This window comes from Taudactylus pleione, unplaced genomic scaffold, assembly GCF_031769625.1.
Source record: "Taudactylus pleione unplaced genomic scaffold, aTauple2 ptg000352l, whole genome shotgun sequence".
Taxonomy (NCBI): Eukaryota; Metazoa; Chordata; class Amphibia; order Anura; family Myobatrachidae; genus Taudactylus; species Taudactylus pleione.
Window position 1 is genome coordinate 5,597,145 of NW_028284753.1, and position 144,179 is coordinate 5,741,323.

General features: G+C 44.6%; 1 protein-coding gene and 1 pseudogene across 1 annotated transcript; one reads left to right on the top strand and one right to left on the bottom strand.

Moving 5' to 3' along the window:
• Window positions 1–56,061: 56,061 nt before the first annotated feature.
• Window positions 56,062–107,001, bottom strand: LOC148508637 (adrenodoxin-like). The gene is made up of 4 exons (XM_088444206.1): window positions 106,833–107,001; window positions 89,672–89,799; window positions 62,684–62,813; window positions 56,062–57,041 (listed from the first exon to the last, which is right to left on the bottom strand). Exons 1-4 carry the CDS (start codon window positions 106,988–106,990, stop codon window positions 56,924–56,926), a joined length of 534 nt encoding a protein of 177 aa, XP_088300332.1. The 5' UTR covers window positions 106,991–107,001; the 3' UTR covers window positions 56,062–56,923.
• LOC148508638 (uncharacterized) lies at window positions 94,218–94,835 on the top strand (annotated as a pseudogene).
• Window positions 107,002–144,179: the final 37,178 nt, after the last annotated feature.

The following is a 144,179-nucleotide window of genomic DNA, read 5'->3' on the forward strand; positions in this document are numbered from 1 at the left end:
TTTGTTTCCTGTGTGTGTGTGTGTGTGTGATATTTTTCCTGTGGTCGTCTGTGTGGCCGCCTACTGTATGTGTGTGTGTTTTTTTATACTGCGGAGGCCTATGTGTGTGCTTATCTTGAGGCAACATGTGTTTTTTTTTCCCATGGAGGCCTATGTGAGTGTTTCTTTTGTTGTGAGGACAGTGTGTGTTTTTGTTGCCATGGGGGCAATGTGCGTTGTTATAATAATACTACTAATAATAATAATTATGGATATAGCCGGATTAGGGGGGGTAGTCCAAAAATTCTTGCATAGTCTGCTAGTAAACCAGGGCTGGCTAAGCTTAGTAAGACCTCCACATGCCACACTGTTTGAGTGCAAGGCTAATAGCCTTTGGAAGTGGGGAGGGCAATATAATCCCTTTCCTCACTCCTCTAAAAGAGGGACCGTCTCTGTGACGACCAGTATAGGAGCTGGCAATAATTCTGAAATTACTTATATCATTTAAAAAATCAGGGACAATGCTAGGAAGCATGGGCTCATTCTCAATTCAATGGGAAATCAGCTCTGGATAATCAATGAATGGTGGTCATTGCATTATGCAGTATACTTAAAGTGAAGGATATAAACACACCTCCAGAGGGCCGGTGCAAGGTGTCTGGGTGCTCTAGGCAACAGTTAATCCACCGCCCCTGCTCCCTCCAATACTATGACATACTATGCCACACGTTAGTGACGCCAATTAATAATATGCCACACACCAAATTCATAATATACTTTATTATTATTACATTTTATTTATAGGGCACCACACGTGGTCCGCAGCGTCATACATACAGTACAGGGTGCACAGAAACTTACTTTACAATACAGTAACAAAAATATAAACCAAGCAGAATTAAGAATTATCAACATAATTCTCCATACACAAGACAGCTGGGAAGGTGAAGGCTGTCATTGAAGTGCTTGAGAAGAGGACTGTGAGACAGAAGGTACTGTAGGATGACCCTGCTCCTAGGAGCTTACATTCTAGGGGAGAGGGGAAACAGACAGATTACATGAGGCATGAGTATGTAGATGGGGACCTGAGTGCAGGAAGTAGGCAAGTTAGAGATGGCTGAGGCAGGAAGGAGAGTGACCTGGCGACATGGTTATGTGGTGGAAGGGTATGCTTTGATGAACAGGTGGGTTTTCAGGGCACGTTTGAAGCTCTGCAAGGTTGGAGAGAGTCTGATCGAGCGAGGGAGCTCATTCCAGTGACATCCATTTTGCACGGGCAAAATCTTGGATACAAGCATGAGATGAAGTAACCAGGGTGGAGGAGAGGTAACAGTCATTGGCAGACCAGAGTAGGTGGGAGGGAGTATGTAAGGAGATGAGGTTGGAAATGTAGGGAGCATTATGGGCCTTGTATGTGAAGGTGAGGAGTTTGAAGAGGATTCTGTAGGGGAATGGGAGCCAGTGCAGGTTTTGGCAGAGGGCAGCAGCAGAAGTGGAACGGCGGGAGAGGAAGATAGGTCTAGCTGCAGCATTGAGAACAGATTGGAGGGGAGCAAGATGACAACATGGCAGGCCAGTGAAGAAAAGGTTGCAGTAGTCGAGCTGAGAAATGATTAGTGAATTAATAATCAGTTTGGTAGCATTCTGGGAGAGGAACGGCCTAATGCGAGCGATGTTGCGTAGCTGGAACTGACAGGATTGAGCCAGAGATTGAATGTGGGAGGCGAAGGAGAGGGTGGAGTCAAGGGTGACACCCAAGCAGTGGAGTTGGGGGACAGGGGAGATGATGATGTTGTCAACAGTGATAGCGAGGCTGGTTGGAGTGGAGACTCTATTAGGGGGAAAAATGATGAGTTCGGTTTTGTCCATGTTGAGCTTCAGAGAGCGCTCGGACATCCAGGAAAAGATGGCGGAGAGGCAGGTGGATACCTGAGAGAGGACAGAAGGGGATTCATAATGTCCATAGGGATGTTAAATTCACCAAGGATTATAGAGGGGAGGTCAGCAGAGAGGAAGTGGGGAAGCCAGGTAGCAAAGTTGTCAAGGAATTGGGTGGGGGAGCCTGGGAGACAGTAAATGACTGCAACACGGAGATGAATGGGGTAGAAGAGACGGATAGAGTTGACCTCAAAGGTGGAGAAAGAAATGGAGGGCTCAGTTGGGATAATGCGAAAGGTGCAGTTGGTGCAGTATAGAAATGCCCCAACTAATATGCCACACAGCAAAGCCCCACAATCATGCTGTGCCTCATAAAACTGCCCTCACTTCATAATATGCTATACTACTGTGCCACAAATTCATTATATGCCACACAGCTGTATCCCCAATTCATAATTATGCTATACATCAATGCCTCCAGTACATATGCCACACAGCTGTGCATCAAATGTATTGTATGCCACATAGCTGTGAATTATGCTATACAACGCCTCTAATACAGTACATATGCCACACATGTGCCCCAAATTCTTTATATGCCAAACAGCTGTACACCCAATACATTATGCCACACATCCATGCCCCAATATATATTTATGCCACACATCTGTGCCCCATTATATGTCAACACCCTTTAACTTCCCCACACACACCTCACCCTGCCAGCACTCAATAAAACCACCACCAACACTACATTAAGGCTGTTTGCACATACACACACCTGCATTAGCCTTGGTCATCAGTAGACCCAGCCTTGGTCATCAGTAGACCCAGTCTAAAGCTGCCTAATGGGAGCACCAGCCCTGCATCTCCACTTATACATAAACAGATTTTAATTACCCAAAATATTCCCTGCCATCCTCATAAAAAAAACTTTTTGATCCAAAATAGTCCAGCATCTACCACCCAATCAAAACAATAATTGCCTACTAGGCATAATTGGATAGGATGGAGGAAGGCTGTGACTCTCTTGTTATTATAGTGGTACACTTTCAGTATATTGGAACTTGTAGTTCTTAATCATCTGAAAGGACACAGGTTACCTCTATCCTCTGTGCAATAATGCCTGGTTACCTTTGTTTTTGAAGGGGGGTGGGCATGTGGCTTCGTCTCACAGTTGAGAAATGTAGAGCTTAATTATTTCAAGTCAACCCTACTTTGTGTGTATGTGTGTAATAATAATGTCTAAACCACACCAAGCTAAACCTCAGCTTGTCCCGAGCTCTTCACCACTGTCGATGATGCCAGACCCAAAGTACTGTACATCTGGCTGCACTGCTGTACATGACTTCTATCCTTCCAAACTGTCGTTTCTGTAAAGAACGAGTGATATGTAGTGATCATTGCTGGTGGGATCAGTGTAATGCTGGGCACACACTGGCCAACATGTCGGCCATTCAATACATTGTGTTCCCGTCAGCGACATGTCTGTGAACGATGTCATTCACAGATATATCTGCAGATGGAAAAATTGCTGCCAATCTCCGTGCTGCAGATCATGGGTGAATGGATGGTACACGCAGCAAGTCCCCCACTGGTTAGTATCCTCCTTCCACGCTTGCAACCTCTCTACACATTTCGGAGAGTCCTCTCTCCTCTTTCAAGATGTGCCACACTGTTGATGGGACCAGACATTTCAGCCGGTATCGCCTGGTCATTTACAACCAATCAAAATACCTAAAAACCAGCTATTAATTACTAATTCTTAAACTTCATATGGACACAATTAAAATACATAGCAGCAAGTAGTATCTCACTAATACATAGGGGCATATTCAATTGGGGGTGAGAAAAGCAAAAATCCCGTACCTGCAAGGATTTTCCTGCAGTTGCAGGATTTTTGCTATTCAATTAGGTGCAGATTTTTTCCTTTTTTAGCGCCGGGAGCTTTTTATTCTCGCACCTCCAAAGCAAGTGTGATTTTTTTCTAAAATCGTTAATTTTAGGAAAGATCAGCAGGACTCGCTCAGGGACCCCGGTGGCAACCCCCCCCCCTAAGGAGGACTAATTAAGCAATTGTAGGTTTCCAATTAGCTTAATTAGTCCATAATTACTTACCTTCTGCAGTGCTGTCTTCTGCATCCAGCGTCGGGTGCCGACACTTCTGCAGCAGGTCTAGTATGTCAGTGTGTGTGGTGTTTGTAAGTGTGTATGAGTGAGTGTGTGTGTATGAATGCTGTGTGTGTGTGTGACCACCCGATGTGTGTGCCCCTGGAGCCTCCCAGCAGCTCCCAGAACTCCCAGCAGCCCCCTCTCCGTTGAGAAGATGGAGGGTAGGCCACCAGGAGCTGCGGAGACCCCCGGGCAGGTAAGTATATTTTTTTTTCAGGAGGGTGCATACCCGCGGTAATCCAAAATTGGGCGCGAGGTTTTTTCCTCGCTAAACCTCGTGCTCAATTGAATATGCCCCATAGTATCCAAACTGTCACTAGATAATATATCGATAAATACAATGTCTACCTTAACATACGGAAATTATTATATTATACATAATATATAATCTATGAAGCGGAATTTACTTTAACATGGTAGCAGAATTGATATATAATTATTTACCAACATATCACAAATATTATTATTTTACTTCATAAAAGCTCATAATAAGCTAATGAAGAAAAGGAAAACTCCTTTCTCCTTTACTTTTGGACATCACTTCGTTCTAAATTTCTGTTCTTTTCTTTTGCTTTTTGTACCATATCTAAATTATATCTGTTGCTTAGGAATTGTTTCCTCAGAACCTTAGCTTGACTGTCATATACCTTTGTCATATACGAAATGCGTAGATAAGCCGCAAGCGTGGAAGGAGGATATTAACCAATGGGGGACTTGCTGTATGTACCATCCATTCATCCGTGATCTGCAGCACAGAGATCGCCAGCATTTTTCCATCTCTCCCTGGGACGTTGGTATCTGCTCCTTTATGTTTATTTGGACTGAACCTTTTTACATTTTTTTATTGGTTTTTTATGGACATAGGCCCTGATTCAGAGCCGGACGCTCTGACCAGAGCGCTCGCTCTGAATCAGGGCCCACCTCCATAAATATGGAGCATCCTCCTGGACGCTCGTATAGCTGTGGGTCACCACCCACAGCCTATACGAGCGTGCAGGATGATGGTCGCGATGGTCTTGACCATCGCGACCATCGCCAGTGCGAGCAGAAGCCTGCGGTTGAGTTTCTCAACCGCAAGGCCAGGAGTGATTTTGGCTCTATCAGAGCCAAAATCACTCTCACTGACATCACTAGTGATGTCAGTGGGGCCGGCTTCTGACGGTAGGCATTCCCTTGGGAACACCTCCGTCTGGCAGGCACGCCCCCAGCACGCCCTCCAAAGGGGGCGTGCTGTCAATCAACATCGACAGCACGCCCCCTTTGATCAGACACAACGAGCGAAGGAAAGTCCTTCGCTCGTCGTGTCTCGTGCATGCGCACGACGGACAGCCGCTCGCCAGTGGGTCTGAATCAGGCCCATAATTCTTTGTTTTTATATGTGTGAATTAGGGATGTGCGCCGAACCCCGTGTTTTGTTTTTTGTTTTGGATCTATATCTCCTTAGTGTTTTTGGATCTGAATTTGGTTTTGGAAAAACCACCCTTGCATGTTTTGGCTTTGGATCTGTATTTTTTTCTAAAAAATCATAAAAACAGCTAAAATTATATTCCGTAAATTGGGCCTGTTTTTATTCCTACAGTATAATTAACCTCAATAACATTTCCACTCATTTCCAGTCAATTTTTATCACCTCACAGCTCACAATATTGTTTTCATCCAGTTTAGGCCCATAATTTGCACCAAGCTAGCTAGCTGACTAAGCTAAGTGGCAGCAGTGGGTGGCACAAACACATGGCAGTTCAACTTCAAACATGGCACATAAGGAAAAATATGTTTTTATTAATCAAAAGGCCTGAGGGAGATGGAGTATGTATGTAGTTGAAGGCAGGGAAAGAAAGGGTTGATTCATAGTAAATTTAATTTAAGTTTTGGATCCCAAAGCAAATTTATGAGGGAGGGAGGATGGGAGTAATTTTTAAAGAATATTTGACTCATTCACATCAGTCCTTGCCCCAGTTGAGCTCTTGTGGCGGTCCGGTAATTTTTTTTTTTAATGAAAGGGGCATGCAGGAGATGCTGTCTGTGGCAGCACACAAAATAGAAGCTCTAAAAAGGAAGGAGCAGAGGGATTTTTAAAGTCTGGTACTAAACATCTGGTATCATTGTGCTTCTGGGATTATGGCTGGGAGGGGAGGAGAGATCACAAAATAGCCTCTCCAATTAGTGCTTGAGTTGCATCTGACCAAACATGGCTGTTATGATCAAGAAAAACCAAGCCCACCAGGTTGCTATCTACAAATCAAGGCTGAAAATGGCATAACAATATTTTGCAAGTATACCTATTTGTGATTTTAGTTGAAATAAATATAGTATGAAACTATAAAAACATCATCAACATCCTTATTAGCGTCAGCTGCACAAATATCCTCCTCATCCTGGTGCACTTCCACAGAAGCATCCTCGATTTCTATGTCAGCATGTTGACTTGTGCTGCTCATCCCCACATTTGCAGATGACGTACAAGTGGTGGAAGTAGGATCCTCTTTGAGTACAGTTTTGGAAAGGTTAGGCTCACACATGGCACCCGCCAACACACTTAGGGGGATATTCAATTGGGGGTGAGAAAATCAAAAATCCTGCACCTGTGAAGTTTTTACTGCAGGTGCGGGATTTTTGCTATTCAATTAGGTGTGGATTTTTTAATTTTTTGAGCACTGGGAGCTTTTTATTCTCGCACCTCCAGAGCAAGTGTGATTGTTTTAAAATAATTAATTTTAGGAAAAATCAGCGGGACTTGCTCTGGCACCCCAGCGGCACCCCCCCCCAGGACTAGTTAAGCAATTGCAAGTTTCCAATTACATTAATTAGTCCATAATTACTTACCTTCTGCAGGACTGTCTTCTGCATCTTCTTCTGCATCCAGGGTTGGAAGCCGGGTCTTCTGCAGCAGGGTGAGTATGTCAGTGTGTGTGTGTTTGTTAGTGTTTGTAAGTGTGTATAAGAAAGTGTGTGTGTGTGTATGAGTGTTGTGTGTGTGTTTGTACCCTGGTGTGTGTGGCCCCCCAGTGTCTATGTGCCCCCCCAGAATGGGTGCTGGGAGGACTACATCTCCCAGTATCCCTTGCCCCTCCCACCAGCCCCTGGAGCCTCCCACCAGCCCCGGGACTCCCAGCAGACCCCTCTCCAGTGAGAAGATAGAGGGAAGGCCACCGGAATCCGTGAAGACACCACCGGAGACCCCCAGGCAAATAAGTGCCGAATTTTTATTTTATTTTTTATGAAGCGCAGGGTTTTCAGAGCTGAAAACCCCGCAGCCACTTTTTTTTATTTGGATACCATGGGTACCGGGAGTGTGGTAATCCAAAATTGGGCGCGCAGGGGCACAAGGTTTTTTCCTCGCTAAACCTTGCACCCAGTTTAATATGCCCCTTAGACTCTCCTCAGGGATTTGTGACTCTCTGAGCGCACTGTTGTTTCCTGTACCTTAATAATTTAAATCTAGAGAGAAAGGGGCTTACATCATTATAAGAGGTAGAACCCCCAGTCATAAATAAAGGCCAAGGCTTTAGCCTTTCCTTGCCACTTCGTGTAGTGAAAGGCATATTGCCAATTTAATATCTTTCTGCAGCTAACTTTCCCTTTGATGTTTTTTTCTTTACCACTATAAAAGATTGTTTCTTTGATTTTAGATGCCCTGACTTAATCCCTGTATGTCCTTGGGCATTGGCTTTAGTAGATGATGTACAGTAGATGGACTAGTATCATCATGACTGGTGGCACTGGCAGCAGCTCCAGCCCTAGTATGTGGTTCTTGCTCTCCTCTCAACTGATTGTTCTTCACAAACATGAGTTAAGTGGGGTATAGCACACACATCAATTTGCATCAATTTTAAATATTACACAGTGGTATCAATGACCTACAGTGTCACAATATTCGACTTTCTGAACAATTGGTCGGATCGTTCAAAAAGTTGTCTAATGGATAGGCCCCTTTACAGTGTCACAAGATTTTTTATGAGTAAAACATTGCGCTACCACTTACAGGGTCACAATATTTTTTATTAATAAGAAAGAATATCACACTGCGCAACCACAATATTTTTTATGAAAAAGAATAACACACTGCGCTATGACTTACAGTGTCACAATATGTGGATGATAAACTGCGGTCTGGCCGGTAGTGTCACCGAACAATAATAGCGTAGCTAGCACACACGAAAAAACCTGAAAAAATATATATTTTTTATTATTTGTAGAATGCTAATTTTATTTAACTTTTATTTGTTTTACACTGGGGAAGAGCACCCCATGACAACGCAGCAGTCCCTTGATGAACAACACAGTACCCCTTTATGGACAGTATTGGTATGATGACACATGTCCGGCGGTTCAAATCCTGATGCCAGAAGACCGGCACCAGTGAAGATCCCGACTGCACTAAAGGTAAGAATAAACTAACCTAACCCCCCTCCATAACCCTCTCTTAGGGGTGCCTAACCCTAAAACCCCCCTATAGTTGCCTACACCTAACCCCCCTTCCCCACTGCCTAAACCTAACCCTCCCGGGGGGTGCCTAACCCTAACTTTCCCCCTGGGGGTGCCTAACCCCAACCTCCCCTTCCCCTAGCTTAACCCTAACCCTCCCGGGGGGGTGCCTAATTCTAAATCCACTCCGGGAGCCCCTAACCTAACCCTCCCCCCCGTGGCGGTCCACGATCGGGGTGCCAGGCTCCCGACCAGTGGCGGTTCTAGGGCCGGGCAAACAGGGCCGTCGCCCGGAGTGCCTGCCCCTAGAGGGTGCCACTGAGTCCTCAGGAGAGCGGCAAAAAAAAAAATCTCTGAAAAAAAAAAACCAGCGCCACTTTCCCCCCTGCTAGCCGCTGCCGCATTGAGGCTGCATTTGCCGGGTGCCCGCTGATATTTGTTATCAGCAGGCACCCGGCTCCCTCCCTGCAGCGGCAGCCGAAAGCCAGAGCTCACTCCTGACCTCTGGCTTCGGGCAGAGAGCACTATGGGAGGGACGTCATGACATAATGACGTCTCTCCCATAGATACGTGGTGGAGCCGCTGTCGGACCAGACAGCAGCGGACGCAGGAGCGGGGCTTAAGGTAAGTATTGTGTTTGGATTTGAATTTTTTTTTTTTCAGAAGCACCAGCACTGGGGGCATGGCTACAGGGGGCATGGCTATAGGGAGGCATTGCTACTGGGGGCATGGCTATAGGGGGGCATTACTACTACGGGCATTACTACTGAGGGCATGGCTATAAGGGGCATTACTACTGGGGGCATGGCTATAAGGGGCATTACTACTGGGAGCATGGCTATAGGGGGACATTTACTACTGGGGGCATGGCTATAAGTGGCATGGCTATAAGGGGGCATTACTACTGGGGGCATGGCTATAAGGGGCATTACTACTGGGGGCATGGCTATAGGGGGGCATGGCTATAGGGGGCATTACTACTGGGGGCATGGCTATAAGGGGCATTTTACTGGGGGCATGGCTATAAGGGGCATTACTACTACAGGCATTAATACTGGGGGCATGGCTATGGGGGGCATTACTACAGGGGGCATGGCTATAAGGGGCATTACTACTGGGGGCATGGTTTTTTAGGGGGGCATTACTACTGGGGGCATGGCTATAAGGGGCATTACTATGGGGGCATGGCTATAAGGGGCATTACTACTAGGGCATGGCTATAAGGGGCATGGCCATAAGGGGCATGGCTACAGGGCGCATGGCTATAAGGGGCATTACTACTGGGAGCATGGCTATAGGGGGGCATGGCTATAAGGGACATGGCTATTGGGGGCATGGCTATAGGGGGGCATTACTACTGGGGGCATGGCTATAGGGGGACATTACTACAGGGGGCATAACAACAGGGGGAATTACTACGGGAGGCACATCTATAGGGGGGGCACTACTATAGGGGACATTAGCAATGGGGGCATTAACTGTGGGCATTACCACTGCGGGCACTACTAATGAGGGCACTGCATGGGGGGCACCACTACTGGGGTCATTGTGTAAGGGGCACTACTACTGTGGGCATTGTATTAGGGGCACTACTACTGTGGGCCTTGTGTATAAGGGTCACTAATTTGGGCATTGTGTAAAAGGGGCACCACTGTGTGTCATAACATGAATAAGGGACTTCTGTGTGGCGTATTTTGGGCATAATGTGTTATACAGGGCATTACTGCGTGTGGCATAATGTGTTATAAAGGTCATTACTCTGTGTGGCATAATGTGTTATACAGGGCATTACTGCATGTGGCATAATGTCGTTATACAGGCCATTACTGTGTGTGGCATAATGTGTTATACAGGGCATTACTGCATGTGGCATAATGTCGTTATACAGGCCATTACTGTGTGCAGGGGCGGATTGGGATGGAAAACCAGCCCGGGAGGGCGGGCTCTGTTGAGAGGGTGGTGTCTGCTGAGGGAATAGGATACTCCCACTTTATAGGGCCTGATTCTAAATTGGACGCAGCTGTGGCTACTGCTAATCCCTTGCATGGTGCACAGCCGGTACACACTAAACAATATGTCATCCGATCCGAACTCTGGTCCTGATTCAAAAGGGGGCTCGCTATTTGCGAGCACTCGCTCTGAATCGGCAGATTTAAAAAATAAATAATTCTGCCTCTAGGCCGCTCGCACAGCTGTGGGTGACCACCCACAGCTTGTGCAGGCGGCCTGGCAATGGTCGCGATTATCGCAACCATTGGGCTTGCAAGGAGACCCTTGTGATAGGGTCTCGCCCACCGTAAACCCCTGTGAACTTCCTAATAGAGCAGGCGTTCTTCGGGAACGCCTCCATTTGTGCAGCCACCCCCCCGACCCACCTACAAACGGGGCGAGCTGTCGATCAACAACGACAGCCGCCCCGTCTTGAAGCGAGCCCCGGAGCGAGTGATTTCTCACTCTCTCCGGGGCTCACGTGTGCACACTGAATCAGGCCCTATGATATGATTTGTAACATTCATTGTTATGATGTGGTGTGATATGTGATAGAGCGCGATAAGGGGATATCTCTTTTTTTGCTGTTTACACAGACACACATATATATATGTACAAATACACAGTATATAGCAAGTGGATGTATATACATAGTGTATATATATATATATATATATATATACACACACACACAGGGCCTGATTCAGAGCCGCTTGTAAGCGGCCGCTCGTTCGCTTCGAGCGATGTTCGCACATCTGCGCATGCGTATGGGTTTTAGTACGCATGCGCGAACCAGTCAGTGCGGTCGAAATTCGTGTGCTCGCAAAATAGCGAATGCCTGCTAATTTGAGTGACAGGATGAGGCATTTGTGGGTGGTAACAGGGGAAGGTGCTTGAAAACGGGGAGTGGAGATCCGAACGCAGGCGTGCCAAAAGGTCAAAACGGGCGTTTTAAGGGTGTGCATAATTAACAAAGCAGCGTCATCGACCACGTCAGTTGGGTGTCTTTTAGCCAGAACTGCTCGCATGATTACGGTAGGAAAATGCAACTGCAAGAATAGCGAGCAGTTCATTCGCCTTTCGATGTACTCGATTAATCTAATAAATAGTGGAGATGATGTATGATGCGAGCGGCCAGGGGGTATTTTTTACAAAAAAAGTCAGCATGTTTTGTTCGCTCATTCAGACATAGAGGCGTCAACAGACCGCAAAGAGCGAACGGTCAATTTAAATAGCCAGCCCCTTTTTCTGGACGAGCGAGCGCAAATAGCGTCCGGCTCTGAATCAGGCCCACAGTGTATATATATATATATATATATATATATATACACATATAATATAATGTGTGTGTATATAACTATATATATATAAATATATATATATATATATATATACAAAGTGTGTGTGTGTTTATATATATATATATATATATATATATATATATATATAAAATATACAGGCAGACATATATTAGATATAAATGATATACTGTACTTACTGACTGTTACACATTGTAGGCTGCCGGCACCTGTGTACAAGCCGCTGCTGTTCTGTGCGTGTACACCTCAGGCAGGCGGCAACATGCAGTCCTGGAGGCGGGCCGCAGACTGCATGGAGGCGGAGCCGTCAGTAGTGACTGACGGCCCCGCAAAGGCTTTTTGCCCCCATCTTCCATGTTTGTTTAGGTGCATACACGCTGCCCGATCGGAGCAGAGCTCTGATCGTGGCAGCTGGCTGGGCCGGCAAAGCAGAGGGGTTAATGAGGGAAGGGCGGTTGCCGGCATGCGTGGAAGCTGTAATGCTGCACGATCAGAGGTGAGCTGGAGGGATGGGTGAGGGAAGAGCCGCTGCCAGCCCCTAAAGTAATAATAAGGGACCGGCCCAACGGGAAACGGCCCGGCATCCCGGCGGCCCAATCCGCCCCTGACTGTGTGTGGCATAATGTGTTATAAAGACCATCACTGTGTGTGGCATAATGTGTTATAAAGGGCATTGCTGCGTGTGGCATAATGTGTTATAAAGGGCATTACTGTGTAAGACATAAGGGTCTATGTACTAAGCAGTGATAAGAGACAGAGTGAAAAGTGATAAGTCTGTGATAAGGTGCCAGCCAATCAGCTCCCAACTGTCATTTTTCAAACACAGCCTGTGAGATGGCAGTTGGGAGCTGATTGGCTGGCACCTTATCACTTTTCACTCTTTCTCTTATCACTGCTTAGTACATAGACCCCATACTGTGTAAGGTGCATTACTGCACATGGCAATTATTCGCCACGAGGGGAGAGCTTGGAGGAAGCCCAGCACCTTCGTAAGTGCTGGGCACGCTCCACAGTGTGATGAATTGGGGGTGTTCCACAAGGACACGTCCCCTTTCCGGGAAGCGCTCGCGCTTTCAGCACGTGCAGAGGAACGCCATCTAAAAAAAGTATTTTTTGGGGGGAGGGGGGCGCAACTGGGAACTTTCGCCCTGAGCTCCACAATGTCTAGAACCGGCCCTGCTCCGGCATAGGTAAAATGACAGGCGTTGGGATTTCGATGCCTGTCATTAGACCCTTGCCAGGATTAGACAGTCGGTATGCCGACGGTCGGCATTTAGACCATTTAGACCATCGGCATCCTGGCTGCATACCTTATGGACAACAAAGCACCCCTGCGGAGTGCGGATGGACCACCTGCAGAGTCACAAATACGTGGATGATAAGCTGCGGTCTGGTCAGCAGTGTCACTGAACAATAATTTTTTCTACACTGGGGAAGAGCACCCCCAGCAGCCCCTTGATGAACAACACAACACCCCTTTATGGAAAACAAAGCACCCCTGTGGCGCGTGGACGGACCACCTGCAGAGTCACAAATATGTGGATGATAAATTGTGGTCTGGCCCGCAGTGTCACCAAACAATAAAGCGTAGCTAGCACATACAAAAAAATGAAAAAAAAAAAATTTTTTATTTTTTGTGGAATGATCATTATTAATTTTAACTTTTATGTTTTTTTACAGTAGGGAAGATCACCCCTGGACAATACAGCACTCTTTTATGAGCGGCAGCCCTAGTCCCTCGATTGACAGGACAACATTGACACAGCAGCACCCCGCAATTTATGTACTGCAGCCCCAGACTGACCACACTGCACACTTGAACAACTACAACACTGCACCCTTGAACAACAGAAAAGAACAGAGGGGGTCATTCAGACCCGCTCGTGAGCGGCAGTACGCTCGCAAGCGGGCCGATGTTCCCCCACTGCGCATGCGCACGACGGAGGGAGCTCCGTCGTGCACATACGCAAGACCCGGCGAGCGACGGGCTCTCCATCGCTCCGGGTCTCGCACCAAAGGGGGCGTGCTGTCGATGTTGATTGACAGCACGCCCCCTTTGGTGGGCGTGCCGTGGGGCGTGCCTGCCAGACGGAGGCGTTCCCATGGGAACTTTATGTACTGCAGCCAAAGCCTAACAACACTGCACCCTTGAACAACAGAGAAGAACAGAGCATGTCTGTTCGATACCGATACACTCTCCACAACCAGAGTGAAAATGGCACCGATCATCATTTTGGATTCCGAGTTGGCGGGAAAACCCGAGCCAGACTAAGATCCTACTCGGATCCCGCATCTTCAGGTGGGTCTGGTTCACGGAGACCCGGTCCCGCTCATCTCTAGTTGTTTGTAGACTCAATTACAACTGTTTCTGGGACGTGTAACGACTTGCGACTGTAAAAATGGCTCTGGAATGTTACTTCCAACAGCCATGCTGCGTTCCCACAGGGTTACACTGAAGATTGATGACTGGCCAATGTGCCTCCCATGGTTTTCTCTTCGTGCACAAGCGGTGGACATGGGACATTACCACAGTTGACAATTCACTGTTCATGTAACTTGTATTTACTCAATGAAGACATGATCCTGTGTGATTAGTGCAAACGGCTGCATTTTTCCAGCGTTGATGTACAGAAACATGATAAGAGTTACTATAAAAAATATTTTTTTCTGCTCAGAATGCACCAAATATATATATTTATTTTATAAACTGTACATCTATTAATTCCCTTTTGCCCACTTGGATGTAGCTGAATCCAACTGCTAAATACAACAAGCCAAAAGGAAATAATTGCATTACCAAGCTCAGTCCCTCTGCTCTAGACTGCTGTGGATAACATGCTGGGGGGGGGATAGGGGGTGTTAGCAGAGCTGGCCCTAGCCAAATTAGTGCCCTAGGAAAGTTTCCCCCCTTGGGATCCTGAAAAGACTTGCGGCCTTACAGAAGGGGTGTGATCTCACTGTGCTGTGGGCCCCTTCCCCAATTGTGCTGTGCTCCCAGCACCCCTCTCCCAGCACAGATCACAGCACCCATCACCCCTCGCCCAGCACAGCACCCTTCACCCAGCACAGCACCTTTCACCCAGCACAGCACCCTTCTGAATGAGCTTATTCTGATCGCAATAACAGGCACCGCCGGCCACTGTCCCAGTGTGTGCCATTACCAGAGCCAGAGTGGCACTAACCACTAGCTGCCACCAAGGTGCCTCGCCCCCACAAACTGATGCCAACTGTTCCGCTGCTGCCAGCTCACTGTTTGCTGCTGCTGGACCTTATTGGAGCTGTCAGCTGAGCTCCGAACAGGTATGCTGAGCAAACTTTCCAAACATTTTATATGCAATAACTAGTTCATACCTGTTTGGGAAAAATAAGAAAAAATGTTGCTTAGTTTTTCAAATGTATTCTGTTTTATATGACTTTATCACTGTTACTGACGTAATATTACTGGGCACTGTGATCTTAAGTGCTAATTAACACATTACAGGAGCTTTCTGTGAAATCTCTTGCATTATGCTATTAGTACATAGGATCGATACATTAAATAATGCAAAAACTGTAGTTTCTTATAAATTTAATCTTAACACATCTTGATACACGTGTAAATTTTGTGATACAGTATATAATGTGTGTGTGTAATGTGCATACATTCATGGTATACAAAGAATCTGGCATTTCCACATATTTAAGCACAGCTGAATTGAACAAAAAGAAACCTTGATGGGAACGCGGGATATAAACAAAATGTAAGTGTCTTTTTATTATGAGGGAACATGTGAAGTACTATTTACTATGCTGATTGACAAACCTTTTACGTGTACACCTGTCAGAAACTTAATGTAAGTGTCGGTCAAGTAGTTTCTCAAAGCAAAACAGAAAGTGATAGGACTTGCAGATGTATCTGAGAGGTGTGTACCCAGCTTAAGAGCAGGTGCAGCAAAGGAGCGATTTAAGTGCAGAAACAATGGGTTTGGGATTTATTATAGTATTGAGAAATTAGAAATGGTGGGATGTGAATATTTGGAGCTGCTATGTACAGAAGTGAAGATTAGAAAAGTAATAGTTCAGAACCTGGGGGTAATCCAGGAAAAATATGACAGGGGGGCACTAATTGGAGGATGTGGGGGTACAGCCACAAGGGAAGGGGGGAGAGGTGCGCCAATAAAACAAGGGGATATCACCATGACGCCATTATAAATATAGGGTCTGCCAGCAGTTTACCCCAGTATCCATTTTGCGTGCACACCGAAAAGGGGGTTGTAGCCTCGCATTATATCCTATCTTTGAGTGGCTCCCTCAGTATGAAGCTGCAGGATGTGGCATAATGATGTCATGCCTGCAAATTAGAAATAGCCTGCCAGCCAAACAGAGTGCCAGGAGGTGGAGCTGCGCAACCAAGCCTCCAAATGACTGTACTAGCCAATCAGTCCTTCTGGCGTTTGCCAGAAGTGCCAGATGGCAAGTTTGGCCATGCGTATACCTATTGAAAAGCAAGGAATAAATATCCCAGCACCTCCTCCCACCAACCAGCCCTAACATTGAAAAATAAAACACCAGCACAACCATACAAAACAAAAAGTACATACAAAATGCAAAGCAAACATACGTTATGACCTAACCTGCACTTGCTGCCTTGAAAACTTGCTGTGACTGCCAGCTGGTGTTCTAAGTTCTGTTGTGGCTTGTATAAATTATGGAAAGTTACATGCTTATTTGGAAAAGAGAGAAGTAATAAACACCTCTTAAAAATCAAACAACGCGTAAACATCCTAGCCTGCACAGGTCTGTCTCATTACCTCTCCCTCCGTATCTGTCTCATTGCCCCCTCCATAGTTGTTTCATTGCCCCTTCATATGTTCATATGTGTCTCATTAACTCCTCCTTAATTCCTACATTGCCACCTCTATAGCTCTTTCACTGTCATCCTACCTCCATACTGTATCTTTCTTTGTACCCCTTCCATAGCTGTCTCATCACCACCTAAGCACCCCTCCCTACATATCTCCCTCATTGCCTCCTCTCTATCTAGTGTTCATTCTAGGTCCAGTGTTGGGCAGGGTGCCGGACCATAGAACGGGCACTCTAGTGCGCAATGAAGGCCACAAGAAAACAGGTTGTGTCTTCAAGATGTGCCCCCTTTTCATACCTCTTGGGGACATGTCAAGACACTTACGGACATGCCGGGCTGCCACCAAGCTCTCCGGTCCCTGTGACTAGATGGTGTGCGTATGCGCACGACATCTATTCACTGGCAGTGAGCATTGCACTGCAATTTTTCCCACATGCAGGACACTGCGTCCTGTGGGTGGGGGCGGCACCCGCCATGTTGTTTTAGCTAAAAGTGTCCAATAATAAAATAAACAAAGTTCCCTTCCTGACCATCCTCTTTGTTTATTTTATTTTTGGGCCCGTGACCATTTGTATTTGTAGTTTCACTTCACATGTCTCCAGGAGCCGTGATCATGTGGTTGTGATCACATGACTCTAGGTATCTGAGGAGGTAGAAAGATGTTGTCTTCTAAACCACCTGCAGTGTTCAGTATTCAATAAAGTTTAGTGTTCAGCATTCACTAAGAATGCTGGGTAGGTTTGTCTCCCTATATAACTTTATTGGCCACAAACAAGATGGCGCTTCATTGCACATGTATCTGGACCTGCATACTAAGGGTAAGTTCCTTGATGCATAATTTTTTAATTTTATAAGTGTGGGATTCAAAAAATAGGTTTATATACCATGAATTTTATACTTTTAAGTCACTCTACTTGAAAAAGATGCCTGGAGTGCATTGAAACGTGTAGAAAGAGTGATTATAAACAGTGTCTCAAAAAGGTGTATTATTTATCCTGCCCAGTCCTGTATGATGTCCCAGTATTGAACACCCGGATTTTATTTTTTGCTTGGACCGCATATGTGACCATATACCATCTGGTATGGATATATGTTACCTTTTTACTTTCTCATTTTACTTTTACTAAATGTGTATTTTTCAAATTTTAAATAAATATGTGTAATCTAAGATATAGGCCCGTATTCAATTTGGAGTGAAAAGCAGGAATCTGCGAAAAAGTTTTGCCGATTACGTCATTTTGCCAGGCGGAAAAGTATCGCCGTATTCAATTTGAAAGACTTTCTGCCAAGTCAATGCAATGTAATAGGCGAAAAAGTTTTGCCTATGAATAGCAGGCGGAAAAAAGTGCAGAATTGGGGTTTTTGGGGTGCAACGTTGCGGGAACCCCCGTGCAGCCTTCAGACAGTCCCCCAAAGGTAAACTGCGTAAAAAAAAAAAAAAAAAACACTTAAGAACACCCCAAAATATCACTTTCATTTTGGGGGTGGAAAAAAAAGTTGGGGGGCAAAGTTAAAAACTAGCGAACTAGACTCCAGGGGGGTCCCCAAGTATGCCCCAAACATACCCCAAATTTGCTGGGATAAGTTATTTTCTACAAATAAAACTCCTGAATACTATTCTTCAGCACTTATGCAAAAACGCTATTTAGCAGCTATTGAGCCCGTTTAAAAACACCAAATACCTTCAGCAAGCCAAATCGGGGGGTACCATAGGGAACCCCCATGTCAGAGTATCTTTTGGGGGATGGCAGGCTGATCTCCCGAAATCTGACATGACTTTCCGCTTGTTTCAGTTTCGCCGGGTCCCGTTTTCACGTACTTTCAAATTGAATACGGGGATTCGCGGGCACGCGCGCGATACTTTTCCGCTTCCAAAACAGGCGAAGTAGGCGGAAAGTCCGGGAGGTGAAAAAGTATCGCGGGTGCAAATCAAATTGAATAAAGACTGAAGTATTCAGAGCCAACCAGCATATCCACTTATTAATGTGTTTTATGCCATAAAAAGTCATTATTCTACAATACGCACTTATTTTTTTTCATTATTTTGTGGTATCCATCCTGCTTTTGTCAGGAAAGTCACAATTTTACAGTGGTGAAACGGGATTTGCTGGTGTGGAGTATAAAGTAAAGAAATCTTTCTGCATTATTCTTTTAAAATGTTGAGTAGCGTGTGACATAAAATGTATTGTCGGGGACACATTTGTGAAACACACCCTATGCAGACCAACCACCTTGATTGACCACTTATCACCTTGGGATGACAGTACATGTTCATCCTCTGTCACAAGACAGTGCTACTGCTTGTTCTTGTTCATCCTAAACCTGCAAGAAGTAGTGTGGTACTCCAAATGTACTCTGTTTCATCAGGCTAGGACCTGATATATTGATCTCAAAGTGGTAGATTTACTAAGAAGCCAGTTGTCGAAACTGTCAATAACTGATGATGGCCTTGATCGTTCGTTTTAAAATGGCAATAAAAAAAATGCAAAACAAGCCTGACAGAGTTCACACCTCTTCTGTTTTACAACTCGCCTGACTTTACCTGCTGCTTCAGCTTTCAGTAAGAGCTGGGATAGTGTTGAAGACCAGTAGTGCATAAGCAGAGAATAAGAGCTGCACTGTATAAAGGTGAGAAACAATGGACAGGGCACAATGAAAGAAAGAGCCCTGGGACGCATATGACGCCTTGGATGGCCAACTGTTTCTCATCACTGGTATATTTTTATTATTTTATCTATTAGTTATAAGACATCACAAATATGGCTTCCGTAGTGCCCAATAAGCAGAATGCAAATGACAATAAATTACAAGAGTACAGTCTGATACAAACTAACTAACTCATGTAAATTCCAAATTACAGTGAGCAATTAGCATAATTATGTGGAGAAGACAGAGGGAAGAGGGCTCTGCTTGCACAAGCTCACAATCTGTTGGGGATAGGGGTGGACACAATAAATAAAAAATGGCAGAGTGGGAGAGACGTCAGCGTTAGGAGGAGGGTTGTATATTAGTATGGAAAAATAGGCTTTATGTCCATATTTGAAAACTGGGTGACTGGGTCAAAGTCCAATAGAGCGAGGGAGGGAATTACAGAGAAATGAAGGCTGGAGATGCAGGGTGGTGAGGTGCGATTGTAAGTGATTGTATAGTAGGTGAGGGAGAGAAGTTTGTTGTGATTCTGAAGAAAATATGAAGCCAGTAGAGTCACTGCAGATGGGACAAGTAGAGTTAGAAGGGTGAGAGAGTATATTAGCCTGAAGGGGGCACAAGGCAGGAGATAGGGCTCCAGAAAGGAGTAGATTATAATAGTGCAGGTGGGAAGTGATGAGGATGTGGATGACAGTTTTAGTAGCTTTCAGAATGAGTAAGGGCCTGAAACTGGAAGTATTGCCGAGGTGGAAAAGGCAGGACTAGGATAGGGACTGAATGTTGGAAGGCAGAAAAAAAGAGCAGAGTCAAGGGTCACACCAAGACAAAATTTGGGGAATGAAGGAGAGTGAGACAACGTCCCTAGAGGGAGAAGATGGCAGTACCATGGGCCTTAACTGGGAGAAATATGATTAGTTCAATTTTCGAGGTATTAAGATTCAGAAAGCGCTTTGCCATCCAGGATGAGATGGATGACAGACAGGAAGTGACACAGGAGTGGACATAGGTAGAGAGGTAAGGCTAAGAAAAGTACATTTGTGTACCATCAGTGTAGAAGTGATATCAGAGGCCATAGGAACTGATAATCTAACTAACTGATAGAGGAAATATAGAGGGAGAAGAGAAGGGGTCAAGTACAGAACCGAGATTGATAATGACAGGAATGGGAAGTAGAGGGAGAGGTAGGTGTAGACACAATGGAAGGAAAGCTGGATAAGTATGAGGCAAACTAGGAGAGAACATAGTCACTGACCACAGTAGAGTGGAGGATTTGAAGGAGCAGGTGGTGGTCAGCAGAGTCAAATGCTGCTGTGAGGTCAATGAGTATAAATATAGTGAATTGACCTTTGGATTTTGCCACGAGGAGTTCATGGTTGAAAATGCCTAGGGCAGTTTTGGTGGATGAAAAGACCAAAAGCAGAATTTGAGTGGGTTAAGGAGAAAGTGGGTGGAGAGGAAAGAGGTGAGGTGGTTGTGCATCACCCATTCAAGCAGCTTGGAGGCATAGGAATGTAGCGATATGGAGCGGAAGTTAGAGGGGGAGGATGAGTCAAATGAGGGTTTCTTTAGAATGGGGAAGAAAAGGCATGCTTGAAGGATGACTGGAAGGCCCCAGAGGAGAGAGATATGTTGACCAGGTGGGCAATTTCAGAGCATGCCTCTGGAGGGAGAGATTGGAGGAGACGAAAGGATGGGATCAAGGCAGTAGGTGGAAAAGAGGGTGCAGACAGCCCTGGAGGTGTGATAAGGAGGACAAAGATGGTTATTCTGGTAGAGGTGGGAGGGAAGATGGAGACAATATTTTGTAGGTAAAGTGGGTAGCAAAGTCAAGTGGACAGCGGCCCCTGTAATGACGGGGAACACGTGTGCCCTGGTCATTTACGCGGAGCTAAGGTTTGTGTACACACATACCTTTGCTCAGTCCAGCATGGTACGTTTTTTTTTCATGTTTGTTATTTTAACCTTTTGGATGCCTACTTGGACAAGAGGACGCAATCTACGCATAGGAGAGGGGAGTATGGATTTTTTTTTCAGGTACCCCTATGGATTACTTCGGATACTAGGTGAGTATGTGTGAGTGTGCAGGTATGTTTTATTAAAATTTTACTTTCACGGTGTGTGTTTGTTTTTTTACGTATTTCTTTGGAACTACAAGTGCCAGCAGGCCCCTAATGCCCCGCATGCTGGTATTTGTGGTTCTCCAAATACCAGCATGTGGGGGAGGCTTGCTGGTACTTGTGGTTCTACAACTAAAGAGAATATTTAACCCTTTATTTTACACAAAACACTAAAACTAACAACCCGGCACCCACCGCCCTAGGGTGCCGGGGATAGCCCCGGGCTATCAGTCTAGGCCTGGGGTGCCCTGGAGAGGGGGACCCCTTTATTTAGGGGGTCCCCAACTCCCCAGAGATCCCTGGCCTGGGCTGAGTAGTGCTCAGGGGTAATGCTTTGGCCGGGGAAACCGCTGAAAGGTTTTCCCTGGCTGTGGCATTATCCCCCCGCTAGAAAGAGTTCGGTGCTGGTTTTGGAATGTTCAGGGGACCCCCTACTCATTTTTTCCCCTGAATTTCCAGAACCAGGACCAGCTCAACAAAGCCCTGTGCTGGTTCTTATTATACAGGGGCCCCGTACGCATTTTGGCCCCTGTATTTTTATAACCAGGACAGGCTTTATAATGCCTATGTTGGTTATGCTTTTGGGGAGGGGGTGCGCGTAATTTTTTATTAAAACACACACAGAAGCCATCACAGATCTCATTGATCTGTGATGGCTTCTCTAAAACTCGCACCTTTTAATGCTACTCGCATTAAAAGGTGTCAGTTTATATAGTCCTAGACTCGCCTAAACTCGCATATGTAGAAGCTTTGAGCTGAAAAGTTCGCAGGCTATTGAATTTGCGAGTTTCTTTAAAAACTGACACTTTTTAAAAGTGCGAGATAGTGCGAATTTGTACTGTTACTAAAACTGACTACCTATTACATTTGGCCCTAAGTATGAAGAGTCCAAAGTTTCAGTCCTCCCGGACTTTTATAAAGAACACACTACATACATATACAACACATACCTTTATAGAACATATCCTCCCTGGAAACGCCACCCTTCTCATGCACCCATGGCATCCCTGCCTACGTCATCGCCGTGGGACAGTGAAGCTGCCGCGTCAGCAGTTGTGATGTCAACAGGAGGCCCTGATGCACAGGAGGCAAGGACAATACCGGGGACCCAATACACAAATAAACAGTGCAAAAAATCATACCAATACCCCATATGTGATGGTACATTTTTACTGACACAAAGTATACGATTCTAAAAAATCAAAAGTAAAAATCAAAGAAACAAAAGAAAAAATTTAAATACAATAACATGTTAAAACTAACACGCCGTAAGTATACTAATCCAAATCTTACCTATCTTCACATATAATATATAATGACATAAAATATCAAATACAAAAAAATGGGACTGGAGTCAAGGAGAGCCCAATGATCGGCTATAATAAAATGCCACTAGCTGGAAATGTTCCCAGATCTACATGATAACTGCAGTACACATCAATACATACACTAGATAGGTTACGGCTAATTAAGGAAACCGCATCATATCTAATGTCAAGACAATAAATCCTGATACTGTCAGCGGCAGTCACCTGTATGAGACATCATTACATGATCACTGCAAAAAAAACATTCTTTATATAGAAAATATCTCTTATAATAAAATCAGGAATACTGAATCCGTCAGTACTTCCATGACACTGTATCAATCAAATCAAGATCTACAAGAAGCAGAAAAATGATAAATTCTCATTGAGGCCAAGCGGGGCCACGGTATCCAATTTGTGGATCCAATAAGTCTCACGTTGTAGAAGTTTCTTATCACGGTCACCCCCTCTTATAGATGGGGGGACGTGATCTATAACCTTTTACTTCAGTGTGGCCAAGGAGTATTTATACTGGAAAAAATGTAGGAGGATAGTGCCTGACGTATCACAGATCTATGTTGCGTCATTCTTTCTCGAAAGGTGCATGTTGTTTTACCAACGTAGCCTAAGCAGCACGGGCATTTTATCATATACACAACAAAGCAACTAGTGCAATTTAATACATGTAATAGGAACTTTTTGCCTGATCGAGGATGGGTAAATGAGTTGCCTGCTTCCAAATAACAGCATGTTATACAGCCCGTACATTTGTAGCAGCCTGGTTTCTTCATCAGAAATGTTGACAATCATCTTCTCTTTCATATTACCAATATCATTATGTACAATGCATTCTTTCAGATTTCTACCATGTTTACACCCCATCATTAATTTGGAATTCTTCAAGGGTTTGATTGCTGGATCAGTGTTAATCAATGGCCATAGTCGTTTGGCCACTTTGTCAATAGCGTGACTGGATGTGTTGAATTCATTGATGAAAAGCATAGACCCGCTCAATTTATTAGCTTTTACTTTAGCTACTTTCTAGTCTTCCCTAGACTTGTACATCACTTTATTTATTGCTTTATCCAATTCCTTTGGATTGTATCCCCTCTCCATGAATTTCATTTTCATCTTATTTATCTCCTCTTCAGCTAGTTTATCATCATTAGTAATTCTTCTAATCCACAAAATTCTGAAGACGGCATACCTCTCTTAAGGAATATCGGGTGATGACTACCTGCATGTAAGACCGTATTACAGTCTGTTGGTTTATGAATGATTTTCATGTTAAATTGTTCACCAGTCCATTCAATTAACACGTCCAAGTAATGTACGGAAGAAGAGCTGATTGTGCATGAATTTAATCTGTTCATGTAAGGTATTGACCTTCGTCATAGCTTCATTATATGCTGCCTCCAAACCAGACCATAGTATCAATATGTCATCTATATATTACTGTATTTATATAATAGTTGGCTTTGGATTGCACACATTCATTCTTTAGCGCCCGATTTATTATTTATCTTATCTATATATCTTGTATAATAAACAAGACAGGGTCAAAAAATCTCATTAGACAAAAAAGTGTCTCCTCCAACTTGAACATGAAGATGTTTGCAAGTGAAGGCACCACATGTGACCCATGGCACTGCCTCTTTTCTGTAAGAAGAATTCATTGTTAAAGAGAAAATAATTCCTCGTTAATATCTTCTCTAAAAAATCCACAAACAATGAAACAGGTGGACCATTATATGCTTCTTGCAATTATATATACACATACACACACACACAGCTTCTTGGATGTATTGCTGATCAGATAACCAGTACAAAAAAAACAGATAATCTATTTCATAGAAATAAAAGGTGCCTGTGGCAATGGGCACATACATACCCCTCCTGCCCTCTTCCTCCCTCCCACACAATCAGCCTGTGGTCCCAATACTATTGCAGCTATGCCAGCAGCAGGGTACAGGGTATCCACTCCCACCCTCCCAGCACCCATTACCAGTGTAAGTAGATGCACAACAGAAGCAAAATGAATAAAGGACTCCAGAGTTCAACTGCAACTTGGTACCCCAGCCTCCCAACATCTGCTGGCTGCACGCGGCAGAAACCTTGCTGGGTAGTGTTTCCCCACCCCCGGGCCACTCATATGGAAAGGTTACTGAGCGCTAGCATCTTACTCTAGTAGTTGAAGAACACCACCTCCCATTGCTGCCGCTTCTTCTAAGTCCAGGCAATATTTTTCCCGGGCCATCTTCCAGCCGGACTACGCCGTTTTGATGTGCTCAATTCTTGGTGCTTTAGGGGCTGCCCCCGGCCGGCACTTAGTCATGTTGTGGTGCTTGAAGAAGGTGTTGTTAGTGTGCACTGTAAACACTGACTGGATAGCTGTCTGATGATCCTCACTGGCCAACAAGCATATGCACAGGGGTGGATTGAGATGGAAAACCAGCCTGGGAAATGATACACTCTTTTTGAGGCCCCCAATCCCACTGCACTAGGTAGAAGCCAGTCAGTTTGAAAGTCTTTTCTTACCTATATGGTGGTTTCTCAGCAACAGGGAACCTCTGAAAAATGTAAGCCTCACTGGGCAGCGTCTTCAGCCGGTATTCACTATTCATGTAGACAATCACATTGTCTGGAAGATGCCTGTTTATGTAGAAATATAACTAATGTCATCATCATAACCTATAGTAGCAGTAGTTTTTGTGCAGGGCAAAATTAATTTCCCTGATCAAACAATTTTTGTGTCTCCACACGCCCCTACGTCTCTCTCCATCCCTAGGCTCCCCTGTGGTTTTCCAGGCTCACTCTGTATCTCCATCTCAAGGACCAGTCCCAGGGTGTCTCTCAGTCCTATTCCCCCAGCCTCAGTGTCTCTCAGTCCCATTCCCCCAGCCCCAGTGTGTATCTCTTGGCCCCATTCCCCCAGCCCCAGTGTGTATCTCTTGGCCCCATTCCCCCAGCCCCAGTGTGTGTCTCTCAGCCTTATTCCCCAGCCCTTGTGTGTCTCAGCATCATTCCCCAGCCCCTGTGTCAACCCAGCCCTGTGTTGTCATCTCTAACCTACCTCCCCCAGTCAGCTCTAAACTCAACCCCAAGCCCTATGGCGTCAACCCACCCCACTGCAGCCACCGCTGCCAACACTTACCGACTGCTTCTCTGGCTGCCCGCTGCAGCTACCCCGTCGGCCATTTTTTTTACCCATTAGTAAGCTTCTGCTGTACTATTGTAAAGCTGCCTGATCGGAGCTGAGCTCGATCGAGGCAGCGGGTGGGTAAGTGGAGGGTGGTCGCCGGCAATAGTAGAAACCGGCCCAGCATCCCGGCGGCCCAATTCACCCCTGATGCTTAGTGTGCCAGTGGCCCCACAGTAGCTGAATTGTACCAGCCCGGGGGGCAGACAGCACCCTGCCCCCCGGCCCAGCCTGGCCCCGACTCCAAATGTATGGACCGTGTTTCTTTAAATAGGGTGGTCAAAGCAGCTGAAAGAACCATTGGCCAATCCTTGCCTAGATTAGAAGAATTTTATGCTAAAAGGTGTGTTTCAAAAGCGAACAAGATGTTGCTGATTTTAGCCACCCGTATTATTCTCTGTTCTTTTTATTGCCCTCTGGTAAGCGTTTTAGGTGTCGAACCAGCAGACTTCAGAACAGTTTTTTTCCTGCCGCGATTGTTAGCTTAAAATCTTAATTTTTATTGTACTTTTTATGTAATTTTATCTAACTGTGAGTTTCTTGCATCACAATTGTGCGGATACATTTGTAATGTGGATGTGATAATAAATTATTGATTGATTGATTGCTTGCTTGATTGAACAAACGTCAGTTTATGTCATAAGAATATTGCATACGTGAGAGATCTTGTTATCTTACTTATTGAACCACCCTTGTATATTGAATGGGCGCAGGGTGTGGGCCCCCTTGACCCAGTTGTCCGTGTGAACTTATTAATTGATACGCTACTGCACAATATGCCACCAAATGTAGCCATCCTGGAGGGATTAATATATGTAAAATATAAAGCTAATCTGTCAATACAGCACGGACATAGTAGTACGTCGCAGGGTGCATATAATAGTTTCCCAATGCTCATTCAGAACGGGACCTAAATCTTCTCACCTGGAATGAAGCTGGAGAGGCCATCTTCAAAATGTAGTCATGGAGGTCCTAGATGCCAGCCTATGGTGACCATTTTATAGGTTTGTTCACTTGCTGCTCTTATGGCTTTTAACAACTGTTATTATTATTATAATAATATTGTTGTTGTTTTTTTAAATAAAGTTCTACGTGACAATTGGTAAACACTTTAGTTAGTTGCTCTGCAGATTGTAACAGGAAAGGGAGAGAATGTGGAGTTGAGTTCTATGGCCAATATGCTGTTTAATGAAAGTATCACAATATTTCTGAGGGACATCAGTGCCATAAGCAGTGTTTAATCCTTAATTGAGGTGATCACTGATACAGTGTAACATTATAAAACAGCGTAACCAGTAAAATTAGGTTCATACAAATCCCCACATAGCAGAAGATTAACAGGGAATCCCTGCCATGAGAAATTATAAATAATATTCTGATGTGAATGTAATAGTTGTGATATCACATTTCCATTAGGTCAGCCATACAAAAGACACCAGGAGCCTCAAAATAGAAATAGCCAGTCTTGGCCTGTCTGGTGGGGTGTGTGAGGTCATGCTGTGATGTCATAATAGTAACTGCCTGCAGTACATCAGGACTATGCTGTTGCTGCCTCTCTCATATACGACGAGTGCCCTGACACCGCACAGCTCAGCGGCAGGAGGACATACTCGCATAAGGTCAGTGACTGGACAAAGATAAGGGTAGCTTAGTTCCATGTGTCAGCACACAGAAAGTGACTACTATAATATAAGATGTATGACCTTGAGGTCAAGACAGTGTTGGATAAAAACAAAATCTCACACCCAGTGTCATTACTTTATAGGCAAAAGCAGCTGCATCTGGGACATCTCTTATAGATGTTTGATGGGCACTGTCTGGATGGGACTATACTGTTTCTAATTAAATCCCTTACACAGTGCTCCATCTGGGAGGTGGGAGCTGGATGGTACTATAATGTTCCTAATTATTACACTCTGCCTTCTAAGTCCAGTATGCTAAAATTGCGGACTGTTCCATTTTTATTACTGTGCAGAGGTGTGAGAAAATTAGTTTATTGTGCTTTAGTCGTTTTGTTTTTTATCCAATACTGTTATTAATAAATGTTACATTTAGATCATACTTTGGGCTCCATTTAAGGGTGATACTAAATGCCGGTGACATATTTTGTTTAGTGTCAGTTTGATACATACGAATATGCCTCTGGTATTTACCATAACTTACTTGTCCAGCGGTGTCCCCCCTCCTCCGTGGCATCCTCTGCTGTGTTGCTGGCAGCCTAATGCTGCTGTCGATGGGTCACTGACTAATGCACATACGTGACGACTGTCTGCGTATGCACATAGAGCTCAAACCCTGTGGGGACTTTAGTAACAGCAGTAAGCGATTTGCTAAATATAGCATTGCAGTCATCACCCCTTTTAGCAGCAGAAATGAGCGCAAAAGGGGTTAAGACTCTTTATTAAATGGAGAACTAAATTCTAAGAGGGTGCTAGGGTTTTTTGTTTTCCTCCCGCTTCCCCTCTTTCTCTTCCTGGGCAGGATTCATCAATGTTAAAGATGCAGTGATACCTCTGAAAATGCAGTTTTTGGGTGTTTAACTGCATTTTCCATATGGACCAAGCTTGGACGTGATAGGCAATGCCATCTGTAGATGGTGCTGACTAATAGAAACTTATGGGCTTCTTTTCGGGAGACTTCCCTGAGGATCCCTCCCAGGGTCCCCTGCGACTCGCGCATTTAAAGAGGGACTCCTGGGTAATAACCCAGAAGTCCACACACTGTGATATGATCGGGGTAGGGAGTCTCTCTCCTGGAGATAGGACACCTCCTTACACACAGCATCCAGGAAATAGCACTCCAGTCATCGATTTTCGTGCAAGCTGGTCGGCACCAGTTTTTATTGTACAACATCAATAATGAAATAAACAAACATAAAATAAATCCTAACCCATCTGGGCTCTAACTAGACAGTAAATTCCCTCAGTAACCGAACACTAAAATAAGTTTATGGCCACAGTACCTTCTGGTTTTTAGCAAACAGTGTCTCAGAGCAAGCTAACCTGTGGGCCTGCTCTCCCAGGTATGAGACACTCAGCCAAAAGTAAACCTGGCTTATCACAGCCATTTCCAGGTGCAAGCCCTAATGACCTGCTACCAGGCTGAAAGGCCCAACACCCGGAGTGGCCTGTGGATGGAGCCCTCCCTCTCCTCACATACACACCCCCAGGACCCATTCCGGGTTTCACAAAAGTCGACATATCTAGTCTGCTTTGTCCAACAAACTTCTCCTGGGGGCTTAAAACAACGTAGGGCAAGAATCTGGGATAGATATAGAAGCTGTTCCACACTTCTCCAGTGCTTCTATCACATATTCCCCCCCTTTGTTTCGGCCTGTGGGGTGGAACAACTGCAACCCCCAAACAATGGACACGTGACAAAGCATCTGTATTAGCCAGCTGGCTTCCTGGCCTGTGTTCTACTGTGAATTTAAAGGTTTGTAATGCCAAGAACCACCTCGTTATTCTCGCATTGCTGTCTTTGTTTTCTGACATCCACTTCAAAGCGGCATGGTCAGTGACCAATCTGAACTTCCTTCCCACCAAGTAGTACCTGAGAGTCTCTTAATGCCCACTTTATGGCCAATGCTTCTTTCTCAACCATAGCATAGTTTCTCTCATGTACATTTAAGTTCCGGCTTAAGAAAAAAATCGGGTGTTCTTCACCCTCTTTGCTCTGGGACAAGATCGCTCCTATGCCTACATCTGACGCATCAGTTTGCACAACAAACTCTCTGTCAAAATCAGGGGTCATCAGAACTGGTTGGGTACATAATGCTATATTTAACTCCTGGAAAGCCTTCTCTGCTTCAAGACTCCATTCTACCAAGACTTTCTGTTTGCCTTTGGTAAGGTCAGTCAGTGGGACTGCAATGGTGGCAAAATTGGGTATAAACCTCCTATAATACTCAGTGATCACTAAGAAGGCTCTCACCTGCTTCTTATTCAGGGGCCGTGGCCAGTTTTGTATTGCCTCAATCTTATTGAGCTGTGGCTTTATGAAACCTCTGCCAATACTGTATCCAAGATACTTTACTTCTTCCATCCTTAGACAACACTTTTTTGGGTTGGCTGTCAAACCTGCCTTATAGATGGAGTCCAACACTGCTTGTACTCTGAGCAAGTGAGACCGCCAATCAGGACTATGAATGACCACATCATCCAGATAAGCAGCAGCATACTGTCTACGGGGCCTTAGAATCCTATCCATCATTCTTTGAAAGGTAGCAGGTGCCCCATGTAGCCCAAAGAGCAACATCTTGTATTGAAACAACCCCTCCAGTGCAGAAAAAGCAGTTTTTTCTTTGGCGTTCTCAGTTAACGGCACTTGCCAATACCCTTTGGTTAAGTCAAGAGTGGTTAAATATCTGGCTGTCCCCAGCCTTTCAATTAGTTCATCCACCCTAGGCATTGGGTAGGCATCGAATTTTGACACACTGTTCAATTTCCGGAAGTCATTGCAGAAACGCACACTCCCTTCGGGCTTTGGAATAAGCACAATGGGACTTGACCACTCACTATGCGATTCTTCAATTACATCCAACTCTAACATTTTTTTAATTTCTTTTGATACCGATTCTCTTTTGGCTTCTGGTAACCTATAGGGTTTTAGGTTAACCTTAACCCCTGGGTCAGTGATTATGTCATGTTTAATGACCGTGGTTTTCCCTGGTATGTCAGACAACCGCACCCTATTTCTGATCAGAAATTCTTCAACTTCCTGCTGTTGACTTGCAGACAGGGTTTTTGCCACTGTCACTTCGGGAACCAAGGGCCCTGGGTTTACTGGAGGGGCTCAGATGGCTAACAGTGCTGCTCTATCCTTCCAGGGTTTTATAAGATTTATATGGTATATCTGTTCTGGCTTTCTTTTCCCCGGCTGGTAAACTTTATAATTGACCTGCCCCACTTTTTCTAGGATTTCAAAGGGTCCTTGCCATTTAGACAAAAGTTTACTTTCTACTGTGGGAACCAATACCAACACTGTCCCCGGGAGCAAAGACGCGTAACTGAGCATTGCGGTTGTACACCTTCTGCTCTGCCTGTTGGGCCTGTTCCAAGTGCTCTCTCACTATTGGCACCACCGCAGCAATTCTTTCTTGCATTTGGGAAACATGCTCAATAACTGTTTTATACAGACTGGACTGCCCCTCCCATGTCTCTTGGGTGTCTCCCATAAAACAAATCGAAAGGTGAAAACCCGGTGGCCAACAACAAATAAAGCAACAAGTAATCCCAATCTCTACCATCCTTGTCGACTACTTTTCTTAGCATATGTTTTAACTTCTTGTTAAACCTTTCCACCAACCATCGGTTTGGGGGTGATAGACCGAAGTTCTTAACTTTTCGATTTTGAAGAGGCGGCATAACACTTTCATGACTTTTGACATAAATGGGGTACCCTGGTCAGTCAGTATTTCCTTAGGTATTCCCAACCTGCTAAAGACATGGACTAACTCTCTAATGGACTTGGTTGACGTATTGCGCAATGGTATCGCTTCCGGGTACCTGGTAGCGTAATCTATTATCACCAGAATATATTGAATGCTCTGGGCAGACTTCATTAAGGGTCCCACCAAATCCATAGCTATTCTTTCAAATGGCACCTCTATAATAGTTAATGGGACTAGAGTACTTTTAAAATGTGATCTGGGAGCATGATACTGACATTCAGGGCAGGACTCACAAGAGTCTGATACCTCTTTATGGATCCCGGGCCAGAAAAACCTCTACAAAATATGCTCAGTGGTTTTCTCTACCCCCAGGTGGCCTGCTGTTATATGACCATGAGCCAGATCTAACACTGTTCTTCTGTATGCTTTGGGAATTATTAATTGATCCACAATATCTTCCCCTTTCTTAGTCACCTGATACAAAAAATCCCGACATACTGCCATGTGAGTATATGACAAAGGTCTATCAGGGTCTATGGGTTTACCATCGATCACTTTGACATTCTCCCTGGCTTTTACCCGAGTAGGGTCATTTAACTGCTCCACGGCAAAGACCTCTCTTCTGACCTCTAAATCAGGCAGACGATCAACTGGCTCAACAACACTTCCCACCTCAGTGGGAGGCACATCAGTTGGTGAGCCACCATCATGCTCCGCATTCTCTAGTTCACCAATCATACTAGAAAAAGGGAACCTCTCTGACTTTGAAGAAACTTCCTCTGCTACTACACCAGTAACCTTCTCAAATGGGTCAGGGTGATTTACCTCTGTGCAAAATCGGCTTTCCCACAACTTCCAGAAGTGAGCAACGTCTCTCCCCAATATTGCATCATACATTAAGCCATGTACCAAACCCACAGAGACTATCACGAAACCACATGGTGTCTCGCTGTTCACTTTTGCAGTAATATAATACAGAGTATCCCCATGTATGCAGGTCACATCAACAGTTTTCCCCTTATGCTTCAAGGGGTTCACCAGCTCAGCTTTCATAAGCGTAACCAGGCTACCAGAATCTAACAGAGCCTCTACTCGGTTGCCTTCTACAGTGAGTACACACATGTGCTTATCTGTCTCAGCCTGCCGGTCAGCAGTAGAGGCTGGCTGTACAAAGAAAGACCCCCTGCGGTTGACATGAGCAGTATCACATTGCATAGGTTCATAGATAAGTGAACAATTAGCCGCAATATGGCCGAAATCACCACATAAGAAACACTGAATCACATTATAATCTAGTCTTTTACGGGGAAGGAACCTTCCTGGCCCCTCTGGCCTGTCTCCAGGTTCCTCACCCTCATGCTTAGGTACATTCCATTGCCCAGCACCCTTCTCCCCTGGAACAGTCTTACCAGTGCCGATGGGAGTTCGCTGTTGCGCCATCGGGGCTCGGTAGGGCAGACTCAACAGCTCCTCAGCCGCCACGTTCCTCTCCACAAGTTCGACTAACTGGTCTGCGGACTTAGGGTCTCTATGGCTCACCCACTTGTGCAGAGATGCAGGTAGCGATAATAGATATCGGTCCATCACAACTCTTTCCACAATCTGTGGTCCTGTCAGCGTCTCGGGCTTTAGCCATTTTGTGGTTAGATGGACGAGGTCATGCATCTGTGAGCGTGGAGGCTTTTCCATTTGGAACTCCCAGCGGTGGACTCGTTGGGCCCATACAAATGAGGTGACTCCCAAGCGTGTTAGGATCTCCCATTTTAACTTCGCATAGTCCGTGGCATCAGCCAGGCACAAATCATAGTAGGCCTTTTGTGGTTCTCCAGACAGAAAGGGTGCCACAAGACTTGCCCACTGTTCTTTTGGCCAACTCTACCTTTCTGCGGTTCTCTCAAAGGCCGTAAGATATGCCTCCACATCGTCACTCAGGGTCATCTTCTACAAAAAATGACTGGTGTGTATGGAGTGAGTGTGGGTTGGAGGGTCAGTGGAAGCATCTCCAGTCCGGGCTACTAGGTGTTGTACCACCTCTTTTATGGCCCGGCTGTTCTCCGCTAAGGCCTGGCAGGTTTCCTTGATGGTAAATTGTTGTTGCCTCAGAGCTGCCTCCTGAATTTTGTTGGTTTCCTGCTGAGCTGCCGTAGCATGGAGCAAGGCCTTAACAATGTCCTCCATGTTGTCTTTAGGTGTAGGATTAAAGCAAAACCTGGCTTCTCTAAGCATCTATCGATGCCACCTTCATGGACTTCACAGAACACGAGTTGATATCCAACACAACAAATTGGTATCTGTCACTTTAAATTATAAATTTAGAATTTTTCCTCTTGCTGCAATTTTCAGTGTGCATTGTCCGCATTCTCCACCACTTGTGTTATGATCGAGGTAGGGGTCCTTCTCCTGGAGTAGATGGACACCTCCTTACACACAGCAGCCAGGAAATAGTACTCCAGTCGTCGATTTTCATGCAAGCTGGTCGGCACCAGTTTTTATTGTGCAACATCAATAATCAAATAAACAAACATAAAATAAATCCTAACCCATTTGGGCTCTAACTAGACAGTAAATTCCCTCACTAACCAAACATTAAAATAAGTTCACATCCACAGTACCTTCTGGTTTGTAGCAAACAGTGTTTCAGAGCAAGCTAACCTGCGGGCCTGCTCTCCCAGGTATGAGACACTCAGCCACAAGTAAACCTGGCTTATCACAGCCAATTCCAGGTACAAGCCCTAATGACCTGCTACCAGGCTGAAAGGCCCAACACCCAGAGTGGCCTGTGGATGGAGCCCTCCATCTCCTCACATACACACCCCCAGGACCCATTCCGGCTTTTCACAAAAGCCAACATTTCTAGTCTGCTTTGTCCAACAGACTTCTCCTGGGGGTTTTAAAACACGTAGGACAGGAATCTGGGACAGATATAGAAGCCATTCCACACTTCTCCAGTGCTTCTATCATAACACGTAAAGGACAGGTCTTAGCGGGAGAGCTGTACTTTGCTAAAATAAGATAAGCATGCATACGGCACTACTAAACGCTGATATGCATGTGATGCTTGGTGTATCCCATCCCCTATCTTGTCTCTCTCTATCCCCTACCCACTAACCCTGTCTCTTGCGCTCTTTTTTCTGTCTCTCTCACCGTGGATGTGCACTCACCATTGACGTACAGATGTGCTTTTCATCGCCCAGGTAACAGGTCAAATTAGCAGATTTGTGGTGACAGAAGGGATGACAAGGTTAGTGGTGGGTGAGTGGGTGGTTTGGGCAAACTCTGCATAGTCTCTTAATGCCTAGAGGAACGGGCAGTTCTTCGGCCAAGGGTCCCCAGAGGTTTCCTCCACAGGGGTTTTTTATTCTCCTGAGTTCTGAAGGATGATTCTACATGAGTCGTGAGACTTCTGCCAACTTATTTGGTATCTGGTTGCTATATAAACAGTAACTAGAGAGACAGTCGATAGACACCAGAAAGTAGACAGTAAATAGGTCTACAGGGTTTATAGGTCAACAGGTAAATGGTCAGCAGTGCTTTAGGTAGACAGGGTTAAAATGTCAACATAGTCAAAAGGTTGACATGCAAATGGTCGACACAAAAAATGGTTTTATCGTTTTTCATGATTTTTAGACCTAAAGTAAGGCTGAGGTATAGGCTAAAATAACAAAAAAAAGGGTCTATGTTTTCTGGGTCCATGTCAACTTTTTAACCATGTTGACCTAAAGCACTATCGACCATTTACCTGTTGATCTTTAAACCCTGTTGACCTATTCACTGTTGACCTACTGGTGTCTGTCTATTGACTGTCTAACTATCAATCCACACGCTCTTGTTACTCTTATAGGACAAGAGTGTAAAAATTCTGGACCAATCTTGGTCCAGAATTTCCTATTTTATAATGCAGAGTGTCAGGAATTGGGGTTTTGTTTGTGGGCACAGGAAATGGGACCACTGGGCAATATGATTGTATGACTGAACTGGAGCAGGAAGGTGACCGGACTAGGGCCAGTGTACTGGATGCCGGACTGGGACTGACTAGACTCAGATGCAGGGCTGGGACCGGCTAATGCACACTGGACCGGACTGGGACCAGTAGGCTGAATGGATGCTGGGCTGGGACCAGCTAATGCACACTGGACCGGTCTGCTGGAGAACCGGAATGGAATCTGGAATGCTGAGAACCGGAATGCTGGACAACCAGAAAGGGATCGGAATGCTGGAAGCAGGAAGAACCATGCTGGGACTGGTATTGCTGGAAGCAGTAGTGCTGCAGAGCTGATAAATTCTGGAAGCAGTAGCAACCAGACTGGTACTGGTATTTGCTGGAAGCAGTAGTGCTGCAGAGCAGGTGAACACTGGAAGCAAGAGTCACCAGACTGGTATTTGCTGGAAGCAGTAGTGCTGCAGAACTGATACTACTGGAAGCAGGAGTAACCAGACAAGGACTGGTATCTGCTGGAAGCAGTAGGGTTGCAACGCTGAAAACAGGATAAACCAGGCTGGGAGTCTCTTACAGGATTAGCAGGCAGCAGGCTGATTGACTAGATAGCTTATCAGGTGGAAAGCACAATTAGATGGAATCCTAGCAAAGAAGGAACACAGGAATAACTGTAACTTGCAGAGAGAATCTAGCAGTAACAAAAAATAGAAGAACCAGGATGCCATGAATGTGACTTGATCTGGCAATATGCTGGTGACCTAGAAGGATTTAAATAGGCTGTCCTGGGAATAGATAGGGTGTAGAGATCATGTATTGCATGAACCAGATTGGTGTAGGATTGATCATGTGCCCAGAGCCAAGATGGCTGCACCAATACTGTTGGGCCTAGTCACACAGTCTAACTGGAACCAAAGGCAAAGCAGGGAATGACATGCACAGGGATATCTAGGAGACATGGCATGCACAGATGACCATAGTACACGCCAGGATGCCACATGTGCAAGGTAATCTGATCCAGAGGGGCAGAACGTGACAGTACCTACCGCCTTTAAAGGTGGACACCAAACACATTCTAGGCTTGTAATCAATCTTGAAGATATCTCAGGAACTTCAACCTAACAACAATACCCAGAAACTTCCTAGAATGAAAATAAGGCTTAATCAGAATTAGGATCTTTGATGGTTCTTTTTTTCTCGAAAACATCCGGATACAGCTGGAGGAGATGGGATTTCCTGCAGGGAAAAATCCTTATCAGAAAACATGGGACCTCCTAGGAATGGAGTTTCATCTGCTTCAGTGTCCTAATAAGAATTGGAATCTAGGTCCAATGTTAGGATCAAATCCTTCTTTGTAGGAGCAGGATATTCCAAAGGATCACTGAAGTAACACGAGGAGGAGGAACCTAGACATTTTGTGAGATCCACAGGACAAGAAAACTGAGTATTGGATAAACATTTGGTAGGTTGGGTGGATGATGAAATGAGAGAACCAGGAGATTCAGAAAAATTACTGTAAGTAGAAGTCAAATGTCCATGGATGGAAACCTTTGTGCTAACTTTGGCATTTTCCTAATGTTGTCGGCTTGGAAATTTTTAGTACATTGGTCCAGCAGAGCCTGATCTAGCTCAGACAATAAAGGAGTGGAGAACTTGACGGATTTTTGGCGGTTAGGGTAGGATACTCGGATAATCCCAAATGGGCTGTCTTTGGACCAAATTCTTTAATTATATCGTCACAGAAGACCTGTAAATCTTGGAAGATCAGATCTCTGGACTCAATAACTGTACTAGCCCATTCTAAGGCTTTGCACCTGAAAGCTGAGATTAAGTAGCCGAGTTGGCAGAGATGCAGCTTGGAAGTATATGTGGCAATGGTGGGCCAAAGTGGGGAATTGATCAAGATCTCCATCGAAGTACAGCAGAAGGAAAGCTGGGCATCGGCCAAAGACAAGGGAAAAATGCACATGACATACGACAAAATTTCAACACACAAACGAACAATAACATGACTCAGTAGTATCTCAACTTGTAAAGATATTCTAGGTCCCACAGTGCTAAAATAATGCAGTAAAAGTCAGACCTCACAGTCATAAGAATCTACTATTTTATAGAATGATACATGCCATAATCATTATTTAAATTAGGTCTATCACATGCATCATTCTGTAATACAGTAGATTCTTATGCCTGAGAGGTCTGACTTTTAGTGTATTATTTCAGCACTGTTGTATCTAGAGTATCTTTACAGGACGATATACTACTAAGTCATGTTATTATTTGTTTGTGTATTGTAATTTTGTCGTATTTCATGTGAGTGTTTTTTTCTCTTTTTTTATACATTTTGTATTAAAAGTTAAGTCTTATTAATGATTTAAATTCATACATCATTTATGATGGATTAGTGCCCCACCAAGGAGAGTACCATCTTTCTTTCTTTTTACCTCTGTATACTCTACCTACTCTCATGGGAATTCCTCCCTGAACAAATTATGTTTACTATTTCACAGTAATTTCATATTACGGTAGTATATACATAATTTTTTATTTGCTTTGCATTTTTTCTCATGAGATGTAGTACCAGTGCTCAAGTCGTGTCCCATTTTTCCATCCCCCCCGCATCTCCCATCAGCCAAAGACTTAATCGGATTGGGTCTAGAGGTACTTGAACCATCTGGAACTGAAGGAGACAGAACCTTATTGGGACAAGAATTACTTGAACCGGCTGGAACCAGAGGAGCCTTCTGACAGATGCATAGAACCGGATTTAGTCCAGAGGAACTTGAACCCGCTGGAACCGGAGGTTTGGATGGACTTTGTTCGGCCTGAACCATGCTGGTAGTCAACATGGTAGTACTCTCAGAATGTGGCTGACTGGAGTCCATATCTGAATCTGTGGCACTATGATTCCCTCCCGAAAACTTGGCACTGGAGACCCGTCATGGGGCCGAGGCACTGGAGACCCCTCCTGGGGCTGGGGCACTGGAGACCCCTCCTGGGGCTGGGGCACTGGAGACCCCTCCTGGGGCTGGATCACTGGAGACTCCTCCTGGGGCTGGGGCACTGGAGACCCCTCCTGGGGCTGGATCACTGGAGACTCCTCCTGGGGCTGAGGCACTGGACACCCCTCCTTGGACTGAGGCACTGGACACCCCCTCCTGGGTCTGAGGCACTGGACACCCCTCCTGGGGTTGCCAACTCAGACACCCCCTTCTGGAATTGGCAGTTTAGACATTTCTCCTGGAGCTGGAGTCTCAGATACCCCTCCTGGAGCTAGAACATTGGACACACCTACTGGGATCGGAACATCGGATATCCCTCCTGGGGTCAGAACATCAGATATCCCTCTTGGGGTCAGAACAGCGGATATCCCTCCTGGGGTTGAAACATCAGTTACCAGTCCTGGGGTTGGAACATCGGATACCCATCCTGGGGTCAGACCATTATATACCTCTCTGGAGGCTTGAAAGTTAGATACCTCTCTTGATATAAGAGGTTTGGAACACTGTTTTGAGCAACTCTCCTGTTACAACTACTAGGAACAGTGGAAACTGGAACTGAACAAGATACTCAAAATCGTTTGTAGACTTGAATGTCCTGATGTTGAGTCCTGTCACAATTTATTGACTTGCAGAGGAGACAGTCCTGAATAAGGTGATTGGAACACCTGCAATAAAGGCAGAGATGAAAATCTTTGCAATGCTGTCATTCAGCTTCAGAGACTTTAGGCCATGGGAAGCTCTGATATCTTTCCTTTCTGAGAGCAGGAGGAGAGGCCTTAGGTCTCAAAGGCCCCAATTTCTCTAAACTAGAAGACTCCCTAGTCACAGTATATTGAGCAGAAGTCTTGTCAGTGACAGGAAAACTTTCAAGGAATTCAGGCAACATCTGGGTAATATTGGTCAAAAGGTTTTGTAATTGTTGTAGCAACTGTCAGAGGATTTCAAGATTATCTTCTCAGGAGCTCTGGTCTTGATGGAATTATCAAGTTGTGGTTGTTCAAAAACTTCAGAACCTTGAAAATATCCTACATCCAAATTTGAGTTGACTTTATATTCTTTTGAGCAAAGTGGACGTAGAAGGGATTAACAGACCATTAAAAAATTGTGGAGGCAGAGAGACTGAAGATAAACAACCTATTGATTGTTGTAGAGCATTGGTGGGGAACCTTTTTTTCTGCTGAGGGCCATTTTGATATATATACCATTATTTATGGGCAGGGTGCAGACCATGCCCCTCCGGTTCATGTCACATGGGGGCGGGGCCACAATCATCGGTGATTACAGCAATGCCCTGAGCATCCGGAGGATGCTTCGGGGAGCTGTAAGGGCAGTGCTGTGACCATCTGAAGCATCCTAAGGATGCTCCAGGTGGCACTGCTGTATAGATACTGGCTGCAGGTTGCCATTCTAGGAGGGCCAGACCAAATGGTTCTGCCTGAGGTTTCCCATCTCTGTTTTAGAGAGTCCGGATCAGTTAATAGTCCTTGAGAGTTTGCAATATTACTGCTTGCATCATCTCATGATTCTTCAGCATTTTCATAAGATCCTGAATCAGATTTGCCGATTGGGTCTGACCAGTTGTGTCCAGATCAAACTATGAGGAATTGTGGTTTTGTTTGTGAACTGCAACTGGGACCACAGGGCTGTATGGATAAGACAGATGTAAGTGATGACTGTGTGCTTAACGGTAAACAGTTGTGAAGTTCTTTATTAGTATGACTGAGCTGGAACCAGAAGGTGACTGGACTGGATCCAGTATAATGGATGCCGGGATGGGCCCAACTGGGCTTGAATGCTACTCTGGTAATGGCTAGGCTCAGATGCCAGGCTGGGGACAACTAACAAACATTGGACTGGACTGAGACTGGTAGGCTCAATGGATACTGGGCTGGGACCATCTAACACACACTGGACCAGACTGAGACCGATAGATACAATGGATGCCAGGCTGGGACCTGCTAATGCAAACTGGACCAGACTGCTGATGAACTGGAATGGGACCTGGAATGCTGGATAACTGGAATGGGACCAGAATGCTGGATAACCGGAATGGGACCAGAATGCTGACTAACCGGAATGGGACCAGAATGCTGGAAGCAGGAGTAAACTGGGTGGGACTGGTATTGCTGGAAGCAGTAGTGCTGCAGAGCTGATAAATACTGAATACAGTAGTGCTGCAGAGCTGATAAATGCTGGAAGCAGTAGTAACCAGACTAGGACTGGTATTGCTGGAAGGAGTAGTGCTGCAGAGCTGATAAATGCTGAATACAGTAGTGCTACAGAGCTGATAAATGCTGAATACAGTAGTGCTGCAGAGCTGATAAATGCTGGAAGCAGTAATAACTGATATTTGTTGGAAGCAGTTGTGCTGTAGAGCAGGTGAATGCAGGAAGCAGGAACCAGACTGGAGCTGGTATAGTGCTGCAGGGGTGTGGTAGGTATTACCGCCGGCCGCATGGTTCAAATCCCGACAGCGGCAGACCGACAAGGGTGATGATCCCAACCGTCCCTAAGGTAAGTATTGTTAACCTAATTCCCCCCCCCCCTAACCCTAACTCTCCCTTAGGGGTGCCTAACCCTAACCTCCCCCCAAGTGCATAACCCTAAACCCCCCTATAAGTGCCTAAACCTAACCCCTTCTTCCCCGCAGCCTAACCCTAACCTCCCCCCGGGGGTGCCTAACCCTAATCCCCCCTTCCCCTAGCCTAAACCTATCCCTCCCAGGGGGGTGCCTAACCCTAAGTACCCTGGGAGCCCTAAACCTAAACCCCCCCTCCAACGTTCATATAAAAATCAATATCAATAAATATAAACATAAAAATGTGGTCGTATATTAGCATAAGCACTGTATCTCCAATGCATGAAGGACACTGTGAACACAAATCAAATAATATTGTGCCTGTTATCAAATAAATCCTGCAAGGTTCATGCATAAATGGCAGCCGATACTATTACCAGGTGGAGGCAGCCGGCACTGTCCATGGTGGATCACCACACAGCTGAACAGTCTGAGATGATGGGTTGATATCCTGAAGAATGAAAAGTGAAGATAATTCAGTGGAGTATTCTGCACTAGTATCTGAGTGGGAGAGGGCCAGCTCTGGCTACTGAAAGTCCGGTGGCATAGTCCACTCTAGTATCCAGATGGGATTTGGAACAGGCCAATGTAAGAGTTCCAGCTACTGATGGTCCGATGGCATAGTACGCACTAGTATCCAGAAGAGAGCAGACCAGTGTGAGAGTTCCAGCTACTGATGGTCTGGTGGTGTAGTCCACACTAGTATCTGAGTGGGAGCAGGCCAGTGCGAGAATTCAAGTTACTGATGGTCTGGTGATGTAGTAGAATCAGTAACCCTAACCTTAACCCTAACCCACTGTCCCTGCAGCCTAAACCTAAGTCTCCCAGGAGGGTGCCTAACCCTAACCTCTCCCTGCGGGTGCCTAACCTTAACCCCCCTTCCCCTAGCCTAATCCTAACCCTCCCAGAGGGGTGCCTAACCCTAAGTCCCCCCCAGGAGCCACTAACCTAACCCTCCCCTCCTGCGGCTGTCCGCGCCCACTTTACCTTCGTTCGGTAGGCCGGGCGTCGGGCTCCCGGCGTAGGGATAATGATAGGCATTGGGATTTTCGACGCCTATCATTAGACCCCTGCCGGGATTTGACAGTCGGGAAGCCGGCGGTCGGCATTTCGACCATCGACTTCCTGACTGCATCCCGATGTAGTTCGCACTAGTATCCAGATGGGAACAGGAGGGTGTAAGAGTTCCAGCTACTGATGCTCTGGTGACGTTGTCTGCACTAGTATCCGGATGGGAACAGGCCAGTGTGAGAGTTCCAGCTACTGATGCTCTGGTGACATAGGCCCTGATTCAGAGCCAGACGCTCTGACAGAGCGCTCGCTCTGAATCAGGGCCGTCCCTCTGAATTTAAGAGCGGCCTCCTGGCCACTCGCATAGCTGTGGGTGACCATCACGACCATCAGGCTTGCGACGAGACCCTTGCGGTAGGGTCTCGTTGCCGCAAGCCCTGGAGTGCTTTTGGCTCTATCAGAGCCAAAAGCACTCCCACTGACATCACTTGTGATGTCAGTGGGGCCGGCCCCAGATGGTAGGCGTTCCCATGGGAACGCCTCCGTCTGGGAAGCCACGCCCCCGGCACGCCCACCAAAGGGGACGAGCTGTCACTCACCATCGACAGCACGCCCCCTTTGGTGTGAGACCCATAACGATGGCTTGGCCGTCGTTATTTGGGTCTTGCGCATGCGCTCAGCACTCGCGAGTGGGTCTAAATTAGGCCCATAGTGTGCATTAGTATCCAGATGGGAGTAGGCCAGTGTGAGAGTTCCAGCTACTGATGGTCCGGTGGCGGAGTCCGCACTAGTATCCGAGTGGGAGCAGGCCAGTGTGAGAGTTCCAGCTACCGATGGCCTGGTGACATAGGGCCTGGTTCAGCAAGGAATGCACAGATGCAGATGCACACAATTGGATGATCGCGGTCTACGCATTTATCAAGGGTCACAGTGCGCATGCGCGAACCGCTCACTGTGTCCGCAAAAGTGAGCGCAGTGAATATGCAAACCCAGGGAAAAGTGATTGACAGGAAATACCATTTGTGGGTGGATACAGGGAGTGTTCGGCCGAACGCAGGTATGACAGTGTGTTCGCACTCCGTTACAGGGGCGTGCATAAATTAGCCACTGAGATGCTGGACGCAGCCTGGCGTCCCTCTGCGTGCAGGAAGTCTCTCAACTCCTGTGGCAAGGTCAGGTCTACCTTCAGTCTGCGTTCTGCTCCGATGTTACTCGATGTTCCCGATGTTTTCTCTTGTGCATCAGTACGGACGTTAGTGGAGGGTAAGGGGGGTAGCATTATGTAGTGCTGGATGTCTGCATCTTTGTGCTGCAAATGCCATGCGTATGCATTCATTTGCATATTCTCGAAGTGGCCAGGTGCATGTGTCTGCATCCGTGCATTACTTGCCGAAATCAGGCCCATAGTCCACACTAGTATGCGGATGGGAGCTGGCCAGTGTGAGAGTTCCAGCTACTGATGGTCCAGTGGCATAGTCCGAACTAGTATCTGAGTTGGAGCAGGCTAGTGTGAGAGTTCCAGCTACTGATGGTCTGGTGATATAGTTCGCACTAGTATCCAGATGGGAGCAGGCCAGTGTGAGAGTTCCAGCTACTGATGGATCGGTGGCATAGTTCACACTAGTATCCAGATGGGAGCAGGCCAGTGTGAGAGTTCCAGCTACTGATGGTCTGGTGGGGTAGTTCACACTAGTATCCAGATGGGAGCAGGCCAGTGTGAAAGTTCCAGCTACTGATGGTCCAGTGGGGTAGTCCGCACTAGTATCTGAGTGGGAGCAGGTCAGTGTGCAATACAACTATTAAGTACTGAATGTATACAAAGATTCTTCTTACAGGACTTTATGTAATTTCTATGATGTTGCTAATAAGGATGCTTGTCAAACTCACCATTTACTACACTTCCATTGTTATGCTCTCTTTCCCCCCCTAAATCTGTAACGCCTTTGAGAAGGCTCCTGTCAGTATAATTGAGTGTTTATAATCTCACTATAAAGAAGCCTATGGGTGTGGTCTAATGGCAATGTGTGGTATGATATGATATCATTTAGGGGTGTGGCCAGGTCTAGAAGAGACACAAAAAATGCCTCATCACTTGTCTCCCTGCAGTCCCAGGGAGCTCCAGAAAGCTGGTGAGGGTTAACGATAAAAATTATTACAATAAACAAAGAAGATGTTTATAAGTTAAAAATATCTTCTTTGTATTATTCTAATCATTTTTATATGAAATCTCTGGAGAATGACAGGTGAGGCTGCACCCGCAGAACTCCTTGGAAAAAAATTCTAACATCTGGTAATGAAGCAATCTTCTTCTGGAACCAGACTGATAGTGCAGAAACCTGCACTCTTAATGTCTAATCCTGTCTGCAGAAAAGCTAGAATCCTGGAAACTCTGAATACCTTAGGATCATATTCCTTATGGGAACACCATTGACCAAAGGAATGCCAAAGTCTGTAATAGATGCAGGCAGAAGTAGGCTTCCTTGCCCTAAGCATCGTCTGAATAACTAAACTGGAAAATCCCTTTGTTTTTAGGATGGAAGTTTCAAGAGCCACGCCATCAAAGCTAGACAGGGCCCTGCATTAGCAGATCCTGCCACAGAGGAAGAGGATACGGACTGTCTACTGACAGATTCTGTATGTTGGTGAACCAATGACATCTGGGCCAAGCTGGAGCCACCAGTATTACCGTTCTGCGTTGCTGCTTAAATTTCCGGAGAACTCTTGGAAGCAGGGAAATTGGAGGAAAGAGATATGCCAACCTGAAGTCCCATCTTATTGCCAGTGCATCCACGAAGGCTGCTGATGGGTCTCTGGACCTGTACCTGGGGACCTTGTGGTTGTGACGTGACACCATGAGATCTATCTCCGGTAGACCCCATTTGTTTACCAGTAGCTGAAACATTCCCAGATGGAGAGACCACTCTCTGGCATGTATGTCCTGGTGACTTAGGAAGTCTGCTTCCCAATTGAGTATTCCAGGAATGAATATTGCCGAGATGGCTGGAAGATGACGTTCTGCCCAAATGAGAACCTTTGTCACTTCCTTCATGGATGCATGACTTCTTGTGCCTCCTTGATGATTGAGGTAGGCAACTGTCGTCGCATTGTCAGAATGAATCTGGACATGCCTGCCCTGCTCGCAGTTCCAGAATGTTTATTGGCAAATGACTTGCTTGATCTGTCCATCTCCCCTGAAAGGTGTGATGACCAGAGAAAGATCATCTGGGACCATATTGAATGAAACTGTCCATTCCACTTGGAGAGAATCAACCTTTGCAGAGGCCTGGAATGGAACTGAACATAGCCCATCATGTTGAAGGTCGATAGTCCACCATGTTGAAGGTCGATATTAACTGCATTGCTGACAGAATAGATACTCTTTATCTGTGTATCAGCTTGTGTATCTGCATTGATAATGCCACAATCTTGTCCTCTGGCAGAAAAACCCTTTGTGCCTAAGAATCTAGCAACGCTCCCATATGAATTATCTGCTATGTTGGAAAAAAGTGATGATTTCTTCCAATTGATGATCCAGCCGCACCTTTTTAGGCAGGCTATGGTCATCTGAAGATCTGGTTGCAACACCCCCGGAGTCTGTGCCAATATCAGAAGGTCGTCCAGATATGGCAATATTCGGACTCCTTGATGCCTGATATAGGCCATCATAACTGTCATTATTTTATTAAATACCCGGGGAGCCGTACAAAGGCCAAAAGGTAGAGCCTGAAATTGGTTATGTTGCTGAAGGACAGCAAACCTTGCTGGTGGGATGGTATAATTGGAACATGCAGATATGCATTCTGAATATCCAGAGAAACCATGTAATCTCCCGGCTCCATAGCCAAAATAATTGACTGGAGAGTTTCCATGCAGAATTTGTGAACATGGATAAACCTGTTCCATCAGGCCGAGGGCTTATTGTCTGGCCTAGAAGCTGAATGTCTTGTCTGGCCAGACCCCTTAGTTTGTCGTTTTGACTTACAAAAACTATTCGGCATGGAAGAAGTCTGTTTTTTGGTTTTCCACTAAGGACGAAAAAGATTGAAAAGAGACTTGCTTAGTCTACTGTATTTCAGTGGTGATTAAACATTGGAGGCTTCTTACTATGAGTTAGTTTATCATCTTGAATATCTAGGACTGATCTAACCGCCCTCACCAAAGTAACATCCACAGTAGATGGATGATCCTCCTCTACAGAAGTAGATTCTGCAGAGGAATCCTGTGCATCATCAGTCATCAGACTCCTCTGATGATGCGTCTGAATTCATATGTTGAACAGAGTGAGATAAAGACAACCTACGTTTAAGTGCTTTAGCCACTACCGGTCTGTTACCAACATTAGCTGGTGCCATACTCTGACTAAAATGGCTATCAACATCCTTAATAGAGGAATGCCCATGAGGTGAAAATATATGTGGACACCCCATCCAAGGAGGCATCGTTGGAGTAGCCAACATCTCCAAATTACTGACCTTAACCTAGCATAACCTTGCCCATGATTATGCTAAAAACCTCTATTGATTGCAAAATGTTAATGCATTTACATATTATCAGTCATTTGGAGTTGTGCACCTGAGATTTGTCTGTTTCTGTGCCTGCAATTAGTCTCATCAGGTAGCACCTCCCATTATATATATTCAGGGTGTGCAGTCCAGGAACCTTTCCTGTATACTACATTTAATGTGCTTTATTGCACACCTGAGGGAAAGGAGAGGCCCCCAGTCTGGATTAGCACCCCTTCCTTATTGGTTTAAAAGCATGGAGTCTGGTAATGTATATGCACTCTAGTATTAGGCACAATTCTAGGTAAGTCCTACAAGTTATATACTGTAGTGCAACCTTGGCCATGATTATGCTAAAAACCTCTATTGATTGCAAAATTTTACTGAATATTATCAGTAATTTGGAGTTGTGCACCTGAGATTTGTCTGTTTCTGTGCCAACAACAGGTAAAGCGGACTGGTGAGGTGGCTCTTTAAAAAAGACAGTACACAAACCCTCCTTTATGTCCTGTGAGGACACATATGCCATACATGATTTACATAAAAACAACACAGGTGGCTCTCCCTCCTGCTTCCCTTATCTTTAGACATATTTAAAGTAAAGGCAACAATCGCAAGGTAATGTGACAGCCCTTACAAATTATAAATGAATGTGAAGCACTGAGAAAGAAGTAATAGTGACAGTTATTATTGACAGAAAGAAATCATGGTCAGTGAGCAGCTAGCAACCAGGCACATACAATGCATATGTAATATAATTACAATGGGCTCAAAATCATCTACAGCAACATAGTAGGATATAGAGCACCGTATACCTTAACCAAAGGAGAGGTATTCAGGGAGACAGACCCAGACCCTCCTTAGACCAACAGCTACCAGGTGCACTCTGTGGACCGTGAGCGTCTCTTACACGTGGAGGGTAGGTGGAGCAACCCAGATGCGCAAAACCTATTTATCAGGACTGCGTCTGGGTCGGGAGAGGAGCTGACGGGGGAGCGCCTACCTCCCCTATGCTGCATTAACCAACCGGGTACGCTGTCCTCATGACAGCAGATATGCGTCTGCTGACGATCCCTGGTGTCAGACAAAAAGGCCCCGGCTGGTGTAGTAAGGATGCGGACAATCCCTGGTACTTACAGCAGCGGCTTCTGGTGCGTCTCTACACCAGAAGCAAGGACTGCTACCCACGATTCCCTGCAAGTAAAGAATTGCCTTACCTGACATCTCCGAGCATCCGGTGCAGTCCAGGTCGCAGCATTGCTGCTAGCTAAGCTCAGCCACGGCCCGCCGAAATCACAAGCACAATTACTAATGTTGCAACCCGGTTGTGGTAGATGGAGTCACAGCCCATGCGTCCTAATACAGACGCTTAGTACTGCCAACTCAAGAAAACATAAAGCAAAATAAATCATAAAATTAAAGCTTAGGACTGCCTAAGCAGTCCCCTGTACAAAAGGTGCATCTCATCCTGCCACACCAAATGAACAAACTGAAGTCCTACGGCCAGGGGCAGGGTATATATGCAGGAGGACCCGGCATTCTGGGAGCCAAAGCTTTAACTGTTTGGTGCCTGGTTTTCCAACCATAATATGCCTGTGGATCCCTATGGATCTCCAAGAACAAATATACAGTCAGGTGCATAAATATTGGGACATTGACAGAATTTTCATATTTTGGCCTCTATTCACCACCACAATGGCTTTGAAATGAAACAAACAAGATGTGCTTTAGCTGCAGACTTTCAGATTTAATTTGAGGGTAATTACATCCAAATGAGGTGAACGGTGTAGGAATTACAACGGTTTCTATATGTGCCTCCCACTTTTTAAGGGGCCAAAAGTAATGGGACAAACTAAACAATCCTAAACCTAGCTTTCACTTTTTAATACTTTGTTGTAAATCCTTTGCAGGCAATTACAGCCTGAAGTCTGGAATGCATAGACATCACCAGACGCTGGGTTTCATCCCTGGTGATGCTCTGCCAGGCCTCTACTGCAAATGTCTTCAGTTCCTGCTTGTTCTTGGGGCATTTTCCCTTCAGTTTTGTCTTCATCAAGTAAAATGCATGCTCAATTGGATTCAGGTCAGAGAATTGACTTGGCCATTGCATAACATTCCACTTTTTAGCCTTAAAAAACTCTTTGGTTGCTTTTGCAGTATGCTTTGGGTCATTGTCCATTTGCACTGTGAAGCGCCGTCCAATGAGTTCTGAAGCATTTGACTGAATATGAGCATATAATATTGCCGAAACACTTCAGAATTCATTCTGCTGCTTTTGTCAGCAGTCACATCATCAATAAATACAAGGGAACCAGTTCCATTGGCAGCCATACATGCCCACGCCATGACACTACCACCACCATGCTTCACTGATGAGGTGGTATGTTTTGGATCATGAGCCGTTCCTTTCCTTCTCCATACTCTTCTCTTCCCTTCACTCTGGTACAAGTTGATCTTTGTCTCATCTGACCATAGGATGTTGTTCCAGAACTGTAAAGGCTTTTGTAGATGTTGGCAAACTCTAATCTGGTCTTCCTGTTTTTGAGGCTCACTAATGGTTTACATCTTGTGGTGAACCCTCTATATTCACTCTTGTGAAGTCTTCTCTTGATTGTTGACTTTGACACATATACACCTACCTCCTGGAGAGTGTTCTTGATTTGGCCAACTGTTGTGAAGGGGTTTTTCTTCACCAGGGAAATAATTCTTCTGTCATCCACCACAGTTGTTTTCCATGGTCTTCCGGGTCTTTTGGTGTTGCTGAGCTCTCCGGTGCATTTTTTCTTTTTAAGAATGTTCCAAACAGTTGATTTGGCCACACCTAATGTTTTTGCTATCTTTCTGATGGGTTTGTTTTGATTTTTCAGCCTAATGATGGCTTGCTTCACTGATAGTGACAGTTCTTTGGATCTCATATTTAGAGTCGACAGCAACTGATTCCAAATGCAAATGTCACACCTAGAATCAACTCCAGACCTTTTACCTGCTTAATTGATAATGAAATAATGAGGGAATAGCCCACACCTGTCCATGAAATTGCTTTTGAGTTGATAGTCCCATTACTTTTGGCCCCTTAAAAAGTAGGAGGCACATATAGAAACCGTTGTAATTCCTACACCGTTCACCTGATTTGGATGTAATTACCCTCAAATTAAATCTGAAAGTCTGCAGTTAAAGCACATCTTGTTTGTTTCATTTCAAAACCATTGTGGTGGTGAATAGAGGCCAAAATATGAAAATTACTGTCCTATCAGTATTTCGTTGGGTATCCAGGGTATCCTGGAATCACCATCCGCGCATGCGCAGTGCGCGGTGGCCATCTTGATGAACTTATCTTGCTGCATGAACGGCTAACACGAGGAGTATAAATCTTAAATAGACACATACACGCCGCTTAGTATAGCGGATGTGTAGTGTGACTAGCGCATTCCCCTGGAACACAACAAGCGGCAGCGCTGCCCGCCCACCACGTGGCTGCTTCAGGAAGGACGGGACAGCACAGCTGGGCATGAATCTTGCAAACTATCCTTCGCAGCACAGTGCCCGGCACTCATCACTGTCCACAGCGGAGGGTGTGTGTGTTACTAGGGTGGCCCAGCCGTGCAGCGAGCCCCGGTTGGCCAGCATCCCTGACAAGTGCCTTTCTAGCCAAGGGGAGGGGCACCACAATGTTTTTCGGTTGGGAGGAGTCAAAACATTTTAATTTTGGTGCCCCTAGATATATATTTATATGTGCCATGGTGGGGAAGTAGGAACTGCCTCAGGGGGGACGGAGGGTGCAGCAAGGGAGGGGTCAGGGTTGCCATGGGGGATAGGGGATGGCGTGGGAGGGGGCGTTTGGGTCCAAGGGGGAGATAGAAAGTATGAAGAGGGAGCTGAGAGGGAAGAAGTGAGGAATATAAATATAAAGTGGGAGGGAAAAATGGCGCAGGGCTGGTCCCAGAGGAGGGTCCAGTCCACAGTTTTTAGCCACTGTAGGGATCAGATCTAGGTGGAGGGGTAGGAGGGGAAAAAATGGGCAGAGAAGTGCTGTGGGGAGGGAAGAGTTGGAGTAGCTGGAAAGAGGAATTGCTCTGTGCCCGGCCCCATGGTATCACAGCTACCTATGATCCAGTACATATATTGGCGCCTCTCAAATGTTTACCCGCTTGTGTCCACCCCCCCACCCCCTTCCGGCTCCTATGCAGACAAACAGGGGTATTCAATATGAAACGTTAACTTCACTTTCGAAGTTAATGTTTCATATCAGAGTTTTTACCTGCGTTAAAGTATCGGGCGCACTCCCGCTTATCCCCGTATTCAATATAAAATTAATGAAAACGGGAAACTGCGAAGTTGGATTTGCGTAAAGTTACGAATTTTTCCTTAAAATAATTGTAAGACCCCCTAAAGTTGTAAAAACATGGGGGAACACTATGGGTACCCCCGTTTTAGCCTTTAATTGAAAGTCGGGGATTTAAATAGCCGCAGCAGGTGTTTTTTTTCCCGACATTGAAGAAGTGATGCAGAAGAGCATTTAGGTTATTTTTTTCGTTTTTTTAAGTGGTCCCATCAAATTTGGGGTACATGAAAATGGGTACTAGTATATTTTTAAGTCCCTAAAGTAAGTTTTTAAAAATTCTGCATTTGTGCACCTGCCGCAATAAATCTATTCTTCAAAACATCTGCCGCATACTTGCAGAATAGCCCTGAACCTATTTCCCTATTGTTAAACAATTTTTTTCCCTTTTTTTTTTCACCCCAATATTTAAGTTATTTTTTTGGGGTGTCCCTATTTTTTTTAAAACTTTTTTTGACACAGTTCTTTTTTAAATGTCATTCCCAGGGGTGCAGGCAATTTTTTTTAAACCTGCACCCCTAAACTCCAATTCTGCACTTTTTTTCAACACCTATTCAATGGTGAAAACTTATCCCCGTTTTCTATCTTCGACTTTTCAAAACTGCGATAAGTCTTTGATATTGAATAAGGTGTAAAAAGTAAAACCTCCGATAATGACGTCATAGCTCAGATATTAACGCAAAAACGGACTTATCGCTCCCATAAAGAATCCCCCTGTAAGTCTCCGATAAATATGCCTAGTGGATTGAGGCGCTTGACCTCCCACCTGTGAATTAAACAAATCCCCATAGCGGGATGGCTGGATGATTTGACGGCTTGAAGTCAGTGATTTCTGGCCAACTTTCATTTCTGCTCCCATAAGATTGAAATTACATGCTGATGTTATCCTACCTTTTTGTACAGGCATTTGCTTTATATGTGGAACTACTGTTATTAATATTATGGGCTGAATGTTTTATATGAAAAAGTGAGTGCAAATTAGAATTTTTGTACATATATCACTTAATCAAATATACTTCACCAGGACAGCAGTTTTTTTTTTTTTTTTTGCACAGCGCTCTGAAGTTCTGTTGGGATCATACAGGCAACCCTCTAATAATGAGGAAGAAGGCCTATAATATAAATCTCAAAAATATATAAAAGAAAGAAAATTCCACCAGCTTAATAAATATTTGATTATGATGCGCATAGCTGTTGTTTAATAAATACAAATCAAGGCAGCTAACTCACCGACATCTGAGAGTATAATTTATATAAAAGGTGTTTTGAAGAGCACCCTCAGAAAATTGAAAGAAGGAAAATGAATAACATGAACTTTATATGTGTCTTATAATTATTTCATATTAACGGCAGTTGCACATTTATTTACTATTTGTATTTTACAAATTCACTTTTGGCAGTTCAAAACTGGTGTGTACATTTGAAGACTAGAATCAGAATACCATGAGAGCAACCTATACTTGTACATAAACACAGACATATGATAAGATAAAATAGTAAATTGAGCAGAGCAGTTTTGATACAAATAGAGCCTCCTGGAATCCGACTCTTACATAGTGTATGCCTGTAATGTAGTTGGGTTTTTTTGTGGTTATTTCTAAAGAGGATGACAGAAATCTGTCCTGTCCTAGCAGGGTTTTCTCAGGCGGTTTCGTGTTGATGTCTTGTACACCAGGAACCTCCATGATAGACTGACCTCCAATGATAAACTGCACTCCTTATACTGTATATGTGGCTGTCTTAACCAGAGTGTTGCCAAAAAGTCTACTCAGGAAGTAGGGTCAATATGTACCTCTCAGCAGGGGCCTATCAGCAGACACTTAAATCATTGAACTGTTATATACCGTCTCTGTTACCTTGATTATATAATGGAATTGCTTGACTGAATTAGCTATTAGGCTGGATACATTTAACAAAGGGTTACAATATTACAGCAGGGAATAACATGACATGTGACACCTCACACTTACATGAAACATTAAGACATTTGACACTTTGTATCTGCATTATCTTAAATTATCATATAATAACATTTACATGGAAACATATTAATACATTTCCCAAAGCTATTTAAGCCAGTATAGTACTGTGGAAACATGTTGCACATCCTCTCTGATATCTAATCTAATTATATCCCAAATTACCTGTTAACCTAGATAATTCAGATATATTGGCCGATCTATTAATCAGGCAATATATTGTGTGTGCGTTGGCCAGTGTGTGCCAGCGATATATCTGTGAACGTTCACAGACATACTGTAGCACATCGGCTGTGCTGTACAGCCAATGGCAGATATATTGGAGCATCCTGCTGTGTATAGGCTATGGGGACGGGGGTAGATGATGGTAGTTCAGTTTGTATGAATAACCATCATCTGCAGATATATCTTTCTGGTGTGTACTCAGCATAACACAACTGCCTAGCTCTCCTTCCCGTCATACAATATGGCTTCTGTTGTCCTGCTGTATTCACACAATATGGTACGTTGTTTATATTTCCAATACATATAATATAGATGGTAATAGCAAGGGCAAAATATACCAAATCACATGAAATAACAATACACATAATATACCAATGCTCTGATGTACAGTATATACTTAGACTGGGCCAAGGATTAAATAGTACATAATGCTGTGAGAAATTGGTCCAGTGGGACCTCGTATTGTCACACAGGGATTGTTCAGTAACATGATAGGTTGCATCTGAGCTACAGATCTATGGGACACATTAGTGTTCATAATTAGAAACAGGAAAGAAGATGGTGGAAAAGCATAGTAAGCTTGTATCAGTTCTTTGGGAGAACAAAATAGGGATTTCTGGAAATCTGAAGCTAAAAGAATGCACCTTCCAAGTGTGTTCTCTTTCCTCAGAGTCTTCTCTAAAGTGGACAGCTTTTATTGGGAAGAGTTAAGACAGAAATATCAACCTTGCATTTAGGGGTGGTTTTAAGTGTAAGGCAGCCCCTTAAGCCCTATTTTGGTTATTAATAACAATTGCTGGGAGCAGGGCAGCACTGACAGTAATAAAACAAATTGTTATCTGGTGAGAGTCTGTCAGTCTGAAATTTCATAGTAACAACAAAATATGGCCCTGATTCAGACCTGCTTGCTAGCAAGTGGCCACTCGTTGCAGACTATGTAAGCTAATGTGCGCATGCGTGTAGTTCGCAGTGCGTGTGCACAAACTAGTATGAGTGATCGGATTTTGCTCGCTCGCCCTGCAAAGACAGCCCAGTGAAATGAGTGATAGGAGAGGCCGTTTGTGGGTGGTAACAGGGGCAGGGCAGTAGTAACGGGGGAGTGGAGTTGCGGACGCAGGCGTGCCAGAGTGTTTCACGCCATTTCTGAGGCGTGCATAATTAACAGGCAACGTCATAGTACACCTGGTTCACCTGGTTGAATAATACACTGAAGTGCTCGCAGTGCTTGCGATAGGGTACAGTCAACCGCAAGCGCTGCGGTCAGATCCAATGGAACCTGATGTACCGATGGTTGTATATACTTCCTGGAGATGACGTACGCTAGTGGGCGGCTAAAGACAGGCTGGTGGGTGTCTGTAAACACAAAGTGATTGCTCACCAAGACAAAGTGGGTGTGCTTATGCCTTGCCGTGCGAGCAGCTGCCTTGATGTCACTTCGCTGAATTTCCATACGCTGGGAACGAGCGGCCGCATCTAGCGAGCTTGTCTGAATCAGGTCCTATGTCCACTGTACTGTGCCATACGCCATCTTGAGATAAGTGCAGTTGGATCACATATCCCACTGTATCTGCAACCCCATAAGAGAGATGTCTTAGATAACTGGGCAAAGTGTGGGTTGGTAGGAGTGTGGGTTGGTAGGAGTGTGGGATGGTAGTAGTGTGTGATGGTAGGGGTGTGGGATGGTAGGGGTGTGGGATGGTAGGGGTGTGGGTTGGTAGTAGCGTGAGTTGGTAGTAGCGTGTGATGGTAGTAGCGTGTGATGGTAGTAGCGTGGGTTGGCAGGAGCGTGGGTTGGCAGGAGCGTGGGTTGGTAGGAGCGTGGGTTGGTAGGAGCGTGGGATGGTAGGAGTGTGGGATGGTAGTAGTGTGGGTTGGTAGGAGTGTGGGATGGTAATAGTGTGTGATGGTAGGGGTGTGGGTTGGTAGTAGCGTGTGATGGCAGGAGCATGGGATGGTATAAGCGTGGGATGGTAGGAGCGTGGGTTGGTAGGAGCGTGGGTTGGTAGGAGCGTGGGTTGGTAGGAGTGTGGGTTGGTAGGAGCGTGGGTTGGTAGGAGTGTGGGATGGTAGGAGTGTGGAATGTTAGGTCATGCAATGGCAGTAATAAAACAAGCATCCAAGTGCTGCTCCCAGCATATGGCGCACATGCCTCATGTACCCAATCAGAAATTTACCACTGCTTACACTCATAGAAAACAATTGTGAAATAAAATGTGCAGCTTTGTGCAGAAAAGGTTCCTTCCTTCACCAAAGGTGTAATGCCCAAAGCTAAAGCTGCTCTGGAAAGGAATGTGTCACCTTCAGAGTTCACAGCCTCTAATTTGAATTGTGGGAATTGTCATAGACTGTGGAAGTGGACCCAACGTGCTAAGGGGTGATTGGCTCTGGTTCCCCTGAGTTGTAAAATCTACCATAAATGAGTTCTCAGTATTTTCAAGTGACAACTACAAGGAAGTGATGAACCTACTGACAAGCACCTACAGGTTATGTTCCCCAAATTCACCCCTCTAGGCAGCTGCTGACAGAAAAAGAAACAGAAATCAAGGGACAGGAGCCTCTTTTGGAAAAAATGTGCTATGGGTGAGAGCCATGCCAGCTTATTGTGCTTCTATGTCTCATGAGTAAAAATGTGCACTTCCTCCCCCTACTTTTCTTTACATAACTATGTTTTAAAATAATCTGATATAAAAAAAAAATCCCAGAAACAAATATACAGGTTATTAAAACAAATGTTGGAAATTGCAGCCAGGGCTGACAATAATAAGGAATTAAATATCTACTAGTCAAAAGTCTCATGTGATAATAACTTGATTTTAAAACATTTGTATTGGATTTCTGCTGTTCCGTAGTCTAAAAACTTAGTTTTAGGATTTTTTGCAGAACAAAGGGCAAAGTAAATGAGCACCATTTCTTCCTCCTCTTGGGGTTCCTGAATAAATCTATGCTGCCATAAAGAAGGGGGGTAGGGCACAGCAGATTAATAACGCAACCCTGTCTATTTTACCATCAATAATCCCACCTATCCCAATGGTTACAACATAATTAAATGTGATGCTGAGACTAAACCGGTACAGAAGACGGTGTTTTCATTTTCAAATTTGCAGCCACACACACAGTGTTTATAGGGTTTAATGTCATAACAAGCTTAAAGAACAGAATTATCCAGCTCTCCTGTGGGTGATAGAAAACAACTTTAGTACTTTATTGGCAGGTAAAGTCTATACCAATAAAATGAAAATAACTTTATTCTCAATTATGTGTATTTCCCTTGCTACATTAGAAGACATACTCATTTTTTTGCTACAGTCTACTGTATATATTCCATTGCAAACTCATCTGTAGCTCTAAGAACTGACAATGTAGAGGAAAGAAAACGCATAGAAAACGTATTTAGAATATAGTAATAATCAGGGCTGGATTAAGGTTTGTAGAGGCCCCTACAAATAAAATTGTTAATATGATATACTGGTGATGTTATCAAAAATGTAATTCTCACAGCACCACAAATGTGCTGAACACACTCTAGTGCCCCCAGTTCACATTATGTCATACAAATACCCCAGTTCACATATTCCACAGTGCCCCTTTCATTGGTGATGTAGCTATGTGTCAGGGCCCCTCTCATGTGTGGGGGCTACTGGACGACTGCCACTTGCCGCCCTATTGTTACTCCGGCAGTGGTAATAATAATTGTACACTATATATATTCTTTGTATGTACATACTCCAGATCTTATGTATAAAATATAGATGAGTTATAATAATTGTTATGTTCGTACAGCAAGCAGGATTCCCAGACTCTGACTAATTTTTGTATGAATTAACGCTGTGCAATACATTTTCCAAACAAAAAGAAAACAGGCAAATAATCTACAGGGCAGGACATTGCTAAGTACAATTTAAGGTCCAGGTTGTATAAATCACTGCAGCATTAGTTCTAATCAGGTACAACAGCTTTATGATGTCTCTCAGATAATGGTCCATTAGATATTGTATTAACTTGTCCTCTATCTTGAAAAAAGCTCCCCCACTCGGCATCATATTAAAGAAACAAATCAACGTCAAATAGTAATTTATAAGTCATGTCACTGATTGCTTTGCTTTCCAACTGTTTCCCTTCGCACATCAGCCACATCTGTTGGGACACGGACTGTTATTCCATCGATATCTTTTGTCATGCAAACCTGGCAGCCGAGTCGGGACCTGTAGGATCAAAGGGAATTTATTGTAGATATTTATTCAAAGCATATACAGTATAACATATTGTACCCTTTTTTTAAGCCACAGAATAATGTATAGAGGAATGTCTGGCAAACCTCTTAATACTTAGCAGCAAGGAAAACTACCGCACAGGTCCAAACCGACAACCACCCTGTAATTTTATTTGTATATTTTGATGTATTCCAAGGGGTGTGTGCTACCTACTACCAATTTACATGTACAAGGTAAAAAGAAAAAGGGGTAGTATGATAGTGCACTAGTCGATTGATTCAAATAATAAACACACAAAAATAACTTTTATTAGATATTCATTAAAACATATGTATGGTTCCCCTCCGGGAGTTATGGTGACGGTGAAGTATTTAAAAAATGTAGATTATAGAAATGAAATTCAAGATTAAAATTATGTGCCAGAGGTATAGTCACACACTCAGAGACTCCTTGTAATGTCACTGTATCTGGGTATTAGCTCATCAGATCATTGCATGAGGATCAAGATAATGATGGTAAATAAATGCATAAAGATCACAATCTGTTCTCTATTAGCTCAATAGGATATGTGGTTCAGATGAATAAATGTTTCTTTATGGAGACTGTATATTGTCTTATTTCCACAATTAGTTATTCACTTAATTTAGCAAGCTGTGTAAATCCTGTGTACATATCGCATATATAAGTCGCAATCTAATTTCATATAAACAGTTTAATTGTGAAGACTGTGTATTGTCTTATTTCCACACTTTGTTATTCACATACTTAAACAGGCTGTGTAAATCATGTGTATATATATATATATATATATATATATATACTGTATATATCTTCATTAAAGCACATCGATAATAGTATGTGTGTGTTAATTAGATTTACAAAGGAAGTCCCCAATTGCTAAGGGATACCTTCTTCCCTTATTACTCCATTTGATAGACTTCCAATGAAGTAGTTAGATTACGTTCAGTTTCTTATTAGTTTATATATAATTAAAGCAATATATGGGACTAGATTAAACATGTATACACTTACAATTTGATCAATATGATAACACAGGTCTGCAATGAAAAAGCTTTTTTAACAAATTTATGTGATACTTATAGATTTTTGGCTTCTGAACATGAAAATGACTCCTGATTTTGCATATCACACCATGTTTTTCTGCAAAACGTGTATTTATGAATGTCATTTTTTTTATATTCTTTAAAGTAATAAATGTATTCTGCCTACATTTATTATAAAACATTGTTTTAAATGAATTCAGTCGATAGTATAGAACGTTACAATTCAGTTCTCATCATAAAACGTCCCCCAGCCCAGTGTCAGATTAAGGTCCACATGGGCCTGGAGCTGAAATTTTCAAAGGGCCTAAACCCCGTACTGTCTAAAGGAACATTGCACACACACAACAACTACAACTACAAGGTGAGCTGCCGTAGGTGGAACCAAATACAACAGATGCAACACAGTTTTGCCCTGTGCCGGCTCATTTTAACCCCTGCCTACCACCACATACACACACACACAGTACACACTACTCTACACTACAGTGAAGAACAGGGTGAATGGTTCCACCAAGATGTTAAAGATGTAGAAAGAAGATACCAGGATCATTGGGACGTCAGCATGATGGCTGACTACTGCTGGATGATACACAGAGATGACACAGAGAAAGCTTATAAGCGAAAAGCAACAAAACTAAGTTTGAAAACTAAAAATACAAGATATTAACCATTTTTTCAATAATTATGGTTTTGTTTCTATTATTGTTTGATTTTATTGTTATTTTATTATGTAATTAAGACAAAAACACAGTGATATCAGAACACTTTTTCATATTTCACAATAAATATGTCAAAAACAATTAAACTTCTTGTTTGTTCTTAAAAATGGATGTAACCCCCTTACAGGTAAATGTGATTGGTAATTTTTTTTAAATATACTATTTCTTGATGTACACAGGAGTATAATTAAGAATAAAAAAGTATTATTAAAAAAGCTTTCAATACCTTAAATTTCACAGACCTGTGTAATCAATAACATTGCCACTCTGCTTGTGTAATGAGATTATAATCTATCCTTATATCGCGGAAAGTATCCACCCAACAGAGTAGGCTATGATCATATATACATGAATACACTGTAACTAATACCCCTTTTACACCGGAGCTAAAACCCGGGTTATTGCAGGGTTAACCTGCACAGCTACTTGGTGTAAAAGGGGTGAGGGTTGGATCGCTGGGTCGAGTGACCCGACAATCCAACCCAGGTAAATAGCAGGGTTTAACACGGGCGTAGCCCATGAAACCCTGCTGTGAGAACAGCGCACTCCGGGTCACGATGACCTGAAATGCGCTGCAAGCCGGCCGATTGGTCCGGCTTCAGTGGCGCTTGGATATGACGTCATCTCCAAGCATCCACTTTCACGCCGGAAAAGCCGGGTCTATGCAGACCCGACTGCGGTGTGAGCGGCGCCGACTCAGGAATATCCCGAGTCGGCACCGGCTAAATTCCGGGTCTGATCCAGATAGGAACCCTGTTCCAACTCCGGGTCAGACCCGGAAATTTGGTGGAAAAGGGGTATAATGGGTATTCACTCTACAGGGAATAAGAATCTCCTCTATAATGTAAAACACAATGATCTCTCAATAGTCTAATGAGCATTTAATCTAATACATCTAATACAGCATTTAATTACATCCCTTCTTAATTTGCTTGGTATGTCACAGCAGGTCAGGAGTCTATGTTCACTTAGTGGATATAGGCTATTAAATATAATAAATACTATTACCCTGATTATAAATCCTCAGGGAATTATTGTGTGTTAATGATAATTCCTTGTGCAGTTGCACACTAATTCTGCCAGTGGAGTGTTACAAGTATACACAAAGTAACGATCTTATTTGTAACCAAATGTTTTGAAACAGATTGTCACAAGTATCATTGGTTCACAGGGGTAAGCAGCTATTAATCTGTCCTTCTATGCTGCTAATTATCCAATTTATACTGACATACCCTTACCTTCTTGTTCAACTGGCAATTGGGGACTTTTTTGGTACATCTAAATAATTTATATACCTGATTTACACAGCCTGTTTAAGTATGTGAATAACAAAGTGTGGAAATAAGACAATACACAGTCTTCACAATTAAAATGTTTATTTATATGAACTCAGATTGCGACTTATATGCACATACTTTACAATCATCACTTTTTCTATTATCATAGATATGTTCGAATGAGATACAGTATGTACATAGGATTTACACAGCTTGCTCAATTAAGTGAATAACAAAATGTGGAAATAAGACAATATACAGTCTTCGTAAAGAAACATTTATTCATGTGAACCACATATCCTATAGAGCTAATAGAGAACAGATTGTGATCTATATGCATTTATTTACCATCATTATCATCATGTAATGATCTGACGAGCTAATACCCAGATACAGTGACATTACAAGGAGTCTCTGAGTGTGTGACTATACCTCTGGCACATTATTTTAATCTTGAATTTCATTTCTTTAATCTATCATTTTTAAATACTTCGCCATTTCCATAACTCCCAGAGGGGAACCATACATATGTTTTAATGAACATCTAATAATTATTTTTTACGTGTTTATTATTTGAATCATTTGACTAGTGCACCATCATACTAGCCCTTTTTTTTTTCCTTGTAAACCTAGTAATACTGACTGCTCCGATCGGACCCCCTCCTTTCCAATGGTGTAGTAGACTCTAGCATTGTGCGTGGGTGCCATGTTCGTGGGACATTTCTACTGCACATGCGCAAATCACCGGAAAAATGGCCTGTGGAGAGGTAAGTATATTTAATTAGGTGCAGGGTGTGTGGGGCCCCAGGGGCATGTGTGCTCAACACACCTTGCAACCATTATAAATACACCCCTGTAACTGTGCCATGCAGGTCTACAGTAGATAGTAGATAACACAGTGATTTCCAACCAGTTAGACATGCTAGAATACTAGACTGGGCAAGTCATGGCAATTTGGGGAGTGTGGTGAAAAGTCTTAATCATACTAGTCTATGTTCCCAGAATGACTGGGAGATTCTCAAATTTGGGGGAGTTCTCAAAGGCTTTTTTGAGAGTGAACAACCTTGCTGGACCATGGTCCCACCTCCCGCAAATTGCAAAATTACACCTCAGGTCAATGCCACTATTCATATGGTTTGAAGTTGTCCCCTGGCTGTAACATCCCTGTGTTGGCATTCAGAAAAAAGTTACTGCATATGCCCAGTTCTTAGCAAATATAGCTTAGAGTCTATACTTTTTGTGAGGCTTAACTGTGATTGGTTAGGACCCCACATGGGTTTTGCTGGTCCTGACAAATAAGAAAATATGTTTAGCTACTCTGATTGTAAGCAATGCCAGCTGCAAAGCTGTCATTTTGCATTGCGGCTTCTGTATGGAAGCATGTCTAGCAATGCCCGTTATGATTTTTTTTTATTTAGCCAATCTAGGACATGCATGTTACTTGGAAAGAAGAGGAGCCTCCATTGGATATGAGTAAGTAATAAATGGGAAAAAGAGGAAAAGTGTTAAGAAGTCTTTATTTCAATAAAATGCTTATCTAAGGTGTGCATCAGTTATATTTGTTATTTCAAAGTCTGTTTTACAGGTGGACTGTAGCTATTGGTGCCAGGGCATGCTGGTGCTTAGAGGACCACAATTGTCATCATGCTTTGCCCTGGTCATGATGGGGCATTCTAGAGCCTGTAGTTTGTCATCAAAACAACTTAAAATAATTTTTTTTTCTCACTACCCAGTAGTAATGGAAGAAGTCTAATGCTTTACCTTGGGAAAGAACTATTTTGTATGTGCGGGTCCCATCTACCTGAAGAACTCAGTCCCATGGTGAACATGTTGGGGCTGTTGGACATCATGGCAATGGGTGGACACCACACTGTGCTTGTCCTGCTATGTTGTTCCCAGTCCAGTCTGTTGAAGCCTAGTGCTGGTAGCGGCATTTTCAGGGTACCGTACACTTTTTTTCAGTGCAATTTTGCCGGTATAGGCTAAACTAGGGTTTGAGAGCTAGTTTTTTTTTATTGTTATTTTATTATTTCCTTTAAAAAAATAAATAAAAATATTGCTGAAAAGCATGATAGTACGTTCAATAGCATATCATTGTGCTTTACTCCTGCACTAGTATATTACATCTATATGCAGAGCTGGTGGTTTGTATATGGGTATATCAACAAAACATTGATGGTTTGCAGCTTATGTTTACCTGCCATTGACAGTCAGGTGTTGATGATGACATCAATGTTGAGCTTTCAATGTCTCAAACCTACAACATCAGTAGGTTGGAATTGTGCGACCAGAAATAATGGTCACGCTAAGGAATTCATAAATACTTATTTCTGAAAGATAATGAATCTGTAAGGCCTGACATGTTTGGAGAGAATACATACTCTGCCTTGAAACAACATTTTTAAACTTAGAAGCAATGTGAAACAACTGTGTCATTCATATTTGGAATCAGAGAGAAAATGTCCACAAATATAGATGAATGTTGTCGAAAGAATATCAGAAATTGCTCTTCTATCAAGCACACAATGTGAGAGTTCTAGAGAGACTAGTAATGGAATAAAAAAGATTCTTACATGTCAGTGAGTCCAAAGGCCAAATCCAGCATGTCCATCTCTTCATCCGAAATGGGGCTCAGTTTGTCAAAGACTTTCTTATCAAATATGAGGTGACAAGTTGAACAAGCTAGGGTCCCCTCGCAGGCGCCTTACAGAGGAAGTGAAAAACAAATAGTAAGAAATTAACCTTATGTATATTTTATCCATTTATATATTATTGATACATTATTTCTACTAATAAATCATTAAATCATTTTATATATATATATATATATATATATATATATATATATAATATCATTGTTATATATACAGCAGTGATTCCCAACCTTGGTCCTCAAGACACACTAACAGTCCTGGTTTTAGTGATGTCCATGATTGTGCACAGATGGTTTAATCAAAATAACTGAGGCACTAATTAAGTATCCCTAAAACCTGGACCATTAGTGTGCCTTGGGGACTGTGGTTGGGAACCCCTGATATACAGTATTACATTTTAGTATAGGCACCACGGGGGGGGGGGGGGTTAGGCTTTGGGGGGAGAGGTTAGGCTTAGGCTACGAACAGGGAGGGGCAAGGGTTAGCACCACTGGGGGGTTCTAGGGTTAGGCACTAAGGGGGAAGGTTAGGTTAAGGCACCAAGGGTGGAGGGTTAAGTTTATGCACTAATGGGGAGTGTTAGGGTTAGGGTGTTGGGTAGGGAGTGTTAGGGTGCAAGAAGGGAGGCTTAGGGTTAGAGGCAGAAGGGAGGAGGGTTAGGATACTTACTGTATGTACCCCCTGTCGGAAAACTGAGCATCGTGATGCCGTTGTCAGCATTTTAATAGCTGGCAACCTGACTATTTAATACCAAACCCGTTAGTAGTATATATGTATATTGAAGTTTTAGTATTTAGTTCTGTAGTAGTTCCGTGTTTATTGTAGCTTTGGTTAGCTTTAAATGTAATGGTGACAGCACAATTCTTTGATTTAATTATTGTTGATTTAAGCTGTGGATATTTGATAGATATGTGAAATGTAAAAGGAATAGTGGAATCAGCTCATTGGTATTATACACTGTTTTTATATATCCTGCAATAATCTGTAGTATGTGTATATTTCAGGTTAATATCAGATGGTAATCGTTTGTAGAAAAAAATTGGTTACTGCCAAGTGCTTTTTCCTTTAATAATAGTAAGACCTTGAATCATGTGTTTGATTACATAAGGATTGTGAATTACTTGTTAGGTTATGATAGTATTGTGAAGTTTGTATAATGTGGTATATTATCATAGTTATAATTCTAGGCTTTAATCAGTGTTATAGGGATGAATCTGTGTTGTCCTCATGACCCCACACAGGTCACGTTTTCCAGGTCACCCAGCAGGAGCACAGGTGTACTCATTACTCATTTACACATTTTAGAAGATCCACAGGTGGAGCTAATTATTTCACTTGTGATTCTGTGAGGAGACCTAGAACACATGAACTGTTTGGGGTCCTGAGGACCGAGTTTGAGAAACCGTGGTCTATATCGCTAGTTTCATGGGAGATGAATTGATAACAGCTTGGAATGGCACACCTTCCAAGATGGTCTGTAGTTTGTTGATCTGTAAAACAAATATGGCTGCTGCCATGTTGTCTGAACAAAGGATTCCATGCGGTCCTCCCCTCTCCCTCACATTCCCATATCTCCCTCACACCAATATCTCTCTCTGCATATCTATCATATCTCTTTTTCTCTAACACAATCATACAGACATACAGTACACAAACATGCACACACAAAACAAGATTCTGGGTTACTCACCGTAGAATCAATTCCTCTGAGTCCAACTGAGAATCATTGACACTGGAATATGAGAGGGGGGCCGAGGAGTAGGTACTAAAAATAATTGACTGACTGAAACTCCCCCTCCCCTTTCTCTAGCTCTCCAGTTATCTGACTAGCAAAGCTAAAGGAGAAGAATAAGAGATGAACATAAGAATTCATCACCCACATCAGGGAGGGAACTCAGTGATTCCCAGATGGAATCAGAGGAATTGATTCTACAGTGAGTAACCCAGAATCTTGTTTCCTCTTTTGTCCAATCTTGGAAGCACTGACGCTGGGACTTCTCCAAGCAAGCCCTCAGAGGGAGGGGGATTACGTACATGCAATACTGTACGCAAAACATTTTGAGCATAACTCGCATCTTTAGCCACAAATGTGTGGAAATGATCAAACTTGGTAAATGTGTGCACTGAGGACCAGGTGGCCACCCTGCACAACTGCTCAATCGAGCCCTGCCGAGCTGCCCAAGAAGCACTCACAGCCCAAGTCGAATGTGCGTGAATGGGATCAGGTACTGACTCGCCAGTGGCGTATCTATAATGGGTGCAGTGTGTGTGGGGGGCCCCGCACTGCACACACTGCACCCATATTTTTTTTAACTTACCTGTCCGTGGTCCCGCATCGGGTGTCGGCGCTGCTCAGAACATGGGAAAATAGCCATTTTTCCGGTGTTCTATGCATGCACAGTAGACTCCAGGCATACTCTGGTGCCCAGAGTCTACAGAACGCCGGAAAATGCCACCGCGGACATGTTTCCTGTGTTCTGCGCATGCGCAGTAGACTCTGGAAGAACTGTAGTGCCCGGAGTCTACTAATGCTCCGGTGGCTGGTCAGCCGCGTCAGTCGGCTGCCGGCCACCGGAGGGAGAGCAGGGCGCCCACACGGGGAGTGCACATGGGCCCCCTCCTCTGTTAAGACGCCCCTGTGACTCGCCCAAGGCCATATAGGTCTGCTTGATAGTGAAAGTAATCCAATGAGCAATAGACTGCTTAGAAGCTGGCCAGCATCTTTTATGGACGTCATAAAATACTAAAAGGCTGTCTGTCTTACGCAAGGCAGAAGTCCTATCCACATATATTCTGAGTGCTCGTACCACATCCAGAAACCAGACAGGACTCTCTGTATCAGGTGGATGCAATACTGGCACCACAATCTCCTGATTTAGTTGAAATCTTGATATCACCTTAGGAATAAAGGATGGCCGAGTGTGGAGAACCGCTCGGTCCTTATGAAAAATCAAAAAGGGAAAGCTAGCTGACTAAGCTGCCAACTCCGAAACTCTGTGAGCTGAGGCTATTGCCAAAAGAAAAGCTACTATCCAAGTTAACCTCCTTAATTCCACATTCTCAAGTGGCTCAAAAGGAGCCCACTGAAGAGCAGCCAAAAGTAAATTAAGGTTCCAAGGTGGGACTGGTGATACATAAGGTGGCTGGACATGCAATACTGCTTGCATGAAAGTTCTGACATATGGTATGGACACCAGATGTCTCTGAAAACATATAGACAAGGCAGACACCTGACCCCTCAGGGAAGATAGGCAAAGGCCTTTGGACAATCCATCTAGTAAAAAAGTAAACGCGGCAAGCAAAACTGGAAAGCAGAAACCTTCCCAGTTTCACAACATCAGATGCAAGCTTTCCCCACCCTATAATAAATCATAGAAGTGGATGACTTATGAGCCTGTAACATAGTCTGGATAACAGCTGAAGAAAACCCCTTGGACCTCAAAAGATTGATCTCAAGTGCCACGCCTTTAAAGCCAATTAAGGTAAATTGGGATGGAGGAATGGACCTTGTGAAAGTAGATCTTCTCTTAGTGGAAGTCTCCACGGTTGGTTGGCCATCATAGACAGCAGATCCGAGTACCATGACCTATATGGCCAGTCTGACGCTATTAGAAGGACATGAGCTTTTTCTCGCTTGATCCTCTTGATTACATTTGGAAGCATGGGAATTGGCGGAAAAAGATACTCGAAGTGGAAGGACCACATGTCACAACTCTCGGGTAGATAATGGACGCAACCCGTATTTGGGGATTGGCGTGACCTATTTCTGAGGCGCGGAGTCTAATGTGTCGGCAGTGTTCACCAGGGACCCTTGCCAGAGGGTATGGGCTTGGCTGGGTCCAACACACAGGTCGTGGCCCTCAGAATAGGTTCCCCTATACAGGTGCTGGTGAATTCTGGATGGAGTGGAGAAGGCTTTCAGCGTAGTGAACAGGCCGGGTCAGATCCAAATGGACAACAAGGTACCAGGGAGCAGACGTGTGCAGGTCGCAGAGGATAGCCAAGGTCAAACCAGATTACCAAATGCAGTACCAGGGATTAGACAGAAGCAGGTCACTAACAAAGCCAGAGCTAGGAACAGATTTGCAGACGCTGATTGCAGGAATCCTCTAATCAGTGCAGCTGGTGATTTCACTGAGCTGGATAATAGACTGGAACTGATGTTTGATGAGTAAGTTCACTGGAACAGCTTGTGATTCCTAAACTGGAATACAGCAGCACACAAATCAGGACACAGAAACTGTAGATATTGAGCCAGATGGCAGTGATATTCTGCACAAAGGAGCCAAAGGATAGAACTTAACACTGGGAAGCAACTCTTTGCTGTGGCACCAGTGGGAGTTCTCACAGGGGATATGAATCTGCTGCCAGTCCCTGATAGGCTGCTGAGGTCATCTGAGGCAGGAGCACTCCCACTGGTGATGTCAGTGCATGGTTCTCAAACAAGGTCAGGCAGAAATCCTGACCTGTAGCAAATGGTAATGTAAGTCACACAATTTGAGCAGTGTGTGACACCACCTGGCTGTTAGGCCATCCACCACAGTTGCTTGTGGGTCTCTGGACCGTGCCCCGTAATTCGTAATTTTCAACCTGGAAGACATGAGCTCTATCTCTGGCAGACCCCTCCTCCTCCACAATAATCTTAAATATGTCCTGAGGCAGGGACAATTCCCCTGGGTGAACCCTGTGCCAACTGAGAAAGTCAGCTTCCCAGTTGTTCACCCCTGGGATAAAACTGGTCGATATGGCTGGAACAACACTCTCCTGTCCACATCATAATCTGGATGGTCTCTGCCATAGCCAAAGAACTCCTGGTTCCTCCCTGGCTGTTGATATATGCCACTGCCGTGCATTGTCCAACTGTATCTTTAAGGGTCTGTCTCTGAGAAGATCCTGTGCCTGAACCAGAACACGAAAGACTCCTCGCAGCTCTAGCACATTGATTGACAACATCTTCTCCAGAGACCAAACCCCCTGGAACTGGGACCCTAGAACTACTGCACCCCATCCCTCGAGACTGGCGTCTGTAGTTACAAGTATCCATTCCCAGGGAGAGATTTGGCAACCTCTGGACAGGTTGCGAGTGCAGAGCCACCAACCCAGGGATTGGCACACCTGAACAGACAGGGAAAAAACTGTCGATCTAGACACGGATCCCACCTTCTCCAGTGCTGAAGAATGAAATGCTGAAGGGGCTTGGAATGGAAGCATGCAAACGGACCGACTTTGAACGCGGCCACCATCTTCCCCAATAGCTTCATGCAGCATAGCACGGACACCCTGTGTAGAGACAAAATAATGTGCACTAGGAACTGCAAACTCCCTGATCTTCTTTTGGGCAGAAAAACCTGCTGAGACAGAGTGTCGAACAGAAGGCCCAAAAAGACCAACTTCTGTGTTGGAACCAATTTGGATTTGGGTAGATTGAGAGCCCAACCATGAAGAACCAAAGTTGTCATGACAACCTGCAAGTGATCCTTCAGGAGTTCCTCTGAAGGTGACTTTATTAGCAAGTCATCTAAATAGGGAATTATCGTAATTCCCTGGCGATGCAGAAAAGCTACTGTAGGTGCCATAATTTTTGTAAACACCCGTGGTGCAGAGGAAAGCCCTAAGGGCAGAGCCCGAAAAAAAGTGCTAGGGCTCTACTTCAAACCGCAGCAGTTCATGGTCTCATTTCCAAAAAGGTACATGGAGATACCCTTCCTTTATATCTAAGGACATGAGAAATTCTCTTACTTCCATAGAGGCAATTACTGACTGAATAGCTTCTGCTAATTGGTCTGACCAGGCTTCTGTGGCCTTGGTAGCCCAGGCCCCTGCCAACACCGGAGGCAGGGTAGTAGCTGTTAAAGAAAACAAGGATTTGAGCAGATGTTCACACTTACTGTCTGTAGCATCCTTCAGTGTGGCTGCAGTAGCCATTGGAAGAACCCTAGTCTTTGCTAAATGGGCAATCAGTGCATCCACTGATGGAGGTACCTCCCATGGAGCCATATCTTTCTCAGCAAAAGGATAAGTAAACTTAAATACTGCTGGAAGCGTAACACGTTTATCTGGCTTAGCCCAGGATTCCCCCAGCACATCAGAAAAATGCAGAAAAGAAGGAAACTTCAAAACATGTTTTTTCCTTCTCTTAAATAACGCTGCAGAAGCCGCTTCAACATAAGGCTTCTTGTCTTCGATTTTCAAAGTCTGGCGAATGGCCTGGATAAGCTCAGTAACACCAAAACTATCGGGAGAACTGTCTTCCCAACTAGAATGGTCTATCCATCTGAATAGACATATCTCTATTCACTTGGGTTCTAGTTAACACAGGGGAAGGAAACTGATATGGTGGAACCTGCTGCATAGGTATAGAGGCTGATGCACTAACATTAGCCTTGCCACGAACATCTCTTAGCTCCTGAGCCAGATCTACAATGGACTGAGCCATAACCTTTGCCCATACTGATAACACTCCCTTTGACGGAGTGCCTCAACCTCACAGTCTGCACACAGGGGACCTCATTCAGAGTCGGTTGAAGCGGGCGCCACCGATGTTCGCTATACTGCGCATGCATAAAGTTTGCAATGCGCGTGTGCAAACTAGCCGCTATGATCAGAAATTTCTCTCTCCTTGAACACAGCCAGGTCGGTAGTTTGAGTGACAGATTGAGGCATTTGTGGGTGGTAACAGGGGAAGGTGCTTGAAAACGGGGGAGTGGAGATCCGAACGCAGTCGTGCCTAATTATGCGAACGGCGTTTTATGGGAGTGCATACAGTTTATGGGAGTGCATAATTAACAAAGTAGCGTCATGGCACATGTGACATGGGAGGTTTTTACACTGACATGATCGTAGAGCTTAAGAGAGGGTATGGTCAACCTTAAGCTCTACGACCAGTTCCGATGGTTCCCGATGGTCTCGATTAATCCTTATATGCCCGGAGATGACGTGCAATGCGTACGAGAAGGGCGCGTATTTTTTTTTATTCCGGCCGTTTCCTCCCCTTGGTCGGCCAGCTACCGATCCGAACTTAGGGACGCAACTTGCGAGGGAATCATTTGCATATCCGGCCCCTTTTCCCGTACGACCGTGCGGCCGCGTCGACCGACTCTGAATGAGGTCCAGAGCTCCCTGCATCCTTACTCCCATTGGGGAGCTTGGCAGCACATTTAAAACATGTATAATGCAATACAGCACCCTGCTTATGCTTGGGTCAGAAACAAAGGAGGTTGGTCCCCCTTTGCAGACATACTGTTACCACCAACTGCAACTCACACAGAACAAAAAAAGACCTACAGCCAAAATCTGTATAGTGCGAGAAAGACAATTAATTTATTTTATTTTTTTAAATAAAACAAAAGAAATTAATATAATTAACTAATCTAATGAAACAAAGAAACATGAACAAACAAAAAAAAGTAAACTAACTACTCTACTCTAGCAATTTTAAAAGGCAAAAGAAAAACAATTTCACTTTTCAGTTTGTACTATACCACACTCCCCAGCCTCCAGACTCTTGAGCAGCAGTAAGTAGTAGCAGGTGTCTTCACTATTTCAATCAGTCCTTGTCACAAGCCGCCGCACTGATAATGCTGTGCAGGGTTTACGCCGGGCAAGCGTTCACTGAAATCTCCTTCTTCCTCCTGTTTGGATCTGTGGTTAGCAGCATATTGTTTGCATTTCCAGTCTTGGTTGCTGCTGAGCCTCTGCACTAATCACTGCCTGTCTGTGTACACTATCAGGTGTACACTGATTGATTCTCCTGTCTGAACATGCCCAGGTGCTCAATAATCTGTCATTAGGGAGACTTGCTCTGGTTAGGCCCTGTTTCTGTTAAATTCCAGCCAGCCCTTCACTCCTTGTCGGTGATAGTGTTTCACGTGTTTCCGCTTTGTGTTGGTCTCCTGTTCACTGTCGAGTTCCAGTATCAAGCCAGCTCCATTGTTCCTGCCATTTGTGTCATCCAGGTGGCACAGTCTGCATCTGCACTACCTGCCTTTTGTATCATCTGGGTGGCACGGTCTGCACCTGCGTTACCTGCCGTTGGTGTCATCTTGGCAGCACGCTCTCCATTCCTGCCTTGCCGTTTGTGCCATCCAGGTGGCACAGGCTGCACTCTGAGTCCTGAGTGCGTGACCTAGCATCCAGAGTATGCAATCCTGTGTACAACCGCTTGTGTCATCCCGGTGGAATTTAGCGCACCTGGGCATCCTGAATACGCAAACCTATCTACAACCGCTTGTGTCATCCCGGCGGCATTTAGCGCACCTGGGCGTCCTGAGTACACAAACCTGTGTACAACCGCTTGTCATCCAGGTGGCATTTAACGCACCTGGGCGTCCTAAGTACGCAATCCTGTGTACAACCGCTTTGTGTCATTCCGGCGGCATTTAGCACACCTGGGCATTTTGAGTAGGCAATCCCGTGTACTAACTGCTGGTGTCATCATGGCAACACTGGCGCACCACAGCGTCTTCTAGCCAAGTTTTCCTGCCCTCAAGGCAGCATCCAGCCCAGAGGCTGCTACCGGCCCAAAGGCCGCATCTCAACTAATAGGCTCACAGGCCTCATCCAGCCCAGAGGCTGCTACCGGCCCAAAGGCCGCATCTCAACTAATAACCCACAGGCCTCATCCAGCCCAGAGGCTGCTACTGGCCCAAAGGCCACATCTCCACTAACAGGCCCACAGGCATCATCCAGCCCTGAGACTGCTGCCGGCCCAAAGGCCGCATCTAAACTAATAGGCCCACAGGCCTCATCCAGCCCATAGGCTGCTACCGGCCCAAAGGCCGTGCTGCAAGCAATTGGCTCTAAGCCACTTTTGGAGCTACTGTAGCTCCCTCAGCCATCAAGGCAACCACCCGGCTGCATCCTGCCAAGGCATTCGAGCCCTCAAGGCTGTGCAAAACTGTTCCTTTTTTCTACCACGGAGTCGTAACAGTCCTTCAGGAAACAGTAGGAAAACACCTGACCTGGAAAGACCTCCCACAGGCTTTCTGGGAGTTTGGGCAAGAAGAGAATTCACCATTACCAGATGGTGCCTCAGTTATCCAGGTAAGCACTTTTTTTTTCTTTTAAAACTACAGCACCTAGTATTCTCCAGGCCTTTACAGTGCCTCTTTGTGCCCCCTTTAGGGAAAACCGGAGCTCTCAAAGAGTGAACCAGACCCTGGCCTAGTTTGCCATCTAGCTGCCCAGCATTACTCTCCAAGTAAACTGTGGCAGCCGGTCACAGCTGCAGCCTCCAGGAAAACAGCCCTATGAGGGACTTTTATTTATATCCGAGGATCCCAGCACATCCGTGGGTGCCTGGTGACCCTCTTCCGGGGTCCGGAGCAGGATGCAGCAGGGGGTGAGCAGATACTGGCTACCAGTACTGATCAGAGGCGGTTTTAGACCTCATTGGGCCCTAAGCAAGACAGAGATTTGGGGACCCCCTTCCTTGAACAATCCTGAACACAATATTTATATTTTTTCTGATTTATTCCCCTTACATTATTTGTCATATTTCCACCTTATATTCAACTTTGTAAAACATTAGGGGTGCCGTAAAAAAAATTCTGATACTCTAGGATGCCATGATTCTGGGAACTGCCCGATAGGCAAAATCTGAATGCTGCCTTCAGACCATCCATCTCAAAAGCAAATACAGCAGGAGGTGTCTTGGGAAATGGAGGGATTGCAGCAGGTTTCGGAGGTATCTGCTGCAGTCCCTCTGTGATAGATGTGGGAGAAACTTAATATTTGCTGTTAACACACGAAAACTGTTGTTTTCGGGGGTTATGCCACAAATATACAATGATAAATGGCCCCGATGTGACACTATATTGCTGCCTGGATAGAAATACTGTATATTCATAAAAGGCACAGCAGAGGCATAGACAATTGACAAATTCTACTGAAGATGTAAAGATATAGGTGAAATGCACAGAAGGACTCAAGAAAGATTAAGCAATATATTTAGTAGAAGCCAATATGTTTAATTGATATGAAAATTAAAAAGTTTTGCTATTACATATGAATGAATATGGAGGAATCTGGCAGATTGTATATCCATAGCCAGTAATACGCATCAACAGCTTCACTACCAGTCGGCAGAGTGACATCATTCTGTTCATCATTCTTTAATAAATGTCTTAAACAGCAGGACTACTAATAATCACCCCCCTCCCCCGTGACCCACCCCTCCCGCAAATTTATTTAACAGCAGAATTTCTAATAATAAATACACCCCCACACCCTCGGCCATAGGTGAAACTAGACATTTGATAATGGGTGGTCCCAGCAGGGCTGCAAGACATTGGGCGGGCCCTATTATGGTGGATGTGCGGGATCAAATGGGTGGGCATGTCAACTCCCCTTCATGGACTCCATGAATATAGTGTGAGTCACCATGAATTGAAGGCATGAGTTCAGGAGGTGTGTTCAGGGACAGACAGACCTGATTACAGCTGGGAAGCTGCATATTTTTTGTGTGCCTCCCCGTTTCTCCCACCCCTTACTTCAGGTCGATCTGGAGGTAAGGCAGATGGGCGAGATTTTATGCTCTATGCTTTTCAGGGTGCCTGACACCCTACATAACAGTGTACCATGCTTAATGGTTGGGCCCACCCTGGATGTGGTCATGGCATCTTGGGGGTCGTGGTACCTTGGCGCATGTGCACTGTGATGCATGTGCAATCTACTGATAATCGCTCAACTAGGTAAATAATATATTGGCATTTCGTACATATCTGAATCAGGCCCAATATTCTGAGGCTGTGATCTATTTATTTCAAATTACTTTTATCATTGGGCTGTTTTCACTAAAAAAGAACAGGTCCAGTAATCGTTTCTCGTGGAATGGTACTGAAATCCCGGCGGTTCAAATACCGACTGCAGAAGCCCGATGGAGGACATCCCGACTGGGGCTGGTAAGTATTGTAATTCTCCCCTCACCCCCCTAAACCTCCCTTAGTGATGCCTAACCATTAAAACTCCCGCGGTGGTGCCTAAACCTAACCTCCCAATCCCTGGGCTAAGTAGTATATTTACCCAGCTGTTGACGATCGGGATGGCGGGGTCAGGCTTCCGGCGTCAGGATTAAGATAGGCATCGGTATTTCGACGCCTATTTTAAGTCCCATGCCAGCGCTTGTGCAGTTAAGATATAGACCGGCGGCATTGCGTCCACCGGTCTATTGACTGCATCCCTTTCTCGGTTTGTCTAGATTTAATGTCAATTATTGCAGCAAACAAGGTGGTTCTCCACTTAGGGTCCCATTTAATGTGACATAACCCCTTTAGCACTGGCTAAAGGGGTTATGTCATCCTTTCAGTATTTAATAAACAGCAGTAAACTTAGGGCCTGATTCAGAGCCGGACGCAATTAGCGCTCGCTCGTCCAGAAAATAGGGGTGGCTATTCAAATCAACCGTTCGCTCTTTGCGCTCTGTTCACGCCTCTAGGTCTGAACGAGCGAACAAAACTTGCGGTCGTTTTTTGAAAAAATACGCCCCCTGGCCGCTCGCATCCTACGTCATGTCCGCTATTTTTTAGATTAATCGAGTACATCGACCAGGGTATGAACTGCTCGCTATTCTTGGGGTTGGTTTTTGCTACCACAATTTTGCGAGCAGTTCTGGCTATAAAATAACCCAGTGACGTGGTTAATGACGCTGCTGTTTTAATTACGCACACCCATAAAACGCCCGTTTTGACCTTTAAGCACGCCTGCGTTCGGATCTCCACTCCACGTTTCAAGCACCACCCACATACGCCTACTCCTGTCACTCAAATTATCAGGCATTCGCTATTTTGCGAGCACATGAATTTCAACCGCACTGACTGGTTCGCGTATGCGTATAATGATCCGTACGCATGCGCAGTTGGGCAAACATCGCTCGGAGCGAACGAGCGGCCGCTTACGAGCGGCTCTGAATCAGGCCCTTAGTTTGCTGCTGTTTGTCACCCGAATCCCCGCCAGGTGAAAGTGTAATGCACATGCGCAGACTGGCCACCTGGCATGTGCAATAGACAACGGCCCATCGCTGGCAGCTATAGGTTACCAGCAATAGTATGGAGGACATCGCTGGACCTCGCCGGATGGGTAAGTAATGTTAAATACCAGTTGCATAATTCGCTAGTATCACAGCGATACAAAATGAATATGCCGCTGATATGGATTGTTGTTAAATTGAGCCCTTATTACCTGTCTAGGCTTCACACTAATAGGTAAATCCCTTTTGTTATTATAATGGTGGCAGTCATCAATCAATAAAGCAGGGAAAGAGAAGAGAATGGGAAGTAGAAGGGGTGTGATGGAGAGATGAGGGGGCAGGTCTGAGGTCAGTAACCCTTATATATACACAGACAGCAGCTTAGCAGAACCTTATCACTACCTTTTGCATAGATGAATGCCTTTGTGTAGCTTTCCCTGCTGTATAGATATAATTATATCAGAGCAGTGATAAGTACACTACTATACAGCTACATATACGGGTGGGGAAGCAGGTTATATGCTAATACTACTCCTCTTTTACATGGCAGAGCAATAAATCCACCCCTCTCTCTCTTACTATATAATAGTGCACAGTCAAAAGTTCATCAAGCATACTCAGTTTTACACAGCAAAGCCCTAATCCCGATGAGCACAGGAAAAGGGGAGGTGAGCAGTTCAGTCACACACTTGGCCTGATTCAGAGCCGGACGCTCTGACAAGAGCGCTCACTCTGAATCAGGGCCGTCCTACCTAATATTGGAGCGGCCTCCTGGCTCCTTGCATAGCTGTGGGTGACCACCCACAGCTTATGCGAGCGGCCAAAAAGATGGTCGCGATGTCAAGACCATCGCGACCATCAGGCTTGCGACGAGACCCTGCGGTAGGGTCTCGCTGCCACAAGCTCAGGAGTGCTTTTGGCTCTATCAGAGCCAAAAGCACTCCCACTGACATCACTAGTGATGTCAGTGGGGCCGGCCCCAGATGGTAGGCGTTCCCATGGGAACGCCTCCGTCTGGGCAGCAACGCCCCCGGCACACCCACCAAAGGGGGCGTGCTGTCAATCAACATCGACAGCACGCCCCCTTTGGTGCGAGACCCATAGCGAAGGCTTGGCCGTTGCTATTCGGGTCTCGCGCATGCGCACGACGGAGCTCCCTCCATCCTGCGCATGCGCACTAGGGCACCATCGACCCGCTTGCGAGCGCTCAGCACTCGCGAGCGGGTCAGAATCAGGCCCACAGTGCAGTGAGGCAGCGTGGAGGAAGGAGAGGGACATGCTTGCTGTGCAGAGGAAGGAGAGTATCTATGACACTGTCTGGCTCCCACTGTGCGGGAAAACAGTAGGACTCGTGAATGCACTATATCTAACTAATATGGAGCATGCCCCTGCATGGAATGTGTTAAACTGCAGGACTATTAATAATAACAATAATAATAATTACACCCCCCACAGTGAGCTCTCTTGCTTCAGATACTAAACTAAAGGCACTGGCAGTGCAGACACCTCACCTTAGATTCAACAGCTGAGCAGCGCGCTCAGCGATGTCCTCTCAGTTCTTGCTGTGCTGAGTGTCTGCTCCTCTCCCCCCTCTCTGTGCGTGTCACGTGTACACAATGCAGGGGAGAAGGAAACACGTCACTGACTAGGAACTTGAAGAGAGTGGTGTGTGCTGGTGCTGGCAAGCAAAATTCCCTCTGCCCTGCTTTATTATACATCTCCATTGGCAGCCGCAAACGGGCCCCATGGTACCTGCCGGGTCCTAGGCGCGCGCCTGCGTTGCCTAGCGGTAAATCCGCCTCTGGTACTGCTCCTAATTCCCACTCCTCCAACCTTGACCCCATAAGGGGATTCAAGCTCTAAGATTTCTTTAGGGTCAAGAAAATGTTAGGCTAAAAACAAAGCCCTATACTTCTTTGTGCCTGCTCCTGCTGGCATTAACAAAATAACTGGAGAGCTAGAGAAAGGGGAGGGTATATAAGGGAGGGGGAGTTTCAGTCAGTCAATTATTTTTAATGCCTACTCCTCAGCCCCTCCCTCATATCCCAGCGTCAGTGCTTCCCAGATTGGATGAAAGAGGAAAACCCCTAAGTGTTATATCAGATTACATACAATTATCAATAAATCCCAGATTTGCTATATGCATGAGTAACACTTATTCCCTATAAACATACATCATATTACACACACATACATCTGCCCCCATGCTTTCTGGCACCAATCTTAACTTGGCACATACTTACCTCCCGAAAATGGAGTGCTGCTCCTGCCCCCGCGGAAAAGTAGGTAAGCACCCTGCCAGCCGCCGTCCCCCCGGACCTCCCCATGTTTTCCAAACAAACCACTGCAGCGGGGTTGATGGCGCAATTAGTGCTTAATCGAATCATCATGACCCCACCCCTGACTTCACATTGCTGATAATCTCTGCATTGTGTAGTGGTGGCAGTGCCAAAATGACGTAATTCAGTGACCACGCTCCCGCTCCGCCCCCATTACCATGTAATATGCCTGGCCACGCCCCTCCATGTAGCGCCACCCCCTACTGCTTGGCCGACCTGGTGGCCAGAATGTTGGCAGCCATCTGAAGTTTCTTATGTCTTTGCCCACACTTGTCTCTCACACTATTTCTTTCATTGCTTACACACATACATACACATATATATATATATATATATATATATATATATATATACAGTATATATATATATATATATATATATATATATATACTTCCAAAGAGGGGTACACACACGTAATAACGATCCAGTTTGCTGGGGTAGCTACCCATATAGGAAACTCAAAAAAGGTCCTTGCAAAGATAAAATAAAAATAGCAGGAGTGCACTCACCAAAGTTCATAGAAACAATTATTTCTTCCATACAAAAGTGCAATTTACAGCAGGTGCTGTAAATTGCTCTTTTGTATGGAATAAATAATTATGTTTCTATGAAGACTGGTGAGTGTACTCCTGTTATTTATATATATATATATATATATACTGTATGTGTATATATATATATATATATATATATAAATATGTATACATTGTAATATTAAATTGTAATTGACAATGTGAATAATTATTGAATAATAAATTTTTAATAATATACTTCAACTTTATTACTATTTGTGTGTACTCTTTCTTGAATTGAATTATCCTAATAATTCAAAGGTATATTTCCTGGGAATAACCTTGCAAGTAAGCTATTAATGGTTTATAATTAGTTATTAATTATAAGAAGCTAGCTGAAGTACATGGCATGGCCCGGAATTAAATCTTCAAGTTATTAAGTTTTATTATGTGATGTTGTCCAAATACATCCATTGGAAGGCACAGAACAGGCTCCCTGGGTCAAAATTCTGCCCAGTGCACTCTGCCGTGAGGTCCGACCAGGACCCCAATCACTCCATTAGGCATCGCAGACCAATTGCCACCCTCTGTGAAGTTTTCATCCAAATGCATCCAGTGGAAGGCCCAGAACAGGCTCCCCAGGTCAAAGGTCTGCCAAGCATACATTAATAGTAGGTCTGACCATCACCTCAACCCTCTAGTATATCTTTAGGAATCCAATGTTACCACTCTGTGAAGTTTTCATCCAAATCCATCCAGTAGAAGCTTCAGGACAGGCTTCCCGGGTCAAAGTTCTGCCCAGCGTACACAATCGGGAGGTTTGACCTGGACCCTAACCCCCCTAAAACCTGGCTAGGATCCAACTGGACAACCTAACATTGGCTTCATCCCAATCGGCTGTTACTTACCATGGCGCTGGCTTCCCCTGACTAGCGAGTGTGGTATGGTGGTCATGGGTGCAGCCATGTTGTCTGTATCACCTGATAGGATCCTTGTCCAATGGTAGCCTTGTCAGTTATCAGCTGACTCTCTTCTCCAATGGACATCTACCTAAGGGTATAAAGCAGGACTCCAGGAAACAGGAAGTGGCCTGAACAACTTTTCACTACACCTAGAAGCTGCTTGTTGGTAAGCATTGTTCCAGGCTCCACGCTGAATACTTCCAGTGACTATCTCCAGTATTATACTTCAGTGCTATTTCTGTGTACTGATCTCCAGTGAAATACTTCAGCGCTATTTCTGTGTACTGATCTCCAGTGATATATTTCAGTGGTACTCTGCGTACATTCTCCAGTGATATTCTTCAGTGACATTCTGCCGAAGTATCTCCAGTGATATTCTTAAGTGATTGTCTGCAGTACTTTTCCTCAGTGTGATTCCACAGTGGTTCTTTATAGACATAATCACCAGTGCAAATCACCAGTGTTACTCTTCAGTGATAATCACCAGTGCAATTCACTGGTGTTTTTCTTCAGTGATATTCTTCCTTGATATTTTCCAGTGACATTCTTCAGTGATACTCTACAGATAAATCTACAGTATAATCACCAACAGTCTCAATTAACAATTCTACAACTTCATCGATATTCTCCAGGACAGTCAACATGGTTCTCATCGATATTCTTACTGATATTCTCCAGGACATTCAACATTGATTCTCACTGATCTTCTTCAACATCTGCTCTCACCGATAATCTACAGGACACTCCCAGTGATATTCTCTAAGTGACATTGGGACTGATTCAGACCCGAACGATAAGCCGCGATCGCTCGCTGCAAAAAGGGGCCGGGTATGCAAATTCCACAATCGCACTGTGTGGTGTAGGGACGCCCTCTATATCTTGGAGAGCGACGGCAGTGAGCGAACGCAGGTGTATAAAGACGCCCACTTTCCTTTCTTAACACACATCATCTCCAGGAAGTGTATGATTAATCAGTAACATCGAGAGCCATCGGAGCTGCAAGCAGCGCTTGAGGTAGTCCCTACCCCGCCGCAAGCACTGCGATCAGGTGACATGTACAATGACTCCTCCATGCTAATTATGCACACCCTTTAAACGCCGCTTTGAAGGCCAGACATGCCTGCGTTCGCACCACCACTCCCCTGTTCACAAGCACCTTCCCCTGTTACCACGCACAAACGGCACTACCTGCACTCAAGGTAGCACTCAGTCTTTGTGCTACGAGCGCACGATTCCCGATCGCAGTGACTGGCTCGCACACTGCGATGCATGCACATAATGTGAACAATCAGCAGCTACGAGCAAACGCTTCTTAGCGTCCGGGTCTGAGTCAGGCATATTGTCCAGTGATGTTCTCTACGTGATATTTTCTATGTGATATTCTCTACATGACATTCTTTAGTGATATTCTCTATGTGACATTCTTCAGTGATATTCTTACTAATACTCTCCAGTGTTATTAGCATCGGTACCACCAATATTCTCCTGTGTGCTACCAATACTCTACAGTGTTCCCTGTATCAGTCACTACCAACACCCTCTAGTGTTTATCTGCTGCCTCCCCACCTAGTTCCCTCAACTCCCAGTCCTCAGACTGGAATCTCACAGCCTAGTTTGTGACATCAGTCTGTCAGCTGAAGATCCCCAGACACAGGTTGTAACTGGTGTATCTTCAAGTTATTAAGTTTTATTATGCAATGTTGTCCAAATCATCCAGCAGAAGGCCCAGAACAGGCTCCCTGGGTCAAAGTTCTTCCTGGCACACTCAGTCGTGAGGTCCAACCGGGACCCCAACCACCCCATTAGGCATCCCATACCAGTTGCCACTCATCTGTGAAGTTTTCATCCAAATCCATCCAGTGGAAGGCCCAGAACATGCTCCACAGGTCAAAATTCTGCCCAGCATCCCTCGGTCAAAGTTCTGCTAATGGAAGGTCCGACCAGGAACTCCACCCCCCATTATGCCTTATGGGATCCAAAGTTACCACTCTTTGAATTTTCATCCAAATCCATCCAGTGGTAACCTCAGAATAGGCTCCCCAGGTCAAAGAGCTGCACAGCGTACACCAATAGGAGGTTCGACTAGGACCTCATACCGCTAGTATGTATTAAAATTTTACCAATCTGTGAAGTTTTCGTCCAAATCCATCCAGTAGAAGGTTCAGAACAGGCTACCTGGGTCAAAGTTCTGCCCAGCATACACAATCGTGAGGTCCAACGAGGACCCTAACCCCCCTAAAACCTGGCCAGGATCCATCTGGACTACCTCACTTTGGTTTCATCTCAATCAGTTCAGGGGTGTATTTTCAAGTTATTAAGTTTTATTATGTGGATCCAGTGGAAGGCCCACTGGATGTGTCCATCCAGTGGAAGGCCCAGAACAGGCTCCCTGGGTCAAAGTTCTGCCCAGCACACTCAGCCGGGAGGTCCGACCAAGACCCCAACCACTCTCCCCTCTGTGAAATTTTCATCCAAATCCATCCAGTGGAAGGCCCAAAACATGCTCCCCGGATTCAAAGTTCTGCCCAGTGTACACCAACAGAAGTTCCGACCAGACCTCTAACCTTCCTAAAACCTGGCCAGGAGCCAACTGGATCACCTTGCATTGGTTTCATCCTAATTGGTACAGGGCTGTTTTAATGCTTAAGTGAACAGACAAACAGACCAATGAATTTGTCGCTCTGTCGCATTATCGCGTAGTCGCTATGTGTTCTAATAGCTTACTTTTTTAATACTAAATAACTATGTAAGATTTGGCAGCTTTACTCAATTAGGCAACCAAAACCAATTGCCACCCCTATGTGAAGTTTTTGTCCAAATCCATCCACTGGAAGGCCCAGAACAGGCTCACCAGGTCAAAGTTCTGCCCAGCGCAGCGTCCCCGGGTCAAAGTTCTGCCCAGCGTACACTAATGGGAGGTCCGACCGATACCACAACTCCCTAGTATGTCTTCTGGGATCCCATGTTACCACTCTGTGAAGTTTTTGTCCAAATCCATCCATTGGAAGGCTCAGAACAGGCTCCCTGGGTCAAAGTTCTGCCCAGAGTACACCTACGGGAGGACCGACCGGGACCCTAACTCCCCTAAAACGTGTCCAGGATCCAAATGGACCACCTGGCATTGGTTTCATCCCAGTCGGTGCAAGGGTATCAGAATGCACAACTGACAAGACAAACAGACTAATGACTTTTATATATAAGATTATTAAATTATAAAAATAGAATATTTGCTTTAAGAATATTATATTAATAAGATAAAAAGAGAACTATTATATTAACTATTATAAATAAACCAATCATGCCAGAGTATGCAGAGATTTCTCTATAGTTTCCAAGAACCACATTTTAATTAGCTGCTACTGGGATGGGGTATCCGGACATTTACAGTGACTTATGACCTGACATCTAGCCACAATGAAAATTTGCATGGATAGGTATGGGAATGGTTATCCAACCTCTCCAGCAGATACAAAAAGGAAGGACCAAGTACACATAGAGATTGGAACGTTAGTAATATCACTGATGAAGCTGGCTACTGTGGGCCTGATTCAGCAGAGGACACCAAACTGTTGTTTGACGGATATTCCAGATTTTCAGAATGGGTCCTGTGAGATCACTTGCAGCCCCTGCTATGATGTGTTTGCTGGGTGGGGACTGCCTGTGTTCCCAGAAATGGGGGCGTGTCGCCCCCATTTTCTGGGGTTGCCAAGGCCAGAATTTGCATTCATGGACACTGATTCCTGGTCTTGCATGTTGGTCAGCCTGCTCAAGCTGCTCCTCCATCCAACATCGCAACCGATGGTCGCGATAGTGATCCCAGGCTGTGTTCTTGGACGCAGCACTGGAAACGCAGATACAGCAGGTGACAGAAACCTCCTGCTATATTTGAATACTAGCAAGGACTGAATTGCAAAGCTGCTTGCGTGCGGCTTTGCAATTCTGTCCTCTGTTGATTTAGGCCCTGTGTCCCAAAATTGAGCAATCTTAGTAGGCCCACCAGATGTGCAAAGAGATCCTATCCCCACAGGCTCTCCAGTATTGTTCACAAGCAGTTCCATAAATCACCAAGTGGGAACCAAGTATCCCATATTATACACTTTGCAGTTCTCATTGACATGAGAGTAAATTGAGGACATTTACCCTCACTATAGACCTTATAGGTATTTTTTTAAACACTTAACTGACAATTTTTTTTCCCAAAAACCACTCCAAAATTGTCGGGTTTTTTTAAGAGTGAATTAGGTGAAGTACAACTTTTTAAAACTTATCCAACAGTATTTTGTAAAAAAAAAAAATATTTTTTTTAAACGCTGTGTACCATAAAAATGGCAATTTTTATGGTATATAGTAGTGATGGCCATCATTAGTAACAATCGATGGTATCATCGATTGATACCACAGCTGTTGGGGGGCTGCCGTCTATATACATGTATGTGTGTGTATATATTAGGGGTGAGCGGGTTCGGATTTCTGAAATCCGAACCCCCCCGAGCACCCCCGATCCGAGGCCGATCCGAGTCAGGCTTGACTTTACCCGCCTGACTCGGATCTGAAATCGAGGCAAAACGTCATCATCCCGCCTTCCGGGTCTCGCGGGTTTTGGATCCTATATAAGGTACCCGCGTCGGCGCCATTTTCTCACTCGGCTGTGGACAGTGAAGAGGGAGGGTGGGAGTTAGGGCTGGCTGGGCTGTGTAGTGTAGTGTAGTGCAGAGTAGTGTTGTGCTGTGCTGTGCTGCACTGTGCTGCTGTTGTCCATAGGGGCTGTGTCCACTACTTCAAAGTCCATAGGGGCTGGCTGTGTTGTGCAGTCAGTTGTCCATAGGGGCTGTGTCCACTCCAAAGTCCTGTGCAGTGTCCCAGTCCTAAAGGGGTGCTGTAGTGTTGTCCAGGGGGTGCTCTGTCCGTCAGGGGTGCTCCCCCCAAGTGCTTAAAAATATATAAATTTTTTCTGTGTTTGTGAATTGTGTGCGCAGTAGCCGCACGTGCATCAACAAAGTAGTGCCAAGCGTGCGCCTGTGTCATAAGTAAAGGGCCGGCTGGCTTGATCGTTAAAGGGTGCTGTAACCCCCAAAGTAAACTCCAAACCAAATAAAAAAATATTTTCTGTGTTTGTGAATTGTGTGCGCAGTAGCCACACGTGCATCAACAAAGTAGTGCCAAGCGTGCGCGTGTGTCATAAGTAAGGAGCCGGCTGGCTTGACCGTTAAAGGGTGCTGTAACCCCCAAAGTACACTCCAAACCAAATAAAAAAATATTTTCTGTGTTTGTGAATTGTGTGCGCAGTAGCCGCACGTGCATCAACAAAGTAGTGCCAAGCGTGCGCCTGTGTCATAAGTAAAGGGCCGGCTGGCTTGACCGTTAAAGGGTGCTGTAACCCCCAAAGTACACTCCAAACCAAATAAAAAAATATTTTCTGTGTTTGTGAATTGTGTGCGCAGTAGCCGCACGTGCATCCTCAAAGCAGCAGCGACAAGCGTGCGTCTGTCTGTTAAAGGGTGGTGTAACCCTCAAAGTGCTCCAAAAAAAAAACAACTATTTTTTTTATGTGTTTGTGACTTGTGTGCGATGTAGCCGCACGTGCATCAACACAGTAGCACCGCCAAGCGTGCGCATGTGTCATAAGTCAAGGGCCGGTTTGGACATCTGGTCCGGACTGAAGGACGTGCCAACAATTTCTGACAAGTCTATTGTCACTGCATATGATACTGTCCTCAAAGCAGCAGCGACAAGCGTGCGTCTGTCTGTTAAAGGGTGGTGTAACCCTCAAAGTGCTCTCCACAAACAATAAAAATATTCTTCTTTTTTTTCTGTCTTTGTGAAATGTGTGGGCTGTAGCCGCACCTGCATCCTTAAAGCAGCGCGACAAGCGTGCGTCTGTCTGTTAAAGGGTGGTGTAACCCTCAAAGTGCGCTCCATAAACAATAAAAAAATTCTTCTTTTTTTTCTGTCTTTGTGAAATGTGTGGGCTGTAGCCGCACCTGCATCCTTAAAGCAGCAGCGACAAGCGTGCGTCTGTCTGTTAAAGGGTGGTGTAACCCTCAAAGTGTGCTCCACAAACAATAAAAATATTCTTCTTTTTTTTTCTGTCTTTGTGAAATGTGTGGGCTGTAGCCGCACCTGCATCCTTAAAGCAGCGCGACAAGCGTGCGTCTGTCTGTTAAAGGGTGGTGTAACCCTCAAAGTGCGCTCCACAAACAATAAAAAAAATATTCTTTTTTTTCTGTCTTTGTGAAATGTGTGGGCTGTAGCCGCACCTGCATCCTTAAAGCAGCAGCGACAAGCGTGCGTCTGTCTGTTAAAGGGTGGTGTAACCCTCAAAGTGCGCTCCACAAACAATAAAAAAATTCTTTTTTTTCTGTCTTTGTGAATTGTGTGGGCTGTAGCCGCACTTGCATCCTTAAAGCAGCAGCGACAAGCGTGCGTCTGTCTGTTAAAGGGTGGTGTAACCCTCAAAGTGCGCTCCACAAACAATAAAAAAATTCTTCTTTTGTTTCTGTCTTTGTGAAATGTGTGGGCTGTAGCCGCACCTGCATCCTTAAAGCAGCAGCGACAAGCATGCGTTTGTCTGTTAAAGGATTATATCGGTGACAGCATCCAAGTAGGCATGTCAGACAGTCCGTACCTGTACTGGCAGGAAAAAGAAGCAATTTGGAGGTCCCTGTACAAACTGGCTCTATTTTACCTGAGTTGCCCCCCCTCCAGTGTGTATTCCGAAAGAGTGTTTAGTGCAGCCGGGAACCTTGTCAGCGAAAGGCGTAGGAGGTTGCTTCCACAAAATGTGGAGAAGATGATGTTCATAAAATGAATTATCAACTCTTCCAGGGAGACCAGCCTCCAGAACGTACAGAGGGACCTGTGGTTGTGGATTCCAGCGGGGACGAATTAATACTCTGTGAGGATGAGGATGTACACAACACAGAAGATGGTGAGGAATCTGTGGATGAGGAGGATGAGGACGACATCTTGCCTCCGTAGAGCCAGTTTGTGCAGGGACAGATTAATTGCAAGCTTGTTTTGTGGGGGCCCAAATGAACCAATCATTTCAGCCACAGTCGTGTGGCAGACCCTGGCGCTGAAATGTTTGGTTTGTTAAAGTGTGCATGTCCTGTTTATACAACATAAGGGTGGGTGGGAGGGCCCAAGGACAATTCCATCTTGCACCTCTTTTTCTTCTTTGAATTATGTACTGTTTGGGGCCTAGTTTTTCAAACTGCCATCCTGTCTGCCACTGCAGTGTCACTCTTAGATGGACCACGTGTTTGTGCCGCCCACTCGTATCTCTTAGCATAGTCATCCAGCTACCTCGGTGCAACCTTTTGGATATAAAAACACTATTGTGAGGTGTGAGGTGTTCAGAATAGACTGGAAATGAGAGGAAATTAAGGTTATTGAGGTTAATAATAGCATAGGAGCAAAAAAACACACAAATTCTGTGATTTTAGCTGTTTTTATTTTTTTTTTAAAAACAAATACAGATCCAAAACACAAAACCCAGAACCCAAAACACGGAAGGGTGGTTTTGGCAAAACCAATCCAGATCCAAAACACGAAGAAAGATCCAGATCCAAAACAAAAACACGAAAAGTGGCCGGTGCACACCCCTAGTATATATGTATTAATATATACTGTGTGTGTGTGTGTATATATATATATATATATATATATAAAATATATATATATAAAATATATATTTAAACTTATACATATAGATACAGTAGATAGATAGATAGATAGATAGATAGATAGAGAGATATATATATATTTATATATATTTTTTTTAAGGCAGGGTATTGTACAGCATGATGGGTGGAGCTTGCTTGTGGGAGGGAGGGAGAGGACTGGGGGATCGCAGGCTGATCCGCTTGCAGTGTTGGGAGGGGGTAATTGGGGGGAGCCTGACAGCGCCGAGCGCTGTATTCTTTATTTTCTCAGCGGCTGCTCTGATCTTTGCAGCCGCCGGGTGTGGGGAGTGCCGCTGGGCTGCCGCTCGCAGCAGGGCAGAGGGTGGGAGACAATGATAGCGCCGAAAGCGCGCTGTTAGGGTGTGGGAGCTGCGGGCTCCGGGCTCTAGCAGGGCTGGGGTAGGGAGAGGAGGCACACGTGGATTATTGAAAAGTGCGGAGGGACCACCGGCAGATCCAGGGGGGGGGGCGATAAGGGCGTTCGCCCCCTGTACACATAGCCCATATTCCTAAAAACCCGCCCACTTAATGACATGACTAGTGTCAGCCGGCCTGTGCTTAGCTACTGGTGCTGCTGCCTGTCAACAGTGCAGCCACGACGCAGCACCAGCGCATGGGTCTGTCACAGACTGAGGGCCTGATTCAGACCCGCTCGCGAGCACTGAGCGGTCGCAAGCGGGTCAATGTTGGCCAAGTGCACATGCGCATGAGGGAGCTCGATCCGTCGTGCCCATGCGCGAGACCCGCATTGCGACGGGCAAGCCGTTGCTATGGGTCTCGCTACAAAGGGGGTATGCTGTCGATGTTGAGTGACAGCACGCCCCCTTTGGTGGGCGTGCCGGGGGCGTTGCTGCCCAGACGGAGGCGTTCCCATGGGAACGCCTACCGTCTGGGGCCGGCCCCACTGACATCATCACTGATAGAGCCAAAAGCACTCCAGGGCTTGCGGCAACAAGACCCTACCACAAGGGTCTCGTCACAAGTCCGATGGTCGCGATGGTCTTGACCATCGCGGCCATCTTTTTGGCCGCTCGCTATAGCTGTGGGTGGTCAGCCACAGCTATGCGAGCGGCATGGAAGCCGCTCTAAAAAAAGAGAGGGAGGGCACTGATTCTGAGCGAGCGCTCTGAAAGAGCATCCGGCTCTGAATCAGGCCCTGAGTGGCTCTTTATACATACTCCCACCCCTTGCTATACTCTCTCCTGGCCCGCCCCCTTCCTCCCCTCTTATCTCATATCCTCCCACTGCGCTGGCTAAGCAGTCCCTCACCACCACCAGCGGCACTGCTGATCTTGCTCCCCTCGCCCCCTTCCCCTTCCTTTCCTCTGCGCTGCGCCTGACCTGCTGCTGAGCGGCTGAGTCTACGCTGTCAAATTGTATGGCAGCCAGGCAGTGAGCTGTATCTGCCTCTGCCCCTGAGCAGAGACGGAGCTGGACTGAGGCTCCGCCTGCTGTATACTCTCAGCCCAGCCACTCACTGACTGTGGTTTCCTGACATTGACGACACACAGCACAGCACCAGTCCTTCCCCTCCCACTAATCCGGGTCGCATGCATCGCACCGCCAGGGAAAGGCAGCCATGGACACGCTCCCGGATGACAGCAGCAGCAGCTGGAGCTGAAGGGCTGCAGCAAGTGTGCAGGGCCAGGCAGATATGGGACAGCAGCAGGTTAGTACTTCCGAACACAACAGTGTTTGCCCATTCTCCAGTCAAGTGTTCCCCACCATTACTGTTCCCCCATCCCAGTGTCTCCAATACTGCAAGCCCATTATTCCCTCCTTCTCTCCTCAAACAGCCCACTGCCCCCTACCTAGAACCCCCATCCAGTCACAGTTACCCCATCATTCCATCTAGTGTTCCCACCTCCCACCTCTATATCACTGCCCCTCTGCATCCTACCCAGTCTCCCTATCCCCAAAGTGACCCCCATCCAGCCAAGTGTTCCCCACTATCTGACTGACCCCTCATCTCAGTGACTCCCACCATGCCAGCCTAGTGTCTCCTCCCTTCGATCCCCAATCAACCCACTGCCCCATCTAACTGCCCCTCAGCAAGAACACCCAGACTGTCTTGTCAGTGTCCCCCCTCATTCAACCCAGTGTACCCCCTTTTCCAGCCTAGTGTTCCCCTGGTATCGACCACTGCCTCTCTCTGGAGTCACCCACTGCCTCTCTCTGGTGTCGCCCACTGCCTCTCCCTGGTGTCGCCCACTGCCTCTCCCTGTCACCCTTTGCCTCTCCTGCCATCTACCACTGCCTCTACCCATCACTCTTTCCTGACACCCTCTGCATCTTCCTGTCACCCACTACCTCACTGCCTCCCATTATCTTTTCCTATTATCCACTGCCTCACCCTCTGCCTCTCCTTAGAGTCACTACCTCCCTGTCACACTCTGTCACCCACTGCCTTTCACCTTCTACTGACATCACCCACTGCCTCTCTCTGTCACTCCCTCTCACCCACTACCTGTCACCCTCTCTCTTTCACCCACTGCCTATCACCCTCTCCGTTACCCACTGCTTCTGCCCGTCATCCTCCCGTCACCCACTGCCTCTAACAATCTGCCACTTTCTGTCCCCAGCATTGACCACTGCCTCTCCGCAGTGTCACCCACTGCCTTTCCCCAGTGTCACCCATTGCCACTCCTCAGCATCACCCACTGCCTATCCCTAATGTCACCCGCTTCGTGTCCCCTACTGCCTTTCCCCAGTGTTACCCACTGCCTCTCCTCAGCATCACCCACTGCCTATTATCCACTGCCTTTCCCTAGTGTCGCCTGCTTCGTTTCCCATACTGCCACTGCCCAGTGTCACCCACTGCCTCTCCTATTTGAAGGAGGGCTCACATTTATTGTTTGCAGGGGGTGCCAAACACACTAACACCGGCCCTGCTGTCATGTTTTCAGAAGAGTTCTGTGAGTATGTATTTGTGGAGCATATCAGTGGGGGGATTTGGTGCACATGTGGGGCTGGGGGGAGCCTTTGTGCATCAAATTATTTATTTGGGGGGTCTATGCATGCCTGTCATTTTTTCAGAAGAGTGCTGTCAGTCTGTTTTTGTGAGGAATATCAGTGGGGTTGGGGGGAAGGGTCTGGTGCACATGATGGGCCGGGGGGAGCCTTTGTAATGAATAGAGAGGGGAGGAGTCGGTATTAACTATTAAACCGTCCCCCCTAAAAGTAAAGTCTAGATCCGCCACTGGGAGGGACCAGGAGGTCCCTCCTATCTAGGCTGCTGCTAGAAGATCATCTTCCAGCAGCCGCCCACTGAGCTTTTCTGACTGGTCGTATCTGATACGACCATGCCAGGCAAGTGGTTAACAACAAAGTCAACAACAAAATACACTACATAGTTGGAATTATGAATCTATAAAAGTGAGTTTTATTTCCTATTGTTATTTAACTAATTTATTTTAAGTACAGAATAGCAGCTTAATTTCTTACCAAAGCCATCAATATTTAGATGATGACGGATGACCACCTCCAGTAGACTCTCCCCTTCTTTAGCTGTTGCTGTCAGCGTATCGCCATCACGGTTTATAAAATTAATTGTTAAATTATCTTCTGAGGTTCTGCATGGGGGAGAAGAATAGAGATTTGTTTTATTATACAGTTAGAATATGATCTAGGTGGCCCCACTTTTCGTATGTGCTTTTTCCCCCAAAATGACTTTAGAATCTGGCTTCATGGTCCTAGGTTAGAGTAACCATGAAACATGCATTTCTTGTTCCCTCGCATACTTGATTCAGTTGGGCATTAATTAGCAGCATACATTTTACTATCTTAAGACAAACCAGGATCTTGTAATTCTAATCTGCAGCTTTGTTAAAAACAAAACTTATAATAATTATCCCTGCCCCTTCTTCCACCCACCAGTAACAAATAACACATAAAGCAACTTCTATAGTGTCTAAAATGGTGGCGGAAATGTACAAAACATTTAATGGCAATGCATATTATTATTATTAGTAATTGATAAAGCACTGATATGATACCAGTGCTATACCTTCAGTGGGGATACATATGCTTGATTGACAATAATAATGTCGACGTGCAGGAGAGCGGCTGCAGAATGCCGTTGGCGGTATACAGATAAAGTCAAATGCAGTTTAAGCATGTTAACACTGTCGGCAGTATAACTGTTAACATGTTCATAAATCAGCATGTTTACAGTTATACTGCCAAAACCGTTAAAATGCTTTAAGCTGCATTTTAACTTTGTCGGTATGCTGGCGCCGGAAATCCGTTGTCGATCTCCTCCATGTCGACATTATGATTGTCAATATGGCAGAATTCATACCTTTCAGTAGACCATGAAACTAACAAATGAAATTCAATGTCATGATTATATGATTGGTTGCTAAATTGCTATAGGAAATACCTCCACTTGGATTCAAGTCCAGAACATGGGACCCCCTGGGTTAACATTACTAAACTGCTTCAGAACATCAGTAAACTTGCTCACAATATTAAGTAAACTAATTTAACACTTAAACTGCTACTTCTTACTAATGTAATGCTTTAGTAAACAATGTGACAGCTGCTGAGCCAAATGGAGCCTCCCACTGCTGCTGCTGGAGGGCAGACATGTCTGCAGAGTACCCAGACCGCAGACATGCTCCCCTGCTAATGCTAATACTTGTCTACTTTCCCGATTCGACCGGGAGCCTCCCGAAAATCATGTGGCGCTTTCGGCCCCCCGGTAAAGCAAGCAAGTCTCCTGGCCAGCGCAGACCCCCCGCAATTCCCACACAAACCCCCGCAGAAGGGGAGCCGATGATGCGATACTCGCTGAATCGCTTAATTATGACCCCGCCCCCTGCTTCACAATCGGCTTTGTGTAGCGGGCGGGGCCAAAATGACACAATTGCGTAGTCGGGTGTAGTAGGTAATACTGCCGGCCACATGGAAGCACGCAGGGGTGAAGATCCCGAACACTAATAAGGTAAGTATAACCAACCCTATTTTCCCGCCTAACCCTAACCCTCCCTTAGGGGTGCCTAACCCTAACCTCCCCCCCCACAAGTGCCTAACCCTAATCCCTCTCTAAGTGCCTAAACCTAACCCCCGTCCCCGCAGCCTAAACTTAAGTCTTCCAGGGGGGGTGCCTAACCCTAAAGGTGCCCACACACATACCAATGTGCTCACGGTCTGATTTCTTGTCCAATTTCCTCATGAACTTTCACGGGAGCTCCCTTGCTGTCGTGATCACGATTTTGGAAAAAAGACACCCAATCTGTTTTACGTTCTCACGATCTATCGGATCGTATGCATTCTGCTCTGCTACTAGATGAGGCTAGGTGTATTCCTGCTGAATCCTGTACATTGTTACTGTGCTCTTTGTATTTGACTTGCCTTTTACAAAGCTTATTCTACCTGCAAGTGTGTGCTACCTACCTGCATTCTATCCAGGGGCAGAACTATGGGAGACAATGGAGGCGCCTGCCGCCGGGCTCCAGCTCTGAAGGGGCACCTCCAGCATTGTCCACAACATATTCACCCCACTTAAGGCTGTAACTATGTCCCCGGAGTGTTCCGTCACAGCCGCCCAATACATGGCACCCCTTCCCGGCACCTGAGAAGCCACAAACACTAGTAGAGAGCTCAATGTCAGACTATCAGCTGCTGCCTTCATCTATATATAGCCTGTCTGCATGTGAATTGCTACATTACAGTGTCAGCGGCTGTGACGGGGGGCACCAAATTATAACTTGCCTCCAGGCCTCTGGGATGAACTTACGCCACTGATTCTATCCTGTTCCTGAATTCTATACTGATGCATCCCTATCGGTATAGAGTGTTGGTCGCTGAAGCCGGGGTCCGGGAGATTAGGAAGAGGGCCCAGCGAAGAAGGACGAGAGCGTGCTGGACCAAGGAGTGGCTTCTACAAAGGGATACCCGCTCTCACATGTCCCTGCTGATGGAGATCAAGGAGAACAACCCGGACGACTATCGTAACTACCTGCGCATGGATGACGGCACCTTCCAAGAATTGTTGCATCTGGTGACCCCCACATCCATAAACAGGACACAAGGTGGCGGAGGGCAATCCCTGCTGAAGACAGACTGGTGGCTACCCTGAGGTACTTGGCTACAGGAAGGTCATTTGAAGACCTGAAGTTTAGGACACTCATCTCACCTCAGTCCTTGGGCGTCATAATTCCAGAGACCTGCAAAGCCATCGTAAAAGTGCTACAGTACCATTATTGCAAGGTAAGTAAAAAAAAAACACCACACATTGGTTTCTTGTTTAAAGAATTTTTTATTTTTTACTCAACATAAAGGAAAAAATAGCCTTAATTTAGTACAATGTGCACTGACCTGTAGGCAACTGAAAGTGTGCACTAAATTTGTGCAAAATCTTTTTTTGTAACAAGTTCTCAAAAGAACATTGGGCCTGATTCAGAGCCGTTCGCTATTTGCGGTCGTTCGTTCAAAAACAAGGGGTGGCTATTCAAATGAACCGTTCGCAAATTGCAGTCTGTTCACACCTCTAAGTCTGAACGAGCGTGCAAAACATACGCTCGTTTATTTGTTAAAAACGCCCCCTGGCCGCTCGCACCATACGTCATGTCCGCTATTTATTAGATTAATCGAGTACATCGACCAGCGTATGAACTGCTCGCTATTCTTGTGGTTGGTTTTTTCAACCGCTATTTTGCGAGCAGTTCTGTGTTCAAAAAAACCAAGTGACATGGTCAATGACGCTGCTGTATTAATTATGCACTCCCTTAAAACGCCCGTTTTGACCTTTAAGCACGCCTGCGTTCGAATTCCACTCCCCCGTTTACAAGCACCTTCCCCTGTTACCACCCACATACGCCTCATTCTGTCACTCAAAATAGCAGGCACTCGCTATATAGCGTACAAACGATTTTTGGCCGCACTGACTGGTTCGCGCATGCGTACTAAAAACCGTACGCATGCGCAGATGTGCGAACATCGCTCGGAACGAGCGTACGGCCGCTAGCGAGCGGCTCTGAATGAGGGCCATTATCACCAAATTTTATGAATCCCAATAGGTAGCCGGCTGTATGTGATAGGGTGGGTCAGACGCCAGTTTGAACAGGCCAATACACACATGGCACAAGTACACATTGTGGCCCCGGCTTCCAGCAATGTGTACTTGTGCCATGTACGTAGTGGCCTTATCCAAATGGCGTCATCACTACCCTATCCCATGCAGCAAGCACCTATTAGAATTCATAAAATTTGATGATATTAAAAGCAAGACACAATTTACATCTCTGTATATTGGGGCGACTCATCCGCTGCATCCAGCAGAGCATTATACAAGGTCGTGCTGGTGCTTGGTGGGGGAGTAATATCTAACTGGGTGGGGGGGACGGATATACCTATTTGGGGCAGGGGAAAATAGCATTGGATCTGCAATGTAGAATTTGAGATATTTTTGCTCATACAGCGACTCAACAGGTCGTAGTTTAACCTTAGAAAATTTCTTTGGATATCTGTATCCATATTTGTCAATGTGCTGTTCACATGAGCTGTGAAATCATCTATTGCATCTGGGGGTTTCTGCAGCAGCCGTTCTGCATTTTGGAAAAAATTGTCCTCATGTTCAGTAAGATTCTCCTTTCTCCCTTGTTTTTTTTTTCTTTTTTTGGGGTTGTTGAGAAGATGAGGGTCCAGGTGGAAGTAGAGTTTCCACTTGTGTGGTATTCTCCGGCTCACTGTCACCACCGAGCAGACTGAGGTCCGGTGTGGATGCTAAATCAGGGTCTTGGGTGGGAGTCTATATAGGGAAAAAAGACATAAAAAATATTATAGTCATGTTTTAATCCCTTTTTTACTATTTTTACAGTTTCCTAACACCGTGGAGGAGTGGACCAGCATCACGGAAGATTTTGAACAACATTGGAATTTCCCTAACTGCGGAGGAGCCATCGATGGGAAACACATCCGCATCAACCCACCTGCCAACACCGGATCATATTACTACAACTACAAAGGATTCTTCAGCATTGTTCTTATGGCAGTGGTGAATGCCAACTACGAATTTCTGTTTGTGGATATCGCCAAGAATGGCCGTGCTTCGGATGGTGGGTCCTTCAAAAAGACGGCTTTCTACTAGAGACTCGCCAACAAAACCCTCAACTTGCCCACACTGGACCAGACAAAGCACGATCTAAATTATGTTTTCGTCACAGACAAGGCTTTTGCATTACATGAACATGTGATGAAGCCATTTGCACAGAGGGGTCTGACCAGAGAGAAAAGAATCTACAACTACCGTCTATCCCGGGCACGGCGCATTGTGGAAAATGTGTTTGGAATAATGAGCAACCGCTTCCACATTTTCCACACCACCATCAATCTACGTGTGGAGAAGAAAGACTGGGTCGTGATGGCGTGCTGTGTGCTGCACAACTTTCTGCAAAGAAAATCTACTCAACGAGGACCAGTCCCACCTAGACCAGAAGATGTAGGACCCCTGGAGGACATTGAAAATTTGACATCTGTGTCTGCACCACCAACTACAACAACATCCACCGCATGTGCCAAAGAAGTGAGGGAGGAGTACATGACCTATTTTAATGGACCAGGCGCTGTACCATGGCAGGAGAACTGTCTGGGAACTACTGACTAAATTGGACATTTGGGATTTAACAACAAAAACATTAAGGATTTTGGTTTAAACTGTGTCACTACTTACCAAGACTTCTGCACCCTCCTCTTCTCCCTCACGCTCAGCCATCAAGATGATAGATTCCCTTTGAGGCTCTTGTTCACTGATGAATTACATCATATGGTAGTACCACAGCGCAGGACTATATATTTCATCTGTGCCCACTCCTGATTTTTTTTGAGTCATCCACCTTCTTTTTTTCTATGATGTACACTGTCCTGAGATTTTGAATCTTTTGCCATACAGTTTTCAGGTCTGCGTCAGATATGTATTTTTTTCGTATATACTCCAAAAGTTCCTCTAGTGCGGCCAACTTGTGCGACTTGTTGTGGTACTTCCGAGAACTGATCTTCCACAGACAGTCTTTCGAGTGCAGGATTTCAATGAATCCTGTAACGAATTCACGTTCAGAATGTATGGACATTATCTATGAAGTAGAAAAAAAAGGACATTCAAATATTTGTGTATATAGTTTTGTTAAATGTGATGTTGTTATAGTTCACATTTTTAATGTTTTAATATTTTCTTTTTTACAGGTTTTAAAAATGTAATGTTGTAATAGTTCACATTTTTAATGTTTTAATATTTTCTTTTTTACAGGTTTTAAAAATGTAATGTTGTTATAGTTCACATTTTTAATGCTTTAATATTTTCTTTTACACAGGTTTTTAAAGGTTTGTTATGGTATTCTAATTGTGTTTTCTTTTACAGGAATGTCATGTGTTCATTGCTTGGTAATATAATGTTTTTCTTTGTTTGACAGTGTGGGTTTTCCACCTTTGGGCCTGTTGTTGTTGTAGAACTACAGATCCCAGGATGCCCTAAACACAGTTTCAAAGGTGGGTGGCAGGTCATCCTGGGATCTGTAGTTCCACAACAGCTGGAGACCGAAAGGTAGAACACCCCCAGCTTTAAATAATGTGTGTTTTTAAATGTAATGTATGGTGATTATTTTGTAAAATACGTGTTTATTTATTTATTTTTTGTTATATTTTATTTTATCTGTATTGAATTGATTTTTAAACATGTTTATTATTAATATAATATGTTATTTCAATATTAATAATCTTCCTGGAATGTATTTGTTTATCTTGAAATATTTTTGTTTATTGATTTACAAAAAAATTGATTGGTTTTCTAATTAAGTATTAGGTGGGCCCATGATGTGGTTTAGGTAAGGGGGCACATATTGGTGGGCAGTGGGAGCTTAATGCATGACCCAGCCATCGCCCGCCTCATTACGGCGGGCGGTGGCTGGGTCATGCTTTTATTACCTGGGGTCATACATTGGTGGGCAGTGGGAGCTTAATGCATGACCCAGCCACCGCCCGCCTCAATACGGCGGGTGGTGGCTGGGTCATGCATTTATTACCTGGGGGCATACATTGGTGGGCAGTGGGAGCTTAATGCATGACCCAGCCACCGCCCGCCTCAATACGGTGGGTGGTGGCTGGGTCATGCATTTATTACCTGGGGGCATACATTGGTGGGCAGTGGGAGCTTAATGCATGACCCAGCCACCGCCCGCCTCATTACGATGGGCGGTGGCTGGGTCATGCATTTATTAACCGGGGGCACACATTGGTGGGCAGTGGGGAGCACATATTGGTGGTCAGTGTGGTTGTATTTAAACTGTACCAATACTCACCAAAAATTGTCCAAAACAAGAATACAGTGTGCAGGCTCCTCAATGTGCGACTGTCTTGCTCCATACACGATGCTGCACAAGATGGCAATGGGGCGTGTCCAGGCTCCTGTCAGTCAAATTCCGCGTTTTGTGATTAATCGTATGATTCATCGTGAGGGAAAAAACCCTCACGATCGGCTTCCATCGTGTTCATGGTTGGCTAATCTGCCCTACAGCACGGCAGATCAGAGGATGCGATGTACGACGAGCGGGGATGCGCATCAGCATCGTGCTCGTGAGTATAAACTCATGATTTGTACTTTTTTACATGATTCGTCATCACGATTCGTCGAAATCGGCCTAATTGGATGAAAAGTCGGTATGTGTGTGGGCACCTTAACCTCCCCCCGGGGATGCCTAACCCTGACCCCCCTTCCCCTAGCCTAAACCTAACCCTCCTGGGGGGGTGCCTAATCCTAAGTCTCCCCGGGAGCCCTAAAACCTAACCCTCCCCCCTTCGTTTGGTATGCCGGGTGTCAGGCTCCTGGCGTAACTCTAATGACAGGTCTCGGGTTTTCGACGCCTGTCATTAGTTCCTTGCCGGGATTTCACAGTCAGGAAGCCAGCGGTCGGTATTTAGACCGTCGGCTTCCTGACTACATCCCAGCATTACCATGGGAGTATGTCTACAGTACATATTCTCTGCAAACATGTCTCCTCACAATGGTGGGTACTGTGCGGGAGGTCTCAGCAGCTGTCACATTGGCATAGCAGCACCTGCAGCTGCTGTGTAAAAAGGTGGGAATAACATTTCCCTTGTTCAGTTAGTCAGGCAGTCAGTCAGTCAGGGAAGGAATGAGCAGGCATCTATACCTCAGCCACTGAGGACACTAAAAAGTGTTAAATTTTGAAGAAATGAAAATATACATGTTTCATTAGTAAGTAACAGTTTATTGAAGTATTATATTAGTAAGATATAGCACTTTAAGGGGTCTATGTACTAGGACCAAAACTAGGATATTTGTCACCCGGGGCAAGACAGTAATGTGGCGCTCCCCCTGGTAATTCCCCCATAGTAATGCCTCCTGCAGTAGTGCACCTATAGTAATGCTTCCTGAGGTAATGCCCCTGTAGTAGTGCCCATATAGTAATGCCCCCATAGTAATGCCCCTGTAGTAGTGTCCATATAGTAATTCCCCTGTAGTAGTGCCCATATGGTAATGCCCCCATAGTAAAGCCCCTATAGTAGTGCCCATATAGTAATGCCCCCATAGTAATGCCCCTGTAGTAGTGCCCATAATGCCTCTGTAGTAGTGTCCATATAGTAATGCCCCTGTAGTAGTGCCCATATGGTAATGCCCCTGTAGTAGTGCCCATATAGTAATGCCCCTGTAGTAATGCCCATATAGCAATGCCCATGTAGTAGTGTCCATACAGTAATGCCCCTGTAGTAGTGCCCATATGGTAATGTCCCCATAGTAATGCCCCTTTAATAGTGCCCATAGTAATGCCCCTGTAGTAGTGCCCATATGGTAATGCCCCAATAGTAATGCCCATGTAGTGCTGCTTACACACAAAAAACAATACTTACCTTAAACCCCACTCCTACGTCTGCCAGCGTCTGGTCCGCCCAGATGCTCCTCGGAACTATGGGAGAGACGTCATGAGGGAGCCGGAAACTTTTTTGGCAGTGGGGAGCAAAATTTATAGTTATGCCACTGTTCCTGACAAATTGTACAAATCTTTCACAGAAGTCCAAGACTTCTTTTGCAGTTTCTGCATACTTTTATGTAACAAACACCTTGATACATAGGCCCCTAAGTGTTAAGTCAGTTTACTTAATATTCTGAACAAGTTTACTGATGTTCTGAAGCAGTTTACTGATGTTCTGAACCTGAACCCTCCTCTAGAATTATAAATTTTTCCCCTCTATCTGAAGTTGTTTATTTACTGCTGCCACATTTCTCTGAATGTCCATGCCACAAGCTATGTAACCACTGTGACCAATGAGTTACCAGAAATTAGTGCTACAGAAGACAATTCCTACTATCATACAATAGTTGCACATTAAAGGCATTTTGTTTTCAGTAATTACAATAAGAGGTTACTGTTACAAACTTTCAGACTATAGACAACACACAGATTAATTTTTTCCTGCAGTGTTCTAATCCTGCTCACAAATGCAAGTATGTAACTAATGTGCAACCCTATCACACCTACTGAACAAATGCAAGTATGTAACTAATGTGCAACCCTATCACACCTACTGAACAAATGCAAGTATGTAACTAATGTGCAACCCTATCACACCTACTGAACAAATGCAAGTATGTAACTAATGTGCAACCCTATCACACCTACTGAACAAATGCAGAATTAGTCAAAGTCCCTTTTATTATTATTTTTTTAATATGCAACTACTGTGTGAGAATTTGTTGACATTTATTTTATAAACTATGGGCCTGATTCAGAGATTTGCACAATGCCAACAATTATGCAGATTGAGCGATTTTTAAACTATTGCGCATGCGTAAAATCTGCACTGCGCATGCACAGCCTTGTTTTACTCACCAACTGAGAGACAGGTAGTCAGCGTTTGGGGGGAGCTGGGTAGACAAACGCAGGCGGGTCTGAACGTTTCAGTGCTGTTTCATGGGCGTGTATAAATTAGCTATTGCAGATTTCTTGGCACTATGGACCTCATTCAGAGTCGGTCGTAAGTGGCCACTTGGTCGTACCTAGCGATGTTCTCAAAACAGCGCATGCGTAAGTTTCGCAATGCGGGTGCGCAAACTATCTGTTGCGATCGGAAATTTCTCTCTCCTTCAACTTGGCCAGGTCGTTAGTTTGAGTGACAGGATGAGGCGTTTGTGGGTAGTAACAGGGGAAGGTGCTTGATAACGGGGGAGTGGAGATCCGAACGCAGGCGTGCCTGACTATGCAAACGGCGTTTTATGGGAGTGCATAATTAACTAAGTAGTGTCATGGCACATGTGACATGGGAGATTTTACACTGACTTGATCGTATTGCTTAAGAGAGGGTATGGTCAACCTTAAGCTCTACGACCAGCTTCAATGGTTCCCGATGGTCTCGATTAATCCTTATATGCCCGGAGATGACGTGTATTGCGAAGGAGAAGGGGGCGTGTTTTTAGTCTTACGGCCGCATCCTCCCCTCGCTCGTCCAGCTAATGATCCCATCTTAACGATGCAACTTGCGAGCGCTTCATTTGCATATCCGGCCCCTTTTACCTTACGACCGAGTGGCCACAATGACCGACTCTGAATGAGGTCCAATGAGAGATCACAGTGTGTCAGGAGATACAGGGCTGTATTCAGAGGTGGCCATACGGTCTACGACCGCACGGCTGCCTCGCTGTTTGACCAGTGCGCATGCGCACGAGGGAGTCGGCTCCTTCGTGCACATGCGTGAGACTCGCTACGACCGACAGCGCCGATTGTAGCGGGTCTCTTTCCAAAGGGGGCGAGCTGTCGATGTTGATTGACAGCTCGCCCCATTTGGAAGGCGGGCCGGGGGGGTGGCTGCCCAAACGGAGGCGTTCCCATGGGAATGCCTGCCATTTGGGGGAGGCCCCACTGACATCACTAGTGATGTCAGTGGAGAGCTTCCGGCTCTGACAGAGCCAGAAGCTCTCCGGGGCTTACGACAAGTGAGACCCTACCCTAGGGTCTCGTTGTAAGCCCCGATGGTCGCAAAGGTCTTTGACCATTGCGACCATCACCCTAGCGGTCGTTAGAGCTGTGGGTGTAAACCCACAGCCTAACGACCGAAACAGAGGCGGCCGGTCAGGATGCAAGCGGCCGCCCAGTTTCTGAGTGACCGCTTGCATCCTCCGACCGCCTCTGAATGAGGGCCACAGTGTGTGAGACAGGTCAGACTTGCCTCAGAAGCTGCGTGGCTGCCCGAAATGCATCCATGTTCCCAATGTTTAGGCTGATGCACATTGTCAGACTGATATGTGAAGGCAGCTGTGGGTGTCCCTATGCTTGGGTAAGCTTTGGAGGACATTAGCATATTTTCGCAATTGCAGTCCGTGAGAGATCGCAGTTGCAATTGCATTAGCGCAAGACTCTGAATCAGGCTCCATGTGCACATCTAGAACGGTAAATGCCCAAATCCTACACTTACATGGATGCCTATTAAAGCACCTGATATTCACAAAATACACATTTGTATGCAAATAAGAAAGGGTTCTAAGTTTACAGATACTGTAACACATGAACAATTTATTGAACATTTAAAGAAATAAATGAAGATGACCTTTAGTATTTATTTTACTTTGTATTACAGAATGTCAATGACCGGCAATTGTTATCAATTTTGAAGTGTACTTGAAACTCCTGGTATCTAAGAAATGTTACAGCGGAGTGACCTTGGCGTATTATTTTAACCCTGGACTCCCCTCATGCTTACTAGAATTGCTGATAAAAGTTGTGATAAACATATATGATGTTGATTTTCTCATGTAACCATAAAGAATCAGAGAGTTGTGATAGTTCCCTCAAAGACTGCAGACACACCCAGTAATATGTGCAATGCTACAGTGATCTTATAATTCCAACACAGCGTTATTATACAGAGTCTTACTTTAAAATAACAGTGTCTTTATGTGCCAAATATCAGTTCTGACTGAGGCCCTGATTCAGAGCCGGACGCTCTGACAGAGCGCTCGCTCTGAATCAGGGCCGGCCTGTTTTTTAGAGCGGCCTCCTGGCCGCTCGCATAGCTGTGGGTGACCACCCACAGCTATAGCGAGCGGTCAGGAAGATGGTTGCGATGGTCAAGACCATCGCGACCATCAGGCTTACGACGAGACCCTTGTGGTAGGGTCTCGTTGCCGCAAGCCCCAGAGAGATTCGGCTCTCACAGAGCCGAAATCTCTCCCACTGACATCACTCGTGATGTCAGTGGGGCCAGCCCCAAACGGAGGCGTTCACATGGGAATGCCTCCGTATGGGCAGCCACTCCCCTGGCCCGCCCACCAAAGGGGGCATGCTGTCACTCAACATTGACAGCACGCCCCCTTTGGTATGAGACCCGGAGCGATGGTTTGCCCGTCGCTATCCGGGTCTCGCGCATGCGCACAACAGAGCTGGCTATGTTGTGCGCATGCGCACTGGGCCACCATCGACCCGCTTGCGAGCGCATAGCGCTCGCGTGCGGGTCTGAATCAGGCCCTGAGTGAAGCAATATTTTTTTACATCATTTTGAATTCTTTTTACTTAAATAATGAGGTGTGGACATATATTTACTTATTAACATTTATGTGAAAAATAGTGGGCTTTAATTATTACCATTGCATAAAGCTATAAATATGCACAAATACCACTGCAACAAACCAGCAAGTAATTCATCTATCAAGAGCAAGTTAGACAATGGTAACGGTGTGACAGCAAATCAGCACTTCTGAGCATTGATTAGTAAATAATCCTCAGTGTGGTTAAAATGTACATACATTAGTTTCAGCATAGCCAAAAAATATAATGCCTTTGGGGTTTTTATTGTTGGTATTTTTTATTGTCATCTTTGAAAACTGTTTTATACTTCTCTTCCTATATTTTCCTACCATGTAAATGTAACATGAGATTAAATAGTTAGCAATTTATAGGCCATTAGGGATATCAGGGTGGAGTTAATGTTTTTTCTCTAAAACTGGGACCATTAAAGGTATGATTATGGTTGTATTTATATTTCAATTTATTTTGTCTTGATGTATATGCTGTTCATAATTAGTAATACTTGTTTGTCACAAATGTTCTAAATCTCACATACTGTAGGCTCACATACTGTAGGCTCACATACTGTAGGCTCACATACAGTACAGTATGTGAGCCTACGAATGGGCAAACATTGCGATTATTTCCAAATACTTCTAGGGCATCCCCACATCTCTACTGCTCTATAACAGTAAGGGGTCTATGTATAATTATTATTTTTATTTTTATGGCGCCACAAAGGCTCTGCAGTGTCATCCAAATGAGCAAAACAAGAAAACAGTGACTTACAGTACAAAACAATGCAAGAGAGGGACATGGTTTATAAACATTGCTGCATCCGCGATCATAGCACAGCAGTGCGTCAGCAACCAAAGCTTAGGTGTCGTTATAGGGAGCATACAATGAAAGTAAGGGAAAGGAGAACACATGAGGGCCCTGCTCGGAACTGCCGCCATTATTAAGGATCCGTATCCCTTGGGTCATAAATGCCTGAGCCATTATGTAAATTAGCTATTGGTGTGGCTAGAAGTGCTTGTGACACTGGGCTCATCTGATCATTCAGAGCCAATGTAAGGCTGGCAGCAGGATGATGTCCCAGAATGTTTCTGAGGACTGAAGTGGCCATGCTCCTGCCAGCACATGAAAGTCTGCCAAGCTATAAATATAGTTATATGCACAATATATGTAACCTCAATTTATTTAGTGTTATTTATGATACCCAACAAGAAGTGATAAGACCTTTAGGACCACTAATAAAGGATTCCACCTGTAGCAGCAGTCATCCCCCCTAAATCTGACCACGCTCTCCGGTATGCAGATGCCCCCAGGACTTCAGCTCTAGGTAGTAGATGCTAATCAGTAATAGGATTTTATTTAAGTTTATATGTAGACAGGACCCTAAGCAGATATTTAGAGATGTCTTTAGACAAACCAACTCAATGTCCATACAGGTAGATAATATAAATATAACACTTCACCTTATTATACTGATAACTTCTATTGACGATTAGATGGAGAGTTGAAATGCAAAGTGTCCAATTGCCAGTGAACCAAAGAACAGTACTGGACTACAAATGTATATAGTAACAAGTTATACCAATAGCATGGCTAACTAATAAGACACATGTAAGAGACAATCCCATGAAATAATACAAGCCGATATCAGGGTTAGAGATAACACACCAAGGTCAGGGACAGGTAGCAGACAAATAAAGGAAAGGAAAGGAAATACCTATGGTCAGTAACAGATCATCAATATATGGAAGCTGTATCAGCAATATCTCTTACCCAACCCATCTCAGCATCACAAGTCACTAACAAAGCGAAGCTGGAACAGTCACTGGTGTGGGTAACCCGCCCGACAAGCTATTTAAACTTGCCTGTGCCAATAGAGTGACCACTAACAGCTGCACCCGGCGAGTGAGGGGAGGGGAAAAAGAAGACACTTGTGGGTTTTCCTTGACAACAGCTGCTACCACGGCTGGAACAGAACTCACTATAGGATGTAAAGTCCCAGCGTCTGTAATCATGCACCAGCTGCTACAACTGCAGGACCTGCTGTCATTTCTAACACTTAAACCATTTGAATGAGAGCAATTCTAGAGGGGCAATCCTACATGACTAAATTAAAGTTCAATAGGAAATGTAAGCAGCTGTATATTGTACAGTATATTAAATTTAGGTACTATTTAACCAAAGGCATGCTTATAGGCTGGGCCTGAATATGTTTTCAAATCATGTAACCAGGGGGGCTAGAAGTGCACCCGCCGGTAGTCTCCTCCAGTCCGGTGCCACAGGAGGGCTCCAAGCCGGACACTCGCTGAGATTTTATTATCAGCGGGCGCCAGACTCCTCATCCTGAACTTCAGCTTCCGACTCTCCCCACAGGCACTATGGGAGAGACATCATGACATCTCTCCCATAGTTCCGAGGAGCAGCCGGGTTGACCGGACAGCGGCGGACGAAGGAGCGGGGTTTAAGGTAAGTATTGTTTGGGTGGTGTTTTGTGTAAGAGGCACTACAGGGGGATTACTATGGGGGCATTACCATATGGGCACTACTACAGGGGCATTACTATGGGGGTACTACCATATGGGCACTACTACTGGGGCATTACTATAGGGGCATTACTGTATGGGCACTACTACAAGGGCATTACCTCAGGGGGCATTACTATAGGTGCACTGCAGAAGGGGGCATTACCAGGGGGGGCGCCAAATTACTGTCTTGGCCCGGGTGACAAAAATCCTAGTTTCAGCACTGATGTAACTCTTTCACATGCAGAAAGATATACGGTGACATATTCGGAGCACTTGCTGATCACATCACAGCAGACTAAAATATTTTACTATACACAGCCACGAATATCAGAAAACAGTCATAATTATACACAAAAGGGTAATTCAATAGTTTTTTTTGGGTGTCTTATTTAATTGGCACCTGATGGAGCAATTCAATAATTGCCCCATTCGGGCGCGAAAGCCACCGACATTTCTGCTTGCAGCCTCCTGTGGTGATGATCAGAAATGTGTGAAAAATCTTTGGTTTGGACGCCCTAACCAGCGCATTAGACGGGTTTAGCCGCTTTATGAAGCTAAACCCGATGCTTTTGGGAGCGACAAGCGCGATAGTTAACCGGCACCCAAAACAATTAAGAGGCATATTCAATTCCAGGTGAAAAGTCCTGTACTTTTCGCATGCCGGACTTTTCGCCGACATCGCTGGTTTTCAATGTGAAAAAGTATTGCGCGCGTGCCCGCTTTTCCCTGTATTCAATTAGAAATCGTCGAAAATGGGACCCGGTGAAACTCTAACATGTGAAAAGTACTGTCAGTTTTGGGGAAATCAGCCTGACACCCAGAGCCGTAACTAGACTTTTTGGTGCCTTGTGCCAGAAAGAGAATTGGCGCCCCCTCATTTTTAAACACATAATGCACCCAAAAAAGGGCCATGGCTTCATGGGGAAGGGCCAGGGAAGAGATAGGAGAGGACAGGGGATGCTGGGGATGAAATAAGAGGAAGCTACAAGCAAGAATGATAATAAACAGAAATTTGACAGGCCCAAACAGCGCCCCCTGACCTGTGGTGCCCTGCGCGATGGCACCAGCCGCACTACCCTAGACCGCCCTGCTGAAGGTATTTGGGGTACTTAAATGCACTCAATAGTTGCTATTTATCATCTTTGCATAATTGGTAAAGAATAGCATTTTGCAGGGGTTTTTTGAAGAAAATAACTAGTCTCAGCAAATTTGGGGTACCTGAAAATGGGTGCTAGCATATTTTTAGGTTGCTAAAATGAATTTATAAAAATCGTTAAAAATCCACCTGCAGCAAGCACCTGCAAACTTAAAACACCTGGGGCATACTTGGGGACCTCCCTGGAGTCTATTTTGCTAGTTTTTAATGTTGTCCCCCAACTTTGGACTTTTTCGCCCCCAAAATGAAAGTACTTTTTTGGGGTGATCTAAAGAATCTTTTAAACTTTTTTTGATGCAGTTTACCTTTGGAGGACTGTCCCAAGGGTGCAGGGGGGTTCCCGCAGATTTGCACCCCAAATCCCCAATTCTGCACTTTTTTTCGACACCTAATCATAGGCAAAACTTTTTCGCAGGTCCCATTGTTTCCGCACCGGCAAAAATTCTTCGGATTAGAATACGGAGGAAACTTTTCACAAGGCGAAATGACGTCACTCGCGATACTTTTCTGCAAAAACTGACTTTTCGCACCTAATTGAATACGGCCCTTAATTGCTATGTCAGGTTCCCGTTAATTATTGTCACCAAAAAAACAATTGAATCCGCCTCTGAGAGCCTGATTCAGAGTTGTACAGCATCCATGGACCGCGTTGGATGTTTGAAAACATATTTGGGTATCGGATTGTATTCTGCTTGTCCCAAACCTTCTAAATACAGCATTGATCATCATCATCACATATACATCCATCAGCTGGATCTCTGTGTATGCTAACCTCTGCATATCCCACATTTCCGTTTCCACGTCCATGGCACGTTTGTCTTCCTTTCTCATTAAACTCACTAAACCACTAGTGGATTTGCGGCTGAGATCTCTATGACTCTGAATCGCTTGAAGTTGCTGGAAGTTGTGTATGCAGACTACGTCACATGCGCCATTGTTGTGGACTTGCGTGCAACTCTGAATCAGGTCCTAATTGTGAGGGAGCCAATGGAGATACCTATCCACATACATTTATACAGCAGAATCACATTTACTGGTCTATTTACTAAGCCTTGGATGGAGATAAAGTCGACAGAGATAAGGTACCAGCCAATCAGCTCCTAACTGTCATGTTACAGTGTGTTTAAAAAATTACAGTTATGAGCTGGTTGGTTGGTACCTTATCTCAGTCGACTTTATCTCCAGCCAAAGCTTAGTAAATAGTCCCCTTAGAATGAGAAATCAGCTAACATTTCATTCCAAAAATAAAACTATCACTTTTAGAGATTGGTACTGAGTGAATCAAAACCTGTACTAACTCTGTGAAGGGATTTTCCACAACCTTTTTCTTACTAATTCTATTGCATTTCTTCTTAATACAGTTCCCAGATTTTTTTTGTGTTGTTGTTTTTATTTACCCAATGTTGGAATTGGCATCTTGGCATTTGGAGGAGGATGTGAAGCCCCTCATATAGCAATTAGGCAATGTCTGGTTTCCAGCATGATTCCTTAGGCTCCTGTGACCATGATGACTGTTCAGAAGTGTCCGCAAGAGTCCCGGGGCACGGCGAGCCATGTTCAGAGAGAAGTCCTGGCTGCAGATTGCTTAGTACAGTGTCAGCAACTGACTGGAATGTCAGATATAAGGGAGCAAATATTATCCTGATGGAGCCACCCCATTGTGGGTGTAACCTTATGCACGACAGCAAGACTTCTCAGAGACTGCAGTCTATATAGCAAATGCTCTTTAACAGTAGATTAGGAAATACTATCACATATTACTTTTATTTTACAAGCCAGGGTACATATGCTTACAATACAAAATACAAGACACAAAATTAACCCCAATTACACAGCTCTGAAGGTAAAGTACAACATAACATACAATATATTAAGTATATAAAATTATAATAGTATAAAAGGGCTTAATATTAAGGTACGGTGGATATAAATGTAACTATGTATCAATCTAGAAAATATATATGTATATAGAAAATGTATAACTAGCTACAGAGCAACAAAAACAAGCAGCAACAAAAGTCTTACATCGTAATCAAATACATAATAACTACTAACTTGCAATAAAGAAAAGCAAATATAGTTATCAGCCAGTCACTTAATATATATAGAGTGATTAGTACAGATGCATCATACATGTCTGCATGGTAACAATTACATGCATGCAGTGTACACATAAACTCCTTATTGCCATGTGTTAGAGACTGTGGCCCTGATTCAGAGCCGGACGCTCTTTCAGAGGGCTCGCTCTGAATCAGGGCGGCATTATTTTTTTTGTGTGTCGGCCTCCTGGCCGCTCGCTAAGCTGTGGGTGACCACTGCGACCATCCGGCTTGCGACGAGACCCTTGTGGTAGGGTCTCGTCCATCGCAAGCCCCAGTGAGCTCCCGGCTCTAATAGAGCCGGAAGTTCACTACTGAGGCAGCCCCCAAATGGCAGGCGTTCCTTCGGGAACGCCTCCGTTTGGCCAGCCACCCCTCCTGCCCGCCTCCAAAATGGGGCAAGCTGTCAATCAAAATCAACAGCCGCCCCATTTTGGTGCGAGACCCGTAGCGACGGAGCACCCGTCGCTGGCCGGGTCTCGCACATGCGCATGCCGGAGCCGGCTCTGTCGTGTGCATGTGCAGAGGGGGACCATCGACCCGCTTGCGAGCACTGTTCGCTCACGAGCGGGTCTGAATCAGGCCCTGTGTTTGTTGTGGACCCGGAGTGGTAACAGGAGTAAACACCGGAACAGGTTTAAACTGCAAGGTGGGTTGTTTAATGAATGTTGGTATACATAAGCAATTAGACAAACTAAAGTCCAGTAATAACAGCAAATATATGTGGCAGGAGGGAACTGTAGTGAGTGGGAATACATAAATGTCCAGATCAGTGACAGAGATGAATGAGGTGAATCCAAATAGACTATAAAGGTGGGTACACACCTGACAGCTATATCTGCAGATGATGGTCATTCATACACACTGAACGACCATCATCTGCTGCTGCAGCGGGTCGAGCCAGACAGGGGGCGGGCAGGGGCGTGGCCTAAACATGGGAGGCGTGGCTATGCCCCCTTTGGAAAAAAAACATTTCCAACACAGTGCTGCGTGCAGCCAAAGGGAGGCACAATCTGCGTGATCGCTTCCCCCCTTTGGCATAGGAGACTGCTCGGGCTGCTGCTTTAGCAGCCTCGGACAGTCTCCCAGTGCAGCCCAGCACACAGCAGCGTGTGCTGGGCTGCTGTGGATGGGGAGCTGTGCCGGACCCGGGTAAGTAGTACCCACTCGCGGCTCCCCCCCTCTCTGCACCCCTGTGTACGGGCGATCGGCTGATTGCCCGTACACACTTGCCGCTGGACAGATATGTCTGCAGACATATCTGTTCATTGGCTGTGCAGCACAGCCAATGCGATATGTCTGTGAACGATGTTGTTCACAGACCTATCGTCTGTACACACTGGCCGACGGGGGCATGATATATTGGCCGATCAATTAATCGGCCAATATATTGGCCTGTGTGTACCCAGCATTAGAGTGAAGTGGATATCCTGGTATGCTGAATAGTGGCTGAGAGGGATATGCAGAAATGCTGTGATGATGGCTAAAAGGAGAATCCGGTAATGCTGTGATGATGGCTGAAAGGAGAATCCAGTAATGCTGTGATGATGGCTGCACAGGAATGGGTTAACTGAGGAGACAGGCTCAGGCAGGAGTGGGTCTGGTGGAAGGTGCAGGGCTGATCCCAGCGGAGTGTGAGGCAAGGCAGAGCAGTGCAGACTATGCAGGGAGCCAGAGGCTGACAAGGAGCTAGGGTAAGCACCGGAGCACAAATCTAAGGTTCAGGAGCGCAGAGAACCCTCTCTCACAGCTGACGCTGTGAACACATTGCACTGGCAACTACAGGGAGCTCCAAACACCCTTAAGTACCCAGTAACAAAACGTGATAGGCCAGAGAGAGCAGGTCTGCTATGTCATATGGCCAAAGACACATGGTGGTGCCCAGACAGCCGTGACGCGGAGATGCCACTAGCCAGGATTGCCCAACGCTGGCAGACCTCTGCGTACACACGCAATGCCAGTCTTCACACACCAGCTCCCCCGCCAGAAAGACCGTGCCACATCGCTCTCACTGGTAAGGACCACAAACCTCCACACCGCTAAACCTTGGTCGTGACACCATGCAGTTTCTCAGCATACTGTATGTACTTTATGTATGACTAGTTTTATTTGCAGTACTTGACAAAATACAGTTACAATGTAAGCAGTTATGATGAACATGGTTAAAATGTTGACATCATAAATGTTGACACATGAAAATTGTCAACATGGACAGAATGTTGACTTTTCGTATGAAATGTTGATATTGTCATAATCAATGTCGACATTTGCATTAAGCTTATGGTTAGCATTAGGATAGACACAAAATAACAGCTTCTACATTCTGACAATGTCGACATCATATCAGTGTCGAAATACTGAATGTCGAGATGATCAGTATCAACATGGTGAACCTTTCAACATGATCAATACCAACATACCGATAGTGTCGACATTATGAATGTCAACATTATATACCAAACCTTACTTGACAACACTAAAAGAAAATGAAGTGTTAAATTCAAATTAAATGCAACAATATAAATGTTTTTCACAGAATAAAACTGCATAGCTTTCACAGCAGCCTGATGATCAGAGGTAGGTAAGTCTACTCGCTGCTTGGCTCAGGATACACTGTATTACACTGGCAGCTAAAGGATACTCTTTAAGAACCTGGGGGTATATTTACAAAAGATCGATTTTGTATTCTGTTTGATTTGCCATTTGATTTTGGTTCGATTTCCAATCGATTTTGATATTGGAGATTTACTAAAGCCAAAATCGAATGTCAAATCAACCAGAATATGGAATTTCACTCAACATCGAATATAGGCAAAACATCAATGTTTTACTATAGTCAAATATAAGATCCCTTCATTTACTAACATTCGATTTGCAAATCGAATATAAATCGAATTCAGAATCGAACTTCAAATCCCCAAATGAATAGAATAATGAGAGACAGTCGATTTGAGCTTTTAAACACCATTCTGTTGGCTGGAAACTGATTATGATGCCTTTTTTAAAAGCTCCCAAAAGCATGTGGGGCAGTCTGGCTGTAAGAATAATGGCTGCTCAAGGCTATGCTATGCTGTGCACCTATCTCCAGTAACAGGGGCATAACTAGCTCTTTGCTGGCCCCATAGCAAAGGTGCACACATCCCCCCCCCCATGGTGGGGTTCAGGCAAACATATATACAGTATATATATATATATATATATATATATATATATATATATCGAGAAGGGAGTTATTGACTGGGGGCGACCAACCTGCTAATGATAAATATTCACACAAATATATAAATATAAATAAAGTGCTGAGTGCTAACGTGCTTGAATCAGCCTGAGCAAGTATACATAAATCATAAAGTGCTTGGTGCCAAATAGTCCTAGCAGCATAGACCAATGAAGTGCTTAGTGCAATATAAATACTTTTAGCAGCATACAAAAATAAAGTGATAAAAGAAAGCTAGTACCATAAAAAATATTTAATAGAGATTGACAAAAACAAGATAAATACAATAAAACACTGTGGTTCCTAATCAGGAGTAACCACCAGAGAGCAATAAATAACCGATAAAAATAAGATCAATTTAGGAGGTAAAAGAAGAGTTTTAGCTTATCTGAAAATCAATTTGAGAGGGTCTGGGTGTAAATCATTCATTACTTGCCCTTGGGATTTACACCCAGACCCTCTCAAATTGTACTTGCATTTGTTTAAAGCACCAGTAGTTTATTCATTGGTTTAGGTTCTGGCGCCGGATTCATAATTATTTTTATATATATATATATATATATATATATATATTTACATATAAACATATATATTTAAGATGAGCATATTATATTTATGAAGAAAATATAAATCCCTTTCACTTTTCTAGAGTGTGTACAAGTGTTTCCAACTTTTTCCCTCATAATTAGTGTGCATGTGATACATTTTGCCTAAAAGGAGGTAATGAGGAAGTTGATTTCGATTTTGCCTTCGATTTTAATGTGGATTTGAGGTTCAATTTTGGAAGGGATTCATAAACTGAACACAAAATCCCTTCTTAAAATCGACCAAAATCTAATTCGATCTGAAAATTGAATGCAACATCGATATTAGTAAATGAGGGATTTGTTAAGGGATTTGCAGTTTGATTCAAATTCGATTTCAGTCGATTTAATAGATTAATAAAATTGAATGCCAAATCGAACTTTAGTAAATTTACCCCCTGGAATCTAGTTAAAAGCAATAGTTTCTATACAATAGTCAGTGTTCGGAAGATAATTCTATGTGGAAATATCCAGATTGCAGCATGAGAAAAACAATCATAATGATTATTAAATATGTGGAATCCTCTTTAACTTAAAGCTCTCTGAATAAGTAGTATCATTGTAATAATCACCTAGCACGTAGAGCAAGAAAAGTGGTGTAACAGTGCTCTAAGTTATTGGGTGGAATGCATCATGGATCACATTTTGAATGCGATGCAAGCCACCACTGTTCACATGCATTGCAGCATGTATTAACGCTGTACGCATGAATATTTACGATTAAAAACATAATTTGCAGCTATTCCAATAAGAGCTGTCCTTTGCAGTGTGAGGACTTATGGGTTTATGACGCATGCACGAGACGTGGGTGAATTCTGCAGTAAGAAGCCCATAAGTTTCTATTAGACGGCGTCATCTATAGATCAATTTTCTCTCTCTCGCTCTCTCCCTCTCTCTTTTTTTAAGTATTTGTCTCTGTATCTAAATAAATGACCAGTTAAATATATTTAAACTAGTATAGATTTGTGCAATAAAGAAAAGAAAATGTGTTTTCTGAAAACAAGGTATCCTGATGTCTTTATAAATGTCCTCCTATATTGACTTGGTATACAAGTACAATTACTGGAAATACAAGGATGATAGTCTATAATGAGTACAAGCACATGGCCTTGATCGTGACAGGGAAGATATTAATTGAGTAGCTTTTGGAGGACACTTTGCATTTCTGATTCCAATCTTCTCTCCGGTAAGAGGCTAAACTATGGTCAGTGTCATATCTCAGTGACCTCCATCCAGACACCGGAATGCATATAAGCCCAATAAATCACTGAGGATTTCAGGAGGGCATTGCGAAAGGGAAACAGACTACTTTCTCTTTTCGGGGGAGATGTATCAATTCTTCTAGACAAATAAAGTGGAGTGGTTTCCCATAGTAATCAATCAGCTTCTTCATATCATTTAACTAACACAGTTTACTGACAGTTAGAAACTGATTGGTTGCTATGGGCAACTTCTCCACTTTCTCTCTCTCCAAGGGTAGAGCTTAGGGCTCCATTTAACAACAACACATAACCCTTTGTTATCCTTCTATATTTAACAGGTGAACTTAGACACCCCACTTTCCCCTGTGTAATGCTGGGCATACATTATACAATTATCTGTCAGATATCTGTCCAATCTGGCTGGTTGGAATGAAAACCTGGTAATGTATTGGAGCAAATGACAATCATCATATGTTCTTAAACCCTGGAAAATGGACAAAAAACAAATTGTTCAAATTGGTTAAATTTGTGTGTTTTAACCAATCTGTCTGAACAACCATTTTTGTATGTTTTCCATTGTTTGTGAACAAATGGACGATTGTCATTTGCTCTTATACATTACCAGATTTTCATTCCAACCAGCGAGATTGGACAGATATCTGACAGATAATTGTATAGTGTATGCCCAGCATAAGTAAAATTTTGTCATCTTATCCCCAGGTGCCCATTAATTAGTATGCTTGGGTGTGGTTCTGTCTCTTTAAGCCAGTGAGCCAGTACCTAAACTCATGGAAGAAGTATAATATGCATGGTCAGTGCTGAGTATGTATGAATTTTATTTATTTGCCTGCACCGTAACATTGATGATGATGATGAGATATATATATATATAAGGACTGTCTAAAAAGTTAGGTGAATGGTCTGATATATCTGTATGCAATGCTTGCAACAAGGTTGCTCGTGTGCGCTGACATGCCTGGACATAACTGGACCTGCCCCCAGTCGGAGACACACAAAATGTTGGTGAAAGTAGACGGCAAGATGCTGTGAGTAGAAAATGTGTGTACACAATCGTACACACATTTTCTACTCACAGCATCCTGCCCGTACACAACATTTCGTGCATCTCCGTCGACGATTTACCCAATTTGAAGCAGAACTTACTGTTGTGTCTTTGCTCCATTGCTGTTCGACGCACACTGCCAGGGACACTCTTTTGAAATGAATGCAAAGGCAGTTTGGTGGCGGCCTCGGGCAAACCCCGACTGGGGGCAGGTCCAGACATGTCCATGCATGTCAGCGTGCATGAGCGACCTTGTTGTAAGCGTTGCATACAGATATATCAGACCATTCACCAAACTCTTTAGACACACCTCATATATATATATATATATATATATATATACAGTTAGGTCCATACATAATGGGACATTGACAGAATTTTCAGATTTTGGCCTCTATTCACCACCACAATGGTTTTGAAATGAAACAAACAAGATGTGCTTTAACTGCAGACTTTCAGATTTAATTTGAGGGTAATTACATCCAAATCGGGTGAACAGTGTAGGAATTACAACAGTTTCAATATGTGCCTCCCACTTTTTAAGGGGCCAAAAGTAATTGGACTATCAACTCAAAAGCTATTTCATGGACAGGTGTGAGCTATTCCCTCATTATTTCATTATCAATTAAGCAGGTAAAAGGTCTGGAGTTGATTCTAGGTGTGACATTTGCATTTGGAATCAGTTGCTGTCAACCCACAATATGAGATCCAAAGAGCTGTCACTATCACTGAAGCAAGCCATCATTAGGCTGAAAAATCAAAACAAACCCATCAGAGAGATAGCAAAAACATTAGGTGTGGCCAAATCAACTGTTTGGAACATTTTTAAAAAGAAAGAACGCACCGGAGAGCTCAGCAACATCAAAATACCCGGAAGACCACGGAAAACAACTGTGGTGGATGACAAAAGAATTATTTCCCTGGTGAAGAAAAACCCCTTCACAACAGTTGGCCAAATCAAGAACACTCTCCAGGAGGTAGATGTATATGTGTCAAAGTCAACAATCAAGAGAAGACTTCACAAGAGTGAATATAGAGGGTTCACCACAAGATGCAAACCATTGGTGAGCCACAAAAACAGGAAGACCAGATTAGAGTTTGCCAAACAACATCTAAAAAAGCCATTACAGTTCTGGAACAACATCCTATGGACAGATGAGACAAAGATCAACTTGTACCAGAGTGATGGGAAGAGAAGAGTATGGAGAAGGAAAGGAACTGCTCATGATCCAAAACATACCACCTTATCAGTGAAGCATGGTGGTGGTAGTGTCATGGCGTGGACATGTATGGCTGCCAATGGAACTGGTTCCCTTGTATTTATTGATGATGTGACTGCTGACAAAAGCAGCAGAATGAATTCTGAAGTGTTTCGGGCAATATATGCTCATATTCAGTCAAATGCTTCAGAACTCATTGGACGGCGCTTCACAGTGCAGATGGACAATGACCCGAAGCATACTGCAAAAGCAACCAAAGAGTTTTTTAAGGCTAAAAAGTGGAATGTTATGCAATGGCCAAGTCAATCCCCTGACATGAATCCGATTGAGCATGCATTTCACTTGATGAAGACAAAACTGAAGGGAAAATGCCCCAAGAACAAGCAGGAACTGAAAACATTTGCAGTAGAGGCCTGGCAGAGCATCACCAGGGATGAAACCCATTGTCTGGTGATGTCTATGCGTTCCAAACTTCAGGCTGTAATTGCCTTCAAAGGATTTGCAACAAAGTATTAAAAAGTGAAAGTTAGATTTAGGATTGTTTAGTTTGTCCCATTACTTTTGGACCCTTAAAAAGTGGGAGGCACATATAGAAACTGTTGTAATTCCTACACCGTTCACCTGATTTGGATGTAATTACCCTCAAATTAAATCTGAAAGTCTGCAGTTAAATCACATCTTGTTTGTTTCATTTCAAAGCCATTGTGGTGGTGAATAGAGGCCAAAATATGAAAATTCTGTCAATGTCCCAATATTTATGGACCTGACTGTATATTCCAAGTAAAAAGGTACTAGTCACGGCACTAAACCACTCAAACGTTCTGTTCAAATTATGGAGAATCAAGTTCAATATATTCGTCCACTATGGTCCACTATGGTCCTGAAATCGACAGTGGCAGCTCACGTCTTCCCAAATGAACCTTTGTTGTATGGTTCCCGGTAGTCATGTAAAACAAAAAGTGAAAAACAGGCGCCTCATAGTGTAATATGTTTATCAGTTAGGCACGCACCATTACCACTTAAATATGCATACCGTAATGTGTCAGCATGTGGGCACGTAATCATTAATCCGCAGAGTCACTTTATCTCCCTCTTGGATTTTATACAGTCCCGTTCTTACTCCACAGTCATTAGTGTGTATATAGGAGAAGAAAACACACTCATAGTGTATTACCAATGACAATTTTAATTTAAACACAGGTGGACACACACAAAAAATTGCGTAATTACATTAAAAAAGTGCAATAAGGCCTAACTGATAAACATATTACACTATGAGGCGCTTGTTTTTCACTGTTTGTTTTACATATATATATATACATTCCAGATGGGTGGCACTCCCATGTATATAATGATGGTCCCAGGTGCCCTCCACAGATATCCAAAAGGACATCAATTATAACTCCAGTTATGGCGGCACTCAGGTTCACAAAGTACGCATAGTCGCAGGTATCAATATCAACGTTTTGGTGCTCAATTTAATACAACTTCATCAGGACATAAACATACATTAAACATAGTACATACCGTATATCATCACCAACACCGCGGGCATGCCTCCGGCTTCCGGAACCCAGCTTGTCGCTCCCACCAATGACGTCAACACCCTCCGTCCGTTGCCATGACTACCATTAAAACAAAACAACACATGGGGCCAAATGTAATAGGTAGTCAGTTTTAGTAACAGTACAAACTCGCACTTTCTTGCACTTTTAAAAAGTGCGAGTTTGTACTGAAACTCGCAAATTCGATAGCCTGCGAACTTTTCAGCTCGAGGCTACTGCATTTGCGAGTGCAGGTGAGTTTAGGAGTATGTAAACTGACACCTTTTAATGCGAGTAGCATTAAAAGGTGCGAGTTTTAGAGAAGCCATCACAGATCAGTGAGATCCGTGATGGCTTCTGTGTGTGTTAAAAAAAAAAAAACGTGCACCCCCTCCCCAAAAGCATAACCAGCCCCGGGCTTTATAAAGCCTGTTCTGGTTCTAAAAATACAGGGGCCAAAATGCGTAGGGGCCCCTGTATATTAAGAACCAGCACAGGGCTTTGTTGAGCTGGTCCTGGTTCTGAAAAATCAGGGGACAAAATTAGTAGGGGTTCCCTGAAAATTCCAGAACCAGCACCAAACTCTTTCTAGCAGGGGGATAATGCCACAGCCAGGGAAAACCTTTCACCGGTTTCCCCGGCCAAAGCATTAACCCTGACTGCTAGTCAGTCCAGGCCGGGGTTTCCTGGGGAGTTGGGTACCCCCCCAATAAAGGGGTTCCCCTCTCCAGGGCACCCCAGGCCTAGACCGATAGCCCGGGGCTATCCCCGGCACCCTAGGGCGGTGGGTGCCGGGTTGATAGTGTAAAGTGTAAAATTAAATTTTCCTATTGTCTTTATTTGTAGAACCACAAGTACCAGCAAGCCTCCCCCACATGCTGGTATTTGGTGAACCACAAATACCAGCATGCGGGGCATTACAGGCCCGCTGGCACTTGTAGCTCCACAACTAAAGAATACGTAAATAAACAAACATACACCGTAAAAGTATAATTTTAATAAAACATACATGCACACTCACACATACTCACCTAGTATCCGAAGTAATCCATAGGGGTGTACCTGAAAAAAAAAATCCATACTCATCTGTCCTATGCGTAGATCACGTCCACTTGTCCGAGTAGGCAATCCAAGGGTTAAAATAAAAAAACAAAAAAAACCCGAACCATACGGACTGAGCAAAGGTATGTGTGTACACATACCTTTGCTCCGCGTAAATGACTGGGGCACACGTGTGCCCCGTCAGTGAAGGGGCCGCCAGCCAATCAGGGAGCATCTCCGTCGGAGCAGCTCCCTGATTAGCTGAATGCGGCCAGCCTGTGTGTTCCATAGACGTCTATGGTGAGAAATCCCCATAGACGTCTATTGTGGGAACCGCTACATCGTAGCCGCAAGATTAATTGATGTTAATCTTGTGGTTACATCAATGATACAATGTCGCGTGTGCCCCGGTCATTTACGCGGAGCAAAGGTATGTGTACCCACATACCTTTGCTCAGTCCGTATGGTTCGTTTTTTAGTGGACGTGATCTAGTCATAGGAGAGGTGAGTATGGATTTTTTTTTTTCAGGTACACCCCTATGGATTACTTCGGATACTAGGTGAGTATGTGTGAGTGTGAGTGTGCATGTATGTTTTATTAAAGTTATACTTTCACAGTGTATGTTTGTTTAACGTATTTCTTTAGTTGTGGAACTACAAGTGCCAGCGGGCCCGTAATGCCCCGCATGCTGGTATTTGTGGTTCTCCAAATACCAGCATGCAGGGGAGGCTTGCTGGTACTTGTGGTTCTACAAATAAAGACAATATGGAAAATTTAATTTTACACTTTACACTATCAACCCAGCACCCACCGCTCTAGGGTGCCGGGGATAGCCCCGGGCTATCAGTCTAGGCCTGGGGTGCCCTGGAGACGGGTACCCCTTTATTGGGGGGGTACCCAACTCCCCAGGGATCCCCGGCCTGGACTGACTAGCAGTCAGGGTAATGCTTTGGCCGGGGAAACCGCTGAAAGGTTTTCCCTGGCTGTGGCATTATCCCCCCGCTAGACAGAGTTCGGTGCTGGTTCTGGAACTTTCAGGGGACCCCTACTCGTTTTGTCCCCTGATTTTCCAGAACCAGGACCAGCTCAACAAAGCCCTGTGCTGGTTCTTAATATACAGGGGCCCCCTACGCATTTTGGCCCCTGTATTTTTAGAACCAGAACAGGCTTTATAAAGCCCGGGGCTGGTTATGCTTTTGGGGAGGGGGTGCATGTTTGTTTTTTTTAACACACACAGAAGCCATCACGGATCTCACTGATCTGTGATGGCTTCTCTAAAACTCGCACCTTTTAATGCTACTCGCATTAAAAGGTGTCAGTTTATATAGTCCTAAACTCGCCTGCACTCGCAAATGCAGTAGCCTCGAGCTGAAAAGTTTGCAGGCTATTGAATTTGCGAGTTTCAGTACAAGCTCGCACTTTTTAAAAGTGCGAGAAAGTGCGAGTTTGTACTGTTACTAAAACTGACACCCTATTACATTTGGCCCTCTATTACATTGGGCGAGTTGATTGTTTTCAATGTGAAAACATCTGGATGCGAGTTTGAGAATGGAGAGTTTTAGTAACTCTGAAAAATGCGAGTTTTAGTGAACAGACACCCTATTACATTGGAGCGTTGTGAAAAATTGCGAGTTTAGCACCAAACTCGCAATTTACCAAAACAGACACCCTATTACATTTGGCCCATGGTGTCATAAGAAATTAATGCAATCCCATCCTCAATTACCTGGATACATAGTACCCACAGAATATAAATACCAACAGAAGACTTGAATACGTTTAAGAAATCACTTACTATAACTAATGCAGAGGTTATTATAAAAATGCAGACATGTATGTTATATCCTGAAACCCCACAACATCTACTCAAACTCTGGGGAATCCATATCCACGTAAACATATAGCAATCATAGTATCGATGTATCAAATATCCCATTGTGTGATAGATCCACCCGGATCACACAATCAATATAGCATAAACAGCAGGGTGTAAATGATGTAAATATTCTTATCATTTTACCGTCAATCAATTCACAAAAAACAATGCAAGCCTAGCCCATCATTAAGCCCCCTGGGAGCAAGGGTCCCAATCTATGGATCCATCTGGACTTGCACTATAATAACTGCCTAGAGCGATCACCCCCTCTAATCTATATGGTCAGTGATCATGTACCTCAATACCGATAAGCTGTGGCCAGCCTGTGCAAAATGACGTGCCACAGGCTGGTCACTTTGACCTGAAAGAATGGCTGATCTGATCGCTGAGCGATGAAGTGCCATTCGCTCCCGGAGTGTCCTATTACTTTTGCCTATGTAATATAAATCACAGGGACATTTAATTAAATAGACTATACATTTAGTTGTACAATACAATCTATGTCTGATATAAAACCTCCTGCCACTGAAAGGGTGACAAAAGCTATCACCTGTAATAAGATAGTTGCACGTAGTACAATTCAAGCACTTATAGCAACCATTCTTCCGACGTAAGAAATGATTCATTTCACTTTTACCCAAGTTTGTGACATCCGTCTTCATAAACCAATCACGAACATTACGTCCTCTGATATAACAGGACATAATGTTCGTGTCACCTAAATTTAAATCACTATCCGTGCTAACAATGGGCCATAATTCTTTGGAGATCCTATTCACATCACCACTAGCCATATTAAACTGTGTTACCCACGGCATCCGTTTCCCTTTCTTAGATCTCGTAGTGGGGGCAAGAAGTTTTTCCCTGGTGTTCTGTAACACCCTAGTTTTAGCCTTTTGGAGCAAGTCACTGCTGTAACCTTGTTGTAAAAACTTCTGAAACATAACATCTATTTCACTGACCGCCACTTCACGGGCACTATAGATCCTCAGCACACAAATTAATTGGGAATAGGGTAAACCAAATTTCATGGATTTTGGATGAAAACTTGATGCATGCAATAGGGTATTTCTATCGGTAGGCTTGCTAAACAGCGTAGTACTAATCACACCCTCAGACAGGCAGACCATGACATCCAGGAAACTCACTTTATCCATATTGCAATTATATGTAAATTTAATTGGACTATCAGTAGCATTATGCAACATGATAAATGATTCAAATTCTTCCACTGACCCAGTCCATACAATAAACAGATCATCTATGTATCTGGTATAGAAATGAATTCTACCAGATACATAGTGATCCTGGAAAAAGATCTCTTCCTCCACCTGGAACATGTATGAGTTTGCATAGGATGGGGCCACATTCGACCCCATCCCATATACATACAATATATATGTATATATATATATATATATATATTGTATGTATATGGGATGTAGTCAGCATCCCGGCGCGTGGATGCAGATGGTCGAAATACTGGTGCCGGAATCCCAACAGCATTGAGATCCCAGGACCAGAATCCTGGCCGCCAGCATCCTGAAGGTTAGTATCGGGGGTTAGGGGGAGGGTAAGGCTTGGGAACCGGGCAGCAGGAGGTTAGGGTTAAGCACTAAGATGGGAGGTTAGGGTTAGGCACCGGTGAGGGGGAGATTAGGGTTAGGCACTAAGATGGGAGGTTAGGGTTAGGCTCCGGGGAGGGAGGGTTAGGGGTAAGGGTTAGTCTTACCTTACTTACCTAAGGGTGTTGGGATTCTGACTGTCGGGATGCCGCTGTCGATATTCTGACTAGCGGCATCCCGACCGCCGGAATCCCATACCCAACTCACATGTTTCTCCTTAGACATTAGTGTACTTTATATTTTCATGCATTTATTGGTAGTCTAATACTTTACTTGCTACCGACTGATGTTTTTAGATACTTCAGTCTACTTTAGGCATTATTGTACGCTCAATCTTGTGCTCTGTCCCCTGACCACCTGCAAGAGGTGTCAGCAGTATGTTACTTTGTATTTTTTTATTTGCATCTATTTGACAGGCTGCTCTGTTTTCTGGTGACGGGTATACACTTAATTTTGACCATGCCCCCCCCCCCCACGGGCTGCCGGGATGTCGGCGCTGGTGTGCGCTTCGAAGACGTCACCGGGCAACCACCGAAGGCTGTGGTCATTGTGCACAGGGTGAGTATGCTTCTATAAAGGTATGTATGTTTCACATGTCGCTTGTTCCTGACGAAAATGATGAATATCATGAAACGTTGAACTTTTTCCTCGGTGTGCTGATTGATTTTTTTCATACATTAATCCTGGTTTACAAATCTCTTGGAGTGCCATACGATTATTCTTTTATATTCTACTTACCCTTGGAGGGGCACACAGAGTACTACAATATATTGTACTGGCACTACTGGACTATATATTTGAGGAGTCTTTTTCTCATTCAGCCTTGCACCCATATGTTGATTGTGTTTTTTTGAGAGTCTACAATATCATCACCTTTTCCTCAGGTATCTTCCCCCACCCTTTGTCTCACAGTGGTGTTATCTATAAGTGCCATGTCAAAAACGACAGGGTCAGCAGACGTTAGCGGCTTTACCAATATTAGTCTGCCCCCAGGAGAACAATTTACATACTCGGACTCAGATGCAGAAAACATTTTGTTTAAGGAACAATTAAGTAGCACAGGAAGTGGAATTACCGCGGAACAAGGATTTCTACAATTGTTATAATTGCTCAAAAAGGAGATTGATTTTTTCCTCCACGGGGTCAGCCTCTCTGATTATTATAGAGAAAAAAAGATCCCTCGTGGATTCAAAATACGGAATATTCCCACCATTGGCCGCTTTAATCAGGACTTCTGCAGGAAATGGGCTGCAATTTTAAATAAATGTTCATTTGGCCTGATTTTATTAGTCATCGAGGAAAGCACAAGAGAATTAAAATTATTAAAGAAAAGAATGCTGTGTTTGAAAGTAGTCATCTAGATCTCCTGAAAAAGGATACTTCAAAAAACTGGCTGTAGACAAATATAAAACCGATCTCATCAACTTTAAAAAGAATGAATGAATTATTGTAAATAGAGATTACGATGAACACAGGGTGTACTCGTGGGTGAACATAAAAAATCAACGGCAACCGGATCCATTCAGACTACCTGCAGTGCTAATAGGAGGAGATTTAAACCTAGAGTCTTCCAGTGTAGCAGCTTCATCAAGTGAAGGAGAATGTGTGGAGGGTACATCTACCACATCAAGCCAGAAGCCCCCTTTAGGGGTAATCTCCCGTGCAAAAGGAGACCCAACAGAAACACGACCAGGAGGGGAGGGCAGTGTGCGTGGGAGAGTAAAAAGTGCAACAAAAAAGAAGACATAGGACCTCATTCAGACACGCTCGCAAGCGCTGAGCGCTCGCAAGCGGGTCGCTGTTTAGGCCCTGCACACACGCAGCGGCCGCACTGCGCGTGCGCAAGCCCCGGAGCGAGAAATTCTCTAGCTCCGGAGCTCACTACAAAAGGGGCGGCTGTCGATGTTGATCGACAGCTCGCCCTGTTTTGTAGGCGTGGTGGGGGAGTGGTTTCACAAATGCCTGCTATTTTGTGGGCAGCCGCACTGACATCAGCAGTGATGTCAGTGGGGAGCTTCCTGCTCGATCAGAGCAGGAAGCTCCCTGGGGCTTGCGGTTGCCGAGACCCAACCTTACAGTCTCGTCTCAAGCCCCGATGGTCGCGATGGTCTTGACCATCGCGACCATCAACCTGGTTGGTCACTAAAGCTGTGGATGGTAACCCACAGCTTAGCTAACAACCAGGAGGCCGCACTTCAAAAGAGAAGCGGCCGCCCTCATTCAGAATGAGCTCTTGCATTTTGAGAGTGCCTCTGAATGAGGGCCTTAGTCTTTAATCGTTCCTCTCGTAAACTTACCACTGATGAGCTCAAAGTCCTTAGCCGTGACTTATCTTTTGTCCCCAAGAACAAACCTGACAAAGAGCATTTTGGTGACATCGGCATTGAATGCCAAGCACTTTCATTTTTTTGAACCATCTACCTTTGACCCCAGCTCCTCGAATTCCTCCATCAAAAATTTTTCTCACCATCTCACCCATGCGATTGATGGGGCACAACCTGACATTAACACCACTCAGCAGAATTTGTCCCTTGCAGAATCAAAAGCCTTGCAGAACTTGAAAGGATATAAAGATTTCATCATCTGCTCAGCGGACAAGGGAGGGGGAATAGTATTACAGGACCTAAATACCAATAAAGCAGAAATCTATCTGCAACTCAGCAATACACAGGTATATGCGATGCTACCCCAAGATCCCATGGTGGCTTACAAAAAATTGGACTCTATCCTGTCAGAAGCTGTTGCTGAAGGAATTATTAACAAGACAATTACAAAAGATTCCCCAGTGACACCATTACCCAAGATTCATAAATCTTTATCCAACCCGCCAGGATGCCCGATCATTTCTGCCAGAAGCTCGCTGTATTATGGAGTTTCCAAATTCCTTGATTATTACTTGCAACTACTACTACAAGCTGAAGCCACGTTTCTTAAAGATACAACCTCATTTTTATTAAAGTTGCAAGATTGGAATAAGATTCTAGGGAACCATCTTCTGTGTACAGAAGATGTAGTTAACCTGTACACCAGTATTCCACATAGAGCCGGTTTAGATGCTATCAGACAACTGATAACTCATAATCCTAAATACCAAGGTCCAGATGTTGAATTCTTCATACAACTCCTTGAGTTAACACTAACCAGGAAGTACTTTTTATTTGATGGGGCGTTTTACATCCAGAAACTGGGATGTGCGATGGGTTCATGTATGGCCCCCAGTTTCGCTAACGCCTACATGTTCCAGGTTGAGATGTGTTTATGTTCATTCCAAATACAGCCCTTAATATCAGTGGCTATACAAGATATATAGATGATATATTTCTTCTTTGGGCAGGTAACAAGCAAGAATTCATTTGTATGATGGATGAAATCAACGCATTGGATTTGGCTATTAAATTTACCTTTGATATCAATGAATCATCGGTACATTTTTTGGATGTCTTGGTATGCAAAAATGGTAACAACTTTTGTACTTCTGTATTTCAAAAACCCACTGATTGCAACACTTTTCTCGATGCCAGCAGCCATCACCCTGAACCCCTAAAAAGAGGACTGCCCTTTTCTCAATTCTTGAGGGTATACAATATATGCAGTGACCCTAGTGATGCCATGAAACAAATTGAGTTTCTATTTAATAAATTTCTGGCCATGGGCTACAACCCCCAGGCATTAAAGGAAGCTAAAGAAAAAGTCTCAGCTTTATCAAGGGTACTTTGACATCTTCATCTGTCAAAACCAGCTGTGATAAAATCATCTGGGTTAATGAATACTCGACAACGAGCAAACAAATTGTACAAAAGGCTAAATCTGTATGGCCCCTCATTAACCAAGACCCAAATTTACTGGGAACTAAAAGACAAAAAATTATTACCATGCTTTAAACGAGGATGCAACCTTAAAAATCATCTAGTTTCCAATGATATAACAGGTTTGATGGTGCAGGCTCCTTCACATTTTTTGTCCAGAAAACCAGGCAACTTCAGATGTATCGGTTGTACAACTTGCAGGTATTTGGACACAGGGGATAACTTTCATCATCCTAGATCTGGAAAATTATACAAAATCAGATTTCCCCTGACGTGCACCTCTCGTTTTGTGGTGTACTACATCAAGTGCTCCTGTGGACAATTTTATGTCGGCACAACATCCCGAATGTTTAAAGAGCACATGGAGCTCAATCGATCTTCCATCAGACAAGCTGTAGAGGGCAAAACCTCTGAATTACCAGTTGCAAGACACTTTAGGGACTGTAATCACAATCTAGTGAGCCTTAGGTACAAAATGATTGACTGGATAGCTCCAAATCTGAGAGGGGGAAACAGAGACAAAGAGTTGCTATGCAAAGAAGCTTCTTGGATTATGAATTGCAGGCTGTGGGCCTGATTCAGAGCCGGACGCTCTGAACGAGCGACCGCTCTGAATCAGGGCGTTTTTTTATTATTGGTGCGTCCTCCAGGACGCTCGCATAGCTGTGGGTTACCACCCACAGTGTGATGTTCTGGGTTGTTTGTGGACCCGGGGTGGTAGCAGGAGCGATCACAGAAGCAGATTTAAAAATAAAACTAGAATTTTAATAAGTGCTTGAGTAGACATATAATGGCAGTAAATAAAAGTCCAGGAATATATAAATGTGCACAAGAGTTCTGTGGTGGGAGTAAAAGGGTTAATGTCCAAGTAGAAACAATTAGAGCTGTCCAGGTGTGCAGGTAGTGAAACTGAAAATAATCAAGCCAGGTTTGCAGGTAGTGAACTGAAAATAAACAAGCCAGGTATATAGGTAGTGAACTGAAGCGCAGGATGTCAGCAGGCTCAGGCACTCAGGTATGGGCAAGGGTGATGGAGGAAGCGGGGTAGTCCAGTGGGAGCTAGGAGCTGACAGGCAGACTGGCAGACAGTGAATTTACAGGAACAGGAAAGCACAGAGAACTCCCTCTCAGCTAGGCTGAGATACACGTTGCACTGGCAAAGAAGGAAGGCACTGACCCTTCCTAAATACCCCATGCCGTGCTGTTACTGGCCGGAGGAAACATGTGACTCACCAGGATTGGCCAGCCGCATCACATGGCCAGAAGGCAAGATGGCGGCGTCCATGCCAAACGGAATGGAGACGCCGCCAGGCCTCACCAGCGCAGAGTGACAACAGGGCCGCACAACAACGCGCGCAGCTAAAGCCCCCAGCCAGACACCAGCTCTGCCACCAGACAGCCCTCGCCACAACGACCTCACAGGTAACACCCGCCTAGCGCCATGCTGAAATACCCTGGCCGTGACACACAGCTTATGCAAGCGTCCATGATGATGGTCGCGATGGTCAAGACCATCGCGACCATCGGGCTTGTGACGAGGCCCTGCAGTAGGGTCTCGCTGCCGCAAGCCCTGGAGTGATTTTTGATCTATCAGGGCCAAAATCACTCCCATTGACATCACTAGTGATGTCAGTGGGGCCGGACCCAGACGGTAGGCATTCCCATGGGAACGCCTCCGTCTGGGCAGCAACGCCCCGGCACACCCACAAAAGGGGGCGTGCTGTCCTCACCATCGACAGAAAGCCCCCTTTGGTGCGAGACCCATAGCGACAGCTTGGCTGTCGCTATGCGGGTCTCGCGCATGCGCACGACGGAGCTCCCTCCGTCGTTCGCATACGCACTAGGGCACCATCGACCCGCTTGCGAGCGGGTCTGAATTAGGCCCTGTGTCCCCGATGGGTTTGAATGAACAATTACCATTGGGCTGTTGTCTCTAAGAATCCACAAGATTTGATTTATTTTGCAGGTCCTACCAGACTTCATTGTGATTGGCACACTTTGATGTTTGCATTAACTTCCCCTTAGTAGTTTTCTTGTTCAGTCCGAGTTACCCTGCTTCCTTATTCCCCTCCTTTTTTCTCCTTAGACATTAGTGTACTTTATATTTTCATGCATTTATTGGTAGTTTAATACTTTACTTGTTACCGACTGATATTTTTAGATACTTCAGTCTACTTTAGGCATTATTGAAAGCTCAATCTTGTGCTCTGTCCACTGTCCACCTGCAAGAGGTGTCAGCATTATGTTACTTTGTACTTATATATTTGTATCTATTTGACAGACTGCTCTGTTTCCCTGGTGACGGGTATACACTTGATTTTAAACCCCCCCCCAACCCCCCCCCCGGGTGTCCACCGAAGGCTGTGGTCATTGTGCACAGGGTGAATATGCTTCTATAAAGGCATGTATGTTTCACATGTTGTTTGTTCCTGACGAAAATGACGAATATCATGAAATGTTGAACTGTTTCCTCGGTGTGCTGATTGATTTTTTTCATACATTAATCCTGGTTTACAAATCTCTTGGAGTGCCATACAATTATTCTTTTATATTCTACTTAACCTTGGAGGGGCACCCAGAGTACTACAATATATTGTTATTTAGAGTGCTGGCACTACTGGACTATATATTTTTATATATATTGAGATATAGTCGAGGTAGGGGGTCCCTTTCCTGGGATAAATCCTAGCCCGTCTGGGCACTAACTAGATAGGTTATTCCCTCTCCACAAGTGGCAGGGCCTACTGCCTTATCACAAACACAAACACAGCACTTCCATATAAGACAGTGTCTCTGAACAAACCTCATTGTCTGTTCTCCCCTAGGGCATGAGAGACACTGAATCAAAACCTAACACAGCTTATCTGAGCCACTTCCAGTGCAACTACTAATCAGCCTGCTCTCAGACTGAAAGGCCCAACACCTGGAATGGCCTGTGGATGGAGCCCTCCATTCTCTTCTGACATCCACACCCCTAGGACCCATTATCCGGTGTGGCCGGAGGCAGGCCACACGGGGTTAATGGCTGCCACAGCACTGAAGGGATTAACCCTCATGCCATTGCGCCATTTTAAAAGGACAGTGAAAAAGCACACTGCACATGGTTTATAATAAACTGTATTAAAGTATATATGTATTGCTGTAATGCACTGCAGCTGATCTGCAATGCATTAGTGCATGAAGCAACGTATATTTATTTAATAGGCTATGCACTATATGGTTTAAATGTATATTTTGTAGAGAAAATGCACTTCTTGAATATATGCCTGTATATGACATGACCAGCCTCTGTGTCTGCAGAAACTAGCTGGAGGTCTGATGAATAGGAAGACCTGTTGTGGTCAGTGACCTCTGGCTGGAAGGTTACTGTGTGAAGGTGTGAATGGTGTCATATAGCCAAACACTTCAGATACAGAACTTACTTTGAAAAGACAATTTGTTTTTAAGAAGATCCTTTTGGATGCCACTTCTAAAAGCTGAATGTGTGAAGGTTGGAAATGCCAAATTGATTGATAAGGATGAATGTCATTTACCATTTCCTGTGACATGTTATATCAACATTTTAGGAGACAGTATAATGTATGATAAATCAGTTTGTGTTGGTGGATTAGGAAGGAGGATATTGAGAGACTCCTTTGAAATGTAATATGTTGTTTAATTTATGTTTTCTGAGATAGCCTGATTGGCTAGAAGGAACACAGGGTGGATTTGCCCCCCTGTGATGTTGTGTGTAAGAATGACATAAAAAGAGGGACTGTGAGCCCTGTATGTGGTACAACCCTGTAACTTCTGTGTGGAGGAGACCTGCTGATAATATTCCGTATGTGGTACATCTTTGAAAATCCTTTGTGGAGAATTGCTGTTTGATTTCTGTGTGATATTCCCCTTCAGGCGGAAGGGAGGGTCTTCTTTAAGACATTGAGCAAATAAACACCGTTTGCCTTTACTCAATCATGCGACCAACAGAATTGCGCCAAACGCTATTCCGTTCTCCTGCTGTTCTGGGTAAGAGCTCCGTGTCTCCAAGCTCAAGCCCTCTGCCAAGCTACCGTGCAGACCTGGTCCATTGCGAGGGATCAGGTGGGAACAGTCGACACCAAACAGGAGGTGTGTCCGCAGTTAGTCAAACGCATACGCAGCAGAAGCGGTTCCAAACGCCGATGGTAGAGTTTGGTGGTGGCAGCATGGTTAAACGCCCATGGCGCAGTGGGCAGAGTCGGTGACAGGCGGTCACTGACGGTTAGTGGGAGTCCATAAGCGCTAACCCGTGACCAGGGCCGGCCTAGGCGAAAGGCGTCCGGTCACATCTGGTGGCATAGCGGTGGGATAATCCCAGGTGGCTTTTCGGTCACCCGACGAGAGAAGCCGAGTTACTTAGGAGAGGAGTAACTGCAGTTCAGGAGAACGCACAGGATGACTGATAACAGCGGAATGGAGTTGCATCACACTGAGGTGGAAAGTGCGGCCAGCGTAACAATGGACACCCCTCAGAACGTGGTGAGAGCAACAAGTCCCGCCCCCTCTCACAGCAGTTATGTTTCTCAGCATTCCCCAGCATGGCAGGGATCCCAACGTCCCAGGGGGGACAGAATGGATTCCCTAGCGGAGCGGCTAGCGGAATTGGGAGAAAAGGCAACGGAACAAGAACATATGCTCATCATCCGGATGTGGCATGACAAGCGGGCACCACGGGCCGTGGTACCCCAAGCACCGTTGCGGACTGCTGTACCCAGATCTGGACGTATACAGTTTGCCAAGTTTGCAGACAGTGATGGGGACATTGATGGACATTTGCAAGTATTTGAAAGGACTTGTAAACTACACGATTTACCCAAGCAGGTGTGGGTCAGACACCTGGTGCCCACACTGCACGGAGAGGCCCTGGAGGCCTATCGAGGAGTGGCCACCGAGGACTGCGGTAACTATGACGAAGTCGTAAGGGCCCTCCTACAGCGATACTTTGTCACTCCTGAGTCCTACAGGAAAAAGTTCCGGGACTTGCCCAAGAACCCTACCACCACCCATGAGCAGTTCGCCACCCAGCTGAGGCAGTATGTGGTGAAGTGGGTGAAGGGATCTGGTGCCACTACCTGGGACGCACTGATTGATCTGCTATGCCAAGAGCAGATCTACCGTAGGTGCGCCCCAGAGGTGAAGGAGTGGGTGCTAGACCGGGAGCCACCCAGCTTGAAGATGGCAGCCCAGTTAGCGGACAAGTATGTGGCAATTTGGCCACAAGGGCAGAAGCACCCGACTAGCAGCCGACCCCAATGGACTGTACAACCAGGGGAACACCCCTCTTCTGCTCATCACCCCCCAAAGCGGGCATCCTCCAACCCGGGTGCTCTTGGCCAGCAATCGCCCCACCCTGTCCCTGCAAATCATCAGAGACCACCGGGGCCCCGACTGGACAAGAAGTGTTATGACTGTGGGAAAATCGGACATCTGAGGATGAACTGTCCCACACCCCAAGCACCCCAGACTCGTGCCCCAAATCCGAGTGCTGGAGCCTGGCTTGCTTGCCTGACCCGGGGAGGTGAGCCCAAAGAGACTGTTCCTACTCCAGACAGTCCAATGGAGTGTAGGGAGAATCAGGTGGACTCTACAGAGAGAGTCACCTGCATGGCCAAGGGGCCACCCCAAAATATGTGGCAGCACCTGCAGACAGTCCAAGTGGGGCCCCTGCAGGGACAAGGATTAAGAGACTCTGGGGCCTCAATCACTGTTGTAAGCCCCTGCCTAATTGATCCTGCTGCAGTACTGCCAGGTTGCACTGCCAAAGTGACCGTGGCAGGCGGAATGGAGCGAGAGGTACCTGTGGCCAGAGTCTACCTGGACTGGGGAGCTGGCCCAGAGTTGAGGGATGTTGCCGTCATGGATGGCCTTCCAACCGATGTGGTCCTGGGGAATGACCTTGGTGGTGGAATCGTTACCACGTTTGCTGACGCCATCGCCCGGAGTCAAGTTTCCGGATCACGGTCTACATCAACTGCACCAGAACAGCCCAGCCCAGAGGAAAAGACTACAGCGGCTAGACAACTGCCAGCGCAGCTTCCCACAGCATCAACCAGCTCAGAGGAAAAGATTACAGTGGCTAGATCAGCACATCTACCCAGCATGCCTTTTGCCTCTGGTATGCCTATGTCCCCTAGCAATGCAGAGGATGTTGGTTCCGGCTCGTTGGATCCTGTGAGGGTGCCCAGTGATGCTCCTGTCCCTAGTGGTTTGCCAACTCCGGCGGTGAGTATGAATAACCACACTGACTTCCCTTTGACTAACCTTATCCAGACTGACCCTAGCGATCCCAACCCATATCCCCCTGTAGACTGTCCCTACTTAGAAGGAAGTGAGGGCCCCAGACAGGAGTTCAGGGAAGCTCAGCTTGATGACCCACATCTGGAAGGCATATCGTGACAAGCTGGCAGCGGCCTTTCAGGGATAGCGGCAGTGAGTGTGACCTGGTGGGAAGGGTTAAGGTACAGGGTAGCCAGGAAGGTAGAAGGGGATAGGCCATTTAGGGAGCAAGGTCCCCTGCTTGTGCCAAGTAGATTGGGGAAGACACGCAGCCTACCCGTGGTGGATGTCACACGGAGTTCAGAGGCTGGTTATCTGTCTGCCATCACTATGGAACAAGTAGCGGATGAGGTGGTGAGAGAAGACCTAGGTGACAGGATAGGTTCCCCTAGTCATAGGTCATTGGAGGAGGATGGTAGGGCAGGTCTGACAGGTAGTACAGACAGATGCCAGGTGGAGATGACAGAGGTGCAGTGCCTGGGGTATAGAGTGGGGGGAGACAGTGGTAGGCCCAGACCAGTGTGGGTGGAGGCAACCAGAAACTGTCCCCTGCCCACAACCCTAAGACAGGTACTGACCTTAGAAACTGTAAGGCCCTACAGACGAGTTGTCCCTGACCTTAGTGCTGTAGTGACACCCCTTACAGAATTGACCAGGGAGGGACTTCCCAAGTCAGTGGACTGGATACCCGCATGTGAGTTGGCATTCCAGTCATTGAAGGAGGCTCTGATACCAGCTCCAGTGCAGATGGCGCAATTTCAGGACCAGGACATTGTGGTACGAACTAATGCGTCATTGCATGGACTGGGAGCAGTACTGAGCCAGGAGGGGCCATATGGGCAGGAGCACCCTTTGGCTTGCTTGAGCCGTATACTGCTACGGTGGGAGGTGGGGTATGCCACAATTGGAACACAGTGGTTGGCAATTGTTTGGGCATTGGACCACCTTCAGCACTATGTGTGCGACCGGCCCCCCAAAAGGGAAACTGACAGACTGTTGTGGTGGAGCCTTGGACTTCAGTGAGACTATTTGGACATTGTGCACAGACAAGGAAAGGCCCACTGCAATATGGATGAACTGTCCAGGCCAGAGCCGAAGCCCCCCAGGTAGTTTCCCTGAACCCCACAAGAGACTGCGAGACCAGGAGCCAAATCGTTGGGACATGGCCCTCTGGTAGCCCGCTCGAGGGGGGGAGAAGTGTGGCCAGAGGCAGGCCACACGGGGTTAATGGCTGCCCCAGCACTGAAGGGATTAACCCTCATGCCATTGTGCCATTTTTAAAAGGACAGTGTAAAAGCACACTGCACATGGTTTATTAAAGTATATTAAAGTATATATGTATTGCTGTAATGCACTGCAGCTGATCTGCAATGCATTAGTGCATGAAGCAACGTATATTTATTTAATAGGCTATGCACTATATGGTTTAAATGTATTTTTTGTAGAGAAAATGCACTTCTTGAATATATGCCTGTATATGACATGACCAGCCTCTGTGTCTGCAGAAACTAGCAGGAGGCCTGATGAATAGGAAGCCATGTTGTCGTCAGTGACCTCTGGCTGGAAGGTTACTGTGTGAAGGTGTGAATGGTGTCATATAGCCAAACACTTCAGATACAGAACTTACTTTGAAAAGACAATTTGTTTTTAAGAAGATCCTTTTGGATGCCACTTCTAAAAGCTGAATGTGTGAAGGTTGGAAATGCCAAATTGATTGATAAGGATGAATGTCATTTACCATTTCCTGTGACATGTTATATCAACATTTTAGGAGACAGTATAATGTATGATAAATCAGTTTGTGTTGGTGGATTAGGAAGGAGGATATTGAGAGACTCCTTTGAAATGTAATATGTTGTTTAATTTATGTTTTCTGAGATAGCCTGATTGGCTAGAAGGAACACAGGGTGGATTTGCCCCCCTGTGATGTTGTGTGTAAGAATGACATAAAAAGAGGGACTGTGAGCCCTGTATGTGGTACAACCCTGTAACTTCTGTGTGGAGGAGACCTGCTGATAAGATTCCTGTATGTGGTACATCTTTGAAAATCCTTTGTGGAGAATTGCTGTTTGATTTCTGTGTGATATTCCCCTTCAGGCGGAAGGGAGGATCTTCTTTAAGACATTGAGCAAATAAACACCGTTTGCCTTTACCAATTGACTCAATCCTGCGACCAACCGAATTGCACCAAACGCTATTCCGTTCTCCTGCTGTTCTGGGTAAGAGCTTCGTGTCTCCAAGTTCAAGCCCTCTGCCAAGCTACCGTGCAGACCTGGTCCATTGCGAGGGATCAGGTGGGAACAGCCGACACCAAACAGGAGGTGTGTCCGCAGATAGTCAAACGCATACGCAGCAGAAGCGGTTCCAAACGCCGATGGTAGAGTTTGGTGGTGGCAGCATCGTTAAACGCCCACGGCACAGTGGGCGGAGTCGGTGACAGGCGGTCACTGATGGTGAGTGGGAGTCCAAAAGCGCTAACCCATGACCAGGGCCGGCCTAGGCGAAAGACGCCCGGTCACATCCGGCTTTTAGCAAAAGTCGACACTTCTGGTCTGTTCTGTTTGGCGTAACAGACTTTTCCTGGGGTTTTAAAACACATAGGAAATGATAGGAATCTGGTACACACAAATATGCCATCCCAGACTTCTACAGTGCTTCTACCACATATCCCCCCCTTTGTTTCGACCTGTGGGGCGGAACAACTGCAACCCCCAAACAATAAACATGCGACACAGCATCTGCATTGGCCAGCTGGCTTCCAGGCCTGTGTTCAACTGAAAACTCTGGGACAGGATCGCTCCTATGCCTACATCTGATGCATCAGTTTGCACAACAAACTCACTGTCAAAATCAGGGGTCATCAGAACTGGTTGGGTACACAATGCAATTTTTAACCCCTGAAAAGCTTTCACTGCTTCAGGACTCCATTTAACCATGACTTCCTGTTTGTCTTTGGTAAGGTCAGTTAGTGGGACTGCAATGGTGGCAAAATTGGGTATAAATCTCCTATAATACCCAGTAATCCCTAAGAAGGCTCTCACCTGCTTCTTATTCAGGGGTCGTGGCCAATTTTGTATTGCCTCAATTTTCTTAAACTGTGGCTTTATCAACATCTGCCAATGGTGTATCCAAGATACTTTCCTTCTTCCATCCCTAGGCAACATTTTTTTGGGTTGGCTGTCAATCCTGCCCTAGAGATGGAGTCCAATACTTCTTTCACTTTGGGCAAGTGAGACAGCCAATCAGGACTCTGAATGACCACATCACCTAGATAAGCAGCAGCATACTGTCTATGGAGCCTTAGAATTCTATCCATCACCCTTTGAAAGGTAACCTGTGCCCCATGTATCCCAAAGGGCAACATCTTGTATAGGAACAACCCTTCTGGTATAGAAAAGGCTGTCTTTTCTTTGGCATTCTTAATTAACAGCACTTGCCAACGCCCTTTGGTTAAGTCTAGAGTGGTTAAATAACTGGCTGTTCCTAGTTTTTAAATTAGTTCATCCACCCTAGGCATTGGGTAGGCGTCGAACTTTGACACACTGTTCAATTTTCGGAAATCGTTGCAGAAATGCACACTCCCGTCAGGCTTTGGAATAAGCACAATGGGACTTGACCACTCACTATGCGATTCTTCAATTACACCCAATTCCAAACATTTTTCCTTAGATACAGATTCTCTTTGGGCTTCTGGTAACCTATAGGGCTTTAGGTTAATCTTAACCCCTGCGTCAATGATTATGTCATGTTCAATGACTGTGGTTTTGCCCAGTTTATCTGAAAACAGAATTCTATTTCTGCTAAAGAAATCCCTTAACTTTCCGCTGTTGAACTACCGACAGGGTTTTAGCTACTGTCACTTCGGGAACCAAGGGCCCTGGGTTTACTGGAGGGGCTGGGTTGGCTGACAGAACTGCTCTATCCTTCCAAGGTTTTATAAGATTTACATGGTATATCTGCTCTGGCTTTCTTTTCCCAGTCTGGTAAACTTTATAATTAACCTCCCCCACTTTTACATTCTCCCTGCCTTTAACGAGAGTACGGACATTTAACTGCTCCACGGCAAAGACCTTTTTTCTGACTTCAAGATCAGGCAGACGACTAACTGGCGCACTAACGTTTCCCATCTCAGGAGGAGGCACATCACTTGGTGAGCCACCATCATTCTCAGTATTCTCTGGTTCGCCAATCATGCTGGAAAAGGGGAACACCTCAGACTCTGAAGAAACTCCCTCTGCTACTGCATCAGTAACCTCCTCAAATGGGTCGGGGTTATTTACTTCTATAACAGATCGGCTTTCCCACAACTTCCAGAAGTGAGCAAAGTCTCTCCCCAATATTGCATCATACATCAAGCCATGCATCAAACGCATAGAGACTATCACAGAACCACATTGTGTTTCTGTTTACCTCTGCAGTAACATAATAGCAAGTATCCCCATGTATGCTGGTCACACCAACAGTTTTCCCATTACGCTTCAAGGGTTCACCAGTTCAGCTTTCACCAGTGTAACCAGGCTACCAGAATCTAACAGAGGGCCTGATTCAGAGCCGCTCGTAAGCGGCCGCTCGTTCGCTCTGAGCGATGTTCGCACAACTGCACATGCGTATGGGTTGTAATGCGCATGCGCCAACCAGTCAGTGCAGTCGGAAATCGAGCGCTCACAAAATAGCGAGTGCCTGCTAATTTGAGTGACAGGATGAGGCGTTTGTGGGTGGTAACAGGGGAAGGTGCTTGAAAACGGGGAGTGGTGATCCGAACGCAGGCGTGCCAAACGGTCAAAATGGGCGTTTTAAGGGTGTACATAATTAACAAAGCAGCGTCATCGGCCACGTCACTCTGTTGTCTCTTAGCCTGAACTGTTCGCATGATTGCGGTAGGAAAATCCTACCACAAGCACTGCGAGCAGTTCAGACGCCTTTCGATGTACTCGATTAATCTAATAAATAGCGGAGATGACGCATGATGCGAGTGGCCAAGGGGTGTCTTTACAAAATAGCGAGCGCATGTTTCGTTCGCTCGCTCAGACATAGAGGCGTCAACAGACCGCAAAGAGCGAGCGCTCAATTTAAATATCCGGCCCCTTTTTCTGAACGAGCGAGGGCAAATAGTGTCCGGCTCTGAATCAGGCCCAGAGGCTCTACTCAGTTGCCTTCTACAGTAACTACACACATTTGCTTATCTGTCTCAGCCTGTCGGTCAGCAGTACAGGCTGGCTGTGCAAAGAAAGACATTCTGCGATTGACATAAGCAGTATCACATTGCATAGGTTCAGAGGTAAGTGGACAATTAGCAGAAATATGGTCCAAATCACCACATCGGAAACATTGAATCCTACTATTATCAAGTCTATTATGGGGTAGGAACCTTCCTCGACTGGCTGGCCTATCTCCAGGGACCAAACCCTCAGTCTTAAGTACATTCCACCACCCAGCACCCTTCTCCCCTGGAACAGTCTTACCAGTGATCACGGGAGATCGCCGTTGCAGAATCAGGGCTCGGTGAGGCGCACTCAACAGTTCCTCAGATGCCACATATCTCTCCACCAGTTCAACCAATTGGTCTGCTGTGTTGGGGTCTGCATGGCTTACCCACTTGCACAGAGTTGCAGGTAGAGACCGCACATATCAATCCATAACGACCCTTTCCATGATCTGTGGTCCAGTTAGAGTCTCTGGCTGCAGCCATTTTGTGGTAAGATGGACGAGGTCATGCATTTGCGAGCGTGGAGGCTTTTCTGTTTGAAACTCCTAGCGGTGGACTCGTTGGGTGCGAACAAATACTGTGACTCCCAATCGAGTTAAGATTTCCTGTTTCAATTTAACATCAGCCAGGCACAAGTCATAGTTTGCTTTGTGTGGTTCTCCAGGCAGGAAAGGTGCCACAAGACTTGCCCACTGCTCTTTAGGCCAATTCTCTCTTTATGCGGTTCTTTCAAAGGCCGTAAGATATGCTTCCACATCATCATTCTGGGTCATCTTTTGCAGAAAGTGACTGGCCAATATGGTGTGAGTGTGAGTTGGAAGAGCAGGGGAAACATCTCCAGACCGGACTACTAGCTGTTGTACCACCTCTCTTAAGGCCTGGCAGGTTTCCTCTATGGTGACTTGCTGAGTTGTGGTAGCTTCTTGCTGAGCTTTGTTAGTTTCCTGCTGAGCTCTGATAGCTTCTTGCAGAGTTTAGTTAGATTGGAGCAAGGCCTTAACAATGTCCTCCATGTTGTCTTTAAATGTAGGTTGGAAGTGGAATCTTGCTTCTCTCAACATCTACCAATGCCACCTTTATGGATTTCATAAAACACAGGTTGACATCCAAACAACCAATTAGTGTCTGTCTCTTTACATTTACAATGCAAAACTTTTCCTCTTGCTGCAGTTTTCAGTGTGTATGCCCACATTCTCCACCACTTGTTATATGGTCGGGGTAGGGGGTCCCTCTCCTGGGGTAGATGGACACCTTCTTACACACAGCAGCCAGGAATCAGCACAGCAGTCCAGGGTTTTCATGCAAGCTGGTTGGAATCAGTTTTATTGTGCAATATAAACAACAAAATAAACAAAACATAAAAATAAATCCTAGCCCGTATGGGCACTAACTAGACAGGTTATTCCCTCTCCACAAGTGGCAGGGCCTACTGCCTTACCACAAACACAAACACAGCACTTCCAAATAACACAGTGTCTCTGAACAAACCTCAGTGTCTGTTCTCCCCCAGGTCATGTGAGACACTGAATCAAAACCTAACACAGAATATCTGAGCCACTTCCAGGTGCAATTACTAATCAGCCTGAAAGGCCAAACACCTGGAATGGCCTGTGGATGGAGCCCTCACTGTTTGGTCTGTTTGTCATAACAGACTTTTCCTGGGGTTTTAAAACACATATGATAGAAATCTGGGACACACATATATGCCATCCCAGACTTCTCCAGTGCTTCTACCACAATAAATATATATATATATATATATATGTATATATATATATATATATATACAAAGAAGTGCCCTTATTTTGTGCTACACAACATAAATTACTGCAGCACCCCTAATTGAACCCCTGTTAGTGGGAACAAAACATTGAACACACAAAAATACTTAGAGGGCACAAATAGCTGATGATTGATTCACAGATGAAAAATATTGCACCATTAGAATGAATGTCCAATCTAGATGTATAATCCAATTTTTTAAGTAACTTCTCCTTTTACAACTGCATTTAAGAGAAGACTTCCATGTATTTGATAGATGTATCTATATATCCCGAATTAAACTTCTAAAAAACACCCTTTCACCAGAAAACACCCAAAGAATGGCACAACAGCCAACCATTAGAAGACAAATCATTTATTACATTTTTTTTGTCAATTGACATAAATATATAACATAATATGCTTACACAGTTAATACTCCATTGCCATAATAAGGGAAGATGATGGTGAATTTCTGCTTTTACCCTTAATGGGACAGATCTTAATTCTAGCAGATTCCTCCCTCCTGACAAATGGATCACACCCAATGCGTTTCGTCCATTAGGACTTCTTCAGGGGCATAATAATCCAAAACTGGAAAAAATATGAGATCCACAAAGGAACTTTCAAACTGGTTTCCTTAAATTGGCCATATTACCAGGAGCCTCGATGACTGGAATCTCCCTATGCACATATTTGATTAGCACCTTTTACTGTGGGTGGAGGGCTGTTTGTAAGGGGGTGGGGGTAAATCAGCCTTTTCTAATGAAGCACCTGAAATGTGATCGTTAAGGTAGTAGTAGAGGGTAGCTCCCCCAATGATGAATAAAGATTGTAAATCCAAGTGTGGATAAGGTATGCGTCCGACACGTAGCCGCCTGCCTGGCCTACCTCAGGGACATGGTGTTCATTGTAGATGTTGCTCTATTAGTAGGGGAAGAGTCCCATTATGTCACTCCAACTGGGAGGTGTCATTGTAATCATGGTAACATGCCATAGCTGGTAAACGGTCTCAATTTGTGAATGCAAGAGTATCCATAATATGTATTCCATACTCCTAATCAGTGCGATTTAAGTGTGTATACCGCTAACATTAATCGCTGTATGTAAAGCTGCTTATAGTATCAGTATAAGTGTTTGTGTGCATTCCATACTTCAAATCAGTGGGATTCCAGTGTATGAGATGCTAGCATGCTTTACTGTATGTAAAGTTGCTTATAGTATAAGCAGATCTGTGCTCTTTGTTGTCCTTTCTATCATGCAATGATAAAAAGTACTTAGTCTAGTATAAGTAGCATAGCTGTTTCCCCAACTAAGTGTAGGAGAATAAGGGTACCATTGGTGTATCTAGATTCCCATAATCATTAATAATTCAATCCTTTGTGTCATGATACATTCCCATATTCATTATTACTGAATCCCTTGTGTCTCAATAATAAATTTATTCAAATAGTGATCTTATGTAGATATGACACTGATACATTTCAAATTGGAAGTGGGTTAAGGGAAAGAGGAAAAGGGGGAGAGAGAGAATGGGTGGAGTGGAAAAGAGGACTCTAATAACTCTCCTGTTATGTTATGACACATAATTTACTGGTTTATGATAGATCTGATTTTGTTGTCTTTATTTAGACCTCTAGGTGAGTTCTTCTTTGTTTATTGTTTTATTGAGATCACCTCCCCTCCAGTTTTGTTTTATTCCTATTAGTCTGAGTCCTTTAGGGTTGTTGTCATGTTTCAGTTTAAAGTGTTGAGACAAGCTGTGGGTCTCTAAACCCTTGCGTATATTTCTGATATGCTTTGCAGACCTCACTATAAGTTGTCTTACTGTCCTCCCGATGTATTGTCGCCCACTTGGGCATTCGGCTAAATATACGACTACTAAACTGTTACATGTGATTTGTTCCCTTATTTGGTGTTCTTCATTTGTTATATTTGATTTGAATGATTGTATCCTTGTAGTTGAAGGTCCAAACGTCTGACAGGTGGAACACATCCCACACAGGAAGAAACCATTTTGTAGGGTTGTGTTGGTGAGGAATTTTTGTATTGTACAGGATGGTGGGATATGGTTTTTATTTAGTTTCATAAAATAAATTTTGTTTTTTCTGGTAGAAATTCTGCTAGCAATGCATCCTACTGTAAAATGTGCCAGTGTCTCTTGAGTATACCATTGTGTTGGAATCACTGCTGTACTGTGTTAAGAAGCTGGTCGTGTACGCTGCCTTCTTATCTTGCATTTTATGTGCATGTCCAACTAATGAATCTCTGTCTAGATTGTGGGCTGTTTGGAAGGCTTTTTCTATCTCCTCCGGATTGTATTGTTTGGCTATGAACTACTACTCCATCTCTGACCCTTGTTCTACATAGTGTGCATCCTGTGTGCAGTTGCATCTTACTCTCCTAAATTAGCCTACGGGTATACTCTTTAGCCAATTTGGGTGGTGCCCACTTGTGGATAAGATGTAGCTAATCACATCAACCAATTTCTCGTAAGTTTTTGTGTGGATGCTATTGTTGTCAGTGATGGTCAGATCAAGGAAGTTGACTTTATTTTTACTGAAATATGTGGTGATAATAAGATTTTTATCATTGTTATTGATGTGTTCTGTGAATAGTGTTAATGACTCTGCATTTTCCTTCCAATTGAAGAAGACATCATCTATATATCTATGCCAGAGGACCAGATTTGCACTAAGATGCAACTGGGACTAGATGGTATCGTTCTCCCAGGTGCTCATAAATAGATTTGCATAACAGCGCAAATCTGGTCCCCATAGCACTGCCAGTAGTCTGTCTAAAAAATTGGTTATTGAACCATACATAGTTATGATTCAGTAAGAATTGTATCCCTTCTATCAGGAATTTGATTTGATCTTTGTTTAAAGACTCATCCTCCTCCTGTAAGTATCTTATTTACAGCTTGTATGCCCTGTTCGAGATCTATAACGCTGTACAGAGAGGTGACATCGCTGGTGCAGAGCGAGAGTCTTCCTCCCATTTGGTTTGATTAAGTATCCTCAGGATATCACTGGTGTCTTGCAGATATGATCTCTGTTGTTTCACAGTGTTCCTTCTTTAATGTCCATAACAGCTATAACAATGGAATGACCCAAGCAAGTGTGTGGTATGACTTGTCGACAGTTATCATGTTGGCTGTCATCAGCTCGACATGAGTATGTCGACATTGTTGAATGTTGGCAAGGTCAAACTTTTGACAGTGACCATGTTGACATTTACTATGTCTACACAGATATGCAGGGCACCGAGAGGGGGGGGGGAGCGGGTACAGATTACCTGGGCCCAGGCTTCCTGAGGGGCCCGGCAGGGGCCCAGGTCCTGTGCTGCTCCCCCCACCCTTCTCTCTCTCTCAGCAGCCCAGCACACAGCATGTGCTGAGCTACAGTGGGAGACTGCTGTGGCTGCTGAGCAGCAGCCACAGCAGTCTCCTTTGCCTGTGGGGGGGAGCAATCACACTGATCGCGCCCCCCCTGGCTTTGCGCTGGGCTGAGGGGCTTACTGCAAAACTGTTTTTTTGTTTTTCTTGTGCTTGAGGGGGCATGGCCACACCTCCCGTGATTAGGCCACGCCCCTCTGTACCTGGGCCCACCGTGTCTCTCTACAGCCCTGCAGATATGTCAACATGATGCACTGTCGACAAACCATCCCTGGTCACGCAGGGGTTACTACCTTCACCCGGCAGCAGCATCTTTTCCCCTTATCACTAATCCCTACCCCTACACCTTGCAGTATAAAAGAAAAGAAAAAAAAAACTCTATTTGGTGAGCACTCTTGATCAAATACAGAAGGGGAAATTGGAATAGGTCCAATCACACCCCTAAAAAATAACTTTTAATGATTATTTTTAAAAACAGTAGGTCGCATAATTAGACGACTAAATTATACCAAATAGACACTCAATTAATTACAAACAAAATTACCTACAACATATAACATGCAAAGAAAAAAAGAAAAAGACACTCGCATTGAGATAAATATTATCTTATTTTTTCAAAATGAAGCAGCAAGTGTAATATCCTCCTTGGTAGCGAAATATGAGATCTGGTATGTTACAATCAATCCGTTTAATACAGGTTAAATAACTGCTAATAGTCTTTTAGTACCCATTGATACATAATTCATAACATGTCTGAGTGTGGAATAAAATAGAGAAGGTCAGAGCATAGGACTGCTACTCCTCATTCTACTTCTCTTCACCTCTGCTAATAGCTATCTGTGAAGAGTGAGAGATTGCCGGAGAGCAGGTTGCCCTTAGAAACAACAGTTAATCAGGGGCTTTACTCATATTTCGTTTCTGCTTTTGGGTGTCATACTTATTGCATTGGACACCCAATGAGAGAACTACTCTAATTAGATCGTCCGCAGTTAATAGAGCGATAGAACAAATAGTGAGAAGAGACCATAAATCACATGTGAAAATACAAAAATTATATGATTAAAGAGAGCACTATGTAATTAATTGGCTCTTCATTAGGCCTATTACAGGTGTGACATCACTTATTTCTTAAGGAGTATGAAATAAAACCATTAGAAAATAGCACATTGAATCATTCAAGTGTGAAGTTATAACAACTATTGACAATAATAAAAGTGCAGGGCTATAAAATTTAAAAATTCATATCCACACAGATCCAAAGTACATGTAGATACCATGAATAGGTGAATTTCACAAAAGAACCATTTATTGAATTATTGACAGAAAATCCATCATTGCTGTTCTTATAGACATAAACTATAAGTAGGTGACATAAAGATGAAGGGCACTTATGCAAGCAATCAAATATAATGCCCGAAATCAGGTATAGATTATGAGCAAATAAAACACAGCCAGTGTAGTCTATACTGTTCACCGTAGGTATAGTTTATACTGTTACTGATGCAAATAGTCAGGTAAAATGCAAATGAACAGGTATAGACCATATAACAAAAAAAGTGAAATCTATACTATTGCTGATGCAAATAAACGCCTGACAGTCAATATGTATTACCATCAGTTAGGTAGTCTGAGTGCATTAGACAGCACAGCTGACTTAACCCTTTAGTTACTGTTCAAAAGATCAATAGTTCTAACAACTGGATAACTGAGGAACGCTAATATTGTTATTTCATTACAGGTACTTCCAAAATCAGTTAATTGAATACCTTGAGCTGGGAAAATAAATAAATAAATAAAATCAAAACATTCAAGGTCTTAGTATAAGATATATATATATATAGCGAGACAATAGATGAAAAAATAGATAAATGAATGAATAAATGAATAAACAGTACTGATATAAAGTAAGAATATAAACACATCAATCCATATATGAAGTAAATATTGAATTAAAATATAGTATAGTGTGATCATCTGGGTACTTCCATCCTGCACCCAAATAGCCTTAAGCTATTATAAAACCACAGTCATTCCAAAGAATAACTGTGATGGTTATTTAATATACATGGGTTCTCTATATATAACAAAATCTAAATTCATATTCAAGTATCTTTTAATATCCATTGTTTATTAAGATTATTGCTCATATGCATATATGTATGCATATACATATACGTACACGCACATACATACACATATCCCAATATCCCCAAGATTAATATGTTAGTATGCCATTTCCCCTATCCCCAAACACATGGAGCGAAAATTAGTTTCTAATGGCGCTAATGTTGTGACATGACTGAACCATAGGAATAAACATTAAACTGTAAGAGGTATGACCATACCAACATGTTATATATCAATATGTAATAAAAAAGAAAATGAACAAAGGTGAATACACCAGGGATTCAACTACCAAGTGTATAAAGGTGACACTATTAGTGACTTATATTTGAGAATGTGTATAGATATTCGGGGAGGTGCAAAATGTGTGCTCATTAAGTGTAATCAAATAACCGTTAAAAATATGTAAATTAGTGTTACATTAATATAGTTATAATTATATAGGGTGTGAATTGGTGCCAAATAAACAAAAATTAAAACCAAATTATTAAATACCACAAAAAAACAGTACAAAATAAAATAAAACTGGTTGACAAAATTAACAAGTGAACTAAGAAAAGGTGATGTGATGTGTGTGAAAGTAGATTATAGTGTATAAACCTATAAGTACATAGAAAAAGATTAAATAATATAAAGTGTATAAGGACAAATATATGTACCAATGGCTAAAGAAAGTGGAAGGGG

What these genes read in the sequence shown, in the direction of transcription:
- LOC148508637 (XM_088444206.1), bottom strand. Translation starts at nt 106,990, where the DNA reads ATGGCTCGCCGTGCCCCGGGACTCTTGCGGACACTTCTGAACAGTCAT. An exon ending in GATGCCAATTCCAACATTGG is followed by an intron (nt 89,800 to 106,832) that starts GTAAATAAAAAC and finishes TCCCCCATGCAG; the next exon opens with AACCTCAGAAGATAATTTAA. An exon ending in GCCTTTGGACTCACTGACAT is followed by an intron (nt 57,042 to 62,683) that starts GTAAGAATCTTT and finishes TTGATCCTACAG; the next exon opens with GTCCCGACTCGGCTGCCAGG.